Source organism: Lepidochelys kempii, chromosome 3 (assembly GCF_965140265.1).
Source record: "Lepidochelys kempii isolate rLepKem1 chromosome 3, rLepKem1.hap2, whole genome shotgun sequence".
Lineage (NCBI taxonomy): Eukaryota > Metazoa > Chordata > Testudines > Cheloniidae > Lepidochelys > Lepidochelys kempii.
Window position 1 is genome coordinate 130,162,964 of NC_133258.1, and position 131,744 is coordinate 130,294,707.

A 131,744-nucleotide genomic window follows, 5' to 3' on the forward strand; every position below is an offset into this window, starting at 1 on the left:
AAAGGTGCATTTCAAAAATGTACACCTTTAAAATGCATAATAAATGGAACACGGGCTGATTCAATGCACACTAAACACAGAGTGTACTGCCCTTATGTATTCTCATGCCCTGGCTCGATGTTGACACTTTCTAAAGTATGTGTGATGCCCAATGCATATGTACATATAGGACGCCCAGAGAATGAGGCAGAGAGCCTCCAGACCCCTACATCATTCACTACAAACACTCCATAACCACATGGCTAATTTTCCAGGCATGCATGAGCAATACACTCTGCCTTCCTCAGAAAGTTAGGCAAACATGGTTAATACTGCTGTGGTTAAAAATGTCCATTGCATGCATAAAATGTAATTTTTTTTATAACTCAACCAAATCAAAGCCATTTATAACTGAACTATTCCAAGGCACTTTGCCTCCAGGAGAACTATTTCTCAGACAAATTTTAACTTTCAGGCCACAGTTGTTTCAATGTTAGGTCTGTTTAAAAATTCACAGGATATATATATATTTTTACATAATGGTAAAGATGTATTTTTTCCTCTCTCCACTTACTTGAAAATGCTGACCTGTTTTTCCTCAAACATTCCAGTTAATGTTGCTTTTGGGCAACGATCAGACCTGTAAAATTTCAGCCCAAGAAATGAAAGGCTTGGAAAGTTATGCGTGACTGAAAATAGGGGTTTAGAATGGAAATATGTAGGCAGCTGTGATGAGGTATACAAACCCCACAATGAAGAGCAAGAGGTTAAGGAACGGCTCTGGGCCCAGGTGCCCCTGCCCCGTCACACCTGCAAAGCCTACACAAGTTGGAGGTGGGGCTTTAAAAAGACGAGCAGAGCAGCTCAGAGGAGGTAGCAGAAGGGAGCAGAGGGCTGTTCTGAGCTCTGAAGGGAAAATACTACCCAGGTGCTCCTTGGCTGGGATTTGGCAGTGCAGGCCTGTGTAAATCCATGAAGGAGAGGCAGGTGAGAGATTGCAGGCCAGAGACTTGATTAGAGTGAGTTACTCCAGGGAGCAAAAGGAGCTTAAGGTAGGAAGTGATCCAGGGAGGTGTAACATTCCCCTCTGGTGTTGTCTGGACCAGTGATCTGCTAGGCCACTCCAATCCTTGACTCTGGGACGAGCCTTACCCTGCTCTGCTGTGAGACCCCCCTTCCCCCCAACTCCTGGGCTGTTCACACACAGCCTCTGGCATGTAAGCTGCTCCCAGCTACTTGCAAGCGAATGATGTTAGCCAATATCTCCAGTCCCAGAAACAACCCTAGGAACCTCCGGATTGCAGTGTCCAGTTATGCCCACTGGATGCTGCAAGCTTATATAAATTCATCCATTTAACAAAGAAATTAATATGCACCAAGTTTCTTCTCCCAAGGGGAGTTTCTGACACACTTCAAACCAAATGCACTGCTTCAGGTAGAATAAACAAACAGATTTATTAACTATAAAGGTAGATTTAAGTGATTGTACATCAAAGCATCACAAGTCAGATTTGGTCAAATGAAATAAAAGCAAAACGCATTCTAAGCTGATCTTAACACTTTCAATGTCCTTACAAATTTAGATGGTTCTCATGACAGGCTGGCTCTTCAGCCAGACTCTCCCCTTTGATCAATGCTTCAGTCACTTGTTGGTGGTGGTGCCTGTAGATGTAGATGGAAGAGAGAGAGCATGGCAAAATGTCTCTCCCTTTTATCATGTCCTTTCTTTCCTCCTGGCTTTCCCCGCCACCTCCCCCTTTCAGAGTCAGGTGAGCATTACCTAATCACAGTCCCAAACTGCCCAAAGGAAGGGGATGACTCCCTCGAGGGTCTAACAGATTCTTTTGTTGCTGCCTAAGCCAGTGTCCATTGTTCCTGTGAGGCTGGGCTGGGTTTGTCCCATCCATGCCCTGACGAGGTGTGAACTGCCTCTCTGTTCTTGGAGAGTTTTTGCATGGGCTTGCTTTAAACCATGAGGATACATTTTCAGCCTCATAACTATATACATGAAATTATAACCTTACTGTAATAATTACTATAACAACCATGCTCAGTGCATTATGAGCCTTCCGAAGACCTCCAGCATGACAAACTTTGCATTGGATTCCACACAATCATTTTATAAAGATGAACATGAGGGTGTAAGGTGTTCCTCCGAGGTACAGAGCATCACAGCAGGGTGGTGGCTTAGGACCCCAAGGTGTCAAGAGTGGCTGCCAGCCATTGGGCCCTAGATTGGAGCTCAGTGGAGAGGACGGGCCTGGGGTTCCCTACCTGCTCCGAAAGGCCATTAATCCACCAGGAGTTTCACCTAGGTGAGAGACCTGATGGAAAAAGCCTTGACTGTTCAAGGGCTCCACCCTGACAAAATCTCTGTGCTAAAGGGAATAACTGGAAACCCTTGGGGTAGGGGCACAGAAGGACCAGACTGTGCTTTCAGTGGGGACCCACCATGTCAAAACCTCGCCTTACCATGAAGCAGTATTGTTGGTAATTATGCACCTTCTACAGCAACCTTAGTTATGGTGGCCAAAAGCACTTCAACTAGATCAGTTTAACAAGTGGAGTTTCTAAAAGAAAAATATTTTCAACATCACTTTGTGACCCACGTTATGCAACTGTACAGGGCAACAGGGAGGTGTAAGGTGCCTCCAACTCTCCTGCATGGGCTAACTATAGCACACAGTGCAGCACAAGGAAGAAGAACAGCCTCTGCAAGCCTGGTATTCCCCATCCCATGCTGGTGGGCAGGCAGGGGAAGCCACCATAGCTGAGCCAGTATGGATGGGGATGTCACCGCATCAAGTACAGGGCTGAAACAGAGAATGCCCCCCTTAAGCAACAAAAGAACCAGGCATCCTGCTTTGACACTCTGAGTCACAGTACGGTCCTTAACCTCAGAGTTTGTGGTCTAACCACAGTGTAGTTCTATTTCTGTCTCAAGTGATCAGAAAAGTGAATGTGTAAAAATAGCACCTTCTGACTCAATGTATATTCCCTGTGTCTCTGAGTCATTGCTACTCATTTTACCGATAAAACATATTTTTGTTAGTTTTACAAGTGTCCCTGCAGAGACAATACAGCTAAGAAAGTGTGGACTGTAATCTGTTCTGCTCCATAAATCACCACCAACATTGTCTGTTAAATTCTGATTGCATAATCATTACTACTAGTGATTAGAGCCGGGTGGAAAATGGATTTCCCATCCCATGAAAATTTTTGATATTTCAAAAATTGCCCTGTTCCACATCACGATGAAACTGAGCTCTTTCCAAGTGTTTTGATGAAAAACTAAAGAGTAAGAGAGGCCCCAGAATAGTGTGATGATTTGGGTATGCACCAGGAATGTAGGAGACCCAGTCTGAATCAGATACTTGAATCTGCAGGTTCAAGAAGAAACAACCTCAAGTCCCTGATTCAGACCTAGGTTTCCTGGATCCTACATGACTGCCCTAACCACCAGGCTATTGACTATTCTGGAGCGAGGCATCTTTCTGTGGCTGGAAATTCCATCCTAGACCTGAGCAATCTTTCCTGGTGAAAGTTTCATTAAAATACATGTTTCATTGTGTATATTCCTTAAAAATGTTTTGGTTTCAACAAGTTGGTATTTTCCAGCAAAAAATTCCCAGCCAGCATTGCTGGTGATGATTGGAGAAGCAGCAGGAATTCAGCTTGAAATTCAGATTCTAGGCTGGATTTGCAAATCTGAGAATTTAGACAAATAATATTTTGTAACCTCAGAAATATTATTATTTACTTTAAAGCACCCTGCATAGTTCGGTGTTGTAGAAACACGGAACAAAAAGAGAGCTGCCCCAAAGAAACTGCAACCTAAATATGAAATGGAAGTCACTGAGAGATGGTAAATACAGAGCTTTATTATGCATTTTTACAGAATCACTTTTCTAAGCATAATCAAGTATTAAAACCTTGTCTTATCTTGTGCATATCTTCATAGGTCCACATGATAATCTCTCTATCTTCCCTCCCATTCAGGATTGGATAACATCCCTGTGGCAGCAACAGTGTTTGGATACATGGGAAAATAATATTAGGAAAGTCCTGATATATTTTTAGTGGTCTTTAATGCTTCTTAGCAGATGGATACAAAGAGAATTACAAATATGTGGCCAGCCAGTTCTCTGTAGACCACCGGCTAATATTCTACAGATTGCTGGTAATCTATGGACGTCAGATGGAGAACCACTGCAGTAGCTAGAGAATAAACTGAAACAGATAATTGTAAGTGGTGCCTTTAACATAATGATGGTCATCTCTACACTACAAGCTAAGGGTGTAATTCCCCTGCTCATGTACACATACTTGTGTTAGCTCTCCTCGAGCTACCATGAGTATAAATACCAGGGTAGCCATGGTAGCATGGGTAGCAGACCAGAGGCATGACTGAGCCATACTGAGTACAAACCCACCTGAAACTGGTGGGAATGTACTCAGCATGACTCAGCCATGCGTCCACTGCTGCTACCCTTGCTTCTGTGGTGACACTGCAATTTATACTTGAGCTAGCTCAGTGGGAGCATGAGTACGTGTACACAAGTGGGGGCATCACACAGCTAGCTTGCAGTGTAGACATAGCCAAACTGAATAACAAAATAAGGGCCTGATCCCACTCCCATGGAGTTTTGCCTTCAAAGAGAGTAGGATCAGGCCCCCACTGACTGTAACTGGAGCAGGATTAGGTCCTAAAATGTGCAAACTGAATATCTGAAAGTAATAGAGTGTCTGATTTAACAGGTTTCAGAGTGGCAGCCGTGTTAGTCTGTATCCGTAAAAAGCAAAGGAGTACTTGTGGCACCTTAGAGACTAACAAATTGTGAGCTGTAGCTCACGAAAGCTTATGCTCTAATAAATTTGTTAGTGATTTAACATACTGTCACTCTGCTCTGTGTACAGTACTCTGCTTTATATTGTCTGATGAAATAAGTGAGAGTCTCAAAAGATTTTATCATTTAATTTAAGGAGTATGTTGCCAGACTCGGGAGGTCACAGCGAAATTCCTAGACATTTAATGACTTGTTTAAAAAGGTGAGGGAAATTTTGGAAATGCAGCCAGAGATCATTATTGCTATTGTAATAAAAATAGAAGAATGTAAAATAAACCCTAACATTTTATTTGTGGGGAGTTAAAAGCTGAACTGTGGGTTGTCATGGATACAATGTTCAGTTTACTGGAGTGGTCTTTTCCTAGCAGCTAAACACCAGTATAAGTAACTCAGAGGAAAGCAGGACTTTATTTGCAATGTTCCATCGGGCTTTTATATTTAGTTAGTTCAATTAAAGAAACCCCTGATGATTTTTTCTTCATTTTTTTTAAAAAAGCCTGACCTGATCTATTTTATCTATCTAACCTGCCTTTCCTTTTCTTTCCCCTCTCGGTGTGCACGTGTGTGTATATATATATGAGCACACTACTACTAACACTTCAGACAACTCAGTTCAGACAGGTCTTTAAACTCACCCATTTCAGGTCACAGTAATCTAGTTAGTGGTCTGCACATGTGATGAGACAGGAATGCAGAAAAGCTGTGTGCAGGGCCCCATTAAGGCAAGCTAGAAGGCTAGGCATCCCAACAGGGAAACCCCCTCAGGCAGCCTCAGAGCTGAGGCCCCACCCTCACACCTAGTTGGAGTGGTAAGTGCAGGGGCCGCTCACACAAGAGCTGACTGCTCTGCTGGTGGGAAGGGCCCCCAAACACTCCTCTTTGGACAGGCTGGATTATCTCCTCTCCAAGGGCTACTATTTCCTGGTTTTAGGTGGGCTGGCATCTGTCCTGGAGGAGGGAAGGCCAGCAAAGAGCTCTGTATGTAAGTAGGAGTGGGTGGAGACTGTTGACATCACCCCAGCAGAATCATGATGGACTGGCAGTAGCAAGGGCCAGAGCCTCCCCAACCTCAATTATCTGCTGCAGAGGGGTGGGCCTTCTAGAACAGAGGGGTTCAGCATTAATAACCCATTGTCAGGAAAGAGTTAAAATTTAGCTAACAGCTAAGACAAAAACCGCAGAACAAGCAGGAATGTTTCAATAAGTATTCAGTAGCAAGGACACTGACAACTATAAACAATTGATAAGCTTATATGGTCAATGCCCACCCAGTAAGTCAGTTCTTATAACAGGACAAACCCTCCCTTCACAGCCCACCAGATATCTGTAAGCACTCATCCCGATCCCCACTCCTTCCCCTGCAAGGTAGCCATAGATGCTTGATGCAATAGGAGATCTCTATATGTACATACTGTTCTTATTTTTATCTTTATTTAGGGTTCTCTCTTGATTTGTAACAATGTCTGTCTCTGTTTGTACAGATAAATGCAAATGAATTGATAAGAGAATGTATATAACTGGCCACTATGGCACCATATCTCTGAAGCTGCTTGTCAGTCTTCCCAGTACCGTGAATAAACCCCCTTCAGCATTGTCTGTGCTTGCTTGACTCTTGGGGAAAAGAATCTTTTTGCCTAACACCAGTAAGGTAAATAGAGCAGTTCAGCCCTCTCAGAGCTAATGTGTGGGCTGTTGGCAAACTCATGCAGACCTCACTGCATTGTTTATGCTCTGCTCACATTCCCCTCCACAACCATGAGGCCTAAAAAGATACATTTTTAAAAAGAGAGCTAAAAATCTGACATCATCACAGCACTCTAGGAGCTGAGGCCCTACGCACTTGCCTATTGTGCCTATACTTTAATCCAGCTCTCACTGTGTGTAAGCTATTTGGGTGAAGTGGGCAAGGCTTGGGAGGCAAACTCTATCCTTAAACTTGCAGAGCAGCTCTTCTGTGGACATTACTCCATCCTGTGAGCTGCTGTCCTGCACCAGCTGCAGGGGGAGTCCACTATGGCTAGTAGACCTTCCCTTCCCCTGCCCTGGCATACCTTCCTGCTGACAAGTTCTACTAACAAGGAGGTGTGGTGACACCCCCCCATGTAGCCCCTTCAACACTCGTCTCTCCCAAATCCTGCAGAGACCCTAAGCATACCCTCTTAACTGGGGAGAGTCCGTACTATATGTGCTGAGAATTCCATATTACTAACAAAACTCAGGGCTGGGTAACCTTCCCAGAGGCAGCAGCATTTGCCACTGAGTACATCCATGGGTTGTGTATAGGAGAACAGCATTCATATGCGAAGGCTAGGTCTGATATAAGCAGGGAGACCTGTTGAATAAGCAATCATGGACAATCTGATGCCAGTACTAACAGGGCATGGTGGAGCAGCAGATGAAACTGCTGCCCCTATAGAATACCACAAAAGCCCAAAGATGGTATTGGACATGGTGAACATAGGCCACCATTAAATAAACCATCAGCCAATCCTAACCACTGACAGAAGGAATTCTGAAAAGACTTATGAACCCTAAAGGATCAATGGCATTTTCTCACAGAAGATAGTTGTGGGGTCAGTGTGAAACACTACCCCTAGTAACTCACCACCAGATGTGGAAATTTGCATAATTAAATCTACAAAGTAGCCTTGTAATCTGACTGGCAATCAGCACTGCCTTGTACTCAGGCAGGACAATGTAAAATAAACTAATGGGTGCAGTGATGTGGGTAACTGGGCATCCTGTATAATATCAGCTACTGGAAAATTGCACAGTTCCTTTAGATCCTAGGTAAGAGAATAACATCTTTCTGCAGACACATTGCTTTCTGATCACACAGCGACTTGATTCCAGAGCTCATACTATTAGTTAGGATTGCAGGCAAACCAAGAAGAGGAAGAAAAAGAGCCAGCTACCACACAAACTCTGTCACAATTGCAAAAGATGGAAGGTAGTGGTCAACAACTTCCCTATCAGACTTGTCACTTGAAGAAGATGACTAACAAAACTATATTCCTAATTCCTTTAGTATGCAGAACTTGCCAACACCTTTAAAGTATGTTTTTACTATATAAAGTGATTCTGTATGAACAGCTTCCAGAGGAACCATGTTTATTGTGGTTTGTGGATTCAATATATAATAGATTCAATTTGTAAAGAGAAATACACATTTTATTTCCTAACTGCCAGCTCAGCAAACTGGACTCTGCAAATCAAGCTGCTCAGAAATCATCACCAGTAATAAAGTTTTTGCAGATCCAGTTATGCCCTCAGATATATCCATGTGACTCTATAGTCTTCATATGATTATCTCAATTAAATTTATTTTCCTTCACTTTGTTTTATCTTATGCCATCATATTGCTTTTTAAATTGGTTGTAGGTGTGTATGTGCCTGTTGGAACAACAGCTACTTTATACAAGACTGTTCATTAAACACAAGAAAAGTATTTTAAAAGCTCAGTCCTGCAAGGTGCTGAACATTCTGGCCCTGATCCTGCAATTATGGAAGCAATCATGTGCTTAACTTTAAGTGTGTGCATAGTCTCACTGAAGTCAATGGATTTATTCACATGATTCAAAATAGACATATGCTTAGGTGCTTTGCTGGATTGGGGCCAGAGTCTCCCAAACTCAAGCCCACCCAACCCGCTTAATCTCAAGTGGCTAGCCCAAGTAGTCGCAAGAGACTCAATGTCCACACTACTATTTTAAGTGTGCTAGTAGCCCTATTAGCTTGAGTCTGGCTACCCAGGCTGGGAGGCTTGCTCCCAGCTGCCGTGTAGACATACCCACAGAGTCAAACCCTTGCTTATAGGTTTACTTCTTCTTCAGTGGTCATTCTGTTGTGCAAGACAGCTAGTCACTGTGAACTCTTTAAATCTTAATCCCAGCTGGTTTTGGATCAGTGAAAAAATAAATTTACAGTGTTGCAAAATTGTTAACTGTGTGTACCCACATGATGGAGATCATGATGAGTTGGTTTTGAGTCACCATGGCCAGGATCCAAATCTCATTGGATTTAATGGGAAACCTTCCGTTAACTTCAATGAGAGGTGGATCAGGCCCCAAATATTGGTTATACATAGTGATCCTTTACATTCATTTGTTGTATTAGGCCTTAGTTATAGCTAATTTTGTAGTATTTGTTTTACTAGTGCCCAGCTCAGAATGCATTACTTGCTCTATTAAATTGTAACACAACCAGTATAGATTTTACTGTCATAATTATCCAGTAAGTCAGTGGGAAATATTCTACTACAGAATGGTATCTTTTAAACACCCCTAAAGCGATCCCTGAGGTACCCACATGAGCACAATATAGATCAGGGGTTCTCAAACTGGGGGTCGGGATCCCTCAGGGGATCACAAGGTTATTACCTGGAGGGTCGTGAACTGTCAGCCTCCACCCCAAACCCCGCTTTGCCTCCAGCATTTATAATGGTGTTAAATATATTTAAAATATTTTTAATTTATTAGGGGGGTTGCACTCAGAGGCTTGCTATGTGAAAGGGGTCACCAGTACAAAAGTTTGAGAACCACTGATATAGATAGTAAAAAGAGAAGGAGTATTTGTGGCACCTTAGAGACTAACAAATTTATCTGAGCATAAGCTTTCATGAACTACAGCTCACTTCATCGGATGCATGTAGTGGAAAATACAATGAGGAGATTTTATATACAGAGAGAAGATGAAACAATGGGTGTTACCATACACACTGTAACGAGAGTGATCAGGTAAGGTGAGCTATTACCAGCAGGAGAGAAAAAAACCTTTTGTAGTGATAATCAAGATGGGCCATTTCCAGCAGTTGACAAGAACATGTGAGGAACATTAGGGGGCAGGAATAAACATGGGGAAATAGTTTTACTTTGTGTAATGACCCATCCACTCCCAGTCTTTATTCAAGCCTAATTTAATGATGTCCAGTTTGCAAATTAATTCCAATTCAGCAGTCTCTGCTTGGAGTCTGTTTTTGAAGTTTTTTTGTTGAAGAAGTGTGACTTTTAGGTGTATAATCGAGTGACCAGAGAGATTGAAGTGTTCTCCGACTGGTTTTTGAATGTTATAATTCTTTACGTCTGATTTGTGTCCATTTATTCTTTTACGTAGAGACTTTGTCCTCACCCATAACTATTTCACATTTGGGGACAATGTATACCTTCAAATCAGTGGCACTGCTATGGGTACCCACATGGCCCCACAGTATGCCAACATTTTTATGGCTGACTTAGAACAACGCTTCCTCAGCTCTCGTCCCCTAATGCCCCTACTCTACTTGCGCTACATTGATGACATCATCATCATCTGGACCCATGGAAAAGAAGCCCTTGAGGAATTCCACCATGATGATTTCAACAATTTCCATCCCACCATCAACCTCAGCCTGGACCAGTCCACACAAGAGATCCACTGCCTGGATGCTACGGTGCTAATAAGCGATGGTCACATAAACACCACCCTATACCAGAAACCTACTGATCGCTATACTTACCTACATGCCTCCAGCTTCCATCCAGAACACATCACATGATCCATTGTCTACAGCCAAGCTCTACAATACAACCGCATTTGCTCCAACCCCTCAGACAGAGACAAACACCTACAAGATCTCTATCAAGCATTCTTACAACTACAATACCCACCTGCTGAAGTGAAGAAACAGATTGACAGAGCCAGAAGAGTACCCAGAAGTTACCTACTACAGGACAGGAAAGAAAATAACAGAACGCCACTAGCCATCACCTTCAGCCCCCAACTAAAACCTCTCCAGCACATCATCAAGGATCTACAACCTATCCTGAAGGACAACCCATCACTCTCACAGATCTTGGGAGACAGACCAGTCCTTGCTTACAGACAGCCCCCCAACCTGAAGCAAATACTCACCAGCAACCACACACCACAAAACAAAAACACTAACCCAGGAACCTATCCTTGCAACAAAGCCTGTTGCCAACAGTGTCCACATCTCTATTCAGGGGACACCATCATAGGGCCTAATCACATCAGCCACACTATCAGAGGCTTGTTCACCTGCACATCTACTAATGTCATATATGCCATCATGTGCCTACAATGCCCCTCTGCCATGTACATTGGCCAAATCAGACAGTCTCTACGTAAAAGAATAAATGGACACAAATCAGATGTCAAGAATTATAACATTCGGAAACCAGTCAGAGAACATTTCAACCTCCCTGGACGATTACAGACCTAAAAGTCGCAATTCTTCAACAAAAAAACTTCAAAAACAGACTTCAAACAGAGACTGCTGAATTGGAATTAATTTGCAAACTGGACACCATTAAATTAGGCTTGAATAAAGACTGGAAGTGGATGGGTCATTACACAAAGTAAAACTATTTCCCTATGTTTATTCCCCCTTCCCCCAACTGTTCCTCACACATTCTTGTCAACTGCTGGAAATGGCCCACCTTGATTATCACTACAAAAGGTTTTCTTTCTTTCCTGCTGGCAATAGCTCACCTTACCTGATCACTCTCTTTACAGTGTGCATGGTAACACCCATTGTTTCATGTTCTCTGTGTATATAAAATCTCCCCACTATATTTTCCACTGTATGCATCCGATGAAGTGAGCTGTAGCTCACGAAAGCTTATGCTCAAATAAATATGTTGGTCTCTAAGGTGCCACAAGTCCTCCTGTTCTTTTTGCAGACACAGACTAACAGGGCTGCTACTCTGAAACCTGATACAGATAGTGTGACCTTTCCTCTCCTCCCATTTTTCCCTAGGCCCAGTAGGGTTTGCACTCATCTTTCATTAAGGTGGCTCTCATCAATATGAAAGGGACTTGCAGACCTCAGCTATAGATTAATGCAAGCAAAAGCGATTGCACATCCTATTTTGCACGAAGAAGGTGTGATAGGATAGTGATCATTATGACCCTCCTATGCCTCAACTCGGTTTAAGGGCCTGTGTGCTTTTCTGTGTCCTTCCTACTTCTCCCACGGGTTGCTGTTGCTTGTGACAATCCCGCTCCCGGCTCTCAGCCATTAAGTACCAAGCACCGCCACACCCCGAGGACCTAGAGTGAATACAGTCTCTTCCGATTGTCACTGAAAAGTCTCAGCCGCAAGTTGGACGCGCGCGCCGCAGAGGGGCTTCAGGGGCGGGTGGGCTTCAGCACCCCAGGCCGCGGACAGCTCCGTGCGCCGCGGGGTGGGGGAGGAAGCGCAGCTCCCGCAGGGCGGCTCGCTGCCGGGGGAAGAGCGGAAGAACTCCCGCCCCTCCTCCGGAGGTCTCACGGAGCCCGAGGCGCAGCGGGCCCCGCTCCTCTCCCGGCGGCGGCTCTCCTGAAGGGGCTCTGTGATTTTAAATGCGCCGAGACCCGCCCCTTCGGGGTGGGGCGTGGGCGGGCCCAGGCCGTCCGGGGCGGCCATATAACCCCACCTCTTGGGTGAGGACTGCGGCTATAATTGGCTGGATGTGGTATTTGGAGATGCTAAGCTGGCTCCTTCCCCCCATGTCCCTGCACACACACAGGGGTGGGTTGCGCGGGCGGCAGAGGGAGGCAGGGCTGGGTGGCGGCGGCGGGTCTGCCACTCCCTGCCTCCCTGCCTCGCTGTCCGAGCCGCTCGCGCTGCTGGGCTGCTGCCTGCGGCCGGGCGAGGCGGCGGAGCCGGGCCGCGGGGAGCGGGGGCGGCTGCTGCTGTCGGCGGCGGGGATGATGGCGGAGGGCGGCGGCGGCGGCGGGCCGCGGCGGAAGGCGCTGTCCCTGCTGGAGGCGGCCCGCTCCCGCTACGAGAGCCTGCAGATCTCGGACGACGTGTTCGGGGAGTCGGGCCAGGACAGCAGCGGGAACCCCTTCTACAGCACCTCGGCCGACTCCCGCTCCGCCTCCTCCCAGGACGAGGACGAGGAGCAGCTCGCGGCTGCGGAGGGGCCCGGCCCCCGGGGCAGGGGGCGCCGTGTCCCCAGGGCGCTGGCGGCGGAGCGGCAGCAGGTTCCCGGCAGCGGCTGCAGCCCCGGCCCCACGGAGGAGGAGGAGGAGGGGGGCTGGATCCCGACCCTGCGCGACGCCCCACCCCCAGACTTCAAGGATAGCTTCGGTAACAGGCGGGCTGGGGAGCGGGGTGGCGCCTGCAGGGGGGAGCCCCCTCCCTCGCGGGCTGGGGGCGGGGGGGCCTGGGCTGCTGCCCGCGGGGAGCAGCGGGACGGGGCTTTGCGGATAATGCTCAAGAGGCGGCCCCGGCCGGCAGGCAGGCAGGCGAGAGGAGCAGGGCAAGTCCCTGCTCCGGCGGGAAGGTTAATGTGGGGGCTGCAGCCAGGGCCTGAGGCTGAGGGGCAGGAGGGCGGGTGCAGCCGGGGAGGCACTTTTGCCGTTTGGTCAGAGGCCGGGAAGGGAGCAGCTCTCATTCCCGGGCGGCTGCTTGCAAGGGAGCCCGGATCGCTCCGCTCCGCCGAGCCCTGTGCAGGTCAAAGGGCGCGGAGCTCCCTCCCCGCTGCGGTCTGTGCCCCGGCCTCGGCCCCAGGTGTCCCGAGCACCGACTGTAACTAGCGGGCGGGGTAACGGGCGTAGCAGCGGGCGGGAGAGCCAGGCTGACTTGCTCATCCCTGGCCCGGCGCCCGAAACCCCCTGGAAGGGGAGGCTGGATCCGCAGGGTTAGTTTGAGAGAGTGCGGTCGGTCTGCCGACTCCTGCCACCTGACTGCGCTTTGGCCTCGTTAAACAAATCGCTCCTCGGGCCGATGGTACCGTGCGTGTTAGTCACGAGGGAGAGAACAACCCCTTCTCGGGAAGAGTGAGAGCTCGCTGCATCTGCACAAGAGCAGCAGCAGGGTAGGGCCGGCTGTTCAATCATTGCCTTTCAGGCCGGAGTATAGAAATATCTCTCCTGTGCACGGGCTGAAAGCTTTATTTGATTTAATTAGGATAAAGGATAGCTCCCCTCTTTCAGGGCACTGGCTTTTTTCATACCTTAGTCCTTATAAGGCATGGCTTGTATTTATGCAGTAACTGGATAATTGCCTGGACTTAGATGAAATGGTGTCTAACAAGACCTATGGAAGGCAGGATGTGACTGATTATGAACACTTTGTCCTTTTTCTTCTCCCCTGATAATTTTGTGATCTTCAGAACAACATGGCAGGTTATACAATGTAGCCTTGGGAATCTCTGCTGCTTTGCTGGAGTTAGAAGCTGGAGATCCTGCTCAGCCTGTGTGTCCTAACATGTACATGGCCTATGATATAGGAATATGGGAGTAGTATTATACCCACTTTACAGCTGGAAGAAGCTGTGGACCAGAATGATTAAGTGACTTGCTCAAGATCACACAAGAAGTCTGTGGCAGCCCTGGAAATAGAACTCTGCTCCTCAGCCCTTGTCCTTACCACAAAGCCATCTTCAGTCCTACACATTGCCACACAGGTCTTTGATAAAGTAAACGTTGAGAGCTCACTGCAGTGATCTGATGTATCATGGCAATGCATGGTATGGAGATTTTAATAGAATGATCTGTGTGAGATGTCATAGTGGTTTATAGGGAGTCATTCCAACATCAGTCCACAGCGTTAATGATACATTGTGTATGTAGCAAAAAAAAAAGTCATGTAAAGAAAACTTGCAGAACGTAAAAAATACAGCAATCAAATAGAATACTATATATTATAGGTTTATATGTGAGCTCTGAGATGTTACCATACTCTGCTACTGGTATCTTGTCCAATTTGATATTTGCTAGCCCAACCCCACTGGTTTCTATTCTTGATTGTCAGGCTTAATTCATTAACGTTGATGAGAAGTATCAGAGAAAAGTCTATATTTAACAAATAAATGAAGATTCAAGAAAAAAAAAAAGTGCACTTCAACAAACCTCCCTGTACCACACTGTGGATTAAAACAGAGCTAGAGGAAGTATATTTTTTTAAGCTAATGTAAAAAGAACCCCCAAGAGAAGTTAAGCTCCAAATACTATATTACAGTAACATTATTTTTGACTGACGTGTTAACTAACAAAAGCAAAAAAGGTTGCTGCTCCCCTGTCTAGGCACTGTAAAATATTAAACATCACGTACTAATATAAAACTCTTGTGGGTCTTTAAAGAGAACTCCAGTGGATATCTTGGATTCCTCTAATTCTCAAGCATATCTGAGGACACAGTTTGGACCATACTTTTCATGGAGTTAAGTAAGGATGAAATAACTTAACATTTAAATTCTTTGCCTTTGCTAGTGTATACATTTGTGTAACTTTAAAGCAGTGATATGCATTTAATATAGAGATGGGATTGACATTTTCATTGCTTCTTTGAAAAAAGAAAATTAAGTTGATGACCTATTAGCTCATGAGTTCAGATTTCCTTAGAAATGAAGGCGTTTGATTTGTGGGAGACAGAAGTGAACACAGAAGTCTTTGGAGCGAGGAGAGTTGGTAATACAGAGACTGCTTCCACCTACTAGAAGATTTGAGAGAGATTTCTGCTGCTTCTTGTTCTGTTTGTGGCATGAACTGCATACAGTATCTATAATAGTGATTAGCTTTGGCAAAAACTTGGTTGAATGAGAACATAAGAATGGCCATACTGGGCCAGACCAATGGTCCATCTAGCCCAGTATCCTGTCTTCCAACAGCGACTGGTGCCAGATACCTCAGGCAGTGAACAGAACAGGGCAAATAATAAAGTGATCCATCCCCTGTCATCCAGTCCCAGCTTCTGGCAGTCAGATGGTTTAGGGGCGCCTAGAGCATGGGATTGCATCCCTGACCATCTTGGCTAATAGCCATTGGTGGACCTATCCTCCTGTGAACTTGTCTAATTCTTTTTTGAACCCAGTTATACTTTTGACCTTCACAACATCCCCTGGTAATGAGTTCCACGGGTTGACTGTATAGTGTGAAGAAATACTTTCCTTATGTTTGTTTAAACCTGCTGCCTGTTAATTTCATTGGGTGGCCCCTGAGTCTCATGTTATGTAAAAGGGTAAATAACACGTCCCTATCACTTTCTCCATGCCATTCATGGTTTTATATAACTCTGTCATAACCTCCCCCATCCAGTCATTTCTTTTCCAAGCTGAACAGTCCCAGTCTTTTTAACCTCTCTTCATACGGAAGCTGTTCCATACTCCTAATCATTTTTGTTGCCCTTCTCTGTATTTTTTCCAATTCTAAAATATCTTTTTTGAGATGGGGTGACAAGAATTGCATGCAATGGGTGTACCATGGATTTATATAGTGGCATTATGATATTTATTGTCTTACTATCTATCCCTTTCCTAATAGTTCCTAGCATTGTTAGCTTTTTTGACTGCTGCTGCACATTGAGTGGATGTTTTCAGAGAACTATCCACAATGACCCCAAGATCTTTCTTGAGTGGTAACAGCTAATTTAGACCCCATCATTTTGTATGTATAGTTGGAATTATGTTTTCCAATGTGCATTACTTTGCATTTATCAACAGTGAATTTCATCTGCCACTTTCTTGCCCAGTCACCCAGTTTTGTGAGAACCCTTTGCAACTCATCACAGTCAGCTTTGGACTTAACTATCTTGAGTAATTTTGTATCATCTGCAGACTTTGCCAACTCCCTATTTACCTCTTTTTCCAGATCATTTATGAATATGTTGAACAGCACTGGTCCCAGTACAGATCCTTGTGGGACCTTGCTATTTACCTCTCTACCCTGTAAACTGATCTTTTATTCCTACCCTTTGTTTCATATCTTTTAGCAGGGACTGATCCATGAGACTGCCCATGACTGCCTATGTTGTTTAGGAGCCTTTTGGTGAGGGACCCTTGTCAAAAGCTGTCTGAAAGTCCAAGTACACTATATCTACTGGATCAGCACTTCTCAACCAAGGGTCTGCAGCCGCATGGGGGTCTGCAGGCCCTTTCAGGGGGGCCACAGGACCCCACAGCTGAAACCCAGTGCCCCCCATGGGCTGAAGCCAGGAGCTGCGGGGCTGAAGCCCCTATTCCCGATGCCCCCTGAAGCCCTGATCTCTGGCGCCCCATATGGGACTGAAGCTGGGAGCAGTAGGGCTGAATCCTGGGGTCCCGAGCCCTGGTGCTCCCCATGGGGCAGAAACCCTGAGCCCATGGGCAGAGTTTAACCTACATTTATGGTGGGGAAAAACATTTTCTAAAAGCCAGATTATAGGAAACATTCATTTATCGCAAAGTGGTTGTCAGATGTGACTTGACCCCTGTACGCAGAAGATCACTTTTGCTGGGTAGATGAGAATTAGGACTGCATGCAGCAGCGTAGCACACTCTAAATATGCATGTCAGGAAGCAAAGGATAGCTTCTGATGAATGCAGTTAACTGGCCACATCTTTTGGGAGCTAGCCAGTTAAATATTAGTTGCATCTGCAGCTCATTGCTGAAAAAACACACTGGTGAGCATTAGAGATTTTACTTTAAAGAATTCTCATTTCACTTTTTCTGCTAGTTCACCAAAGGCCAACAAAAAAAAAAACAACAATGAAAAGAATTGTTTATAGGTGTGCATTAAAGCAGCTTTACTCCATTATAAATATTACATTGGGCCGTGTCCACTTCTCAGATTAAATTATTCAGAGCAGCAGTATAAACACTGACTAAACACATCTGAGACATGCAATCTGTCTCCTTGATTATGCGATCATTAAAGTTAGAGTTTCCAGTCTTAACTTTACTGAAGAATGTTTACTGAAGTTGGGTTAGCTGAGGAGGGGGAGAGATGCATTTGTGTAGATGGTTAATGAACCATCTTCCAGTTGGATGGATGAAGGTTACAAGATGGTAAGCTTTTCAAGGTGGGGGCTGTTTCTTACTATGTTTGCATAGTGCCTCATACAATAGGGCTTCAGTCTTCATTGGTTCCTCTTGGCACTGCTGTTATTCAAATAAAGAAAATGAATTTGGCTCCTTTCAAATAAGAATAAGAAATGTATTTAGCTCCCTCCATCTAGTCTCTAGTGAACCTCATAATACAACATATTTAGTTAGTATGGAGTCATTCATACATCCTGTATTCCAATGTGTTTTACAGGAGTTAAATAGTAACTGAAGGGGCGATGGTGGAACATAGCTGAAGGAGAAAAGAAAAAGGTTTTTTAGTTGAGATTTCAAAGAATAGAATCTCAGCTAAGCAGAGAGCTACAGGAAGACTGTGCAGAAGGGAGGAGAGTCAGAGATAGTGAGATCACATGGAAAGGCAGAAGAAGCCAGTGCTAGAGGAGCAGGGTGGGAGTAGAGAGAGAGAGCTCAAGGTAGGATGCAGCATATTCATAGAGGCTTGTAATAAGGAGGGGAATTTTGGTCTGAATCTTGAAAAGAATCTGGAATTCTGGGTGATACAAAATCTCTAAAGAAAGGTCCAGTTCAAGAATAGCAGGAAAGATACACTGCAGAAGGTGGAAAAACATTTGAGCATCACTTATTCATTTGTGTCAGATTCTGCTGTAGAATTTGGCCCAAATAGCTCTTTGCTTGTGAATGTGGGTGAAACTCCCCTGACTTCAATGGTGTTTTGCCTATTTAGGCCGTCAGAGAAATTGGCCTATTTGACTTGTGAACTCTAAAATTATTTCAAAGTGTAGAATATTTATAGGAAATAATTTTGCATTCACTTTTGGATAAATTCTCTTCAGTATTTTCCTGGGTGTGTTTGTTATATAATAAATAATACAGTAATAGGACTCAGAATTGCAGAATGATGGTGAATGCATCTGTTGAGATGTCAGAGGAAATGTCTATAGGATGATCTAAAAGATTTTATGTTTAGCATAATCCACATCTTTATTTAGCAAAGGTTCAGTATCTTCTAGATCTTATGAAATCTAAACAACTGCTTCTGAAGGTTTTATTGGGCCAAAAGCTGATTTCTCTCCATCCATCATTGCTAATAGTGTTGATTTCAGTGCAAGACAACCTTGCTGATCTTAAAATGTAATGCAATTTAGGTGTCGTTTCCCTTCCCCCACTTTGCACTATTCATGTTCAAGTTCAGCAGCAAAATGCTCATTACTTAAACTGGGTAGAAGAACCAGATTTTCTGCTCTTAAAATGGCAAGCATTCATACTTTGTATTTAATACCCAAAAGTCAGTAAACACTGCAGATTAAGGGCTCTTTTTCACAATATATCTGTAGCCTTTTGCATAGGAGAAGCATGTTTACTCCCAGACTGATCTCTTGCATGTGGCCAAATGATCCCCCATCTCTTTTTAAAGTGAATGAAGTGGTAATTTAAAGGTAGTGGATGAGCAGCTCTGGGAAGTACGGTCCTCTCTCTGCACAATACAGGAACACCATAAGAAACAGCAGTGCCCTGTCAATGTGTTTCAAACTTGAACTGCAGAGACCACCTTGTGGTGTGAACGGGTGGTCTTTCCATGTACATTCAGTTTTCTGCTGAGACTGAGGGTACTAATCACTGATTAGCTTAGTTAGTCTGTATAGACTTAGCTCACAGAAAGTACTTGCCGAGGTGGCACAGAATTGAAAGATGCTGGAGGCTTCACTCAGTTGAAACGTTTCCTTCCATGCTCAACATCCCACCAAATTCAGTAGGAACACAATGAATCCTGCACAAATATGGCTTCCCCAGTAGGGAAGTATGAAGCACACCTCAAAGGAATGTTAACAATAGATATAATCGGATTCCCCGAGAAGACCTGTTATAATATCTGTCCTTCCTGCATTCAGAAACCAGTGAGAGTATGGTGATTGCTGAAATATTGTTAGGGATCCTTGGCACAGGCCATCAAAGCCAACTAATAAAGACATCCCGTTGTACTCTTATATTATATTTCTTCTGTGGTTAACTTGTCCCTCTGTTAGTACTGTCAAAGCAGAACACATTAAAATAGAGAATAGCTGTGCTCCAAAGGTAGGTGCAAGGACAAGTCGAATAATAGTCCTCCGATTCATCTGTCCTTTCACTTTCTTGTGGCATGGCATTCTTCTCAGGGAGAGCATCCTTGCCGAGACAAATCTATCATTCCCATTTCATATTTCTTAAAGGAGAGGGTGTTAGATCCACTTTCTCTCCCCTCAGCCAATATGACCGGCCAGGTTATACAGTGGATCTTCTGTGTGCGTGGGAGGGGGACAAGCTTATGATGGTTGCTTAGCATATCTTGTCACAGTAGTGGTGTCTCTGGCAGCTTCCTAAGGAGAAGACCAGGAAAACTGCAGGCACCTGTTAATAGTGTATTAATTAAAGCATTCTTCCAACTCCTGGCCTTCCACATCTCCTTCCTCAGATGTGGCATAGAATTTCACATGATTTGTATTGATAAAATGCGCAAAACTATGTTCGTTCCTGTATCTTATTTGATAGTTGAATAGATATTGCTTGCATTCACCAGAATAAAAAGCTGTAGCTGATCAATTCGGAGCCAGAGGGTGAGGAGTGGGGAGAGAGCAGCCATATATACTTTGGGCAACCCTATGACCTAGGAATTGCTTGTACAGGCTGTACCCTGAAGACAAGCAGAGAAGATGCTCTGGTTTGACAATCGGAGAGAAGGAGCAGGAGGTGACTGCAGACTAGAACTGGAGGGATGAGTAGTACACTATGGAGCTGATCTTCACTCATGTAAAGAACCTCTCAGACACACTTCAAGTTTTCAGGCCAAGCAGAAGAGGACTTGCACAATTCCTAATCAATGTGCAATACTCTTAATGTGGAGGCACAGCAGGAGAGTTCCTGACAGGATAGAAAATGCAGTCTCAGATAGGGAAGGTGAATTCTTTCAGCCCGTTAGACAGTTTGTACTGCAGGAGGGGACTGTATAAGCTCTGTAGATCATGTGTAACTTATCCCTTTCAACCCTAAATGTAGTTCACTGAGGCACTCTGTGAGGACGGAAAATCATGTCAGACAGGAGTACACAAGAGAGATGTTGAAGCAAAGAATACTGTACATGGCCTTGCTTGGGGAAAAAAATAAAAGTTGTACATTGAACAGGAAGAATTGGTATAAAAGACTATTATGTTATGATGTTTCTTGTGAAGCAGAAAAGAGACTTAACAGCTGGCTGTTGTAAGAGGGGTTGATCTCTGATTGCATAGGGCACAGAAGCAGATGGATACCAAGTAGATTAAATTAAAGAAAGACAAATTTAAAGTATTGATTTGTCTTTCAGAGTGAGAGTTCAGGTGGTCCCTTTTGGCCCTGATCATCTAGTCTGACATCCTGCACATCACAGGCCGCTAAACCCCACCCTTTACTGTGCACAATAACCTGCATTATGCTGAAGTATTACAGCCCTCATGGGGCTTTACCTACTATGTGCCACAGACAGACAGACAGGAGGGACTGTGATGCACCAATGTCTGGGGCCCCTGCAATTGCAGGGAATTGATTTAGTGAGGTGTACTCAGATGAGCCCCCCCTTACCTGATCACTCTTGTTACAGTGTGTATGGTAACACCTACTGTTTCATGTTCTCTGTGTATATAAAATCTCCCCACTGTATTTCCCACTGCATGCATCCGATGAAGTGAGCTGTAGCTCACGAAAGCTTAGGCTCAAATAAATTTGTTAGTCTCTAAGGTGCCACAAGTCCTCCTTTTCTTTTTTCAGATGATCCTAGTAAGCAACCTGCACTTTGTGCTGCACAGGAAGACAGATGAAAAAAACTCCTCTAGGTTCCTGCCAATCTGACCGGGGGCAAAAATTCCTTCCTGCCCGTGAAAATGGCAATCAGTACAACTCTGAGCATGTGAGCAAGACACAGCAGCCAAGCATTTGAAAAAGAGACTTATGTGCTACCTCAGAGGACTGGCTGTCCCTGTCTGGTGTTCCATCTCCAGCCGTGGCCATCTCTGTTTCAAAGAAAGTAATGTGGCTGGAACAAAGTACACTGGGAGCAGGCGTGGGAATCCTTCCTGACCCCTAAATGTGACTGGCTGAAGCATTAGTTTTAGGAACATAAGTTGTAGGATCAGAAGGTACCTCTTGAGTCACTGAGCACACCCCCCTGTCACTGGAAGCAAACCTGTAAAATTATCCCACTCAGATATTTATGAAGCTCTTTTAGAGTTTATCTGTGGAACTCACTGTTGCAGAAAGTCAAGTCAAATACTACCATTGTATTTTTTAAGAGTGCTGGCTAACTTTCTGACTACGAACAACTCTTGTAGCTGTGCAAACGAGGGCCCATGTTCAGCAAGACACTTAAAGCATCTGTGGAGCTTTAAGAATGTGATTAGTCCCACCGATGTATATGGAACTTTTCAGATGCAGATAATTACCCACATACTTAAGGGCCTTGCTGAGTTAGGCCCTAGATGAGATAATCAACTTTTATGTTTCAGGGCATAAATTGACTTTCTGTAACGGTGATTCCAGATGCACAACTTTTTCCATGTATTTCATTGTGTAAATGGCTAGATGCATTTGGGAATGGGGAGATCAGAGGCTGAGGGAACTGGGATTGTTTCGTCTGCGGAAGAGAAGAATGAGGGGGGATTTGATAGCTGCTTTCAACTACCTAAAAGGGGGTTCCAAAGAGGATGGATCTAGACTGTTCTCAGTGGTAGCAGATGACAGAACAAGGAGTAATGGTCTCAAGTTGCAGTGGGGGAGGTTTAGGTTGGATATTAAGAAAAACTTTCGCTAGGAGGGTGGTGAAACACTGGAATGCGTTACCCAGGGAGGTGGGGGAATCTCCTTCCTTAGAAGTTTTTAAGGTCAGGCTTGACAAATTCCTGGCTGGGATGATTTAGTTGGGGATTGGTCCTGCTTTGAGCAGGGGGTTGGACTAGATGACCTCCTGAGGTCCCTACCAACCCTGATATTCTATGATCACTTCCTTTTGCTGTGTTAGATACTGGCCACTGCTAGAACCAGGAGGCCAGACTAGATAAATTAATAATCTTATATGGCGTGTCTAACTTTACTTTCCCAGACTCAGAACCCTTTCCCAGTGACTGTGTGGTGTGGTGTGTGTGTGTTTGTTCATTTCTTTGTTTTTTTGCATATTCAGTTTCCTCTGTATAACACACAGTTCACAAGGGTTGAAAGAGGAGAAGACATCTAAACTTCTCCAGAAGGAAGGATGCTGTTCCTTAAGGCTTGAAATTAAGTTCTGCAGGGCCCATTATCAATAGAATTATTTTTACGTTGAATCAAAACAAAAGATTCAGATGAGCTGAGCCTGGAAAACCAGAGGGGTTTCGGACCCAATACTGCTGAATATGTTGTATGGTTGTGGATAAATCCCAAATCAAACTTTCAGTGTTGTTGCCACGTATCCCAGGTGTTTCTGGGTTGCTGGACTGTTTGTCACTTGATAGGCTCGCTAAAGAAAACCAAACAAACTCAAGTTCTCCATTAATTCAGTAGCGTGGTTGATTTCTACACATAAACCTATTTGCCTTATTTGTAAACTTAAGGTATAACAAATCTTATCCTTTGGGAAGCAACAAATGCAATGCCTTGGGGCTGTATGCATTTGGGTTCTGCCTTCTCATTCCCTGCAGCTTGCTCCCCTGAGTTGGGGTTGTTGAGGAAGAGACAGTGACCAGTAGCAACCTACATGGTGCTAACTTGCACATGGTTTCCCCTGGGGCTTCAAGAAATGTTACAGGGGGCTCTCGGGGGGGAAAAATTCCCTAATGGCAGACAGAGTTGTCCCTAGGGATCCCGGGGGCAGCACGGGGCCAGCAGCTTGGAGCCCCTAAACTTCTAAGAGCTAAGCAGATCAAAGAAAGCATATCTATCACACTGATGAGATTTAAATTCAAGGCTCCTTATAAGAAATGGAAAGGGAGGTGGATATTTTTTGCTGTTTTTAAAATTAAATAGGCAGCTGGTATTGTTTTAAAAATTATTATGAAGAACAAGTTTAAGCTTTGTTGTAACGTGGTGTTTGCCTGGACTGCTCAAGACCTGAATGCTTGTGTAGGAGGAACTCTTTGAGTTGGCTTCTTAAAAACCTTCAGGCTGTTTCACATCTGATACTCCTTGATGAAACGTAAGAGCCTTGTCTTATAACAGGCTTATTCAAAGTGATACAAGCTATGGGAGTCAGATCTTGGAAGCGTGTTGCCATTTTCATAATGTAATAAAAATACTGTCATGATAAATAATAATAGTGTGTAATAAGCATGTCCTAAAAACTAACTTTTTATATTTCCAAGATCACTGCTTTTATAATTTATACTCAGGTAAAGGAGAAAATCTCTGGAAATATTCATTTTTAGGAGGGGGTTCACAACACTTAACATTTTAGTGAAAGGGGTTCACAGGTTGTTAAAGTTTGGGAACCACTGCTCTAAAGTGAGTCACATCCTGCTTTCTCCATCTGACAGTAGGTGGGTATGCAGTATGTGTGAGAGTAATAAGGAATGACCCTCTTCCAAGACAAAATCTGCTCCACCTATTTCTATATCACTGGGCACTGACTCGCTGTCTGGTGTCATCTTTAGTAACAGTTAAGGCTAAGATTTTGTTACGGGTATGTTTAGTAAAAGTCATGGACAGGTCATGGGCAATAAACAAAAATTCATGGAAGCCCTGTCCCTGACTTGTATTAAAAATATCCCTGACAAAATGGGGAGGGAGGAGGGTCCCGCACCCACAGCTGCTGGGGTTCCGGGGTTAGCCCCGCCACCTGTGGCAGCTGGGAGTTGCAGGGTCCCCCCACGGCAGCTGAGAGGTCATGGGCTGGGCAGCTGCTGGGGGTCCCCCCGCCACATTCAGCACATTCTGGGGGACTCCTATCCCCGGCTGGGAGCTATGGGGTCCTCCTGCTGCCTGGCAACTAGGAGCTGCAGGGCTGCCAGCTGAGAGCTCCAGCCCCACAGAAGTGGGGCTGAAGTGGAAAATATTATGGAGGTCTCTGGAAGTCAGATTCCATGACCTCCATGACATAATCGTAGCCTTAATAACAATCTAAGACAAGGATTCTCAAACTTTTAAGCATTGTCAGTTGCTTGAAAAGAACTACCAATCCTTCCCACACTGATTACACACCACCTGTGCAGCAGCAAGCAAGAACAATTGCATCAGAGAGGACAGCTTTGAAAAAGATGAAAAATAACAGGGTGTTGCTGCTTGGTTAGATTGCCATCTGTGCTGTCTATTTGCTTTCCTTGGCCGTAGGCCTCTCCTGATGCCTGCATTGCTAGAATCCTTTCAGCTTGCTTTGTGGTTTCATCCTGTCTTCTCATGCATTTGCTGCCTTTTCAGTGTGGGGGACATCTGCAAAGCTGACCAGGGCTGAATTTACATTAGAGAAATACTTGACAAAGAAAGGCATGAAGCAGCTGTGCAAAGTACTGGTGTTTTTGTTTTTTTGCAGGGGAGGGGTTGAGAGAAGCCTTCTAGATACCCTAGAAGTGTTATGTAGTGGCCTATAATTAGCAGGAAATAGTGTTACTGCATTTCTGGTAGCTTGTGCTTTCCATTGCTGTTTGTATCCACATGTTGCCTTTCATCAGATGTTTAGACTGTAATCTCTTCATTGTGTGTGCAGAGTTTAGCACAATGAAGCCTCAGTGCATTACTGCAGAAGAAATAACTATGACAAAAGTGCCTCTGTGGACCAAAATGCTCCATAAGAAACACCCCGCCCGCCCCCCCCACCATGTAATAGAGACAGCAGTGCAAGAACATCTGATATAACAGATTCATTCTGTGGTGAGAGTGCCCCAAAGGGATTTTGCGTCATTATTGCTCTTTGAAATCAATGGAGCTACCCTGATTTACACCATCAGAGGGTCTGGCCTGGTATTTCTCTAAAAGTACAGGTTGCATAGCCAAGCCTTCTATTTATTTCAAGTAGTCTCTGTTCTGCTCCCCTAGCAGAATCTTCCTCTGTGTTGCATTTAGAGGCGGGCTGAAGCCACAACATTCAGATTGGAAACGCCTCAGGGTTCATGGCTGCCAACGTGGGGTTTTAGTTTGGTCCATTAAACTGGTAAAGGCTCATTTGCGAGATTCAGATCCCAGTTTGGATTTTTTACTCTGCCATTTTGGGAGGGATCTGGGATCGCGGCTGTATCTGCACTGCTGTATTTTCTAAATGTAGTACACAGATTCTGCATTTTAAGGTAAAATGCAAGCATTGGGGAAGTAGTGTGATTCCAAGCTGTAGTGTTTGCAGTACCATGCCATTCAGTCTATAAAACTTTTGCTCCCCTGGATTGGGAACAGCGAGAAAGTCGTGTGCACAGCCTCTGAAAAGAGTCTCTTACATGCTCAGTAGATTTGTAGATTACAAGGCCAGAAGAAATTGTTCTGATCATCTGGTCCGACCTCAAAGTAGAAGTCTTTCTGTTCCATTAGGGCAAAGTTCCCCTGTGTAGAGAGCCAGTATAAGGCTTATGTGCCCCTTACTGTTGTCAACTCTTGCAATTTTTATCACAAGTCTTGTGAAAATTTAGGTGGGGGCTTTTCTTAATGCCCCAGTGCTCAGATTCAAGTGATTACATCAGAATCGCAGTTTTCATTTAAAAAACAGTAAGCTTCTAGCCTTCATGTTTTCAGAGAAATGTTTGAAAATGAGCCATGGGCACCCTACATTCTCAAATCAAAGGGCAAATAAAAAGCAACCGAAATCTAACTTTTATTTCATGATTTTTAAGCCAATCTCAAGACTTTGGCAGCCCTGTCTCAGTATTTTATGAATGTTTAGGGGACTGGCAACCATGCTCTTTCGACCCACTTAAGCCTTCAAAATATGGCTTAAGTGATGCATAGGCCCTGTGCTGGTGAATTTCACCTCTCATGACAATTGCTGTGAGGCTCTTCCACATGAACATTAACCAAAAGAATGGTGGCTCCAGAATGAACCAGTGATGAAGTGGTGGTGGGGTATGGGGGAAGATAGGCATCTCCAGAGTTGTATAAGGAAAGCCGACTACTCACAAACCTCTAGAGAGGATGCAAGCCATTTCACTGATTTTGAACTTTGTATCCACTAACCTGATAGAGGAGTTTGCTTTTGGGGACAGACTGTCGGTCCAAAATAGTGTGCAATAAAGCATTTTTGTGTCATGAAACCAATAGCAGGCAATGAGGGGTTTTTAGGCATATACATAATGAATATGAAATAAATCCTTGAAGCTGCTAATGCTGCTGCCTAAACTGGACCACCACTGAATTCTCCATTAGTATTTTTTTAAGGACAAGACTGTGTGCCTTTTTAATCAATGAAAGAAATCTTAGTTTAAAAATAAAAAGTTTAGACATCAGAACGTAGTCCCCTACTTTAAGGGGAAGGATCTGATAGCATTTTGTGGGTATATGTTGAAATTGTGGGATACAGACTGAATGTGCCTTTTGACTTATTGATAGCTCTTTTTTCCACATCTACCTTTTTTGAAAGATTGGTACAAAGGGAGACAGTTGGATATTGACCTGAAATGGGCTGACTTCAAGCAGTGGATCACCGATTGCTCTAATACATCATTTTTCCCTAAGATTAAAAAAAGACAAAGATAGGAATCCATTTCTTTTATGCTGAGACTGGCTGGTGAAAAACTCCTAAGCACAATATTTTTGATCTGGAATGGAGCATGAAGCAAGAACGCCACCAAAATTGTGCTAACCTTTACTTCAAAGTTATCTGTATCCATTGACTCCTTTTAATCAGTGCTATGGCTTTTCCCTAACCTGTCTGACTGTGCTACAGGATTTAGTTTGTTGTCTAGTAGCACTTCACTTCTTAGAATGCTCCAGACTGGCTTCCAAGGGAATGTTTATATCTTATACTTACTAAAATAACTTATCAGTGTGTGTGTGTGTGTGTGGTGTGGGGATAGCAGTACCTGTTATTAACGTTGCCTGAGACTTCCCACTATAATACCCTGCTTTCACTTGCTTATAACTTTTTTGTTATACTTTAACTGTTTGGGCTGAAATTTTCCATGGCAGATGTCTGCCTCAGGGTTGGGGTTGTTTGTTTGGGTTTTTTATATTTCAGCTAAAACAATTCTGCCATTTCTGAGAATGAGGCTAGAGAAGAAGACATTGTTTTGTCCATGTGAAAATAGTGGTGACCTTTTCTTTGAAAAGCACTAGCTTGCCTCCCCCATGCTTTGGTGCAAAGGCTTTAAATTTGGCTGGGGAGTGGCCTTTGTGTTAGGGATGTGCCTTTTGCTGTGCCGGTGAAAATCCACCCATTTTTGGCCAAGTTATAAGCCACTGGAAAAATTGCAGCTCACACCTGCTCAGTAAAGACTGCTTGGATTTTATCAGCTAAATACCCTGAATATTCTGCACCGGGCACGTTCCAGGCTGGGGCTGAGCAAGGCTTGCTTTGCAATTGAAGCTCTGGGCCCTGGTTCTGGCACCTGAACTGAGAGTTGGGAGCCTGTCTCTCCTGTGCTCTCAGTGACCCCTCTGCTGGGCCCAGGTAGTGTAGAGGAGGAAAAAATAGTATGTAATTATATAATTAAAGACTGTTTCATAATGCATATACTTAGTGGGGCCAAACTGTGACCTTAATTCTGGCCTTTCCAAACTTTTGAGTGCCTGACTTTATTAAGATTGCAATGTTCTTTTAACACATTTTGTATGTAAAATGAGATATAAAATTATCCTAGTCTTTAATTCTTGTGGTCTTCCCTGTAACAGCCTGTTTCCTCTCTGTCTGTCTTATTTAGACTGTAAGGTTTTTGGGGTAGAGACTGTGTATTTTTGTTTCATTTACAGTACAAAGCACACTGATGCTTAAATAAGAGAAATTGCCACATATGTGGCGGAGATGGCCATGTGATAAATGCACTTTATCGTGCACCTTTGATCTAGGTGAGTCGTGAACGGATTGGGCATTCTAAAAAATATGTAGGGATACAAAGAAGTGTTTAATCAGCATCTAAATTTGAGTTGTATGGAAAAAATCCTGTCCTAAATCTCTCTGCAGAGGTAAAAAGATCATAAAAATATATATCCTGGGGCTGCAGAAGAGAGGGAAAACAAGTGAAAGAAGATACCCAGCCTACAGAGAAACCAATTACACATAATTAAGATGACTGAGCCAAGAATTTGGACCATGATTTCTGAGTAGTACTCTTCTCTTTGGGCTGGGTCTTCTAGTCACTCTTAATTTTCTTTCTGGCTTTTGCCCCCAGACCTGCTCTACACAACCTCCTTCAGAGTCACAAAATTATAGTCCCTGAGAAAGGAAGAGGGGAGCAAAAATAAGTGGGCACCAGTATTTCTCCAAGCAGTGCTGGTGTTTCTGTTACTTTCCTTTCTTTCTCCTTCTTTTGTGGAGCTGGTTGATTCTCTGTCACCCTGCGTCTTGTGTAGTCACTTACACTGGTGGAAAGCAGGTGTGAAAAGCTACCAGATACTAGTGTTTTACACCCATTTCCTTTCACTGTGCACTGGTGTGAATGGCTGCACAAGGTGCCAAGTAACAGTGAATTGGGCCCTGCCTTACTCTGTACTCTAGCAGGAAATGGGTCAAGCTGTGCTTCCCCTGGTCTAACTGACCCTGATAGTGGGATTCTGTGGTTTGAATCTTGAATTGGTAAATCTAGTCATCGGCTGCCATTAATTCCCCTGACAGGCTTTGTGGTTTTACTATCACATTCTCGTATTTAAAATGCTTTTCTCTTCCCTGTTTCTCTGTGGAAAAACTTTCTGTTTGGGTGGAACTGACGACCACACAAGGGAAACAGTGAAAATGATTATAAACCAAGTGCTGTCTAATGTGCATAGGGAACAAAATGAGACAGTTTAGGTTCTTATGCTCTCATCACTCTATGTCTGAGTGCCTTGCAAAAATTAAAGAGTTTATCCTCAACACTGTGAGGTAGGGAAGTATGATTAGCATCCCCACTTTATAGGCACAGAGACATAGGCCCCAATCCAGCAAAGCATTCAAGTAGGTGCTTAATTTTAGGGTAAGAGTAGTCTCATTCACGTGCTTAAAGTTAAGCATGTGCTTTGTTGGATCAGGGCCTAAGTGACTTGCCCAAGATCAGAAAGGAGGTCTGTGGCACTGCCAACAATTTAACCTGGATCTTCTGAGTAGTACATCACAATCTTAGCCATGAGTCTATCCTTCCTCTCAAAAAACCAGGATTTTTCCCCCTCTGTTCTCCTTCAACTACAGTAACCTTAGAGGTTGTCTGCAATAATAGCAGGTAAAAAAATTTCAGGCAGATGTGTGAATTTTTTTTCTCAGTTGATGGTGTCCTTTTAAGCAAATGCAATAGAAATATATGAGAAAGTATGTGATGCTGTTATTACTGCTAACGATGCCTGGAAATGTGATATCAAGGAAGATTCCTCCGTTACTCAAGAGACAAGGGGAAAAAATACTGAAGAAGAAACTGAGCTTAGGCTCCCATGCATGTATTTTGGAGTTTCCTGCTAATCAGCATGAATTGATCAAAACTGCAAAGACAATTAAAGTAAACTTGTCAGAGATAAAGATCGGCCAAACTAATAATCACAAAGGAAAACAGATCAGTTTTGTCAAGGAGGGGAAGTTCTTTCTCAATCCACGTCTGTTTCTGGGAACAGTCACGCTGAAAGCTTCTTACTGAAGCAAAACATAGAACTGCAGAATGATTCACTCAGTGTTGCCAACCTCTTGTGTTCAAAAATCATGTGTCGGACCAAAAAATGTCATAAGATCTAAAAACCAGGATAAATCACATTGTTTTTTCCCGGTCTGGTTTGAACCTTTATGCGAGCCCCTGTTTGCCCAGTTTGTATAGTATGCGTATGAAAAGCCAACCGTAAGTGTACAAACACAAATGAAGACATCCCCTGGCTCCACTTACAGGATATGTCTATGCTGCAGCCAGGGGAAGTGATTTCCAGCTTGTGGAGACCGCCTTACACATGATAGCTTTGATTTGAGCTAATGCACTAAAAATAACATAGCTGCAGTGGCTCGGACTAACTGAGTACAATCCTGTCCAAGGGGACAGTGACGGGTTGGATCACAGAAACCCCCTGGTTGCCAGCTGATGTACCTAGACTACTTCTGCCCCTGCTTTCCATGCCAGCTTCAGACTCCAGCACCCTGTCTTGAGCCAGACACGCCAGTCTGCTCCAACACAGACCCAGGATCTGAACCATGTGCCCCAAAGCTGCAGACTTAACTGAAAGCAACTTAAGAAGTGTTCCTGTCTTTAACACTCAGATGCCCAACTCCCAATGGGGTCCAAATACATACGTTTTACCCTGGATAAAGCTTATACAGGGCAAACTCATTAATTGTTTGCCCACTATAACGCTGATAGAGAGAGATGCACAGCTGTTTGCCTTCCCCAGGTATTAATACATACTCTGGGTTAATTAAGAAGTAAAAAGTGATTTTTATTAAATACAGAAAGTAGGATTTAAGTGGTTCCAAGTAGTAGCAGCCAGAACAAAGCGAATTACCAAGCAAAATAAAATAAAACAAGCAAGTCTAAATCTAGTACAGTAATAAAACTGAATATAGATAAAAATCCTAACTCAGGTAGCTTCCTTTTACAGACTAGCCTCCTTCTAGTCTGGGTCCAGCAATCACTCATACCCCCTGTAGTTACTCTCCTTTGTTCCAGTTTCTTTCAGATATCCTTGGGGGTGGAGAGGCTCTCTTTAGCCAGCTGAAGACAAAATGGAGGGGTCTCCCATGGGCTTAAACTGACTTTCTCTTGTGGGTGGAGACCCCCTCCTCTCTCCTATGTGAAGTCCAGCTCCAAGATGGAGTTTTGGAGTCACATGGGCAAGTCACATGTCTCTGCATGACTCAGAACTTACAGGGTAGCAGCCATGGTTCACATGCTTCCTTGAATGTCCTCAGGTAGACTTCTTTTGTGGATTGGAGCATTCCAAGATGAATTGTCCTTTAAGTGTTTCTTGATTGGGTATCTAATTTGCACTTTCCTTTCTCCTGAAGCTGACCAAATGCTCTACTAAGGCTGCTTAGAAATCAAGCCAGTATTCATAACTACGAATACAAAAATTATACATGCATACAAATAGGATTAATAGATTCAGTAGATCATAACCTTTACAAAGATATGTTACATGGCATATGTAGCATAAAACATATTCCAGTTATGTCATATATACATTCATAAGCATATTTCCAAAAAGCCTTATGGAAGGCACCATCATAGGGAGGTCTACACTAGAAGCGCTACATCAGTGAACTGCACCGATACAGCTATACTGCCGTAGCACATCTGGTAAAGACGCTCAATGGTGACGGTAGAGCACTCTCCCATCAGCATAATTACTCCACCTCCGCAAGAGGCAGTGTGGACAGTCCTTCGGTCGCTGTAACTTGCGTCACTCAGGGAGGTGTCTTTTAAACACCCCTGAGTGACGTAAGTTAGATTGACTTAAGCGGTAATGTAGACGTGCCCCAAGATTCTAGGCATGTACTCAGGTGGCTAGCATGAGCCACTGTGGCTACACTGCTCTTTTTAGCACACTGGTTCAATCAAAGCTAGCACATGTAAATGTACGTAAACTGGAAATTACACCTCCCAGCTGCAGTGTAGACATACCCACAGTCACCAAACTCCTGGGAGGAAGGAGCCATCACTGTCTCTCTCCTTATGCATTTGTGTGAGTAAAACTCATCTGCTCAAATGTTCATGGAAACTGAATATGGAAGGGGCACAGGCTTGACCAACAGAAATTTAAGTGAAATACTCATGGACATCTGTTTGGGCTATTGTCCCAGTTCGAACATTTGCATTTTTATAGGCATCACCTTAGATTTTTAAAGATCTAAAGTAATACCTTTCAGTAGAAGGTCTGGGTGCAAATGGAGGAGTTGATATTTCACGCTCTACAGCTGGAAGGAAAATCTGTAGAGAGAAAATTCATGCTTGCTGAAGATCATGACTGAGAGATATTGGATTACTTAAACTTGAGACGAGTAAACAAGATACACTGATGTGATAAAGAGTGTCATAAGAAACCCAGGGAAGAATGGGAACTGCAGGAAAGACCGTAGTAGGTAGAGTTTGGTGGTTTAATGGCAAAGTCAGAGTTTATCTTTCTAGTCTACGTATCACTAATTCTATTTTAGTTATATGAGACAGCCTATTGCACAGGGATTGTGTGTTGTGGATGTATTCCACTAGAGCACCAAGAGAAAACTGTTAAATCCCATTTTCTTTCTTAATGACACAGATTAAAATTTAAATTTTGAATACTGAGGGATTTTACTCTAGTGTGTTAGGCATTGGATCCAGGAAAGCATTTACAGACATGCTCTTCTAAATACAAATATTGTACCACTTTAACTATACTGTTACAGTCAAAGTAGGGTAACCCCTCGAGTGTGGATGCAGTTATACTGATATAAAAGTGCTTATGCCTGTAGCCTCACTGGAGCTAATGGGACATAAGTACATGCTTAAATACTTTGCTGAAGTGAATCTGCTATGCCACTTTCACTAGCCCACAACACCTTTATTTTAGGGCTGTCGATTAATCTCCGTTAACTCATGCGATTAACTAAAAAAAATTAATCACAATTAATCGCACTGTTAAACAATAGACTACCAATTGAAATTTATTATATTTTTGGATGTTTTTCTACATTTTCAAATATGTTGGCTTCAATTACAACACAGAATACAAAGGGTACAGTGCTCACTTTATACTATTATTTTTTATTACAAATATTTGCACTGTAAAAACGATAAATAAATAGTATTTTTCAATTCACCTCATACAAGTACTGTAGTGCATGTATCATGAAAGTGCAATTCACAACTTTTCTTTATCACAAAAGTGCAATTTAGAAATGTAGATTTTTTTTTTTGGTTTTGTTACATAACTATTTTGTTTTTTTGAGTGCCGTGTAAAACTTCAGAGCCTACATGTTCACTCAGTCCTACTTCTTGTTCAGCCAATCACTAAGACAAATAAGTTTGTTTACATTTACGGGACATAATGCTGCCTGCTTCTTATTTACAATATCACCTGAAAGTGAGAACAGCTGTTTGCACAGCACTTTTGTAGCTGGTATTGCAAGGTATTTATGTGCCAGATATGCTAAACATTCATATGCCCCTTCATGCTTCGGTCACCATTCCAGAGGACATGCTTCTATGTTGCTGACGCTCATTAAAAAAAATGCGTTAATTAAATTTGTGACTGAAATCTGAGAGGTGTGGAGCATGCTTTCAGAAGCCTTAAAAGAGCAACACTCCTATGTAGAAACTACAGAACTGAACCACTAAAAAAGAAAATCAACCTTCTGCTGGTTGCATCTGATTCAGATGATGAAAATGAATATGCATCGGTCCGCACTGCTTGGATCACTATTGAGCAGAACCCGTCATCGGCATGGACACGTCCTCTGGAAGGGTGGTTGAAGCATGAAGGGACATACGAATCTTTAGTGCATCTGGCATGTAAATATCTTGCGACTCTGGCTACAACAGTACCATGCAAACACCTGTTGTTACTTTCAGGTGACATTGTAAACAAGAAGGGGGCAGCATTATCTCCTGCAAATGTAAACAAATGTGTGTGTCTGAGCGATTGGCTGAACAAGAAATAGGACTGAGTGGACTTGTAGGCTCTAAGGTTTTACAGTGTTTTATTTTTGAGTGCAGTTATATTTTTGTACATAAGTCTACATTTGTAAGTTCAACTTTCATGTTAAAGAGGTTGCACTACATTATTTGTATTAGGTGAATTGAAAAATACTATTTCTTTTGTTTTTTATTGTGCAAATATTTGTAATAAAATAATATAAAGTGAGCACTGTACATAGTTGAAATCAATATATTTGAAAACGTAGAAAACATCCAAAAACATTTAAATAAATGGTATTCTACTGTTCTTTAACAGTGCAATTAATTGCGATTATTTTTTTTAATCATTTGACAGCCCTACTTTATTTAAACGAATTTAGTTCTGATGAAAGGTTCTTGATTGACAGACTTGGAGACCAAAGTTTTGAATTGCAGAATAGATGCTGTGTGGGAAGCAATAACACAAGTTTTCTTACACAGTCCTACCAAGGTGCCTCAATCCAGACACGGAGTGACCACTTCTATACGGTACTTCTGGACTATCTGCCCTAAACCCTAACAAGTGTGGAAGTCGTGGCTAGCTGTGATGAAAATCACTAAATTCACCTCCCTGCCCCCACCCTGGAAATATTCTAGTTTCTTAAGTTTGGGACTGGCTGGCACCCGACTGTGAAGACCAGGGGTTGGCCCTGCCCAGGAGCACAATGTTGTCACCTCCCACTAAACATCATGGGAGCTGGGGCATTCAGACCCTAAAGGATAAATGCAAACACTTGTTGGTGTGACACAGGAAATGCTACCTATTCAGGGAAATGCACAATTAACAAGAAACCAGGGAACCACATCAAAGATGTATGAACAAGCTGTTGGCATTGAGGTGAGGCACTTTTTTTTTTTTAATTGGATAATGGTCAGCCAAAAAAAAAAAAAAATCAATTGGCAGGAAATTAGAGAACTGTTGCTTAACCAGGAAATTTCTTTGTGAACATCCCACTAAGGAGCTGAAAGAAAGGAGGGGAAGGCACAAAGACACAAATCTCAGCTATCCTATAAAAAGAGCGGTAGTGGGTTAGTTTCACAAGGCATACAAGCAGGACAGTTCCTGTGGAGCTTTGTATTCTTTTATATTGATTTACCATGACTTCCCTGCCAGGCTATTCCTGCACACATTGACTTGAGCTGGGGATGTTTAACAAGGGTAGGGAAGCTTGGGTCTCTGGCTACTTTCAGGTCTATGATCAAAAGATATTTAAAACCAATTCAAAAAAAATGAAAGGCAGCTCAGAGGGAAAAAGCAAGGATTCATTGCTGTGAACAAAGAGGACACTGCATCTCCATTATCCTTGCTGGAACAGCAACCACCTATTCTGCTGTTACTTCCAGGGGACAGGCATTTGGGATCTTGGATTTCTCTGCTAGATGGGAACTGACTTGACAAAGGAAGTGTCACAATGAGGGGGTGGAAGGGGAGTTCTCAGAATTTTAGAACAAACGATGGTGAAGATCTACAGTAGTTCATATATGCTGGTAACGACAAGGAAGGGAAATTTTTTACACTGTGGGAGTAATAACTCACCTGCTTACGTAACCCTAAGCTCTTTGTTTTAAATGGGAAAAATTCTAAAGTGAGTTTGATGCTCTACAACAGAGGGAAGATGTAGCAGAGGAAATAATCTTGCATATGAGAAAATCATTCTTTCAAGGGGCACTAAAAACCAAAATTCTGTAAGAGCTCTCAGGCAATTCCTCATTGGTAAAGACTGGACAAAACTAAAAACTGAATTGAAATCTGCAGTTTATCAACATCAGGCATCACACATCTCTGCCATAAGATAAAATATTGTTTTATTGGACTAAACTACTTAAACACATACATTTTCTCCCTCATCCACTTCCACAAGTAGGTTCTACTATGTTTTTTTTAAGCCATCAAAATTACATTAAATATTTCATGACTGATGTCGTCTTTAGTATTGTATGCTGAGTGCAGCTTGTTTACTTGTGGTACAGTCAGCTGTATACTCCATTGTCGGAAAATAAGTGAGGGGTGAAACCTTTTATCTTGTCATGAAGTATAATGTAGACTTTGAAACAGAAAATAATGGGGATATTTCCAATAAAATTTCTCTCTTTCAATTATGTAACTCAGCCACAGGTAGTTTGACTTTTTCTGCTTTGTGTGTGTGTGTGTATCTTTCTACTGGTTGTTTGGCACAAACCCCCAATCTTCAGAAAACTGGTATATTTAAGTAGGAACACAAACACACAAAATCACTAGTGTGTTAACATTACAGACTTAGGATACTCATTGTGGACATAAGGGGGAGTTGGTACCTTGCATTGTTTTTGAGCTACTGCAAACATAAAGATCAGAAATGAGATCTAGGGCCCAGGTCCTCAAAGGTTTTTAGGTGCCTAAACTTCCATTGATTCAATGGGAGTTAGGTGCCTAAATACCTTTGAGGACTAGAGCCTAAGTCCATATTCCCTGTGATTTGCACAGGAGAGTGTTTCTCCTACTGGTCACTGGACGTTACAGTCACTCAGCACAAATTGGGCTGACCATCCATTTATCTGAGAGTAAACATTTGATTCAAAGCAAGAACCATGGAAGCAGCCATTTCAAGATTGACTCTTACGAGTATAAGCCTAAGTCGCCTGTGCTCCCCATCACTGAAATAACACTTAAGGGAATGATGCTTACTAGAGAATGGAGGCTTCCAAGAAGGTGTGGCAGCCTTTGCAAAATGCAGTGTTGGGGAAGGGAGAAAGGGGATAGAGAATAGAGGGGATGAGAAAGCAAGGAGAACGAAAATCTAGCAAAGACAAGTCAGGGAGAGGATAAGAACCAGATGGTAGAAGAAGAGAAAAGTGAGGAAGGTGGATGGCTGGAAGAGGAAGAAAGAGAGGCAAATCCTATTATCACTCCTTTAGGAAAAGGATAAACTGAAACCCCAATGAAAATGGGACTTGCCTCCTCTCATGCAGGAAGTCAGTGACAGAGTAAAAAACCAAGTAGCTCAAACTCCCAGTCCCCTGTTCTAACTGCATATTTGCATTCATTGGTGTTCAGGCAGTTCCAAAGAAAGCATCAGCTGATTTCATGCGCTGCCCCAGAGAAAGACATTGCTTGCTTTCTAGGTGGTGATCAGAATTGCATGGTGTAATATCTCCTAATCATAAAACTTCCAGGATATTACTTCACGCTGAGTAAATAAGCTTTACTAAAGTATAGCCTGAGATTGTAAACAAGCCTTAACAAGGGAAAAATTTTAAGATTTCTTCTTTAAGACACCCAAACTGTAAATACAATTAAGAAAACAAATGCCACCACACCGTTTTCATGATTAAGGCGAACATTTTACTTTCTCAAAAGTTCAGGACATTCAAATCAATATTTCTGCCGTGAATACCAGATTCAGAACCTTAAATCTGAAATTTCCGTATTTCTGTGTAATTAAAATTTCATCTTAACATTCCATTAATGTTGGCCTTGACCCTTATATAATTTTGAGAGATGGAGTCCAAGTCACAAAATTTTTATTCAGTTTCTCCAAAGTTTAACTCAACTCACTAGAGAGAGAGGGTTAAAGTTCAGGTGTGAATCAAGAGGTGAATTTCTGCAGAATTCAGATCTGGAGGTTCAGTTTGGGTGCATCCCTAATAATTTTCATCTTTACATCTGTGTGAGTGTGTCCTCTCCTGAGCAATAACAAAGGGAAAACTGGAGAAAAACACAATGGGTGCTTACCAGTTGTAAGAGAAGGATGCAGCCAGTACATGCTGACCTTCTGTCACATGCGTTTCCATCTGCAGATGCCATAAACCTGTAGATATAGAGAAGGAAATTACTATTAATTATTAATAGCCTCACTAAGGCTCAGGGTTCCCTTTTGTGGAAGGCACTGTCCAAACACGTGGTATTTCTGCTCTGAATATTTTACAATAAAAGACTTCCTAATCTAAATTTGTCTAGCTCAGGGGTGGGCAAACTAGAGCCTGGGGGCTGCATCCGCCCCTTCAGACATTTTAATCTGGCCCTTGAGTTCCTGCAGGGGAGCAGGGTCCGGGGCTTGCCCTGCTCTGGTGCCCTAGCTGGGGGCTTGCCCCGCTCCCTGCGTGCTGTGGCTCCATGCAGCTCCCGGAAGCAGCAGCATGTCCGTCCTTCCTCCGGCTCCTATGCGTAAGGGCAGCCAGCAGGCTCTGCACGCTGCTCCCGCCCCAAGCGCCGCCTCTGCAGCTCCCATTGGCCGGGAGCCATGGCCAATGGGAGCTGAAGGGGCGGCACTTGCAGACGGGGCAGCGGGCCAAGCCGCCTGGCTGCGCCTCCACGTAGCAGTCGGAGGGGGAACATGCTACTGCTTCCGGGAGCTGCTTGAGGTAAGCACTGCCTGGAGCCTGCACCCCTGACCCCCTCCTGCACCCCAACCCCATGCCCCAGCCCTGATCCTCCTCCCGCCCTCTGAACCACTTGGTCCCATCCCAGAGCACCCTCCTGCACCCTCAACCCCTCATCCCTAGCCCCACCCCAGAACATGTACCAGCAGACTGAGTCCTCACTGATCCCCCCCGCACCCCAACCCCCTGCCCCAGCCTGGAGCCCCCTGCCACACCCTGAATAATTCATTTCTGGCCCCCCCTGAGCCCTCACCCCCTCTCGCACTCCAATCCCCAATTTCGTGAGCATTCATGGCCCACCATACAATTTCCACACCCAGATGTGGCCCTCGGGCCAAAAAGTTTGCCCACCCCTGCTCTAGCTGCTGATATAACACATGCCATTTTACCATCACAGGCCAAAGGAAATGAAGCTTTGGGTTCCAGTATGTTTATAGGGGCAAAAAAGATGCTTGCCATGCTCTTGGCTCTACTTTCTTCAGCTTCTTAAATGCCTTCTCTCCTTCCTACTGGGAGATGGTCACTGAATTAAGCACTTTAAGGAGTTCCCTCAAATCTCTCATTTTAATGTGCCTATTTCATGAAGTGCTTGGAAATCTCTAATACAGTGGTTCTCAAGCAGGGTGTACTTAGAGGTCTTTCAGGGGGTACATCAGCTCACCTAGATATTTGCCTAGTTTTACAACAGGTTACATAAAAAGCACTAGCCAAGTCAGTACAAACTAACATTTCACAGACAATGATTTGTTTATACTACTCTATATACTATACACTGAAATGTAAGTACAATATTTATATTTCAATTGATTTATTTTATAAATATATGGTAAAAATGAGGAAGGAAGCAATTTTTCAGTAACAGCGTGCTGTGACATTTTTGTCTGATTTTGTAAGCAAGTAGTTTTTAAGTGAGGGGTAATTTGGGGGTATGCAAAACAAATCAGACTCCTGAAAGGGGTACAGTAGTCTGGGAAGGTTGAGAGCCACTGTTCTGGTACATAGATGTTATTTCTGTAACTACTACGAGACTCATAATGAGGGATGTGTATTGCTTCCTTCTTTTACAAGCTGCAGGACATTACAGTTCCTGCTATTGCGGATCCAAAAGGAGCGTAGGGAGCTTCAAACAATGTGGGTTTGGGGCATGAATTGGTCACAGTGTTGGTAGTCTAAGCAGAGCAGGAAGACACTGAATGGACATGGAATTTGAATCTCAGTTGACGTGATCTCAGAGTTGGAACATATCGGCAGGGCAGTGTGGGGAAACTTGCCCTGGTGCTGCCTATCACTCCAGGCTTGTCAAGCCTGAGCCCATCACCAGCATTGTACTTAAGCAAATGTTCATGGGGATGTTCATGGCTGTTGCATAAACTGCATGTTTTGTGAGTGACTTGATTTCCTTTTCCGAGCTCAGCAATGTAGAATCATTGAAAATGGGTGGGAGGGAGCAGACTGTGGGTCTGAAATGACAAACCATCCCTCATAAGAGAGGTCATTGAGATTTCCACTCCTCATGAGCTTGTTGCCAGGGCCCAGCCCCCACTCTGATGGCCCTGTGACAGCTTTGCAGTGCAGCCGCAGACTCTTGACAGAAGCGCCGTGACAGGTGCTGATCAGTTATGCTTCCTGCACACGGACACTGGGAAGAGGTTGCAGAGGTGGTGTTCTGTTGCTGAGAGAATCGGATGCTATTTCTAGACACCGCTCTGTCTTCACCATATTGTTTGTCAGTGATTTGTGTTTTCCTCTCTCTGTGCAATTGCAGCTCCCCAAAAGCCTCCCCCGGAAATGTAACTGCATGCACACTTCACCATGGATTTACCACGTGCATGCCAAAAGTGTAGACTGCCGCTCACTGGGTGCAGGAGTGCTTCTGCACTGATAATTGCACCTCTTGTACATTTAAAAAACCACTGAAGAAAGACTGTTGCCTCTTATTGAGGAATGATTAATTTAGCATTTAGCAGGCTTAGTGGAAAGACTAAGCAGTCAGCTGTGCATGACTCAGGGTGCATTCCATGTGGTAAAAGGATTAAGAATGTTTACATGCATGGTATATAGGAGGGATTGGCAAACCTGTTTGGCCACTCCGGGATTGTGAGTTCAGAAGTTCAAACAACCCAGATGGTTGGGTTTGTGTTCTGCCAAAGAGAGAATGGGAAAAGCAACAGAGAGAGGTGGAAAATCCAATGGGAAGAATAGGGCAAAAATACAGCAGAGAGCGTACCCAATGAAAAATGCATCTAGAGATGGGGGAGGAGAAAAGGAGCAGGGACAGGGAGAATACACACATGTATGCACAGAGTACATAGAGCAGGCTTTGCAGGTGCAACAGGGTGGGGTTACCTGGGCCAAGAGCTTCTCCTTAACCCTTTCATCTCCAGTGTGGCATTCGTTTATCTGATTGCAGAGATGATTACTTTTCTTTCCCTAACAGAGAGTGCACACACAAGCTTCTCTTTAGCTAGACAAATATCTTTGACTTGATTCCCCTGTAGGAAAAATCATGGATTTAGAACTACAGAAAATCTCATGACCTTAAACTAGTTAGAGAGGCTTACAGCAGAGTTTGTTCAGTCGTCAGCTGAGGGACCCAGAGGTTCGAGCATTGGGTGAATGTATTTTATACTTATGAATTTTCAAGAGAAGAGAGAGCCCTATAATGTCTCCCCCTTCCCCATTCTGTAGGCAATATTCGAGTTCCAAGAGAAGCCTCATCCTCTGATTTCTGTGCCAGGTTTGGAATTTCCTCAGTTTTACTACACAGAGTAGCAAAATCCCGTGTTTGGAGGATGTTTGGAACTGAGGTTTTGATTCAGGCCCTCATCTAGTTCTAACACGTGATGGTGCTTGCACTGCTTCAAATCCATGTCTCACTATTGTGAAAGTCACATTCCAGCCCACATCAGAGCATGTAAAATTGAGAGGGAGCGCTGACAGGTACTACGGAGATCTGAGGCTTGGTCTACACTACACAGTTAGGTTGATGTAAGGCAGCTTATGTCTACCTAATTATGTCAATGACTACATTACAATGCTGCTTCTGCCAAAGTAAGTGGCCCGCTACACTGGCATAATAACTCCACCTGCATGAGAGGCGTAGCACTTACGTCAGTGTTGTTAGGGCGACATGGTGTCTGTGTACACACTGTGTTACTTACATTGGCTGTTGGCTGTCAGCCCTAAATGGGGCTGACAGCTAGCCCCCCCCCTTCACCTCCCCCAGCTGTGAGCTGGGTGCTGGGCTCACAGCTGGGTCCCCCTCCCCACCTGCCCCGGTGCTGATAGTTTGAGTGCCAGGCTCACAGCAGTGTCCCCCCACCCCCCAGCAGCTATCAGCCTGGCACTGGGGCTCACCGCTGAAGCCCACCTGCCCTGGGCTGACAACCTGAGCTGTGAGCTAAGCTGTGAGCTAAGCTCAATTTCACAGCACAGGAACCTACCAGCAGTGAAATTGACATTCTTGTCAGTTTCACAGCTCCAGCTGTAAGCCCCCAGCAGAGACAATAGCCTCTTTGAAACACACAAGAATGTCAATTTCACTGCTGGTAGGCTCCCTACTGTGAAACTGAGCCACTGGCTGGGCTCACAGATCCGGCTGTTACCCCGGGGCCTGGGAGCTGTGAGCCCCATGTAGCTGTCAGTACCCCCACACTCTGGCTGTCAGTGCCCCACTTCAGACGGTGCAAGAACTCCTGATGAGGATGTGTACCACAGCAGAAGGATAGTAGTGTGGACACCAATAGCCAACTTAATTACTGCAATGGCTGTAGGTCAACCTAACTTAAGTCAAATTAATTTTGTAGTGTAGACAAGCCCTAAGTATGGCTAACTAGTATTATTGCTTAAAAAGGTAGAAACCCCAGCTCTAGTTAAATTACTGCTGAGCTGTCTGGATTTTCAATTGATTTTACTTTTTTACTCCAGGTGATTTGCATTGAGTTTTTTAAAAATCAGTTTGTGAACAAAGCCCCATGCAAGTCCCTCATGAGATTAACTAACAGCAATAGGTCCTGTGGCATGTGTGTTTTGCATGTAAATGTAGGCATTAACCTCAAAGCTTTCAGCATCTCATTACATGGGTCACTCCCTGTCATAAATATAAAGGGAAGGGTAAACCCCTTTGAAATCCCTCCTGGCCAGGGGAAAGCTCCTCTCACCTGTAAAGGGTTAAGAAGCTAAAGGTAACCTCGCTGGCACCTGACCAAAATGACCAATGAGGAGACAAGATACTTTCAAAAGCTGGGAGGAGGGAGAGAAACAAAGGGTTTGTGTGTCTGTCTGTAGTCGTCTTGGCCAGGGACAGAACAGGAATGGAGCCTTAGAACTTTTAGTAAGTAATCTAGCTAGGTATGTGTTAGATTATGATTTCTTTAAATGGCTGAGAAAAGAATTGTGCTGAATAGAATAACTATTTCTGTCTGTGTATCTTTTTTGTAACTTAAGGTTTTGCCTAGAGGGGTTCTCTATGTTTTTGAATCTAATTACCCTGTAAGATATCTACCATCCTGATTTTACAGGGGGGATTTCTTTATTTCTATTTACTTCTATTTTTTATTAAAAGTCTTCTTGTAAAACACTGAATGCTTTTTCTTTGTTCTCAGATCCAAGGGTTTGGGTCTGTGGTCACCTATGCAAATTGGTGAGGCTTTTTATCCAACATTTCCCAGGAAAGGGGGAGTGCAAGTGTTGGGAGGATTGTTCATTGTTCTTAAGATCCAAGGGTCTGGGTCTGTAGTCACCTAGGCGAATTGGTGAGGCTTTTTACCAAACCTTGTCCAGGAAGTAGGGTGCAAGGTTTTGGGAAGTATTTTGGGGGGAAGGACGCGTCCAAACAGCTCTTCCCCAGTAACCAGTATTAGTTTGGTGGTGGTAGCGGCCATTCCAAGGATAACGGGGGTAATATTTTGTACCTTGGGGAAGTTTTGACCTAAGCTGGTAAAGATAAGCTTAGGAGGTTTTTCATGCAGGTCCCCACATCTGTACCCTAGAGTTCAGAGTGGGGGAGGAACCTTGACATGGTGGCACAGTGGTGGGATTAACCTGAAATCATTTTGAGATCCAGTTGAGATTTTTTTGAACTAGAAATACAGATTTTAAAAAGGAATTTTTAGGAAGTCCAGAAGGCAGCTTTGAAACTGAAAGCAGCTTGGTTTCTCTCTGCTTTGTGGCCAAGCAGAGACAAAAGGGGATTATCTTGTGAATTGCAGGTTTCATTTGCCTGGAGGCAGGGTACTTAACTCCTGCAGGGAAATTCACAGTCTTCCAACCCAGAGGTTTGTGTTTTTTTTTTTCTTTTCTTCCTAAAAGTAAATAGGGGGTGTGTGCTCTACCCATTTGCCTGGAGACAAAAGTGGCAGGGTTTTTTTTTAGGATTTTGATTTTTTTTTTTTTTTGTTTTACAAGGAGCACAGGTTTGAAAAGAAATTTTTTTTTTCTTCGTTGGGCTGGGTAAGCAGGTTTCCAAGTAGTTGGAGGTTTTTTGCTTTAATTTGGGCCCAGAGCAGAGACAAGGGAATTGTCTTTTTCTGTAGGCTGACAATCACTATCAGAGAATAGGTATTCTATTCCAGCACAGCAAAATTTTACAGCCAAGTTTTGTTTGTTTATTTCTAAACCTCAGGTGTAAAGTTAGTTAAAAACAGAGAGGTTAGAATGACCAAATCCTCAGCTCGACTACAGCTGGAATTAGCCAAATTTCAGGCTGAGGAAAAACAAAGGGAACATGAAAGACAGATAGAACTCATGCGGCTGGAGAAGGAGGTACAGGAGGCTGCCCACAAGAGGGAAATGGAGGCAAGGAAGCATGTGGAGGAGATGGAGAGGATAAAGGCCCAGCAGAATATACCAACAAACCCTAGCAATCCTTCTCCAGGTACCACTTCCCATCCCAGAAAGTTCCCCACCTACAAGGCAGGTGATGATACTGAGGCCTTCTTAGAAAACTTCGAAAGGGCCTGCCTTGGGTACAACATCTCTACTGACCAATACATGGTAGAGCTGAGGCCGCAGCTCAGTGGACCCTTAGCTGAGGTGGCAGCTGAAATGCCTAAAGAACACATGAACAAGTATGAACTGTTTAAATCCAAGGCGAGAGTCAGAATGGGGATAACACCCGAGCAGTCTCGTCGGAGGTTCCGAGCCCTAAGGTGGAAACCAGACATGTCATTTACCCGACATGCCTACCACATTGTGAAACATTGGGATGCCTGGATATCAGGAGCAAGTGTTGAATCTCCAGTAAATTTGCCCTTCCTAATGCAAATGGAACAATTCTTAGAGGGTGTTCCTGAGGAAATAGAAAGATACATCCTAGATGGGAAACCCAAAACTGTAATCGAGGCAGGAGAGATTGGAGCCAGATGGGTGGAGGTGGCAGAGAAGAAGAAAACTGGTCGCAGTTGGAGCGGAGACCAGAAGGGACCACCCCAGACCACACCCTATTACCGGGGGCCGCCCAAAGCCCCACCTACCTCCCAAAGAACCCTCCAGACCCCTTATCGTCCCACCACCCCATTCTCCAGCAACCCTCCTCGTCCCAGTGACCCGTCAGCTGGACGATGTTTTAAGTGTAACGAGCTGGGGCATGTAAAGGCCAACTGCCCCAAGAACCCCAACAGATTACAGTTCATTGCACCGGAATCACACCAGAGGTCCACAGGCCCAGATACCTCCCAGATACCCTTGGAGCGGAGGGAAACTGTGAGTGTGGGCGGGAAGAAGGTCACCGCGTGGAGGGACACCGGAGCACAAGTGTCAGCTATCCATGCTTCCTTAGTGGACCCCAATTTAATCAACCCAGAGATCCAAGTGACGATTCAACCCTTCAAGTCCAACTCTTTCAATTTGCCTACAGCCAAGTTGCCTGTCCAGTACAAGGGCTGGTCAGGAATGTGGACTTTTGCAGTCTATGATGATTATCCCATCCCCATGCTGTTGGGGGAAGACTTGGCCAATCATGTGAAGCAGGCCAAGAGGGTGGGAATGGTCACCCGCAACCAGGCTAAACAAGCCGTGAGGCCTAGCTCTGTTCCGGAAACTTCTATCAGGACCCAGTCAGAGGTGATGGACCTGGACCCCAGGCCAATGTCTGCAACAGCAGTAGTGGATCCAGTCCCAGAGACCCAGACGGAACCAGTCCCAGAACCGGAACCAGCCGAACAACCAACACCAGACCCCGTGTCAGCACTGAATCCAGTACTTGCAACCTCAACACCAGAGGGCCCCACCGAACCTGAACTGGCAGCAGCCGATAACCCTACACAAGAGGCTCAGCCGGAGCCTGAATCCCAACATAGTGCACCAGCGGAGAGCGGTTCACAGTCAACAGAAACAGCTCCATCCCCTATATCGCTTCCAGAGGGACCAAGCCTAGGTCCACAATCCCATGAGGAACTGATGTCTCCAGCATCAAGGGAACAGTTCCAGACCGAACAGGAAGCAGATGAAAGCCTCCAGAGAGCTTGGACGGCGGCACGGAGCAACCCACCGCCTCTCAGCTCTTCTAATCGATCCAGGTTTGTTGTAGAAAGAGGACTTTTATACCAGGAAACTCTTTCTGGGGGACACCAGGAAGACTGGCATCCTCAGAGACAGTTGGTAGTTCCAACTAAATACCGGGCCAAGCTCTTGAGCTTAGCCCATGATCACCCTAGTGGCCATGCTGGGGTGAACAGGACCAAAGACCGTTTGGGGGGGTCATTCCACTGGGAGGGAATGGGCAAGGATGTTTCTACCTATGTCCAGTCTTGTGAGGTGTGCCAAAGAGTGGGAAAACCCCAAGACCAGGTCAAAGCTCCTCTCCAGCCACTCCCCATCATTGAAGTTCCATTTCAGCGAGTAGCTGTGGATATTCTGGGTCCTTTTCCGAAAAAGACACCCAGAGGAAAGCAGTACATACTGACTTTCATGGATTTTGCCACCCGATGGCCGGAAGCAGTAGCTCTAAGCAACACCAGGGCTAAAAGTGTGTGCCAGGCACTAGCAGACATTTTTGCCAGGGTAGGTTGGCCCTCCGACATCCTCACAGATGCAGGGACTAATTTCCTGGCAGGAACTATGAAAAACCTTTGGGAAGCTCATGGGGTAAATCACTTGGTTGCCACTCCTTACCATCATCAAACAAATGGCATGGTGGAGAAGTTTAATGGAACTTTGGGGGCCATGATACGTAAATTCGTAAATGAGCACTCCAATGATTGGGACCTAGTATTGCAGCAGTTGCTCTTTGCCTACAGAGCTGTACCACATCCCAGTTTAGGGTTTTCCCCATTTGAACTTGTATATGGCCGTGAGGTTAAGGGGCCATTGCAGTTGGTGAAGCAGCAATGGGAGGGATTTACACCTTCTCCAGGAACTAACATTCTGGACTTTGTAACCAACCTACAAAACACCCTCCGAACCTCTTTAGCCCTTGCTAGAGAAAACTTACAGGATGCTCAAAAAGAGCAAAAAGCCTGGTATGATAAACATGCCAGAGAGCGTTCCTTCAAAGTAGGAGACCAGGTCATGGTCTTAAAGGCGCTCCAGGCCCATAAAATGGAAGCATCGTGGGAAGGGCCATTCGTGGTCCAGGAGCGCCTGGGAGCTGTTAATTATCTCATAGCATTCCCCACCTCCAACCGAAAGCCTAAGGTGTACCATATTAATTCTCTAAAGCCCTTTTATTCCAGAGAATTAAAGGTTTGTCAGTTTACAGCCCAGGGAGGAGACGACGCTGAGTGGCCTGAAGGTGTTTACTACGAAGGGAAATGTGCTGGTGGTGTGGAAGAGGTGAACCTCTCCATGACCCTTGGGCGTATGCAGCGACAGCAGATCCAGGAGCTGTGCACTAGCTACGCGCCAACGTTCTCAGCCACCCCAGGACTGACTGAACGGGCATACCACTCCATTGACACAGGTAATGCTCACCCAATTAGGGTCCACCCTTACCGGGTGTCTCCTCAAGCTAAAACTGCTATAGAACGGGAGATCCAGGATATGTTACAGATGGGTGTAATCCGCCCCTCTGAAAGTGCATGGGCATCTCCAGTGGTTCTAGTTCCCAAACCAGATGGGGAAATACGTTTTTGCGTGGACTACCGTAAGCTAAATGCTGTAACTCGCCCAGACAACTATCCCATGCCACGCACAGATGAACTATTAGAGAAACTGGGAAGGGCCCAGTTCATCTCTACCTTGGACTTAACCAAGGGGTACTGGCAGGTACCGCTAGATGAATCTGCCAAGGAAAGGTCAGCCTTCATCACACATCTCGGGCTGTATGAATTTAATGTACTCCCTTTCGGGCTGCGAAATGCACCCGCCACTTTCCAAAGACTTGTAGATGGTCTCCTAGCGGGATTAGGAGAATATGCAGTCGCCTACCTTGACGATGTGGCCATATTTTCGGATTCCTGGGCAGACCACCTGGAACATCTACAAAAAGTCCTTGAGCGCATAAGGGAGGCAGGACTAATTGTTAAGGCTAAGAAGTGTCAAATAGGCCTAAACAGAGTGACTTACCTTGGACACCAGGTGGGTCAAGGAACTATCAGCCCCCTACAGGCCAAAGTGGATGCTATCCAAAAGTGGCCTGTCCCAAAGTCAAAGAAACAGGTTCAATCCTTCTTAGGCTTGGCCGGTTATTACAGACGATTTGTACCGCACTACAGCCAAATCGCTGCCCCACTGACAGACCTAACCAAAAAGAAACAGCCAAATGCTGTTCAGTGGACCGGAAGGTGTCAGAAGGCCTTTAACAAGCTTAAAGCGACACTCATGTCTGACCCTGTACTAAGGGCCCCAGACTTTGACAAACCGTTCCTAGTAACCACAGATGCATCCGAGCGTGGTGTGGGAGCAGTTTTAATGCAGAAAGGACCTGATCAAGAATTCCACCCTGTAGTGTTTCTCAGCAAAAAACTGTCTGAGAGGGAAAGCAACTGGTCAGTCACTGAAAAAGAATGTTATGCCATTGTCTACGCTCTGGAAAAGCTACGCCCATATGTTTGGGGACGGCGTTTCCACCTGCAAACCGACCATGCTGCACTAAAGTGGCTTCACACCGTCAAAGAAACTAACAGAAAACTTCTTCGGTGGAGTTTAGCTCTCCAAGATTTTGATTTCGACATCCAACACATCTCAGGAGCTTCTAACAAAGTGGCTGATGCACTCTCCCGTGAAAGTTTCCCAGAATCAACTGGTTAAAATCGTCCTTGAGATGTGGAAAATATTGTTAGTCTTTATGTACTTGGTAGTATATTTAGAGATGCATGTGTCTTATTAACTCTGTTTTCCTAGAGCTCCAGGAAGAAATCCCAGCCAGTGTTTCACCCTAGCTGAGATTTGGGGGGCGTGTCATAAATATAAAGGGAAGGGTAAACCCCTTTGAAATCCCTCCTGGCCAGGGGAAAGCTCCTCTCACCTGTAAAGGGTTAAGAAGCTAAAGGTAACCTCGCTGGCACCTGACCAAAATGACCAATGAGGAGACAAGATACTTTCAAAAGCTGGGAGGAGGGAGAGAAACAAAGGGTTTGTGTGTCTGTCTGTAGTCGTCTTGGCCAGGGACAGAACAGGAATGGAGCCTTAGAACTTTTAGTAAGTAATCTAGCTAGGTATGTGTTAGATTATGATTTCTTTAAATGGCTGAGAAAAGAATTGTGCTGAATAGAATAACTATTTCTGTCTGTGTATCTTTTTTGTAACTTAAGGTTTTGCCTAGAGGGGTTCTCTATGTTTTTGAATCTAATTACCCTGTAAGATATCTACCATCCTGATTTTACAGGGGGGATTTCTTTATTTCTATTTACTTCTATTTTTTATTAAAAGTCTTCTTGTAAAACACTGAATGCTTTTTCTTTGTTCTCAGATCCAAGGGTTTGGGTCTGTGGTCACCTATGCAAATTGGTGAGGCTTTTTATCCAACATTTCCCAGGAAAGGGGGAGTGCAAGTGTTGGGAGGATTGTTCATTGTTCTTAAGATCCAAGGGTCTGGGTCTGTAGTCACCTAGGCGAATTGGTGAGGCTTTTTACCAAACCTTGTCCAGGAAGTAGGGTGCAAGGTTTTGGGAAGTATTTTGGGGGGAAGGACGCGTCCAAACAGCTCTTCCCCAGTAACCAGTATTAGTTTGGTGGTGGTAGCGGCCATTCCAAGGATAACGGGGGTAATATTTTGTACCTTGGGGAAGTTTTGACCTAAGCTGGTAAAGATAAGCTTAGGAGGTTTTTCATGCAGGTCCCCACATCTGTACCCTAGAGTTCAGAGTGGGGGAGGAACCTTGACACTCCCTCATTGACTTTTATTTATGAATGACAAATTAAACGTCCTGGTCCTTGGCATGGAAGACATAGTGGGCCATTTCCCATCTTCACACACAAATCTCTCCTTTGTAAGCAGGGTCCTAATAAAGAGCTGGGAATGGCTGGTAGGGCGGATTCTTTTTTAATAGTTACAGAGTATTAGTAAGTGACAGGTTTTAATGATTCCAGTGAAGGATGAGCAATAGAATTGAATATATTGCTTCTTGGTTCATATTTTGCCCAGGAATAACAAGCCTGAAGGTACTTTATCTCAGTAAGTGCTCACAGATTAGATCCTTCCCATAAAGGGATATTTCCAATCCAAAACAGTATATGCTGGGGATTTAGCTGTGAGTCCCTTTAATCATAACGGGAGTGACACTGCTCTAAAATGTCTCTGTGCTGCGTTGAAGATATACGCCACATAAACCTCCACAAATCAGGCTGTAGGTGCAGCTGTGGAAGCGCTCTGTTTATGGTCTGCTGAACACAGTAGTAGAGCTACTGTATGAAGTTAACCTTTTGAAAGCTGCCCCTGACCTGTTAGGTACATTCTGACAGATTATGTCCGCTGGACTCTCAGATGCAGCAGATGTGTCCTGATGTTGGAGTGCAGTGCGGTGTCGATTAAAAAAAAATGCAGCAATACAAAAAGGGGGAATGGATCATCAGCAGTGGAACAGTGAAAAAATAAAGCTGAAGCTTAGTTGACAAGGAGTATATTTTCCTAGTCCTGTATCCAAATGATAAATAAATGCACAAAGTACAGTATAAGATGTAAGCTGACACATATAGTATTGGTTTTAATGTCAGCCGTGCTGCCTTAAGCTTTGTTTGTATAATGTTACCCGTAAATCCTTGTGCACAGGTGGCAGGAGGATAGATCCTGTTTGGGTGCTGATAATACTGATTGGCAGATCTCCCACTAGAAATAAGCTATACATATAATTAAAGACATCAGCATTATCAGCTGTGGGCTTTTTGTTCCTTCCAACTCACTGGTTACAGCATGAAGGTTCAGTTTGTTTTTAAAATAATAAACACAAGGAAATATATTTAATTAAATGTTTAAGTTCTGGCTTAAATCCACAAAAGAAAATAGTTATATGAAAGGCTGCCACAGAGCACCCTTATCCCCGTCCCTCATGCTAAGACCATTTGGTAGTATATAGCGTAGCACACAACCAATGTCAACTTTTTGACTGAGAGCCAAAAGCTGTTACCCTTAGCAGCCCAGTCTTGTTCCCGTTCACTTCATTGGGTGCAGTAGCAGACCGCAGCTGGATGTTTGTTGGCCCATCTGAATGTAGCTGGTGTTCTAAGTCTAGTTCTTAGTGAGGCTGAGCAAGGAATGGGCAGCATGGAGGCTCACTGGTGAGTTGGGGAAGCTGGTTTTACCATTACCTGTGGGGTTAAATAGGACTCTCACACACATGCAGTGCATTCAGTAAAGAAAAAAATTATAAGCCATCAAGACCACCCTCTTTGTGAGCTACATAGTAGAGGTCTGATTCTCCTCTGACTGACGCCAGGTTTACAGTTTAGACTTCAGTAGAATCAGTCCTATTTTATACTGGCATAAGTAAGAGGAGAATCGGGTCATAATGTTTGGCAAAGAACCAGCATTCATTGTAGTAAGTTATTTAATCTAACACATCCTAGATTATTTCACTCTGCTGCGGCGGTAAGAGGCTGAAATGTAGCAATCTTTAGAACTGAACCAATGCTGTCCGTACCTTGGTGCAATGTTATCTTTCAGGGGGAGCTAGAGAATCTAAACATGCAGTTTTGCATTCAGCTTTAGCCCACAACAACCAGCTCTAAATTCTTTTTATGGGTAATACTCAGGATGCCATGTATGGATCGCTTTATTGCTAGCGCTATAAAGGAAACAATCAGGTTTAATGCTGTGGGGCAAGGGAGGGAGGCAATTAACTGGAATATGTTCTGAACAGTTCTTTATGATGCCATTACAGATGCAGAATGGAAGCATTGTGTCAGAGAGCCATTTACTTTTGGAGTTTTAGCAGATGCAGTCACGTCATATTTCACTAAGTAGTTTGAAACAAACTAACCTGAAAACAAATTTAAAACCAAAAGTATATTGTGGCAGGGTGCTCTCCCTTTAAGAGAGATTGGATTGGAACTGCAGGGATATAAAATAAGAATTTCCAGAAGGAAATTAATATAGCATAGATTCTGGCAGAGGAAAGATCTGCCAGTTCAATAGAACTACATGAATTTTCACCAGCTGAGGATCTGGCTCCATGTTTATAAAATATCCAGCATTATATTCCAAAAACCAAACAGATTTGGACATACTGCTGCTTAGTCTCAAGAGAATGGGTGAAACCTCTGAAATACAGTAGAGTGAAATGCAGCAGAAGAAATAAACACTCTTTAGTGTTTATAATCTATAGTCCTGCAAATTAAATTTCCCATTACCTGATAATGTCAGAGTTACAAATGGATGAATGCACTAATGGTGAACTCCTCTCAAGCTACAGGAAGCAGGGTTGGTTGGAAAACTGAATTTCTGTTCCACAGGAAATTCTGACATTTCAAAGTTTGCTGTATGCTATGTACTATATGAGAACAGGAAACCTATTATGTAACAGCCCAAATAGGGATTTGTTCTTGTCTTTGACAGAAGAGCATGTGATTTGTAAACGCCAGCATAATTTTTCATCCATTATTTAAGCTTCAAAGGTAGAGAGAGTTTGGGATCCCATCAGTGCCTAGCAATATACTGTGACAGGGTGCTATTTGTAACACCCTGGTCACTGAGCTGCAGGCTTACTTGGAATCAATCAACCTGTTACTCTGGTGGGGATGGATTACTGACACTTGGTGGCAGTTGTTGAGCTAATGAGGCAATTGGCTTTGTAATGGGAAGAACAGGAAGTAAAAGGGAAGGTGAAGGAAAGAAGCTCTGTGAAAGGCTTCTTCTGCTATGTACCCATGTTATGGCCTCTCCTGGTTTGAAATGGAAGGCTGAGGTGCATGTGGTGGAAAAAAAACAGATTGTGTGTGTTTGTAAGCAGTGTAGGCAGTGCTGCTCATCGGGTAGCTGAAGAAGTGCCCTGTGACATGTACTTTACCAAATCTCTTGCTCTCAGTCTATAAACTCTGTTGGTGAGTTATTAATGGTGGGAAGGTAATGATAACTGGGGGAATGATGTCAAATATTAATTTTGCATGTATGAAATTCGTTAGGTTAGTCTAAGCACATTGCTTTCCCAGCCTTATTAACTAAGCAAATAGAGAAAAAAGTAATTTATTCAAGATGTGAAATTCAAATGAATTATCTGCTGAATGTCATTTGTGTGGCAGTGTTGGGGGGCTGATTGTTAAGGGCCCAGTCCTGTACTGAGCCCCCGTGAAGCACCTGCACATACTGAGTGGGGCTCCATGCAGATGCAGGGAACCATGTCTGCTATTCTCATTTGTAAGATCAAGACCTAAATTGTTTCTTTTTTTATTTGTTTTCCTAAGCCTCCTTGGATGCTTTACCATTTTTACAACTTATTTCTTGCTTGCAGGCAGCTGCAGTAAGCATTATTAAAGCCAGAGCTCACTCTTTTTAGTGCACGCAGTATAAGGGCTAGGGTCTCATATCTACTCCTGAATCAGGTTTCCAGTGTAGCTTTCTCTGCCTTTGCTTCCTCACTGTCTTCATGACTGATTTTTCCACCCCCGCATCCCCCTGTGATTAAGGGGCCATTGCCCTGTTGTTTGACTTTGAGATAGACATTACTTCCACATGCAAAGTATAAAATTAAGCCAACTTGTCCTGAAAGTTGTTGCTGTTTCAGCCATCTGCAGTGGATTTCATGTGGTACCTGTGACAGGTTGGATCACAGAAAATCCCCTTGGGACTGCCATCTGATGTGCTGGGACTACCTGTAAGCCCATTTTTCCTGGCAGCTTGGGACTTCAGAACCCTACCTGGTTGTGCCAGACACGCTAGCCTGTCACAAGCACAGACCCAGGTCTGAACCACGTCCCACACAAGCTGCAGGCTTAACTGAAAACAGCTTAAGAAGTGTTCCTGTCACCAACACTCAGATACTCAGCTCCCAGGGGTGTCCAAACCCCAAATAAATCCGTTTTACCCTGTATAAGCTTTATACAGGATAAACTCATAAATTGTTTGCCCTCTATAACACTGATAGAGAGATATGCACAGCTGTTTGCCCCCCCAGGTATTAATACATACTCTGGGTTAATTAATAAGTAAAAAGTGATTTTATTAAATACAAAAAGTAGGCTTTAAGTGGTTCCAAGTAATAACAGACAGAACAAAGTGAATTACCAAGCAAAATAAAATAAAACACGCAAGTCTAAACCTAATACAGTAAGAAACTGAATACAGATGAAATCTCACCCTCAGAGATGTTCCAGTAAGGTTCTTTTATAGACTAGCCTCCTTCTAGTCTAGGTCCAGCAATCACTCACACCCCTGTGGTTACTGTCCTTTGGGAGCAGAGAGGCTATCTCTTGAGCCAGCTGAAGACAAAATGGAAGGGTCTCCCAAGGGCTTAAATAGACTCTCTTGTGGGTGGAGACCCTCTCCTATCCAGAATTCAGCTCCAAGATGGAGTTTTGGAGTCACATGGGCAAGTCACATGTCCATGCATGACTGAGTTCCTCACCAGCCAGGCCACATTCCTGGGAAAGCTCTGATGTGGACTGGCATCTCCAAGTTCATTGTTAGTTTAAGTGTTTCTTGATTGGTTACTTACTGAGAATAGTCTTTTCTCAGGAAGCTGACCAACTGCTTCATTGAGGCTACTTAAAATTAAACAAGTACGTAGCCAATATTGATAACTTTGAATACAAAAATGATACATGCATACAAATAGGATGAATATATTTAGTAGATCATAACCTTTACAGAGATACGTTAAATGGCATATGTAGGATAAAACCTATTCCAGTTACGTCATATATAAATTTATAAGCATATTCCCATAAAGCATTATGGGGCGCAATGTCACACCCTCCTCCTGAACTTACTGCCAGAGACTTGGACACTGTCCATGGTGGAGGCAGTACATGTAAAATCCTCTGGTCACTCTCCCTTTTAGTACCTTTAAACCATATGATGTCATCCATAGGTGTTCGAGCAAGGTTTGGGGTTCCTGGTCCCCTGGTGCCTGAAAACAGGTTGGGGTGTAGTATTGCTAACAGAATGCAGACAGCAATATCTGTTAAAGTGTAGGTGTCTTGACATTTAGCCACCAATCCCATGAGGTGGTGTGCCTCAGTTTCCCCTTCCACACAGCAGTGTGGGCCCATTATGCTTTTCCAGCCTGTTTACAGGTATTAGCTGAAAAGTAACATGCTTGTGGGGCTGTCTTGTCACCAACCCTAGCATGTACAACAGTTTCTTCCACAACTCATGTACGTCCCACTTTGTTAAAGCGTTTACCACTTGCATTAACTCCTTCGTCTTGACTCATAGATGAAGTAGCAAAAGACACAAGATTAACAGCAAATCTACAGCGGACAGGCTTTGTTTACACAACTTAGCTTGTTGAGTGTCTATTGCATTTCCCAATTTCTTTGTGTACCCTGGTAGGTGCTCCGGTGCAGATTCTTCTGCCTCTTTGGAGAAGGCTTTTAATTCAGACATGTGTTTGAGGCTTTGGCAAGGAAAGGGTGTACTGCAACCATGCCTGCCCTCAGCCCCTCCCTCTGGAATTTCTTTGGGTCTGACCCCACGCCCTGATGATCACTTTAGATAAGCTATTACCAGCAGGACAGTGGGGTGGGAGGAGGTATTGTTTCATATTCTCTGTGTGTATATAAAGTCTGCTGCAGTTTCCACGGCATGCCTCCGATGAAGTGAGCTGTAGCTCACGAAAGCTTATGCTCAAATAAATTGGTTAGTCTCTAAGGTGCCACAAGTACTCCTTTTCTTTTTGCGAATACAGACTAACACGGCTGTTACTCTGAAACCTCCCAAGAAAAGAGTTCTTCTTCCCCCAGCCTTGAAGAGACTGTTATTTTTAACAAGGGTGGAAGGATAACATTCTTTAATGGAGTGCTTTGGATCGGTAAGATCCCCCTCGGCCACCCCACTCTTTGCCCCCAACAGGTTAGCTGGATGGACTCCCCCCTCCAGGAGATCTGACCCCCAGTCTTCCCTCAAAACCTGATCCACAGGAGAGGGGTCTGGCATTTTAAATGGAGATTTTTCACCCTCCTCCTGGGAAAGAGCCTTCCTACAAAAGGTGGGCAGACCCTCCGGTCTCCACTCACCTTCCATCTGGACTTCCCTTTTTGGGCCCCCTCACTGGGCCAGACACTCCTGTGTCCCCAAAAAGGGAAGGTGACCCTGGTCCAGCTGTGGGCTCACAGCTACCAGCTATGACAGACCCTACACTGGCCAGAAAATTTTTTCCCCTTTCACTCAGGTTGGGCTTGCTTCCAGCTAGAGTCGTTGGGGTCCGTTCCCACCACCGCGGTTACCAGGGCCCCGACTTCCACCTTCGGGACACATGTCTCTGTGCGCTCCAGGGCAGGCCCAGTCCCCTGTTGACCTGCAACTTCCTGCCAGTCAACAGCCGGGAGGGCCTCCCTGCTACAAAGTGGAACATTCCCCTCCCCCAGGCAGATGATCACGGGACAGGAGCTGGTTTCGTCCAGCCCCTCCATCTGGGACTTACCTTGAGCCCCGGGGCTACAGGAACTGGTTAGGACCATTGCTGCCCCCAAAGCTGCATTTTTCACTGCTACTGAGGAATTTAAGAGACACCCTCCTATTCCCCCAGCAGTCCATGTGACTTTCCCCCCACTCTGTGGCTTTTAGCGCAAGTTTCCTTCTCGCTGCTTACCAACCCTGTGACAGATTCTGCCACATCAGAGAAATCATTTCCCAGTAGAAATGTGTGCCACTGTTGCAACAGTTAGCTCAGCCTGCAAACAACCAGTTTCCATGTGCACCTTCGCTAAAGGTACAAGGACTTTACCTCCCACCAGTTCTAATTCTGCTATTTTCCCTGGCAACAAATCCTTCTCCTGGATCAGGTCCCTCCTGACCACAGAAATCTCTGCTCCCATGAGCACCATGAACCAACGAGTACTTTCCCATTAAGTTTAACAGCATGCATATGCTCACTGCTTGGTTGTGTAGAAGCAACCTTTACAAATCCTGTGTGGAAAGAGGCAGCAGCCTAGCTCTGAGAAGAAGAAGCTTCATGTGTTACCTGCTGCCTGTTCCCTCTTAGCTAAGGGCAATTATTCCTCAGGTGCTTAGTGGACTTACAATGATAGCACTTCTTGGGCTCCTCTGCTTGTACAGGAGATTTAGGACGAGTAATGGGAATGGGGAAGTGTCATAAATATAAAGGGAAGGGTAACCACCTTTCTGTATACAGTGCTATAAAATCCCTCCTGGCCAGACGTAACATCCTGTTACCTGTAAAGGGTTAAGAAGCTCAGCTAACCTGGCTGGCACCTGACCCAAAGGACCAATAAAGGGACAAGATACTTTCAAATCTTAGGGGGGAGGTTTTTGTTTGTGCTCTTTGTTTACTTGGTTTTTCTCTCTTGGGACTGAGAGAGGCCAGACAGAAATCCATTTTCTCCATCCCATCCTAATCCAAGTCTCCAATATTGCAACCAGTATAGGTAAACCAGGCAAGGCGGATTAGTTTATCTTTTGTTTTATGTGAATTTTTCCTGTTTTAAGAGGGAGGTTTATTCCTGTTTTCTGTAACTTTAAGGTTTTGCCCAGAGGGGGATCCTCTGTGTTTTGAATCTTGAATACCCTGTAAAGTATTTTCCATCCTGATTTACAGAGGTGATTCTTTTACCTTTCTTTTTTTTTAATAAAATCCTTCTTTTAAGAACCTGATTGATTTCTCCATTGTTCCAAGATCCAGGGGTTTGGGTCGTTGATGATTTTGTAACCAATTGGTTTGGATATTATTCTCAAGCCTCCCCAGGAAAGGGGGTGTGTTGGGCTTGGGGGGATGTTTTGTGGGGAAGACGTCTCCAAGTGGGCTCTTTCCCTGTTCTTTAACACGCTTGGTGGTGGCAGCATAGGGTTCAAGGACAAGGCAAAGTTTGTACCTTGGGGAAGTTTTTTAACCTAAGCTGGTAAGAATAAGCTTAGGGGGTCTTTCATGCAGGTCCCCACCTCTGTACCCCAGAGTTCAGAGTGGGGAGGGAACCCTGACAGAAGATGAATGCCCCGCCTCCTTTTCCCCAGAGGGAAAACGGTGATGCTGCTTTCCACCCGCCCCTGTACCCCTCTGCCTGCGGTTTGTGCTTAATTGCAGCTTGTGACTGCTCGGAAGAGTCTGCAAACCCAGCCAATCCACCCGCTGCACCCACCTTTTTGTCCCACAAATACTGTTTTACATCATCACTGCACATATTCAGGAATTGTTCCTGAGTAACCAAATCACACATTCCTTCAAAGCTTGTAATGCATTTCCCCCTCACCCACTTATCCACCAAATCTCTCATTTCATTTACATAAGCCACACTGCTCAATCCAGATTGCTTCTTAAGACTCCTGAATTTAACCCCGTAGGTTTCAGGTGTAATCTGAAACTGTTTCAAACCCCGTTCCTTAAATTTACCTGTGTAGCTATGGACTCAGGAATTCCCCGCTGCCTCAAAAAACAAACCAAAAAACCCTTGGTGCAATGGCGGTGCCAGTGTATTTGAAAATAATTTTAAGATTGAGTTTGCAAATGGACATGCATCTGTCCATAATTGTTTCCTAATATGCCCTCTAAATACCTAGTCCAGGACTCTTTTCAGTGTAATAAAGTCCCATTTATTCAAAGATAACAGAAGATTTATAATTTTTCAGCTAAATAAGATTTTGGATAAATAGGGACTCCTCAGTGCAAAAGATAACTTTTGGATAAGTGTGGTTCAAGTAAATGAGGTTCTACTATAACTTGTACTTACTTAAAGGTGCAAATCCACTAATCAAGGCTTATTGCACAGTTTGCTCCCTCTGTGGAAAATACATGTGTGCTACATTTTTCGTGTGGCAACAATTAACTAAAGAAGCTTGCCCACTTATCTTAGGCTGGTCATTTCAGCATGTAACAGGTTTTGTATTGTTAAAGTACAATTGTGCTTAAAAAAACAACACACCCTCTAAAAGCATCCTTGTCGGGTTCCATATTTTCATTGGTAAAATATGACCAATGATTTTTTAAAGACAATAGAGTTGGACAGATGGCCTTGCAAATGACATTTAGTCAACAACTATGTTGACGTGCAAGCCAGAAATGAATTTAGTTAATTCTTTCCTAGCTGTGTGGGTTCTGCATGGCTGACAGTAGTAGAATCTTATTTTTTGTCACCAAAGAAAGCAAATAGGACTCTGTATGAGCATAGAGTGCAGATCTGTTGAGTAAAATGGTGTTGCTTTTACATAATCACGTTTCAAGGCAGAACCGCACTTTAAGTGACAGCTACTGAAAATGTAATTACACACAAAATTGACTGTTTTGTGCTCCTGACTGCATAACCAGCTTTCTGAAAATGAAGCCCAATATCTACATACTGTCAATATCCCAGTGTCTCAGGAACAGAATATTTCACCTTCATAAAGCCGTCTACCATATGAACATACCTGTTGCCCCTGCTCCCAGCCTGCTTCTCCTAAGGGCAGGGATTACAAAATTGCCTCACTCGTCACCCCCTGTAGGGTGCCAAGGTCCTAGTGCTGAATGCAATAACTAGTACTCTAGGGGGGAATTGCACGCCTAAAAATTCTGCACAAAATATTTTAAAATTTTGCATATTTTATTTGTCAAAATAACATAATATAATCATGCCAGCTTCAATTATTTTGGTAATTTATTTCAAAATACCTAGTAGCAAGTACGCCTGTAACAATACAGACAGCAAAAAAAAAAAAATACAGGAAATGTTTTTTGACATTTCTTACTAGGCATATTAATACAGAACTTTGAGTAATAATTCATTTACACTACAATGCAGAACTGTATTTTCCCCCACTCCTCAGAAGCAGAGCAAAGGCTTGGGGGAATGGAGTAGCTGAGGGAAAGGGAAGGAGCCTGGCCGTGAACCTGGAGGGTTGTTGGGTATGGGAGGGAGAAATATGGAACAGGGTTGTTTGGGTTTTTTTTGGTTTTTTGGTTTTTTTTTGCAGAGCGGCGATTGTTTGAGAATTGGGGAGCCTCTCGCATGCAGACCCAGGCTCACCTCTAGCCTCTCCCATTAAGTCAGGCACATGTCCCTAGGGCTGTCCTTAGGATTTACGGGGCCCTACATAGTCTTATTAAACTGGTGCCCCTATGCCCGACGGCAGCCCGGGCTCACAGCCCGGGGGCGGGTGGAGGGAGGGACGAGGCAGCAAAGGATACCGAGCCACCCGGCCTGCCTCACAGTGGCAGAGAGTCCAGCTCCCTGCAGAGACCCTGTACCCTCTCCCTCACGCAGAATGCACAGCGCCGGTGCACTCAGCTCTGTGAAGACAGCCCCTGCCTAAGGACACTGCAGCATGCGCTGGGTGTGTGGGAGCCGACCCGCTCTTACCTGCTGTCATGGGCAGTGGGTGAAGCTGCCGCTTCTGGAGGCTAGCTCCCTAGCCCACCTCTTCTGCCTGTGGCCCCTGCCCATACTCCACCCCTGCTCGGCCCCAGGCCCCTCCTCTCCTCACTGTCTCCCTCCTCTTTTCCCTCCCCCTTCCTGCTCACCCGCTTCCAGCCAAATCCCTGAACCCAAATGAAGCAAATGTTTTTTTCAAAATGTCATTCTTCTGCAATTTCTTTCTAAAGAAAATGGAGCATGTTTTCCACTGCATGCCAGATGGTGAAGACTGGACATGCAGAAGGTACCTAATTAAAAGCACTAAATTTGGGAATAAAAAATGCCAATCACAGGTTTTTTGATATACACTGAAGTTTGTCAGAGATTTATTTGCAAAAACTTTGTAGTAAGGGCAAGTCAGCTGTCCTGCTGAATACAACATTAAATATTATGGAATACATGATGCAGCTCTTCTCTGTTTTACATTTTATTAATCAGTATTTCTAAGCTGATTTTGTATTTTAAATGTACTCTTAAGCCTTCATAAAGTAATCATTCCAGATTACTATATATTTAACTCACTGAAACAAAGGCATTTTAAATTAATCAGTCACAGAGGTTTAGTGTGTTCATAACAATATTCATTGCTTTTAGAAAAAGGGACCACTAATTTACTTCGTGTGATCTCCATAACAATATATATGTTTATGAAACTTCACCGACTTTAAAAAATGTTTCCAAAGATTTTAGGCATAACAAAGGATTTTATATCTTACTAAGGTGTGGATTTTGCTGGAGGGGTCTTTTAAAAGTACACTTCTACCCCGATATAACGCGAATTCGGATATAACGCAGTAAAGCAGCATTCTGGGGAGCGGGGCTGCTTTACCTCATTATATCCAAATTCATGTTACCACAAGCGGTTCCTCTGCGCTCCCCCCCCTTACTTGCTGCGGCCCCCCCCCGCCCCAGCTTACCTCCGCCTCCTCCCACGAGCACGCCGCCACTCCGCTTCTCCCCCCTCCCTCCCAGGCTTGCCGTACCAAACAGCTGATTTGCGGCAAGCCTGGGAGGGAGGGGGGAGAAGCGGAGTGGCTGCGGCGCGCTCAGGGGAGGAGGCAGAGCGGAGGTGAGCTGGGGCGGGGGGCGCGGGGGGAACCGCAGCAAGTAACTGGGGGGAGGGTGCAGAGGAACCGCTTCCTGCCCCAGCTCACCTCCGCCTCCTCCCCTGAGTGTGCCTGCTGCTCTGCTTCTCCCCCCTGCCCTTCCTTCCTTCCTTCCAGGCTTCCTGCACCAAACAGCTGATTGGCGCGGCAAGCCTGGAAGGGAGGGAGGGAGAAGCGGAGCGGCAGCAGCGCGCTCAGGGGAGGAGGCAGAGCAGAGGTGAGCTGGGGCGGGGAGTGGTTCCTCTCCCTACCCCGATCTGACGCGGTCTCACCTCTAAGACGGTAAGATTTTTTGGTTCCTGAGGGCCGCGTTATATCGGGGTAGAGGTGTAGATCATCAAATAGAAGTAAAGAAAGGGAAACTGGTTTGTCCAGCTATCTGGAAGGAAAGGAGTGTTGTCCCCTTACGATAGGGTGACCAGACAGCAAATGTGAAAAATCAGGACGGGGGTGGGGAGTAATAGGAGCCTATATAAGAAAAAGACCCAAAAATTGGGACTGTCCCTACAAAATTGGGACATCTGGTCACCCTACTTTAAGGGCTCTCTTCAACAGGGGCGTGAAGGGAGAAAGGAGTGGCAAGAAAGGACAGGAAGACTTTGGAATCAAGTTTTTTGTACTATAGTAATTAAAATTAAAATGTGTATTTTAGATAAAGGTGGTCTTTTGAAGGATTTATTTAAAAAACGATATGTCTGAAGATCCAAGCATTTAAGGCTAAAGATGAATACTCATATTGAGCATCTAAAAATCTGTGCAAGGATTTTTTAAGAGATGTGATTTTATAATCTTCAGCAACAAACTAATGAAATATTTTTAAAGCAAATTTTAAACTAAGATCCTGTAGACTAACATGTTCTGAGTAAATATCACAGTAAATGCGCAACTGTTTTTGTCAGTAAATTCAGAAACTGACAGTATATACCTGGGGGTTGGCAAATGCCTATTAAATGGCTTCATTATCACTTGAAGGGCTCTTTAACAGTTTCAGTGTTGTGCTAATAGGTCTTGCAGGCTGGAAGACCTTTTTTTCACTTTTAAGTTACTAGATCCCCTCTGGAGGAAGACTCATCAGGCTGCAGCAGCCAGCTCTGGTGGGAGCCTGCAGGAAGGGTCAAAACAGGATAGGAAGAGGTGGGAGGGTGGACACGAAGACCCAGGGATGCTCCAAATTTTTGCTCCGTACATGCTGCATATGCCTAAGGATGTCCCTGCATGTCCCCATGTGTCCTTGAACCCCCACACTCTCTTCTGTCCTCATGTGGCCCTTCACTCCCACTCCCATTCAGCCCCAGGCTCAATGCTGTTACCCCGCTAGCTCCTGTACCCCCACCTCAGTCTTCCCTACTATTCCTTCTGAACCCTAGTCTGTGTGACACCTCAGCAACACTGTGTGCCCCCCTTTGTCTGTCCCCCCCATATCTTGTGCCTCCTCACCTGGCCCTACTGGCAGGGCACAGTGAGTAAAGCAGGCTCTGCCCTCCCTTTCTGAGGCTGGCTGCTTGGGCCCCTGAGCCTGCTGCTCTCTCTTCTGGTGCCTCCTAATGGGCAAAAGGTGTAAATGCAACTTCCTTTTACCTCCCCATCAGAATCACTTATGCTGCAGGACATATTAATTCTGCACTTGCACAGTGGCACAGAATTCTCCCAGGAGTATAACTAGGCAAGACTACTTATATAAGTCATGTTATCAAAGAGCCATATCTAGTGGGCAACAGTGAAGCTTAGTCAAGTGATATCCAAAAGAAAATGTAAACGTTTTCATAACATGGCATTGATCCCTTTTCTCTCTCCCAGCTGCTTGGTGCTGCCCTTCCTTTGCAGCTGTCCTGAACATCAGCTTGCAGGTAATTCCTGAGTATCACGTTCTGGGGTGCAGTCCAAACTAGTGAGGTGTTGTCATGACCTGCCCTGCAACCTTGGGTGCCTCACAATGCTTTGTTGCTGTAGCTCACAACTTGGGTTGCTCACAATCAGCCCACCAGCATGCAGGTCAAACTCTGAGTTTCTGTGTATAGCCACAGCCCTAATCCAGCAACTCTGACACCAGCAGCCTGTCAGTAAGCACCAGATACATGCTGGCTTCCTGCAGCCTTGGTTACTATCTGCAGGGTGACCCCAACACACTCCCAGTCCCAATTTTTCCCCCCAAAACATGTGTCCTGCACTGTCCAGCCCTTTCATGGACAGTTCAGATGTTATAGGTCCATAGCCCCTGTAGGGGGTCAGTATACAACAGTTTGCTACTTTAATTGGGATTACCAAACAATGCAGTTTAAACACAACATTGGATTAGTTTTGATTAAATAATAAAACAAGTTTAGTTACAAAGAGGCTTTAAGTGAGTACAAGTGTGAGGTATTGAAGTCAGAAATGATTATAAGAGAAATAAAGATAAAATGCTTTTTACTAATTAAACTTAAATTAGATCTGGTTTAAGGTAAAATCCCTTACCATATGTTCCCAGCAACATAGCTGACCAAATTCTCATATCAGGATCTGCCCCCAAAGTCTAAAGGGCTGGTTCCTTTGTTGTCTTAGGTGAAAGAGTGAGCGAGAGAGTCTGTGGGGTGGTTTTGGCCCTCGCTGTTATAGTCCTGTCACCTGTTGAAATGCATCTTCCTGAGAGTTATTCCTAGATAAAGTTCCTGTTAGTTGTGAGGATGGAGACGGGGAGTCTTGTGGTGAAAGAGATTCTATGTTGTTGTTGCTAAAATGCAGATTGATCTGCGCATGCCCCCGTTGGCTGCCAATAATGGCCATTTGACCAGTGATTGCCAGTCAGCTTTGATGACACCTGGGGAGAAGTGTTAGCTTGTCCTCTGTCTTTGAGAAACAGGTTTACCCCCCTCTCTTCCCCAGACTTGTCTGGTAAACACATTTCAGTCATAATTTCAGTTTATGTTAATAACCTAACATATGTTTCACCATGATATTATTGACCAACGAGTTGTTAATTTTCAAATGATACCTCAAGGCATATTTCGTACAAAGATTATTACAGTGGTATGTATGATTTAAATACAGGGGTGCATTCAGTCACCCTATGGCACTGTGCTCTGTGACTTGTACTACATGATCCTTTGTAAGCCAGTTTGCCTTGCAGAAATCGTTTCACTCTGGTTTGGGCGAGCAGGTATACAGAACTTTGATAGTAAGAAGAGAACTCCTCTGTAACAGGCTTTACGATGATAAAAGGAACAGCAACAACAGTTATAGTCTGGGCTACATAAATGTATCCATTATAACTCCTTGTTCTCAGTTACATCTGAAAAACGTGCACTATTTATGATAAAAGTTTCCACTTGCACTCTGCACGGTGGTTTTTTTTCCTGTTTTGGTAAAGTGTATAACAGTTCAGCTGCTTTTAAGTCTGCACTATTTTGCATACAATATAATCACTTACTAGAATATAAAATTCTACCTGTATTAGCTTTTTTCATAAAAGAAGTTCTCGCCCCCCCCCCGGCATTTCCTGACTATTGATAGCTTAATTTTGCAACCTTAACATTCTGTGTGTCATTTTTGATGGAGTTAGAATATCCTAAAGGTTCTTCTTGTTTACTAGGCAATAACTAAATAGCTTGAGCTTAACAGAGACTGCAGCCGAAACAAGGTATGTAAAGCAAACACAATTTGATGCCAAGTTAGCCCGTGATCACTTTGTTATTGCCAAGTTAAGAGGAAGCCCTCAAGGAGAAATCCAGGGAGTACAAACCAGGCAGTCCAAAACCAAAAGAGGTTTTAATGAATCTTTCTGATACAAAGCCACAGGATTTCACACTTCTCTTCTTCAAGCCTTTGACATTCAAGCTGTATCAGGACCCAAGTAGTCACGTACTGCAAGGAAAACACTTTCCTGTTATTAACCAGAATTTCAAATGCTAATGTCTGCTCAAAAGTCATTAGAGGGACAGGAGCCTGTACACATGCTTAGGGTGTAGGAGACATGGTACTGAGTTAAGAACCTAAGGCTCATAACAGTAATCAGTATGCTTTCAAAAAAAGAAAAGGAGTATTTGTGGCACCTTAGAGACTAATTCAGTGTTCACTGTATTTTTTTTCCTGTTAGAATAAAATAAAGGCTTGAAAACTTCCATTTTCTCTGCAGTTCAGTCAAAAAACAAACTAAAGGGAGGAAGTGCAAGGTTTCTCCTTCGTTATGTGGGTGATGTGCTAAATAAGGAACATATCTCAACAAGAATCATATATAATGCAAGATAGAAAAGCTTGTCCATATGGTGTTTTAGTTTGTTCTACAAAGGCCTGATCTTGCTCTGATTGCAGTCAATGACAAAAATTCCATAGATTTCAGAGGGTACCGAATCAGATTCACAGATACCATGGCCTAGATACTGTGGTGATTTATGTAATGTTGCACCAATGTGTATGTAGTAACCAGCAAGGTGGTGGTAATAGCATCCAAGAGAGAACATGGAAAAAGACAGAGGGCTGATAATGGACAGCAAATTCGACAGGAGCTTGAAATGCAGTACAGGAGCAAAAAAAAGCCATTCAAGTTTTGACTGCAGGGGAATTATGTCACCTTGCATGGAGGCAAGAATCTCTCTCAATATGGCTGTCATGTGCCTGATCCTAGAATATTGCATTTGCGGTACCATCTTATTTAGAAGATAGACAAACTGGAGAGAATTCAGAGAGGAGCAATGACAACAATTAGGGGCTGGAAGGACTGATATATGGGAAAAGATGAAGACGGCTAAATATGTATAGCTTGGCTTCGAGACTAAGGCCATGTGTCCACTACGGGGACGATAGCAATATAACTACAGCTATGCCAGCATAACCCTGTAGCGTACACACAACTTTCGGTGATGGAAGGGGTTTTTCTGCGGTAGGGGCGCCACCTTCTCAAGCAATGGTAGCTAGGTCAACGGAAGCATTCTTCCATCGATCTCGCTGCATTTACACTGGGGGTTAGATTGGCATTGCTCAGGGGTCTAGCTATGTTGACCTAAATTTTAAGTGTAGACTAGGCCTAGGAGGGAATGTGACAGTCTATAACTAGCTGAAGGGCATAAATACTGAAGAGGGAGAGGAATTATTTAGAGTGATATATGGGGTGTAACTAGAAAAAATTATATGAAACTAAGGTTGAATATTAGGAAAAAATTTCTGACACAGATCGGTTATTCAGTGGGATAGTCTAACAAAGGAAGTGGCCCAAATCCCATCACTTGGGACTTTGTGTAGACTAGACACTGTACTGTAGGAAACTCTCCTGCAAGGGACTGGATGATCTAGTAGTTGTTAGTTATCAATCTAACTAACCACTATGATGAATAGTTCATCAAAAATGAGCTTGTTTTTTCCCCACTTTTGTTCTAGGTCCAACCCGTAAAATGCCCCAAACTGCCAGTGCCATGGACTTTTTTCAGCTCTTTGTCCCTGACAATGTACTAAAGAACATGGTGGTACAAACCAACATGTATGCCAAGAAGTACCAGGAGAGATTTGGCAAAGATGATGCCTGGATGGATGTCACTCTAACAGAAATGAAAGCCTTCCTAGGCTACATGATCTCAACAAGCATTCACCACTGCGAGTCCGTCCTCAGCATTTGGAGCAGTGGCTTCTACAGCAACAGGAGCATAGCACTGATCATGACACAGCCGCGGTTTGAGAAAATCCTGAAGTACTTCCACATTGTGGCCTTCCGTTCCAGCCAGATGACACATGGCCTCTACAAAATTCAGCCTTTTCTGGACTCTCTGCAGTATGGCTTTGACTCTGCTTTTAGGCCTTCCCAAACCCAGGTAAGAGTTAACTTATTGGCAGTTGAAATCTTAGCTTACTACATACTCTAGGTTATTTACCAATGACCATTAATACCGAAACTGCAGAGTTACCTGTAGAGAGAGCTAGATATTACAGTATGAAGACACAATGCAGTGTGACTATGACTTAGTATAAGTGACACCTTTTAGCTCTGCGCATGTGCTCTCTTGAGCAAGAATCTGAGAGGCTTGCAACTCTCAAAACAGTAGAAGTTGCAGGTGCCCAGCCACTTAGGGTTTGGCTCTGTCTTTTGAGCCATGTCTCTTTGCCTTACTGATCAAAACATGTTTTCACTGTTGTTGGCCCCACAGCGATGGATCTTATTGCCTGCATGCCGACAAAAATGTCAACCAAGTTCTAACTGTGGACTCTTTATTATTGGTGCTGGTGTAGAAGGCAGATAGAACCCAGCTGGATTGTTAGATCCCAGGTTCAGGTTGCAGTTGGGGGGGAAACTTCAGGCTTGTAAACTGAGCAAGTTTAATATAAGACATTGAGAAACCAAACATGGAAACTTGTGCTATTATTGTTACCGTTACTTATCTGATTATTGCCACACAAGCTGATAAGTAACCAAATAAACCAAGATCAAGGAAATGTAACTTAAAATAGCCGCAACCTATATCATCCACTCTTCCATCCACAGCACAAAATGTTAAATATGGCAAACAGCTCTGTGGACGATTCTATTTCCCACCTTCAGGAGTTTAGGAAAATAATAAAACAAATGTAATTCAAAATGTTCTACTTGAAATACCTTTTAATCAAGGTCATGCTTTCAGCGTGCAAAGCTGATCTATTGTGGAGAGCAGCAAAAGGACATTCTTTCTTGTCTGTCTCCTGTGCTATAGTATTGCAAAAAGAGGAGTGTTTGCCCTCCTCTGGAGCATTGGGTATTGGCTATGATCAGAGACAAGATACCAGACTAGGTGGATGTGTGACCTGACCCAGTATGGCAAGTCTTATCTCAAATATTTTGCCATTGAAGTGTGGCAAAAAATAAATAGAGCTGAGTAGTAAATAACGGAAATTTGCCTGTTTCGTAGGAGAAGAGAGAGATACCAGCCAACCATTGTGGCTTTAAAATTCAGGACAGTGCAGCAACTCATGGTCCAGACATTAATCAGTTTGAGGTAGGAGCCACAAGACAGAACTCTTCATGTTAGGCCACACTGGCAAGGTGCTGTCTCTGATGCCAAGGCAAAACAGCAAATCAAACACAGAAAACATTCCAAGGACAGGACATCCCACCCATTGACTTCAGTGGGTGCAAAAATCAAGGGCTTAGAAGCTTGATCACTGTGTTTGTAAATGCTCAAAACGTTGGATTCCTGTGGGACATTTGAAAAGCACAAATCCCATTAGCGAGTAATGTGATTCCCACATATACTGCCCCCCCATACTAGGTCTGAAAACTTAATCAATAGAATCACCTGTTCCATGTTTGCGATGACTAAGTGTCTGAATCTCTGCACGCAGTCTGTATATTTGTGCTATGTTTTGTACGGAGACTCTTTTCTCTCTCTCTCTCTCTTTTTTTTTTTTTTATTAAGGTAACAGCCATTCTTCGCTCCCATTTCCCCCACCCCTAGGCTCCCTTGTCAACGTGTGTGTTGATTTTATAAAGCACCCTTCAGCCGTATCAAGCTGAACATCAAACATCACAACATTGCATCAAAAAAATTAGACATGAGAAAGAGGTTTTAAGTCTGTTCTTAAAAATAATAAGACAATCACAAGAATAAGTATCATACTGAAGTACAATCCAGACCTGATCCTGCAAGGGGCTGAGTGCTCTAGCTCTCTGTGGAGTCAACAGGAATTGTATACCCAACATCCTGAGGGACTGGGGCTCCACCAGCTTGAAGCAAGAGGGGGGAAAAAAGCCCTCTAACTGGGAATTGCCCAGGGTGCAGATGGTATAATAAGGTTAAGTATCAGATCCAGAATTAAAGGCCAAGCGAAAACATAAATACTAATCCTGTTGAACAGATACAAGGGGAAATGGCAAGAAAGAGCTCATTCTGATAGGCTGTTGGATGTGTCCTGTTTTTTAGCTATGGCAATTATGTTGTGGAAAACCCCCCATTTTTCTCTGACCCAGGGATTTTTGGAGAACTTTGGGGGGTGCTATTTTGTGTGTAGAGGTTTCTATTCTGTCACTTGTTTCTGGATAGTTTGAGTTAACATTTCCTAAGGCAGCCAAGGTAATTGTGTGTCCACCAATATGTTTTTACTGGCTGGATTTAAAAAACAAAACAAAACAAAAACAAAAACAAAAACAAAAAAAGGTTTTGGTACCCAAGCTGCAGCCTTCTTATCTATCTGGATTTATAGTATCCTCAAATCTTGTGGTCCCCAAATCAGGGGTTTTGGCACAGGCCCATCTCCTGTCAGTTCTCTCCCCCCACCCGTGCCTCCCCAACAGTTGTGTATTCTTGCCTTTCAATTCCTTTCTGTTATCCTGATTGGATGGTTTGTGTAATCAATGCTAAGGTTGTGGTGCTTGTCACTTTCTTGTTGCTAGTCCACAGGAGGTTTGTGAGTCTGGTATAGCCTTGGAGTTATGAAGCCTGAGTTCTTTAGCTCTGGCAGTAAAGGCTCATGCTTGAGGTCCTGCCTTCAGTTCCTGCTGATGATAACCTACCCAGGGACATCATATTACAGGTGTTATTGGGGCAGCTTACCATTTTTCAGAGACACAAATTCCTGTCTCCTATCCCAAAATCCACATCATATATTTTTAAATGAATGCTAAACTTTTGCATGCTCTCTTTTGAGGTGCATATGCTACAGAAGACATCACACTTGGGGATTTTGTGAACTCCTTTTGTACAAGGGGATGGAAAGCTAATATCCAAAGTTGAAGAATGAGGTAAACAGAGCATGGTACTGTGGCAGGAGTAGTCAACAGGTGGACTGTGGGCCAAATCTAGACCCCCAAATGCTTTTGAACATGCATAGAAGTCTTATTTACTTATTATTGTTATTGTTTTTTGTATTCTTCTCTCTGGAGTCTGGACTTTGACAAGAAATTTGGACCTTGACAAAAACTAGTGGATTACCCCTATATTATGGTATGTTTAGCATATGATAATGCAAACAGAAATGTACATAGAGGAAATAAGACCGCCTGCGCCAGGTTGGGAAGTTATTGAAAGTACAGAACCAATTAACAGAGAGCCAGATCCTGTTGTCACTCCATTAGCTTCAATTACACAGATTTTAAAGCAGCTGAGAATCTGGATCACATTGTTTAGAACAGGAGAATTTCCCTAGTATCCCATCCCTCCCCAACAAACGCATGTAAAGAAATCACTGTCTTTACCTGAAAAAGCCAGCGGGAAGGGGGTTTTGAGGCTCAACTACTGGGGACAGTGCTTCATCTGTTGCCACTTGGGTACTATTTGCTTTACTGAAGATTGTATCAGGTTGGAAGCTTGATGGCAGAAGGATGTTCTGATAAGAGTTCTAAGAGAATGTATTCTAACAAATCCATGGGTGCCTAGGCCTGCAGCATTTGTTGCTATGTCACATACCATGGTCCTCAGAATTTTCTGGTGACAACAGGGTCAGATCTCCAAAGCCTCTGCTCCACAGGCACAGAGGCTTACCTGGCCACTTTCTCTACAAGGATATCTGTGTTAGCTGTTACCAGTATAGGACCTGGGGTGCTGTTATGCAGTGCAGATTCCGTCCAGTAGAGGATGTATGTCTACATTGTACACCCCCCCACCCACACACTGAAGTACTAAACAATAGCCAGTTTAAGAAACTAGAGAAAGGGAAATAAATAACTGACCAACCCCCTTTTTGTTGTTTTTTCCTTTTTTAGGAAGGCTTATGATTGAATATAAATTTGTACCAGATGTTTAAGTGAGAGATGTTGGGCAAGTCACAACCGCTCTGTACCTCAGTTTCCCCATTTGCAAAATACGTATAAATATCCACCCCAAGGGAGTGTTGAGAGAATTAATATTTGCAGTGTGCTTGCACATTTGTAGCAACTTTTCATTTGAGGATCTCAAAGCGTTGTGCAAACTTAAATTATAAGTTATTTGACTCGATCCTAAAGGAAGAAGGTTCAGTCGTTTTGGGGATAACTGGCACTAGGTGGGCTGGCAACTGCAGCTTCCCCAACAGCCAGGAGAATTTGCATGCCTCCTCACATCTTCATCTATATTTCTGTGGGTAAACTGTACATTTTGCAAGAGTGCTTTCAGATGGTGCCGTGAATGTTTTATGAGCCATTAAAACCTGGAGTGTGTCTAAATGAAGGCATGCAGCAGCCACGGGACTGAGAACATCTCTCTCTCTCTTCTGGATTGAAGGAATGATGTCTTAACTTCAATATTTGAGAGACAAATGGCTACCTGTGAGGTGGCTTTACCCAGGGGTGTGCCACATCTCCACACGCACCGCATGTTTAATGCAGGAGTGGAATTGCAAGAAAGTGCCCTGATTTTTTTTTATAATTAGACGCATACAGATGAATACACCTGTTAAATTGAAGTTTATTTTGTGTGCACATACAATTCAAAATATATATATAAGACCCACACAGTTGATAATTGGTTTTATTTATTTTTTATCATCAGGAAAGGGAGATATGGAGTGGTTATAGAGTTCCTGATCCTCCACAGGTACCAGAGGGGACCAGGATGTATTCCAGGGTGTGCTTAATAAAAGAGGGACTTCCCAGTCATGGATTTCTATAGTTACTGCTTACGGCATGGTTCTTTACGTTTATGTTCTCACACTACACAACTGTGCATACCCACAGTGGCGGCCCACAAGGCAATAGGAGTGATAGGAACACTCCTCTGTAAGTAACTCCTGGAACACTAAAGGAACTCCACCTTTGTAAAGAATTCCACACAAAAATATTATGTTAAAAGAATATTAAGATTGCCGAGTCAAACATTTGAGGTAGGAAGCGCTGGAATTAAGGTTGACTGTCAGGGCTGTTCCACCTTTCTCTGAGGCCTCCAGGACTAGCCACTGTCAGATAGATCAGTTATCTTGTTCCAGTATGGAAATGTCTATGGTCTTATTTAATAGAAGCCATTTTGCAACCAGTACAAATCTTTGAAATGTGTATTGTGTCCCACCTTTCATGTCTTCTTTTCCAGTCAGCATGACTATTGTGCCTTCGGTTTTATGGCATTACCACATCCCAGCACGCGCAGAATGCTGCTGCTGCTGTTATTCACACACACTTAAAGAAGCACAAACTATATAATCCACATCCTCAGATAGTTCTGCTGGCTCCCCATTCATACTATATTGCTGGTACAAAATTGCCCCATTTTTAAACACTCCATGGACTTGCTCCAGTCTGCATCATAGAACTTACCTCTTTATATTCCTGTCCCTGCTCTCTCAGCTCATCTAGCCCAGCTTCCTGTGTGTCCTTTCACAGAATCTCACTGCTGCTGGTGCAAGAGCCTTCTCCTCTGCAGCTCCTGGAATCAGGAACAAAATTCCTTCATCTCCATCTCACCTCAAGTAGCCTCAGAAAGCATCTTTATCTCCCTTGAGTACCTCTTTAATTTCTGTCCCCCTCTGCTGTTTGTTATTCCTTGCTCAATAACTATGTCATGTAAATCTGCAAAATACAATAGGATATAATTGGCACGAAAAACACTCTGCAAAATAAAATAACGTTTTTTTATGAATAAGCATGTGTTTGAAGTTGTCATGGGATAGTTTCACATTATAAATCACCTGGAGAGGCATATAACATTGTGACGAGGAAGACATGAATGCAGTCCAATGTCAACATTGGGGACAATTAAAAGTAGGGTGGATAGACTCCTAAGCACTTCACTTCTTTCACATGGTCCTCCATGCTCAAGAGAGCATTTTGGCTTGTGGTGATGGGCCATGGTGCTTCTGTTAGATGAGAGAACTGAGCAAAAGTGCAATCATGACATAGAGAGATAGCGTTGCCTCAGGAAACTTTACTTTGTTTAGAACTAACAGTACTTTAATGAACTTATTTTGATCATAGGTGCTACATGAACCGCTGATCGATGAGGACCCAGTTTTCATTGCCACATGCACAGAGCGGGAGCTACGCAAAAGGAAAAAGCGGAAATTCAGCCTGTGGGTTCGGCAGTGCTCATCTACTGGTTTCATCTGTCAGGTAGATTGGTCTCAGTGCAATTTCTAGCAGACAGGTGTGTGCACAAGACTCATCAGAATTGCCAGCTTTGCTGGCAGTCTCAGCAGAGGCTGAGAATTAAATGGGCTCTGGAGACTGAACCAGACCTCTCTGACCCCTGCAGATGGTACCTCCAGATGGATTAGTACGGTTTCTAATACCGTTTCTAGTACCATCAAAGGAAGCTTGTACTGCCACTGCCCATGCTATACCTGTTCTGTGGCTAAATAGAGGGTTTCTGTTTCTGGAGCTATCCAACTGGCTACCAGCCTTAAATGCATTATAATAATTTAAAAAAAAATAAAGCCAAGCCAAAGCAATAGGGAATCTCACCATCCCAAAGATATGAGGGATCTCTCCTGTTCTTTAATTGAATAATTTTTTTCTCCAAGCATAATACTGCATATATCAGACAGTTCAAGTTGTATCCATATATGCAATAGAATTAGTCAAGGTGTAGCATCCTGATGGCCTGCATTCTGTGGCCAGTATATTAGGTTCCCCCTCCTAGCCCTCCAAGAAAGAAAATCTGACATTACCTGAAGATGACGATATAAGAGCTTGAATGTAAGTAAATTAAGTCTTCTGGTTGGGTATGTTTTACAAAACATTTTGAGCTAGATTTTTCGGCAGAGCCACTTATTTTGGTGCCTAGATGATGGGGGAATGGCCCCAATTGTGAGTGCTGAGCACTTTTGAAAACTCTGGCCCACGTCACCAATGGTGTACGCTATATGGATAGCTCTCCAAGAAAGAATTTTATTCTATAAGAGAGGTTAGCTGGAAATAAAGGTCTGCATTTTCAATGGTGCAATAGCCTGACAAAGGAATGGGGAGAAAACTAGAATCATATACTTCCCCCTGTCAGCTTTGTCAGCAGCAGCTTTCTCTGTCCCAGCAGCCCCAGGCAAGGGCTCCCTGTCCCATCCAACCACCCACCCCCGTTGCCCTGATTGGCATGGCTGAAAGGTGGCCAAGCTCCGAAGGCAGGGCTGGGGAGAGACCGGGTGGCAGAGAAGCTGCGAGTGGGGGGACTCAAGTAGGGGAAATGTGTATGTGTGAGAGCAGATGGGGGGGTTGCCTCTTGCCTGTGTTCCCAGGCTCTGAGAGGCCCCACAGAGGGGGGAGAGAGAGAGAGAGAGAGGGAACGGCCCTTCACACATGGAACTACAACTCCCATGATGCTCCTGTACCATGTCTGCAGCTGCGTGGTTCCTTGCCTGGGGCTGCTAACATTGTGTAGCAACCTTGGAAGTTTCCACTCACTGGCTTTTGGAAGGCAACATGCAGTACAGCAGTAGTGTACTTAGTCTCCAAGGAGACCTCTCCTTCTCGTACATGCAGGGTATTATTGAAGGACAATAGGGACAGAGACAGAAGAATAAAGTTCACAGATCTATCCAAAAAACCTGACAAGACAGCAGCCATGCCACAGATTTCAGATACGCTGAGCTGTAATTAGATTTTATCCCACAGGCTTCTCCATTAATGCGCTCTTTAAATGGATGAGTCAGTGGAAGCAGAGGACACTCGGCACCTCACAGGATCAGACCCAGATGCTCTCTCACAATTATGAAGTTGACACTCATGCCTGACTTGCATCCAAACAACCACCAGCAGCTCCTTAATGGCCCTTTCCATTATGTGAATAGGTGAGAGCGAACACTGAGAAGCATGAACATTCATTCCAAAATAGAAAACGTACAGGATTTTGCCAATTACAGTATCAACTACAGACTTTAAGTACCAAGATCAGCACTATCACCCCGCTCTCCGACACAGTCACAGAGGCCTTGCAGAAGCCAAACACTTACTTGGTGACTGCCTGCTGTTCTGTGAAGGAGTAAAACAGTATTTTTCTTAATGTACCAAAAAAAAGGTTTTTAGCTGAGTTTCATATAAAGACATCATAGATCCAGATAAGAGGAAAGTTCTATGTCTCCCTCCCTCCACATCACCACGCCCATCCTGCAAGTCTGCCAACATAAAAGCATGTTGATAGATAATGGGTGACCAAGCTTCCTCTTGTGTGTTCTCAAAAAAGAAGCTCCCATATGCAGGCAAATGCAGCACAAAATGCTGTAACACCAAGGGGCCAAATTCCACTCTGACCCATACATGTACAATGATCTCAGTGGGAACAATGGTCACTTGCTTGTGGGCAGAATTTGGCACTATACATATTGTATACAGGAAATTTAATGACAGGTTTCAGAGTAGCAGCTGTGTTAGTCTGTAGCCGCAAAAAGAAAAGGAGCACTTGTGGCACCTTAGAGACTAAAACAGTCTCTAAGGTGCCACAAGTACTCCTTTTCTTTTTGAGAAAATTTAATGTAATTCAACTAATTGGGCCCCTGTAAGCAGAAGAGGACCGAGCTACAAACAGGTCAACTTGCTTACATTTGTTTTTTGAAGTTATTCACTGAATCATTTCTGTGAACAATTCTTGGTGTGTAGCTCACCGATAAGTTTGTTGCTAGCATTCAGTATTTTAAATTTGAGCTGTTCAGAATGATCATGTGGTTTTGGTCTGCTCCCTGACTGGATGAGCAGAACTCTGAATCAGATTTTAATGTAAACAAATATTCATATTTACAGGTTCTACATTCATTCTCTATGAATATTCTATAATATGCTTTCATAGTTTGCTGTCAGGGTAATATTCCTGCCAGCAAACTAATTCATTAGAAACTTAATGGAACATAAAAAGGTGCTTAAAGACACTCAAAGCACATTCATTTATGTTACAGTATTGGCCCAGCTCTCTCTCCTGTGCTATGAATAACTTGATTCCAGAGTTGGCAATTCAGGTCCTTGCTTTCAGATGAATTTCCATTTTGTACCACATGTCTGCCTCAGAACTTCCTAAGCAAAGCACCACCTCTCAGTTACTAATGTCTTTCTCGTGTAGCTCAGCCATTCAGCTAAAACAAGTAAGAATATGAGCTAAGCATAGGCAAACCCACTTTGGACAAAAGAACTCAAAGCTTTCTGGAGGTTTAAAATTTCTCTCTCATTTTCTACTTCCCTATCCCCATTTTTCATTCCATGTTATGAATATTATATATCGAGTGCTAAAAGCAATGTTTAGTGCGCTTGTATTTTCTTCCATTAGAGTTGCTGTACTGGGAAAAGAGCTACTCTTTGCTTTAACCATGCAGTGGCCAGACAGAATTGCAACCACAGCACAGCCTCCAATCTGATGATCCTTTTAACATTCTCCCATCATTAGTATCAATACATTTAGCCTATTTAGGTAAGTGAGGCAGAACAGTTCTGTTCTTTGCAAAATTAACTCATTTGATAGCTAGCTGCAAAGAAAAGGAGTACTTGTGTCACCTTAGAGACTAACAGATTTATTAGAGCATAAACTTTCGTGAGCTACAGCTCACTTCGGAAAGTTGGGTCTTTCGGTTAAAGTGTGGGAGACAGGAGCTTTGGGTTTATGCTGTCACTTTAAGGCAAAGAGTTTAAGTGAGATGCCTAGTTTCTCCATCTGTAAAACCAGGATTACATCGTTACATCAATGAAGTCACACAAATGAGGGTCATTCTTGTCCGTTGCCAGCTTGTGCAGGTCAAGGAGTGACTGGTTCACATTCTTTTCCAGGTGCAAGGCACACTCCATTGCTGTCAACCCATTCTCCCAATCATCACAATCTGGTTTCTTGATGTCCTGCAAAAAGATGTACTGCATTCCAGGGCAACTTCCTTCAGGATAACTGAAGTCCTACATTGCAGGTTCTTCTGCACCAAAAGCTAAAACTACAGGAGAATCTATCAGCCATACACGGCTGATGAGACAGAGCTAAGTAGTTCAGATTGGTGCGTGCACACACTAGTTAGTTTCTTACATTGTTGGACTTTTCCCTCACAGTTGCTGCAGATAAATGAATGTTTGTAAAGTGCATGGAGCGCGCAGGTGGAAAGCACTTGAAGTGTGAATTATTAGCAGCACTACTACAGGCATTGCAGATTGGATTTGCCTCCTCTAGGGAATGCCAAATTTACAGAAGGAACACTGAAGTTGGGTTTGAACTTGGGCCTGCTGTCTGTCCTACAAGCAGAGCCAGCAGGCTGTTTTTCCAATATATTTCCCGATGTATTTATTGCTGTTGAGGTGCTTTTTAAGCCAAGACTTTAAGTGCAGTTTTCTGGCTACAGTCCTGTGGTGGAAGGGTTTTCTTCTTCTTTCTGAGAGCATTTGCTGACACTGTTTAAATCAAAACCCTAGACGTGCCTTTTGATTTCACTCTCTCTTGATTTCTCCCTCACCAACACTCTGGAATGCTTTACTTAACAGATCTGTGTAAATGTAAGTGATTAATAGGTCACTTAATAGTGCTAACTACACCCCCATCTGCTCACTGCAGACTGTTGGCACTACCAGAGCTGTCACTAGGCATTTTAGCACCTTGGGCAAGTGGAGCAAGCATATTTGTGCCCTCTATGGGGTTTTTTAGATAATGAGTTAGAATATTAGAGTAATGATAATGCATTTATTTTTGCATATCAGTACAGTATATAGACAATAAAAGCTACAATATGATACTTTTAGTTGCCACATTACTTTTCACACAGTCGTTTAACATCCCTATAGTATCCTCTGACACCTAAGTGTGGAGACAGAGGAACATATATTGCTGCCCCAAACGACCTTTGGTCCTGTTCACCCCAGCATGGCCACTAGGGTGATTGTGGGCCAAGCTCAAGTACCCGGTACTTAGTTGGAACTACCAACTGTCTCGGAGGATGCCATTCTTCCTGGTGTCCACCAGAAAGAGTTTCCTTGTATAAAAGTCCTCTTTCTACAACAAGCCTGGATCAATTAGAAGAGCTGAGAGGCGGTGGGTTGTTCCGGGCTGCCGTCCAAGCTCTCTGGAGGCTTTCATCTGCTTCCTATTCGGTCTGGAACTGTTCCCTTGATGCTGGAGACATCAGTTCCTCACTGGATTGTGGACCTAGGCTTGGTTCCTCTTGAAGCGATGTAGGGGATGGGGCTGTTTCCGATGACTGTGAACCACTCTCCGCTGGTGCACTTTGTTGGGGTTCAGGCTCCGGCTGAGCCTCTTGTGTAGGGTTATCGGCTGCTGCCTGTTCCGGGACTGGCTCTATCTGGGTCTCTGGGACTGGATCCACTACTGCCGTTGCAGACGTTGGCATGGGGTCTGGGTCCATCACCTCTGACCGGGTCCTGGTAGAAGTTTCCGGAACAGAGCTAGGCAGGACGGCTTGCTTAGCCTGGCTGTGGGTGACCATTCCCACCCTCTTGGCTAGCTTCACGTGATTGGCCAAGTCTTCCCCCAACAGCATGGGGATGGAATAGTCATCATAGACTGCAAAAGTCCACGTTCCTGACTAGTCCTTGTACTGGACAGGCAACTTGGCTGTAGGCAAATTGAAAGAGTTGGACTTGAAGGGTTGAATTGTCACTTGGATCTCTGGGTCGATTAAATTGGGGTCCACTAAGGAAGCATGGATAGCCAACACTTGTGCTCCGGTGTCCCTCTATGCGGTGACCTTCTTCCCGCCCACACTCACAGGTTCCCTCCGCTCTGAGAGTATCTGGGAGGTATCTGGGCCTGAGGACCTCTGGTGTGATTCCGGTGCAATGAACTAATCTGTTGGGGTTCTTGGGGCAGTTGGCCTTCACATGCCCCGGCTCGTTACATTTAAAACATCGTCCAGCTGACGGGTCACTGGGATGAGGTGGGTTGCTGGAGAATGGCGTGGCAGGACAATAAAGCGTCTGGAGTATTTCTTGGTGTGTAGTTGGGGCCTTGGGCTGCCCCTGGTAGTAGGGTGTGGTCTGAGGGTGTCCCTTCTGGTATCTGCTCCAACTGCGTCCAGGGTTGTTCCACTCTCCTCCCTCCACCCGTTTTGTTCTGGCTTGCCCCGCCTCTCTGGCAGTCTGGGACTGCTCATATCGATCAGCATAAGAAGCAAGACTTTCTGCTGAGACCATTTCCTTATCCCATAAACACTGTTTCATTTCCTCCTTGGACATATTCAGGAATTGCTCCTGAGCTATCAACTCACACATTCTGTCAAAGCTAGTGACACCCCTTCCTTGGACCCATTTATCTAACAGATCCTTCATCTGGTATAGATAAGCCACATTACTTAGTCCAGGCCCTCTCTTAAGGGTTCGAAATTTTATTCTGTATGTTTCAGATGTAATTTGAAATTGCTTTAAAACCAAATCCTTGAACTTATTATAGTCAGAAGCCTCATCAATAGGCATCTTATTGAACATGTCCAGAGCTCTTCCAGTTGATTTTGCGACTAATGTGGTCATCTTGTGAGCTTCAGGAATTTTATGGAGAGTGCACAGTCTCTCAAAGGTGAGAAAATATTCAGCAATATCACTGGATTCATCATACTGTGGACATAGTCGCTCCCATTTGTGGATTGTTGGGGAAGGAGCGTTAGGGTTATCCAGTAGATTTCGCTCAGCCCTTACCTTCTTCAACTCCAGTTCATGCTTCCTCTCTTTTTCCCTTGCCTCCATTTCTTTTTCCTTTGCCTCCATAGCTCTCCTGTGGGCAGCCTCTTGGGTTTTTTTTTCTGTCTCTCTCGCTGCCTCCAGTTCTCTCCTGTGGGCAGCCTCTTTGGCTGTTCCTGCCTTGGGCTCTGTCAAGTTTACCTCTCTGTTTTTAACTAACTTTACACCCGAGAGTTAGAAATCAAACAAAAAAACTTGGCTTGTCAAAATATATATTTAGAGAGAGAGTGTGCTGTAACTGGATACCTATGTTCTCTGATAGTGATTGTCAGCCTACAGAAATATCCTTAAAAAAAACCTAACACCTTTGTCTCCAGGCAAATAGACAGAAAACCCCTTTAGTTGCTTTTTGTAGGTAAAAAACAGCAACTTCAGGTCTGTGAAGACTTGTGAATTTCCCTGCAGGAGGTTAACTACCCTGCCTTTAGGCAGAGAAAACTCCAGCTCACAAAAGACAATTCCCTTTTGTCTCTGCTCTCGCCCCCAAGCAGAGACAAAAAAAACCCTCTAACTGCTTTCAGCTTAAAACCTGCTTTCCAGCAGCCCAAAGGAAAAAAAAATTCCTTTTAAAATCTGTGCTTCTGGTTCAAAAAATCTCAAAAATGATTTCAAGTTAATCCCACCGCTCTGCCACCATGTCAAGGTTCCTTCCCCACTTTGAACTCTAGGGTACAGATGTGGGGACCTGCATAAAACCTCCCCTAAGCTTATTTTTACCAGCTTAGGTTAAAACTTCCCCAAGGTACAAACTATTTTACCTTTTGCTCTTGGACTTTATTGCTGCCACCAGCAAGCGTCTAACAAATATATAACAGGGAAAGAGCCCACTTGGAAACATCTACCCCCCCAAAAAAATCCTCCCAAACCCTACACCCCCTTTCCTGGGGAAGGCTTGATAAAAATCCTCACCAATTTGCATAGGTGAGCACATACCCAAACCCTTGGATCTTAAGAACAATGAAAAAGCAATCAGGTTCTTAAAAGAAGAATTTTAATTGAAGAAAAAGTAAAAGAATCACCTCTGTAAAATCAGGATGGTAAATACCTTACAGGGTAATCAGATTCAAAACATAGAGAATCCCTCTAGGCAAAACCTTAAGACATAAAAACAGGACTATCCATTCCATTCAGCACAACTTATTTTATCAGCCATTTAAACAAAACAGAATCTAACGCTTATCTAACTGGATTGCTTATTAGCCCTTTACAGGAGTTATAACCGGCATTCCTGCTCTGGTCCGGGCAAAAAAAAAAAAAAAAAAAATCCACACAGACAGAGAGAACCCTTTGTTCCCCCCCCCTCCAGCTTTGAAAGTATCTTGTCTCCTCATTGGTCATTTTGGTCAGGTGCCAGCGAGGTTATCTTTAGCTTCTTAACCCTTTACAGGTGAAAGGGTTTTTCCTCCGGCCAGGAGGGATTTAAAAGTGGTTAGCCTTCCCTTTATATTTATGACAGCTGTGGTGATCGTGAAATCAGATTATGCTGTACTTCAGCATGAGAGAGTGCCAATGCCAGGGTTACAGTGATTGGATGGACATATCACTGAGGTGATGGCCCCAATCCGTAAAGCATGCCAGGAACAGACTAGCTGGGTCACAGCCCAGAATGCGAAAAACACAGGTCACAGTAGACATGCTAAAATAACGAGGAGTCCTTGTGGCACCTTAGAAACCAACAAATTTATTTGGGCTTAAGCTTTCATGGGTTAGAACCCACTTCATCAGATGCATGCTTCGCCAGTGCATATCTCACCAGCAGCCCCAATCCAGATCTGCAGCTAATGCAGATTTCCCTATTGCTCTCTTCACCTGTACAGTAAATGGCTTGTATTATTGTCTGTTTGGACACAACTGAAAATTGTCCCTAGCCCAAAATTAGAGACCTTTAAAAAGAAAAGCCCAGTTGTGCTAGGCATCCAGGGCCAGTGTGCCATGAAGGTGTCAGTTCCCCAATGTGTGAGTGCACCTGGCTGGCCAGTTATTGGAGCATTATAACGATGGATCAGAGGGAGGTTCCTTATTCTGCTCTCTCTAACAAAGATTGACTGAGGCTGGGGCAGCAACAAGTAAGGGTAGGTCAGAGAAACAGGAAAACGCAGCTAAAGCAGGGAGCAGGACCTGTTTTATCCCTACTGACTATTGACTAAAAAGGCATGTTTTACTTGTGCAACGTTTACTTCTTTGTTTCTACTGTGGCTTCCCCTAGCTGTAAATTGCAAGCAACCCAGGAATTCTTAATTTTTCCTCTCCGAACACTTCCTCCTAAGCATGGAAGCCATTCTGTCTCCTCCCCCCAGCTCTGCATTTTTGTGAACAGGACGGGTGGCTCATCCCATTGGGCTAACCGTTACCCTCTCTGCCACCATGTGGCAGCACCTCAACCCTGGCCTGAACCCCGGCTCCAACCCAAAATTTTGCTCCTCAGTCCCTCGCCTGTCCCTGCCTCCTGCTGTTTGACACCCCCCCAACCACCCCCGGCCCAGTCAGTTTCCACCCCCTGGTCAGACCCTGCCCATTTTCCCCCTAGTTTGCCTCCCTTTAACTTTAATTCTCAGCAAGGGCAGCAGCTTTAGTAGATGTTACTGAGCAATGAGCATGCTCAATAGGAGCCAAGCTGGCACTCAGCATCCTGCCTGCCTGCCTGCCTGCCATCCCACCAGGGTCTTAGTGCTGAGGAACCTGCTCTGGTTGTGATCACTTGCCCCACGATCCAGCAGGGAGGGAAGCCCTGAGCACCCTGGGCTCTGGCCCGACACCACTGGACCTGATCCTGCAAGGGTGGGGGCTGACACCACTGGGCCTTTGATCCTGTGTGCTGCCCCATTTTTACATCCCCAGTGGCTCTGTATCCTGGGCGGCTGCCCCGCTCAGGCCACCCTTGTTGCAGCCCTGCTACTAAAGGATTCAAAACAGATCTGTCGAAGCTTTTCATCATGCTAGGACACTTCAGGCTCTGTCATTCCTTTTGCTAGATGTCTCAAAGGGGATGACCAAGTACAAATGCCAGCTGAACTTGGTCAGTAACTACTTAAAGGAGGGGAGGGGGAAAAGTTATTAATAAGTAACATTTAGCTCTCATATAGCACTTTTTTCTGTAGATCTCTAAGTGCTTTACCAATGCAGACAAATGTTTTTATTATCCCCATTTTACAGATGGGGAAACTGAGGCACTGAAGTTAAGTGGCTTGCTCAAGATCATACAGTGAGTCAGAGGCAGGATGAGGGCCAGAAGCCAGGTCTTCCTATGCCCAGGCTTGTGTTTTATTCACTGGATCATGCTGCCTCTCCAGGTCAGCATACGCCTTCCTCTCTCCACTGAAACCTCTCCATACAACCAGCACGTGTTCGGGGGACCATGAAGAGAGAGAGTGTGTGTGTGTGTGTGAGAGAAGGGGGCAGGGATAGACTTGGGAAACAGCCACTGTTGACAGTTGCAGTGTCTCTTGTAGAAGCTATTGCTGAGCCAGGCTTCCATACGTACCTGTAGAGTCCTGCTCTGTACTCTCACGGGGGCGGGGTGTGGGGATGCATACTGGGAGCTAGTGAACAGCCCATGCCAGTCATAATCTTGTCTCCTCTTCATTACTTCTTCCATTGCTCTTTTCAGGTGTCATGTATTTCATCTGAGAATTGTACCCTGGGGTGTTTCAATTCTGTACAAACGTGGAATTTGCAGCTTCACAGTAGCTTTACATTTGCCATCAGAGCTTTGTATATCAACAGAATCACTTATATTTAGCTTCTAGGGAACTTTACAGATCTGTCATAATGTAGCTTTTTGTCCTGGCTGTATATTTTTGCTCCCCAACTTCTAGTGAGACCCTGTGTATCCTTCGCATGAATGATTTTCCACAAGGTAAAATCATCAGCACAGGTGCTGGGGAACATTATTGGCCTAGTGCTAATGTCTATTCCAAGACCCTAAAGCCGTGGTGGTGGCGGCGGCATCTCATCTCTCACGGTCTTTCTTTCCCCAGTAGCCTTTTAACAGTCTGCATTGTTTTCTCAGCCAAACATAGTTGCTTGGGAATTTTTGAGGCCTGGTCTACTTGGAAAAAGTTGTTGACTTAGCTACGTCACTGAGGGGTGGGAAAAATCCACAGACGAATTCTTCCTTCGACTGAGTTACCCCTGCTTGGCGGGGGGGGGGGGGGGGCTAGATTACCTAGCCAAAGGGAGAACCCCTCCCATCAGCATAGGTAGTAGGTCACTGTAGTGCTTCAATGTGGACATCTGAAGCTGTGCTTCTCTAGCATTTCAAATGTAGACAAGCCCCTGGTGACAATCAGGTGACTGAATTCCCATTCTCTTGCCACCATGTGAAATGCCTCTCAAACTGTAATGTGTTTTCCAATAAACCTCTCATCAGGTGAGCCCAGCATTTCCAGAATGTGGTTGGGGTTTTTTTTTGGAGGTGGCAGGGGAAGGGGCTATTGGTTTTTGTACTAGATCAGCATATTGCTCTGGCATCCGAGGGCTATCCTATTCCACAATATGCTGATTAATAGTCTGTTCTGAGTCCATATGCACTCAAGTTCTATGGGATTAAGTGTTTTCCCTGAGTTTGCCATGAGCCATCTGTTTTTTTTTCCAGACTTTGTTGGTTTCCCATTTCATTTCACTCACTGGCAGAATGTTCACTAGCACAACAGTGTGTTTCATTTTCATTAATGGCCATCTGAAATTTCACTGATTCTAGATATATATAAGTCATTTAGTCCCTTGTGTTGGTTCTGTATTTGAGCTCCCATTTTTAACTGCTTATCATGGGAGAAATGAGTCTGAGAAAACGTCAAAGATTAAGAGAGAAAAAATTGTTTACCTCTAGCCCAGAGTTGTTCAACCCAGATGGGTTTCCTTTCTACATTACTAACCTACTATTACTATTAATTATTTGTATTGGAGTGCTCCACTGTGTTAGGATAAGAGACAATTCTTGCCCTGAGGAGCTTACACTCTAAGTAGACAAAACAAAAAACAAGCACAGAGGTGAAGTGACTTGCCTAAAATCATGCAGCAGGTCAATAGCAGAGTTACAACTAGAACACACCTCTCCTGCGTCTAGTGCCTCACTCACTAGATCCTGTTGCCTCCCCTGCCTTGATATTTCTTCAATTCTTATAGCATCTCACATTAGCTGTATGTGGGATTTTTCTACAATATAAAAGGTTATGTTAAATGCTGCTGTCCAGTTCTGATTCCACCTCTGGTCTATACAATTGGCTCAAACTCTTCATAATATTAAAAAACAAGAACTATTTCCAGTACCCTTAAAAAATCTGTATTAAAGGAAATTGGGAAGGTGTACTGAAGAATTTGTATCACTTCACTATCACACAAAAATCTCATAGAACAAGCTTCTCTCTCATTAAGCTGTAATTGATTTACCAGCTTTACTTTGAAAGAGGGAGGGAAAAAAAACATGGGGTGAATTTATATTTCAAGGGCCAAGTTACAGGAGAGTTAACTGTCTGTCCATTTGTTGATCAGGCAGCTAAAAAAAAAAAGTTTTCCATCAAACTTAAATTCTGTTTAGAGGTTTGTTAGATTTTTTTTAAAGCAGTGCCTTGTTTGCGTCATATTTTTTCTAATAACTGGCAGTTAGAATGCACAAATGCAAGGAGTCTCATTAAATATATTCTCAAGCTCAGTTCTTAGATCAGAAAGAAAGCCCATGAAGTTGGGCAGTTTCATTTGTGTGCATTTTTACTCAGAGAATGCTCCAGCAACTTTTTTCCATAGCCTCCCAAAAGATTCTCTCAGTTTCAATTAGCCTTGGTCATTAACAACACTGCTTGCAGTTCTATAGCATCTTCACCTGAGCATCTCAAAGTGTATTCCAAATGTTAATTAAGCTAGAGTTTAAAAAAACAATCCACTCATCACTGTCAAGTGGGAGGGAAGTTTTCGGAGGCAATTTCTGCAGAATTTAAATTTTAATTGTTTCTAGCTCAGGGCTGGGAAAATAACCTTCAAAACATGAACCAAGACAGTGCTTTTTTCCTGAGACTTCACCCAGTTCCAGTGTCTCTGCTGCTGCTCATGGTTTTCCTGTGCAACAGCAAAGTGAAAGTAATGTGATTCTTAGTTTTACTGATGCTGTTCACAACCATATGGGCAGCAGTTTCACTGAGAAGAGTCATGCCAGGTTTACTCGGCTTACTAAAGCAGGCACCAGAGATTTTCATGAGGGAAGAGGATATAAATAGCAGAGACTGGGAGAAAGGAAAAGAAGTGGAGCCTACCAACTTCCCAAACAAATCTCAGGAGACTCTGGTGGGAGAAGGAAGACTAGAGGAAGCTCCTTCTCCCTTCCAGCAGCTAGGGGTACAATGGCTGCAGAAACAGACACTTAACAGCCGGTGGCTGCTCCTCAAGATGGAGATGGCTGTTGGACTATAGTCTCTGCAGCTGACTGTGCTATGAAAAACTGCAGTGGTTAATTGCAATGGCAACTGATCCATAGCTACTGAAAAATGTCACACAGTAAAATGAATTTTCCAGAGACTTGAGAAATATCACTTCCACGGTCTTTGTAAGAGTGCCTGTGCTTTAGACTAGACTTGCTTCTGGAAATAGATTGACACACAAAGATAATGTAGTTTCCCATGGGAATGCATGGGTGTAACATTCTGCTGGGGTACCCACAGCCATGTTACCTCTCTGCCTCAGCAAGAGTGAGCTTTGCTGGTGATTAGACGGTGTGTGTGTCAGCTCCCTGCCACACTAGTCTGTCTTTCTCCCCAGAAAACTCCTCAAGGCTTTCCTGGCCCAAACCTCACCTAGCAGGTAACAATCTGTGAATTTCAGCCTCTGAACTGTTCAGAGATGTATCTTTGCAATGCACAGCCCCTGCCACTGTACATTTGCAGAAGATATTAAGTTTGCTGCTCTTTTAAAGAGTCAGTACATTACAGTTTATTAACTAGGGTATACACACCCCTTCCTTCAAACATAGCACTGACTTGGTTTAAAGTAAAACAAGTGTATTAACAAAAGGACAGGTTAAGTGATACCAAATGGAAGGGATAAAGATAGAAATGGCTAAACAAACAAACAATAGTAAAAATATACTTTCTAATGGCTGAGACCTAACTTAACAAGCTACAGACTTTGTTCAAAGTAGCTTCCTCATCAATCGTACCTTTCCAGCAATAGCTGATTACCTCTTAGCCAGGATCCCCAAACAGTCAAAGGCACCGGTTTTCCAGGTCTCCTCGGGTGAAAGGTAACCTAGAGGTTCACTCCCTCTCGTTATAGTCTTCTGAAATATATCCCCAGCTAAAGGTCCTTTTCCCTGCTGGCTGTGGGGTCCATGTTGCCTCTCCCCCACACACTCCATTGAGAATTTTTACAACACAAATTATATCTTCCTGCAACCTCAGATACAAATGAATAGCCCATTGAATATAGCCACACCTGGTTTCATCACCACCACCTTTGAAAAGTCTGTGTCTTTCCTGTGCTTTCCACTGCTGAGCAGAGTCTGCTGGGAACTGATTTCTGCCAGATATGCTTTTTTGAATTAACTAAATGGCCCATATAAGTTTAGCAGTGGTGGAAGTGCTGGTGTGACAGCTTTCAAGACCAAAGGCCCCTGTTTACTGTAAGACCTCAGAGTTACGGACACCTCGGGAATGGAGGTTGTTCATGACTCTGAACAAGACACTGTGGGGTGCTCCTCGGGGTGAACTGCACAGAGCAAGGGCTCACAGCTCTGCAGGGCTGCCTGGCGAGTAAGGGTGGGGACAGGCAGCCGATTCTAGCTCCCTGGCTGCAAGGGTGATGAGTGAGGCACCCTGGGGCACTGCAGTGTCAGTGGGCACGTGGTGCAGGCTGTGGCCCTTTAAAACTGAGCTGCTCCTCCAGAGTGTAACATGCAGGCAGGAGCTCGGGCTCCAGCTCCAGCAGCTTACACTCCAGGACAGGTTTCAGTAGCAGTTCAGGAAGTTTCTTTCCCCGGCTCTGAGCTTGCAAGTTTGTCCCCCTCCCAGCCCAGGGCAGGGAAGAGGTAAACAGTGTTTACTGCCTCCTACCTGTAAGTGGCTGCCCCGGGCCATGAGGGAGTAGGGGGTGAGGGTGGGGACCTGCAGCCCAGATGTGCCTATCTTTAAGATGCAATACAGGCACTGTATAGTATTTGAAATTTTTTTTTGTCTCTGCTGCTGCCTGATAGCTTACATCCATTGTTAGTTTTCCCCTAGTGCCCAACTAACGTGTCATAACCATTCCCAGAGTGACCATCTGCAGAGTGAGGCACTGGTCTGGCCTCTGTGCCATTTCAATCCTCCACCTCTCAACAAGCAGGCCAGTTGTGCTATACATACTTGTCCACTTGCAAATCGGACTAAGGTCATCAGCAACTCATTTAACTAGAGGCAAACCATTCCTGCCATTGCATATCCACTTAAATGGCCTTGTGTGGATGGTGACCAAGTATTATGAAGGACAGAAGGAACATTGCCTGGACAATGGTAGCTGTTAGCTTTAAGATGCTGTATCCGTAATACAGTATCTGTAAGGATTGTAGCCAGCTAGAAAGGAGCCAGATGCTTAAGACTGTTAAAGCCAGTTTAATGCACCCTTTTTCCCTTGTTCAGTCTGTTTTGATGGGTTGTCTCTAAGTCATGATCTGGACAAAAATGCTGAGAGTTAGGGTATGTCTGTCTACACTACCCACTGGATCGGCGGGCAGCAATCGATCCAGCAGGGGTCGATTTGTCGCATCTAGACTAGATTTAATTGGGGATTGGTCCTGCTTTGAGCAGGGGGTTGGACTAGATGACCTCCTGAGGTCCCTTCCAACCCTGATATTCTATGATTCTGTGATCCCCAAGCGCTCTCCCGTCAACTCCTGTACTCCACTGCTGCAAGAGGCACAGGCGGAGTCAATGGGGGAGCGGCAGCAGTCGACTCACTGTGGTGAAGACACCATGGTAAGTAGATCTAAGTACGTCGACTTCAGCTACGTTATTCATGTAGCTAAAGTTGCGTAACTTAGATCGACCCCTCCCTCCCCGCAGTATAGACCAGGGCTTAGAGTGATCCCTGAAGATTCCAGGTAGAACGTAGGGTTGGTATGTAAGGACACCACTGGCTTGTACTGGAGAAAGTGTCATGCTGGCATCAGCGTGGTCATGTCACCCTTTAGTGTCTGCTGCCAGAGAATATACAGCTGAATGCCATTACAGTAAAGCCAGCAGACAGATTCCTTCTGGTCATCTGGTAGAGGCCTGTGTTTTCGGAGCAGAAGGTCCCAAGTTCTCCCTTTACTGACAACAATGAAGTCTATGTAGGATCAACACAACATACAGTTTTCTTTAGGAGTCATGGTTTATTGCTGCCAGACAAATGCTTTTCCAGCTACATAATAGCAACAGCAACCTCAAGCAGCCCTTAATCTTAGGCATAGATCTGTATTTCCCAATAGCTGCCCCAGCAGAAAATTCCAGACCTGCCCCAGCTATTCCAAAGTCATTTAAAGGCAAACAGTCATAAAAGGTTATTAAGGGTTACATTTTAAACAGGTATCTACTGCCTTTATTTTTCAACTCCTCTCCAGTGAAAGCCAAGCAAGGGGTTTGGCAACTGCATTGCTCCTGCCAGACTCATTCTAACCACATTGCCTTGTCTTCTTGTTTCTACTTGCTCATTAAGATTTATGTCCATCTAAAAGAAGGAGGCGGTGCTGACGGACTGGATGCTTTGAAGAACAAGCCCCAACTCCACAGTATGGTGGCCAAGAGCCTTTGTCAGAATGCATCAGGAAAAAACTACATCATCTTCACTGGCCCTAGCATTACCAGCCTGAACCTTTTTGAAGAGTTTGAGAAGCAAGGTTTGTGACAGCTGATCCACTGACTGCTCATGCTGACAGGCTTGTGACTATCCTGCTGCCAGAAGTCAGCAAATAACCCAGAAGTGTTTTTGATTGAGGCTTTATCTCCTCACGTAGCCATGAGAAATCCTGAGGGTAACTTAGTCTGTTCATTACAAGGGGACCTGCAGAGATTATTTAAGCTGATCTTGAGCTTTCCTTTGAGTCTTCATCATGTAGAAAGAAGGCTACTTAAAAAAAAAAGTGGGGGGGAGAATAGAGGGCTCTGATTTTTTTTCTCTTTTACCTTAGGAATTTAGACTCTGTTTATTCCTGGGTTTTTTTCCTGGAGGACTTCTTGGGGGTCTTCTATATGTGTGGGAGTTCTTACTTGTGAAAGGGGTGTGGGTGAGGGGGGGATGTGCTGAGCCTTTAACTAAGGCAAGGTCTACCCCAGAAACTTTTGCCAGTATAATGTCAGTTGGGGAGCCATTTTATTTTTTAATGTACAAGCCCTATGGTAGAGACAGTTGATAGCAAAGCACTCTTTGCCCATACAAGCTGCACCTACACTAGAAGGGTTTGCCCATGTACCAGTACAGACATAGGTATAGACTAGAGTTAGACCCAAGTGCCCATTAATCCGTGGTGTTAAATAGGTGTTGTACAAGTGAGCTGAATTTCAGATGTGCTGAGCATTCACAGCTCCCATTGACTGCAGTTGTAGTCGTAGATGTTCCCACTCTGAAAATCAAACCCAAAGATTTTAAAACAGTTAGTGAACATCCACTCTTTTCCAGTGATGCAACTTTTTCCACTAGTTCCCCAGTCACCAGGGTCTTCCCTTGTAAACAAGATTTGAATTTCTAGCATCAAGAAGAATTTCCTTTGTAGATAAACACTTAAGCCATTTCAGTTGAAATAAGGGATTACTAGATCCTTAGACCTAAAACTGAGACACTTGGAAAATGATCCTTTGTGCTGACAGATTTGTGAAAGAGAAAGAAGGGGATAATATTCTCCATTTTGTCTCTGGAATCGCAGTAGAGAAGAATCCTGGCTACTGAACCACCACAGTATCTCTCTCTCACAGGTAACTCAGATTAGCTACAGTAGTTAACTACTCACGGGCCTTGCACTGAAGAGAACTCAGATTACCAACTGTTAACAGGTAGCGGACACACTAAATGCCTTCTAGAGATTCAAAGTTAGGTACATTATCTGATCAAAAATGAAAACCCTATGAAGCATTTTCAGTTCCTGGTTCATGTTTTGTTATGAGGCTCCATGCGATTTTGTGATCCATGACAACTGCTTCCTCTGCATTCCATTCACTAGCAGAAATGATCCTGGGTATTGAATTGGGAATTTAATTTTGGGAGACTCAGAGCAGATTTACTAGCTTTTTGGTAAGTAGCTTGGGTGCTCCTTACAAAGCAGGTTGCAGTGGGGACATCAACGCACTGTGTTAAACAGGGACATTGGGTTATTTGGCTTTTATGTTTTGGGTGATAAAGGCTAGCTCACTGGCTTGGCACGGCATATTGAATTGGAAGGCTTATGGGACACTCAGGGAAATCAGACCTTTGACATGTCACAACAGTGGTGAAGTCAATCAAGAGCCCTGGAGGAGATTGTGCACTCCGACCCTACCCACAGAGCCAAAGGTAATGTACTATGGTCAGCACTTGCTGTTATCCCGCAGCATTAGCTGTGAATTTGGAGCAGAGCAGAGATTTGCCAGTGGAAGGCCTAGCATCCCCCATAGAAAACAATTCTCCTGGTGTGTGCCAATTTCATGCATTCAGGCCGAACAGTGGCATCAGGTTGATCAGTGATCTGTTAGCCAGTAGTAATGCCTAGCTGGGGAATTAAAGCCACACAAGGATAAAATGCAACTAAGGATGAGAGCCTCATGAGAAAACCTGAGGAACCTGCTTCGCTATAGAGGATGAGAGCAACCTTGCAAAATTAAGACACATTCCTAACATATTGGATTAACTTTTGTTGTTCTAGGGAAATTACAGTTCCTGGGCTAGAGCTGAATGAATAGAGGTGGAGAAAAAAAAATTCACAAATATTTGAGTCAAAGGAATTTCTATTCATCCATCTTTGCAATGCTTTCATAGTTGTTTTTTTAACATGGGAAGTGGGGAAAGATTTGAACCAAGACTTTTTAACAAAAAAAAACAAAACAAAACTAGTTATTAGGCACCTTAGTAGTTGGGTGCCTGAACTGACACCTTAAAAGGGCCTGATTTTTCTGAAAGTGCTCGTCTCCTGTCCTCAAAGTCAGGGCCTTTAAGAGTCCCTTCCATTGGAATCCAGAGTATAGGCACCAATCAATCAAGAAACCACTGTTCACTTTTGGAAATCTTTGGTCAAGGCTTTTGTGGAGCCTTCACTATAAAATTACCTCCCCTCTCTCTGTTTCACAACTACAATATTACTGTTCTGAAATTAGTAATAACCTTAATTGTACCACCACAAAGTGTTTCTGGAAATATAAAAGGATGTCTGCAACACTCAGTTCCCAAGAACTCATTAGGTTTCCACCATGGGCGTCTTCTGAAAAATAAGAACGTCTCTCTGACCGTTTCTATAAAAGAACTTGATGTAAGTCTATTTTATGCTCCATGGTCATAAAGGTAGATGTATAATTTTCTGGTTTCCAAGTAGAAAAGGAACCAGGCACTGAAATGGCACAGGAAATGCAATTCTGCGAGGCGTTTCAGGTGTGACTGGAAGTAGAAATACCAGAAATGTTATATGAGAGCCTGCCCTGGTGAGATTCAAGCTCACTCATGAAGTTTAGATGCCTCTGTTTGTGAGCTGAACCACTGAGCTGCTTGAGATTCCCCATCTAAGCACAGACTTTGTGGGCTGCTTTTTTAGTTTGAAATAGATATGACAGTTGGAATGGGCCCTGTATGAATGAAGCCCATACGTGCTGGAACTAGGGGTGCTGAGGGTGTTGCCGCATCCCCTGGTTTGAAGTGGTTTCCATCATAGTGAGGGTTTACAGTTGGGTTCAATGGCTCTCAGCACCCCCACTATAAAAATTGTTTCAGCATCCCTGATGAAGCCCTCTTACATTTCCGTCTGAAGAAAGAATGTTACCATTAACTTATGAGTAGGGCCCTACCAAACTCACAGTCCATTTTGATCAATTTGACAGAGTGTTTTTAAATTGATCAATTTCAAGTTTTCAGCTGTTTACATCTGAAATTTCACAACGTTGTAACTGTGGCAGTCCCAACTCAAAAGGTACCTAGTGGTGGGTCTGATCTGCCCCATTTCTCCCCCACAGGAGCCCTGCAGGGGAAGGACAAGTCCCATCCCCCCCTCCGGGCCAGTGGAGACTCACAGTTAGGAGGCTCCTGGCTCGGGCACTTTCAGCAGCAGGAACCTCCAGAGCTGCTGCCCTGTAGCAGGGGGAGGCACTTGGAGGTGGGTCTGATCTACTCCCGAGAGCGGCCATGCAGGGGAAGGACAAGTTCTGTCCCTCCCCAGCCCGGCGGGGACTTGCAGCAAGGGGGAGGTCAGATTTCACAGGGAAAGCCTTATTTCACAATCTGTGACATGTTTTTTCACAGCAGTGAAATTGGTAGGGCCCTACTTATGAGAGCAGGACTAGGGCCCATTCAATCAGACTTCTTTTGAATTCTGTAAAACTTCATTTTCTTCTGGACTTTAATAAAACATGTTAAGCATTTAATTAATTTTGGACCACACCATTGTACCAGATGGGCTTAATTTTTATTGCTGCTATTACCATAGCAACTGGTTGTTTTAATTACAGCTTTTAAAAACCTTCACAAATTACATATGCCATCCTCTGCAAGTGGTGATAGTAAATCTGTAGCTACCATATTTGTCACCACTTTGTGTTATGTAAGGAGGTGCTTCATTATTTTTTCCTGAGAGATGTGCAAGATGGTTCCCATTCTCTTGTGAAAAGAGCAAAACAGCTGCTTGAGTCTTTTGCAAGCTTACGTGAGCTTAAGAAAAGGCTGCACTTAATTACCTCCCTCAGACCTCAGCAATCCTAAGAACAGTAATGTACTGGCTCGAGCGGCTGTGTACTACTGCCCTCTGCTGAAGAGAATTAAAATGGCCATTCAGTGAGTCATAGACCCTAAATTCGCAAAAAGAAAAGGAGTACTTGTGGCACCTTAGAGACTAACCAATTTATTTGAGCATAAGCTTTCGTGAGCTACAGCTCACTTCATCGGATGCATACTGTGGAAAGTTTAGAAAATCTTATTATATACACACAAAGCATGAAAAAATACCTCCTCCCACCCCACTCTCCTGCTGGTAATAGGTTATCCAAAGTGACCACTCTCCTTACATTGTGTATGATAATCAAGGTGGGCCATTTCCAGCACAAATCCAGGGTTTAACAAGAACGTCTGGGTGGGGGTGGGGGTAGGAAAAAAAGGGGAAATAGGCTACCTTGCATAATGACTAAGCCACTCCCAGTCTCTATTCAAGCCTAAGTTAATTGTATCCAATTTGCAAATGAATTCCAATTCAGCAGTTTCTCGCTGGAGTCTGGATTTGAAGTTTTTTTGTTGTAAAATAGCGACTTTCATGTCTGTAATCACGTGACCAGAGAGATTGGTGTGTTCTCCGACTGGTTTATGAATGTTATAATTCTTGACATCTGAGTTGTGTCCATTTATTCTTTTACGTAGAGACTGTCCAGTTTGACCAATGTACATGGCAGAGGGGCATTGCTGGCACATGATGGCATATATCACATTGGTGGATGTGCAGGTGAACGAGCCTCTGATAGTGTGGCTGATATTATTAGGCCCTGTGATGGTGTCTCCTGAATAGATATGTGGGCACAGTTGGCAACGGGCTTTGTTGCAAGGATAGGTTCCTGGGTTAGTGGTTCTGTTGTGTGGTATGTGGTTGCTGGTGAATATTTGCTTCAGGTTGGGGGGCTGTCTGTAGGCAAGGACTGGCCTGTCTCCCAAGATTTGTGAGAGTGTTGGGTCATCCTTCAGGATAGGTTGTAGATCCTTAATAATGCGTTGGAGGGGTTTTAGTTGGGGGCTGAAGGTGACGGCTAGTGGCGTTCTGTTATTTTCTTTGTTCGGCCTGTCCTGTAGTAGGTGACTTCTGGGAAGTCTTCTGGCTCTATCAGTCTGTTTCTTCACTTCCGCAGGTGGGTACTGTAGTTGTAAGAATGCTTGATAGAGATCTTGTAGGTGTCTGTCTCTGTCTGAGGGGTTGGAGCAAATGCGGTTGTATCGCAGAGCTTGGCTGTAGACGATGGATCATGTGGTGTGGTCAGGGTGAAAGCTGGAGGCATGTAGGTAGGAATAGCGGTCAGTAGGTTTCCAGTATAGGGTGGTGTTTATGTGACCATCGTTTATTAGCACTGTAGTGTCCAGGAAGTGGATCTCTTGTGTGGACTGGACCAGGCTGAGGTTGGTGGTGGGATGGAAATTGTTGAAATCATGGTGGAATTCCTCAAGGGCTTCTTTTCCATGGGTCCAGATGATGAAGATGTCATCAATATAGCGCAAGTAGAGTAGGGGGGTTAGGGGACGAGAGCTGAGGAAGCGTTGTTCTAAATCGAAAGCTCATGCTCAAATAAATTGGTTAGTCTCTAAGGTGCCACAAGTACTCCTTTTCTTTTTGCGAATACAGACTAACACGGCTGTTACTCTGAAAATAGACCCTATATTGTAACAGCTAAAGGAAATTCTTCTCTCGGTTAAGGGATTGTGCTTTTGGAGCAGGAGGATCAGCGTTCTAATCCTGCTGCTGCAGTGACACTCTCAATGGCACATAGTGACAACTAAAATCCTAGGTGGTCACAGACTTGTTAAAGAAAGTTTCAGAGATGGTGGTAGCAAGAGGATTTTTAGCACATATTTTATGTATATCATATGTACCATTGTCCCACCTCAGTGCAGAGATCTCTCTCTTCAAATCCCTTCCAGCCATTTCTATTATTTGAAAGTCCAGTGGTTGAGAGATCAGAACTGGCAGACCACATAGGATCCGTTAGACAGCTCCTCCCCTAAAATCAGATAGCTCAGTTGATGTGTTGGTTTTCCATTCTGACATTTAAAAAGCTCATGTCTTCTAATCGAAGAGCCACGGCTCCATTCTTACTATTGGGGCAACAGGAACAATTATATTTTTATGTAAAAATGTAATACAGCTGTAATTTTTTTAAAAAAATTATATTTCTGTGGTCTCCCAGCCTGTGTTTTTCTGGTTTTATAAAGCACTGTTTGGGAAATCTCAAGAACCAGTTGCCAATTGTTTGCTGCTCTTTCAATCAATTCATGAGCACTGTTGATTATTTTGTATTACCATAGCACCTATGAGCCCTAGTGAAGGACCAGGACCCCACCGCACTAGGTGCTATACAAACAGAACCCCCTCCCCCCATGAAAGACTGCCACTGCTCCAAAGAGCATACAGAATACCAGAACAAAGGCAGAAGACAGGTTTCAGAGTACAGCAGAGTAGTCTGTATCCGCAAAAAGAAAAGGAGGACTTGTGGCACCTTAGAGACTAACCACTTTATTTGAGCATAAGCTTTTGTGAGCTACAGCTCACTTCATCAGATGCATGCATAGTATGTAACAGCCTCTATTCCGCTTGATCAAGTGATCTGATTTTTAATATTCTTTATTTGCTGAAGGAGGATAGTTCAATAAGTAGATATTAGACTCTAAAATTTAGGTCAGTGTTCTCAGTTGACAGACCTAGTTTGTTTTACCTGAAATAGCAGCTTTGGGCTGCTGTAGTTTAAGTGGAATACACAAACCTAAGTGGATCAGTCTAAGTATAATATACACACAGATGTGTGTACTCCGATTCCCTCCATATAGACAAAACAAAGCCTAGAGAGACAGTGAGGAGATTTGGATTTAAGATTTCCTGGATTTTGTAAAGCTCAGATCAGGAAGAGGACATTGCTTCAGATTATAGAGTATCTCAATACTGAAAGATTTGACTCTTGACCAAAGCTAGATTTGATCCTTTAATCCAGTTAATCAGCTGTTTGATTTGGGGATTTCTTTGACTAAATTTCCTGTGCAGAGTTTCTCTCTTCTGATAGCAAGAAATTCTATTACTATATGCTCTTTACATTAATCAGATGAATGGAAGATTTAACCCTCTGATATTTTTCTTATCACATACTCAACACAAGTCAGGCACTGTTGTTATTAATGCGCATTAAATGATTTGGTTATTCTCACGTAGCTGCATTGATTGCTAGAGTGAGACGTGTGTCTGGGTTTCACAACATATGAATTTACTCATTAGTCCCTTTGTCATGGTTGAAGGAGGGTAGAATTGATGAGCGTTGACAAGATTGTACTGCTAGGAAATTGTCATGTGCTAGCACCAAAAGCTGTCAGCCACTAGGATTAAAGGCACCATGGGGGTCATTTCGGACAACTTAAGGAGGCCAGAGCCTTTTTTCCAATTTGTCAGCATCGTTAAACATGGAAGAGAGCACGTCTTCCACTACTTTGTCCAGTCTAATGCTAAATGCCCCAAGCAATGTGACCTCCTCCCTGAGAGGAGATTTCACAACTTAATAGATCTCACTGTTGGGAAGTTCAGCTACTCAGTCTATATTCTCCCTTTTAGTTTCGTTTTAATTAAACCCCTGTGTATCATATTAATCACCTGGAGAACCAGCTCTCTGGACTTGTGTATGAATGCATTTCTTCCTGGAGCCTGAAAAGAAAGAGTGGTCCTGGATATCACAGGGAAATCCTCGGCCATTGGCCAACCTGTGTATCTACTGGCTTAGTTTTAGGACCAGTTCTTCCTCCAGTCAAATAGGTCAGACAGCCCCACTGTCATTTCTGTCTAAACCTATAGGATTGTATGCTGATGAGAATTTATTCTCTTTCATGTGCAGAAATTTATTGCTGCGGGTTGCTGAGTTCCAGGAAAAGTGACTGCACAGGCCTACCTCCATCAATGCTGCATAACCCAGATGCTCCTCAGTCCAGAGGGCAATACAGAATAAAGATGAAGGGAAACATGTCCCTGATCTGCTGGTACAACAAAGGGCATTTTCGTTTTCTCACTAATGCCTATTCTCCAATTCAACAAGGTGAGCAGTCAGCAGTATCACTACAAGTACTGTGACCAAGTTTTTCAAAATAGGTGACAAGGCAAGATACGACACTTAGTAAGTTTGATAACGCCAGACAAGAAGCTTGATAATTATCCTAGGTGATCATTAATGCTACAGTTTATTTCCATTGTGTTTGCTCTTGTCCCTAAAGTACTAGTTAATCTACACTAGCCCTGGCTAAAAGTGTTCTGTCTGCAACTGATGTCTTCTCTGCATAAAGGTTAAAAAAGCTTACTAATGCTACCAGCCAATAGTTACTCCTTTAGCTGGCACAGTAGAGAGCTGTTCCTTTTTGGTGTTATACGTATCCCAGCTGACCTGTGCTGGTGTAGAGAGTTGTAATGGAGGTTAAAATACTATATGTAACAAGGTGTCTCGTGGGATAATTGCATGATAAGTCTTTGTAAAGAGTAACTCCTAAATGCATAAAAAATTTTGGACCAATAAGAACCATACCAAGTATTAAAACTCTTGGACCAGATTCTACAGTTAGTTTCTCCTATGGATTTAAAAGCCATTTGTCACATACAAATGGCTTTTGTCAAGAGTCTTCCCATCGCATACTCAACTGATGGTGCAGCTGCTAAAAAGAAAACCAGAACAGCCAAAGATATATTTTGGAGTAGTTTAGCTTGTGAGTAGTTTCTTGAAGACTCAGCTGAAATTGATCTTAATAGGGGAGGGGTTTTTTAAGGGACTCAAAGATCTTTAGGCATAGTATAGGTTTTGAAAAAATATTTACAAAATCCAACATGAAAGGACATTTTTAAAGAGTAGTTCGTCCATTTAAAGTCTCTTGTAGTTCTATTGCCCAAAGTGAGTAAAATACAAAAAGCAAAATTATAGTTGAAAGAATGTTAAATATTTACAAATTTAAGGTGCTACTGCTTACAAAAGGTAACTTGGTGCTTAACCCACATTCTCAAAAACTTGCACAGAATTTAGGGTATTCAGGTGCCAGTCACAGTAGTTAAGTGTTGCATAGCCACATCATAAGGCTAAATCTCACAGGAATTGGGGGTTCATTTTTCAGAACTCACCACACATCCTAACCTTTATACAATGAGCTAGGGAACTGGTAACTACTTTGAATGCTATTATATGTCACAAGAGAACATTTATTTAACTAAAAAGAGAAGCAGATAACTTGAAAGGGTTGGTGTCTTAGGCCTGATTCTAAAAACACACATGAGAAAGAAGTTAACTACACATGAGTAGTTCGATTGAAACCCATGGAATTAAATAAAGTTACTGTATATTTACAGACTCAGACTCCAAGACACCCTCAGTACAGAATTAGAGCCTTTCTAACAAGACCTTACATTTAAGTTGAATTAAGTTCAACAAGCTAATTTATGATCATCATTATCTTTGCTTTTTGCATATTTGGACTATGCAACTGGAGTAATTAAACCAAAGTCAAGTCAATGAGCATCACCTGGTTCTCATGCACTAGCACAAAGCTGCTGTCTTCGGCTACAGTTACTAAAAACAAGTTTCAGAAAAGAAAAATCTATTTATAAAGCTTAACAGTCACCACCACCTTTACAAATAAACTGGTTGAATGTCCCTTTAGCAGAAGCAGAGCAGACACAGGCAACAAATTTTATGCATGGGTGTGAAAATCTGCACATGTTTAGGACCCATCTCATTGTAAAGTCTCACACTGGTACATAGATGAGGCCAGAACCTCAGCCAGTATAAACTCATGTAATTACATTTACAGAACATGATCATGGTTTACAAAGTTTAGCCTGTATGGTATGCAAGACCTTTGAAGTACATATTCACCAAAATGCTTCACAGGGGTTCTTAATAAAGAACATTAAACAAATTGTAGCAGATTGAGAGAAAATGTGAGATATAGACTAGGGAGAAAAGATAAAGGCTTCAGTTGGGATTTGAAAAAAGAGAGAGACTTAGTGAGACTGGTAGAGGGTCAGATTGTCAGGTGGTGTAAATTGGCATCTCTCAGTTGAAGTGAACGGAGCAATGCCAGTTTATGCCACTAAGGATGTGGCCCAAGAAGTCTCTTCCCAATGTCAGGAGCACAGAAGAGAAGTCTTTCACACAAAGTGTGGCAAGACTGTAGCAAAGCCATTGGTGAGCTCGTGGATTGAGTGGGGAAGGAAGAAGGGAGAGACAAGTCAGTGATGTAGACTGGAATAAGTAAATGGAAGGCAGCTTTGAACTGAAGCATGAGGTGAATGGGGGCCAGTGGAACAGTCTGAGAATGGAGCCATGGTGTCACAGCTTTTTGCCTGTAAAAGTAGGCAGCAGCTTACTACACCCAAGGGGACATGAGAAGGAAGTTGCTATAGTGAGGACAAGAGCGAGTTGAGACATGGATGAGGATTTCAGCAAAGGTGGAGGCAACAAGTAATGACCTAGTTACTTACTTTACATAAAATAAAAACAGAGAAAGGGAATCTCACCTGTGTCCTGACTACAAACTCCACTCAAGTCTGTGGAGAGGCATTGCAGAGAAATGCTCGTCAAAACCAATCTATGAATCCCATTTTTAGATGTAGCGTGTGAATTATGAAAGTTTTGAACCAGTTTGTCAGAAATCATCCTCATGAATGCTAAAGACTGAAAGCCTTTCATTTACAGTACTGCACAAATAAGTAACTTGCGTATTCTGCTATCAAACATTAAGTGTTGTCTCCACATTAAGAAACAAAACAAAATTCTGTTTTCTTAAACAAGTAGTTTAAGGGGAGAAGTTTAAAAATTTACTGTCTGTATTATGGTCATGCCTATGTACTAAACAGTCCCAGCTCTGGAGAGCATACAACCTAAATAGACCAGACAGACAAACAGCGGGGGAAAGGGATAGAACACAAAACAGAGGGAACAGAGTGATGGGGTGCAAATGACATGTTAGTGCCACAATTTGTGTGGGGGGAGAGGTGGTGATTATGGGTGTAACTTTGGGTGGTGTTTAGGTATTTGGGGGGTTAACTAAACAGATAGATAAAGAGAGGAGTCATTGAAGAGAGGGGGAAGGGGCAGGGGAGATGAAATTGAGGAACGTGGAAGGCAGATGGAGTGAGGCTGAGGTGACCAGACCATAGGAGGGGGCAGGAGAGGTTGGGGCAAACAGCCAATCAGTACAGGGCAGAGAACGACCAGCGTCAAAACTGTGGAAGTAGCCCAGCACTCACTGTGCGGCTCCTTCTAACAGCTTCTCCTGTTGGCGTGAGTCTTTGGCTGGCTCCCTCTTGCAGTGTCTTCCCTCCTTTCCCAAATGCAACACAAATGGGAGTGGACAGAGGAGGAAAAAGTCACTGCATGGGTACTAGTGCCCCCAAAGTAGGCTCTTCCCTGCTCAGCTCTGGGCCCAGAGGGTGCTGTGCGGAGGAGCAGCCCTCACTACTTACGTTGAATTAGTTCTCTGAAATGTTTAGCTCATAAAAGGGCCAGAACCTGAAAGTCTGGAGGGAAGCAGAATAATTTATTATAAAACAAACTGAATGACTTCAGCAATTTACACTAGTTGAGGATTTTGGCCCTAAACTTCCAAATGCCCTTCACGAGAATTCACTGATGGGTCTGGTGGGGGAACGCGTTGCAGTAGAATTATACTTCAGACCTTTTAAAACTATGGAAATTCAGGTCTACGCATTGCCTTACATCATGGGACTTTGAGGATTTATTAGATGATATCCGTACAGAACTTCGAACCTGCAGTGCTCTGTTCACCCCTCTTGGTGCATGCACCCCAACAGCAGCCCCAGAAGATGAAAGCTGCTCCTAGGATTACCAACCCTACTGTTCAAAAATCACGAGTCATAGTTTAAAAACAAAAAAACCCAACATTTTGGGTGGTTTTATTTGCCTTCTGGTGGCTGAAGCTTTAGCATGCGCTTGGGTCACATTTTCAAGCTTCTCTGTAACCATGGCTCACTTTCCCCCCTCCCCTTCCAATAAAAGCTGAGATTCTCACAATCACATGATGCCAGGAGCTGGAGCATTAAGGGAAAACCACCACATACACTATCATAAGAGTTGCGATTTCCAAAAAAAAAAAAAAAAAAAAATCACAAGAGTTAGCAGCACTGCCCACCTCTCTCCACAACCCAGGAAAGATCAAGCAGGGTTTGCAACACAGTACTTCCCTGGGAGCTCCACCAGGGGAAGGGCTACATAGGAGCCCTGTTAGCAAAGACACCTTATGAGGGTCTGCTGCCTGAGCACATCATCATGTATCCTGGCCATGCCACCTCCCAGCCAGGGCTATCTACTGGAGCATTGTTGACCAGAGGGATTTCCAAGGCAGTGCCAAAGTTTTGAGCAATTTGTGCCACCCCAGCCTCCTTCTGGGGAACTTTGCTAGGCCCTCTCCTACCAATGGCTTGAACCAAGCTTGTGAAGTGCTAGAACAGGGGTGGGCAAATTACGGCCTGTGGGCCAGATCCAGCCCCTCAGGACTTTGGATCCAGCCCGTGGGATTGTCCCCTGTGGTGCCGCTCTCAGAAGCGGCTGGCACCGTGGCGCGGGGGGGGCAGAGGGCTACGTGCATTGTCCTTGCATCCAGGCACTGCCCCCCCCCCCCCTCGCAGCTCCCATTGGATGGAAACAGGGAACCGTGGCCAATAGGCACTTCGGGGGAGGTATCTGGCGGTGCAGCAAGGGCAGCGCACAGAGCCCTGTGCTCCCCGCACCCAGGGGCCACGCAGGGACGTGGTGCCAGCTGCTTCCCAGAGCGGCGTGGCATGGGGCCAGGGCAGGCTGCCACCCTGGAGCCACTTTAGGTAAGCGGTGCCGGGCCAGAGCCCGAATCCCTCCTGCACCCCTCCCCCCAACTCCCTGCCCTGAGCCCCCTGCCTGCACCCCTCCCCCCAACTCCCTACCCTGAGCCCCCTGCTGCACCTCGCACCCTAACTCCCTTCCCTGAGTCCCCTCATACAACCCGCACCCCTTCTCTGCCCCAATCTCTTGCCCTGAGCCCATTCCTGTACACCGCACCCCTCCCACATCCCAACCCCCTGCCCCGGCCCTGCATACAATTTCCCCACCCAGATGTGGCCCTCAGCCTAAAACGTTTGCCCACCTCTGTGCTAGAAGATAAACCTATTCACATTCCAGAAATAGAAACACTTAAACAGTCTATAATGGAAAATAAGATTGAGTACATGGTGCCCATGTAGCTGTAATCACACATTTTTACTGGAAGTGAATGGTGGAAGGCGAATCAAAGGAAATTCTAAAATCCAAAAAAAGTTTCACCAAAAACACCTGCACTAAACAGATCTTATACTGTCCAGACCTACTAGGGGAAAGAATCTTCTCTTCACACAGTCAGTCAGATCTTTAAGGACTATTCCATCAAAGAAAATTAAAATACCCTTACTGGGTATGTTGAGGGCAATAAGAAATATTGGTTTTGTCAGCTTTAAGGATTTTCCCCCCCTTGTCCCCCATGTTATATTTACACTTATTATGCCTCATACTCTGCTCTAACAACATTTGGGACTCATTAAAATCTGTCACTCAAAGACTTCAAATAAATAGTCATATGGATCAGTCATAAATATGACACCTAGTATGTGCTGTGAGTCTTACATTCAAAACAGGGCCTGCCAAGTAGGGTGTCATAAGGGACTTGTCAAAGATAATGGAGGGAATTGGACTTCTAGCCAAAGGAATTTAATTCTCAAGCCTGTAATCAAAACATGAGTAACAATTTTGGTCTGGATGTCTTATGAAGTAATTTAATGGTTTAGAAGATTCAGGAAAGACCAGAGAGCCAGGAGGATTCTGGGATCTCATCCAAAATGAGACAGTGACTAAAAGTGGGACCAAACACAAGGCACCTTAATCCTATGTGTCTCAGTAACTTCAGCCAAGCAGAACTGCCTTCCAGGAGGAATTAGGATAGTGCCTAGGACACAGTGAAGAACAGGGTTCCATTGTGCTAGGCACTGTACGGAGTGAGAGAGACAGTCCCTGCTTCGAAGAGTTTACAGTTTCAATACACCAGACAGACAAAGCCTAAGGGAAAAGAATAGAAAACACCAGCAGAGAGAATAGAATGATGGTTTGCAAACATCATGTTAGTGCCACAGTTTTCCCCCCAAGGAGTGATTCAGAGATTCCAAGGCCAGATGGGAGCATTGTGATCATCCAGTCTGACTTCCTGTATAGCACAGGCCAGAGAACTTCCCCACAATCATTCCTAGAGCAGAGCTTTTAGCAAAACATCCTATCTTGATTTAAAAGTGGGTCCTCGGGAGGGTTTTAGTTAGGAGGGAATACATTTAAACAGAAAGACAAAAAAGACAGGGAGAAGGCAGGAAGAAGGGGAGCATGGAGGCAAGGTGGTGTGAGGGTGACATGGCTGGGAGGGAGGGAGATGGAACAAACAGCCAGTCAACACAGGGGCTAGTCTGGCCTGAGTGAAAACTGAAAAAAGCTGCCTGATGACATTAGTCCCTGGAGTCGCTGGGGTTATATCTACGCAGCCCACAGCAGTGAGCCTCCCAGCCCAGAGTGACCGTACTAGTGAAGCTCACAATAGCACTGTAGTAATAGCTGTGTAGATAGTGCTTGGAAGTTACGGCTCAGGCTTTGAAGCCCCACCTCCCCGGTGGGTACCCTAAGCAAAGGGCTACAGAGTCATTCCCTCACTCACACCCAGGCTCTCACTCTCTGGCCCCATGACTATTTAAGTATTTATCCAGAGTGGAACGATCATTGGGCCAGAGAGAACACAAGAGGGGGAATGGTTGTGTAGTCTAGTGGTTAAGGCATCCACCTGGGAGGCAGGAGACCCCAGGCCCCGTTCCCTCGCTCTAATCATTCTTTAGTCACAGTGAAACAGCCTTAACAGGTTGAGATAGGGGGAGCCCCGTGTTCAAATAGGCCAGTAGTTAACAAATGCTCCTGAGAGGCAGGAAACCCCTGTTCAAATCCTCTCTCCTCCTCTGGCAGGGAGTGGGGAATTGAACCTGGGTTTTCCTCACATCTCTGCTCTAACCACTGGGCTAAAGATTACGGGGTAGGTGGTTGCATTACCACCACTGGGTGTTGTGTGTAGAGTGAGGCAGGCGCCTACCTCATTCTCACAAGAAATTAGTTAGGTGCCTAAGCCGCCTGACTTGAGGTGGCTGGTTACCGTTCATGGATCCCGAAGCAGAGTTAGGCAGCTCCTTGCAGTCCATATAGAGGCCCCTATCTCCAAGAGAGGGGTGGGGATTCGCACCCAGCCCTTGTTGTTATCTCCCATTAGCTAACTTAGGCTGCACCCCACCTAGCATGCTGGCTTTTGTGGATCACATTCTTAGGTACCTAGGCTCCCTGCGTAATGAATGGGGAGAGAGAAAGCGCCTACCTCAGCTTTGTGGAGCATGGTGGTGTCCCTGTGATTTTTTTCTAGGTGCCATGATGCTGAGGATTGCAACACCCTAGTCCCTCTGTGGATCCCACCCTAAATGTATATGGAGAAAATACCAGACTCCGTGTCAGATTTCTGCTCCAAACAGGAAAATGACCTTTGAGGCCCCCAAACCTACTGCTGCCTGGCAAATTGTATTGCCCCTTTGCTGAGCAGCAACAGGTGTGTCAGTGTCCCTGCTTGAAGCAGAACTCAGTGACGTGGAGTCCAGGATTTCTTTCGTATGGTTTATTTACAAAATGAGCACAAGTCCCATTTCCTTGGGCACGGGGTGGTAACAGAGCACAGACAAGTGCCTCCGGCAGAAACTTCATACAAGACATCTGGAAATTAATTACAAATGCTTCTCTGACTCTTCACCCCATCACACCAGGCAGGCCTGGACTGGACTTCTAACCATGCTTCATGAACCTTTCCCTTCTCCAGACCACTGGTCTCATCAGTTTCCTTGCAGGAGTGAGAGAGATCTGGATACAAATGCAGGGGCAAAGACAGTGTGGAAGCAGTACAGCTGGGAAGAGGGGAAGTGTCTCACCCTAAGGATGAATCATGGTGAGCAGGTGGTGTCTGCAGCATATAACACCAGCCTAAGACAGTTTGCAGCTGTGTCTGGCACCAGCTGCTTGGCTTGCAGTGCTCCCTGTAGACCCCACTACCTTAAGGCTTACAACTGCAACAGAGGTGATCATCACATCCCATGGTAACCATTGCTCTTCAGTACCTGCTAGCGTCACAGTCCATGAAGAAGGGCTAGACAAACAGTACACACCAGAATCCAAACCCACAGCATTCTGTCCCAGTGAATCAAAGCTGAACTTTTGCAAGTTCGGATTTAGCACGTCAACAAGATAATGGTGCATCAAGAAGCAATCACCACCACATGAAATCTGGCCAACAGGTGCCCCACTATGAAGGGCCCATAGTTGGAGCTCTGGAAAGAGTTCAAGTTTGTGTTTTGACCTTTTTTTTTTTTTTTAAAACCAACCTCTCTTGCATCTTCCACACAGCTGCTTTGGCCTGCACACTACTAGCAAGGTATATGATACCATCTTCCAGGTGCCAGTTAGACTGAGAAGAGGGGTGGGAGAAGGAAAGCAAATTCAGGATCAACAAGGTTTATTTTCGGCATAGAAGGTTCTTGCTAGTGCTGGCAGACTAAGTAGCTGGTCTCAAATCCCCTTTTCAGACAGTCTATTATAGGGGGTAACACTGATGCTAACACAACAATTAAGACTCAATGGCTGTGTTTTGTTTTTTTTTAATTGATGCAGGAGTTATAATTAAGAGAAAAAGTGGCGAGATCCCATGCCCGTTGGCAGTAGAAGCTTTTGCTGCTCATCTTAGCTATATCTGCAAATATGACGACAAATACAGCAAGTAAGTGGGTGGGATGGTGTGTGGGTGAATCCCCTGTTACTGGGACATTTGAACCTTTCTTGGATTTTGAGGAGAGACTAGGAGCACGATCCTGCCCTCATTAAATTCAATGGCAAAACTCTCAGACTTCAGAACAAGTGGAAGCAGGCTCTATTTCTTTGCATATGATTTTCCTAGGGGGAGCAAGCTGCACTGCTGACCATTATCTTGGGAATTTGTGTAGGAGTTAGATATGAACAACAGTACTGATTAAACTCAGAATATCCTTTCCTCCCCGCTTCCCATCTTGCATAATTCAGCAAAGCTGGACCAGATCCAAAACAGCACTGCAATACTCCTGTCTGTCCATTCGTCAGGCAAAACACCATGAGAATTGCATCCTTGGAGTATTTAAATGACATAGCTAGAGAGCCATTTGAGAGAGAAGAACCAAGGTGGTGGTGGATCCACATTAGGTTTAGGCTAAAGTTTGGGTTTAGGGCCAAACCAGCACGTCTGGTGAACACTCAGTGCTCACGGGAGAGAGTTCTCCTGTTGGCATAATAAAACCATCTCCGCAAGCAGCAGAAGCTATGTTGGTGGGAGACACACTAGCGCTTAGGTCAGTGTAACTTGTGTTGCCCAGTGGGTGGAATATTCACACCCATGTGCGATATAAGTGGTAGTGTAGACATAGCCTAAGACTACCAGGTGTTTCTACTGCCTTCCAGTACCCTGTCAGTCACCAGCTTCACCGTGCTATAATCCAGCTGCACCCAGGCACCAGTTACAGCAGCTTTGATCCAGGTCATAACTACAAAAGCAAGAGAAATTCTGTTTCTTTGCTATAGCTGCCTTCTCTAGGTCTACCCTTAGTGAGCATCAGCTGCAGGACTCTCCATAATTAGCAGCCTCTGCACTTTCCCTGGAGCTGGGCAGGTCCTTTCACAGATTCTTAATTTCCTCCTTGCCTATCTGGGGTTGTTTTTGTATCCTTGATTTTTAAGGGATATTATTTGCCTAAAAGGCCATTAAAAAACCCTGTTCCTTACCTGTGCTACTAAGAGCACTTTAATCAGCTGTACACAAGCTTTCTTGCCATGGACAAGTAGCGGTCTTCCTGTGGGTTCGCAACATTTTTTTTGCCCCGATAATCCTAATGGCAAGAGTATGTGAGTAGGTTTTGTGCCTCACTTGGCAAATTTACATGACCATTTTGCCAAGGCTGAATGACTACGTGAGACGTCTTTAAAAATAAACTTTTCACGATTTAGGCGGTTTGGTTAGTGCTTTTTGCTCAGCTTGGATGATGACCCTAAATAGACATTCCCGTGTATTTCCTTTCTGGTCGTACACTGGATCACAGGTGTATTTTGGCAGATAGCATTCAGTGAAGCACAGTTATGGCAGCCATTTTATGAGCTATATTTTATTACATCTATACATGGGTTGGGATCCATGAAAGGCGTTAGGTGCTTAAGTCGCAGGTTGAGCTGGCTAAGTCCCAGTCTTGGGTCCACTGCCATCCACAAAACTTCCACTGAACCTTGTAGATGCCTAAACTCAATTGGCGCCTAAGTTTCTGCCTCTGGGCATGCAGGCTGGTACCTCCCTCTAGGCATCTGCCTAAGCCCTAGAGTAAGTCACAAACCAGGGAAAGACAAGTGTTCAGCCATCTAAGTCATGTGAGAGATCTGATCGGATAGGTAGCCTCTGAGCATGATTGGATTGGGTCCCATTCAAAATCCAGCCAAAGAAAGAGGCGGTGAGCTTGTAACTTTTAGTTCAGTAGTTAGAATATGCCCCTGGGAGATCAGACCCCCACATTCAATTCCCTCCTCTGCCTGAGGCTTAGCACACACCCCTTAGCACGCATCTCCCAATGGCTAGCTTAGGCTATTCCCCACCTAGCATGCTGGCTTTGTGGATCACATTCTTAGGCACCGGTCTTTCCCCATTCCTTTTATAGGGAGCCTAGGCGCTTAACTCAGTTTTGCAGATCACAGGGTTGTTCCACTGATTTTCTAGGTACCCAGAAGTTAGATGCCATAGTGTTCAATGTTGCAATACCCAAGTCCCTTTGTGGAGCTCACCCCTAATCCCTGTATACAACCGCCAGCCTAGCATTAGGTCTCAGTAATATAAGGAAACAGTTCTGCACGAAGACGACAATGCGCAAGGTGACTGACTGGGCCCTCCCCCATCCCTAAGGTCTGTTGCTTCCAAATACACATGCAGATTCTCAGACAGGAAGTCAGTAAAATGTGCCATTTTTAAAACAAAGGAAATGGGTTCTGGATAAATTCAAATTGCATCATGGTTTGGTTCAACAAAGAAAAGAATGCTTACTAAGCCATAAGCTTTCCCCAGGCTCACAGCAGCTGGTGCTGTACAGCAAATCTGGACCTCTGGCTTTTGCTGTTTTAGCTGGTGGACCTGGTTGTGATTTGGTGCTGAACCTGAAGCAGTTTTGAAAACTGTAACCAGAACACGGCTCTTAGAGCATTACCCACTTTCTCTGGGAGTTAGTACAGCAGGTACTGAGGTGCTTAACTCCCACTGATTTCAGTGGGAGTTCGGCACCTAAATATCTTTGAGGATCTAGACCAAATGCCTCATTGTGGAGTACTGTAAGGGGAAGAGCTGCCTGCTGAGCACTATTTGGGGAACTCGTTTGGAAGAGAGGGGCAAACTATTATATTGCCATATTGTATATTACTGCAATAGAGGACTCCATTTTGGGCATCTCATTGCCAGAAAGATATTGAGCAACTGGAGGAAGTTTAGAGAAGAGAAATCATTGGGACAGAGGGATTAACCGGATTCGTTAATACAAATTGGCAAGCCAATGAATAATGGGGTGGGAATCACAAGTCTACAAGCATGGGAAGGATGTGAACATCAGTGTATGAGTATTTGGGGTGGTACGAGGGAATGAAGTAGGATTGATGGTATGAAGTTAACTGAGGGAAAATTTAGGCTAAATCTCAGGAAAAGTTTCCTGCAAGTGAGATATATTTGGCTACAGCATAGGTTGCCAAGGGAAGTGGTGGAAGCTCCACCACTTGGCACACTGAAAACTGGATGGAGACTGAAGGTACTGAAGTGACCAATCCTGCACTGCTAGGTGACCAAAACAGGCCTTTTCCATCCTTTTCCATTGTGCATTTTTGCCCTGATGTGATCTATCGGCAACCTTGGAGTAGGACTTTCTGATGAGGGCAGAAAAATGCAAGACAGACAACCGAACGTTGCACCAAAAAGGGAGACTAGAGACTCTCTCATAACTACTACAACAAAGAGTTATCAAACATATTGTTGAACATGTCCCTTAAGACAGTAACAATGAACAGCTGGCATAGTGTCCCAATGAGAGCTCCTGGGCCTGCAGAATGTCTGAGGTCACTTTTCTTGCCTCCCAGCAGGACACACGTAGAAGGGTTTGAATGTTGATTATCTTTTCCCTCTCTCCCCCTTTCATAGGTATTTCATTTCTCATAAACCAAACAAGACCTGGCAACAAGTGTTCTGGTTTACCATCAGCATTGCCATAAACAATGCCTACATCCTGTACAAAATGTCAGATGCCTATCACGTGAAAAGATACAGCCGGGCACAGTTTGGTGAGAGACTTATAAAGGAGCTGCTGGGCTTGGAGGACACCTCACCTTCTCATTGATGCATTATTCCTTGTGGCTTAGGACTGGGGTGGAGGGGGAGCAGAAGAGGAGAGAGACCACAGCTCTGGAATGTCAAAGCAGGGAATGTCATGACATCACCAATGCCGCTCCCTGTAGGAAAATGACAGTGATGCCAGTAGAGGGGTGGAGACGTTGTTAAAAGTAGCAGCTGGCTGTTGAGTGTCCTACAGAGAGAGGCACAGGAAAAGTCAACACACAACTGCATCTGTGAATGCTCTGCGAGTACCTGTCCATCCAAAAAGATTTAAGTTAGTAGCCATTTGTCTGCCATATCTGTTGAACAGGGTCATCTCGTAAGGCTTCCATAGGGCTCACCACGAGCTTGCCACAAAGGGATGTAGCTCAGTGGTCCTAGGTGGGCATTACAAAAACTCTGCCTTGTCTGGAGTTCTTTAACTCTGGGACAAGCAATGTGTCATGGATGACAGTGTCTGACACCTTGTAAGGAATCATGACATGGTTAAAGAGAAACAGATTTATATGTTCTTCACACACATATTGACAGATTGACCTGTAACAAGCAAAGACAACCAAGACTGAGTAACAATTAAGAGCTTTTTTTTTTTTTTTTAAATAAGTGTTAAGGCAATCAGATTGCAGTACAGGAATAAAAAGTTTAGGGGAAAATTAATCATATTGGCAAACTTTTTAAAAAAAAAGTCTGAGTGAAATTTTAAGAATCATGGGGAAAGCTGAATTGATACATAAAGTTTAACAAATAAATGATCATACTGCCTGCCACCATAGCTTCCATATTGCGTGCAGGGTGAGACATCTCAGAGTGTAACAACTAAAACAACTAGATTTTCCTTGATTTCAGTTGTAGCTTCAGGTTCTTCTAAGTGTTGCTTAAGATCTACCTTAATGGACTGTTTTACTTAAATTTCTATGGATATTTTTCATTCCCCCCCCCTTTTTTTTTTTAAATATCAAGACATTTTTCATCTTAGATCTTCATTTCCTATTAACACACCTTTGGCAAGAAAAAATTGTTCACCAATAGCAGTGCGTTTTGTGTTTTCACGGTTGGGTGTTCTGTAGGAATCCTTCTTAGAATTTGAGATGCGTCACAGTAGCTGTAGTTTTGCAAATTATATGTTTAGAAAAATAGTGTGTCATTGTAAAAAACAGTTCAGGTGCAACCAGACATTGACCTCACTGAAGCAGAACAAAACCCAAATGCTTTCCTTGTTCTGAGGGACTCTCTGGAAGCTAGAACCGTTAAGAATTAGTGCAGCCTGGTGCCAATGCCTAGTATTGATAAGACTGCTTGGCTGAATGTTTTCAAAACAATACTGGGTTCGCTGCCACCAGGACGCTTCAGTGGGGAAAGCGAAAGGAGAGAGAGATCTGATAGCAGGAGGCAAAACCCCAGCACTGGAGTAAAATACTGCTCTTCCTTCGTCATATTATTATTGATTGATTAAACCCACAACCCAGTAAACTAGGAGACATACTACAGTTAAAACTTTAGTATGGTAGAACATATGGGAATGCACTAATTTATAGGGTACAGATAATATGCAACTTCTCTTTATGGATGGTTTGGGCCAACTCCCACTGAAGGCAATAGAAAAGCTCTCTGACTTTGATGGGAGTTTTACGTGCTAGTCATTGCTCGTTTTTTATGGGGCACAAGTAGTTGTTCCAAAATTTGGATTTGGGGCGGGGGGGTTTCACACAAACTTTACTTGACCAGAGAGGTCTTCATTAGTTCAGAAGGGTCTCTAAATCCAGTCTCAGCCCTCTGGGAAGACAGACAAATGCCCAGTTCTGTGTAGGAGGAAGATCTGCACATGGAGAGTCACCTGCATCCAAAAGTTTTTAGCAGAACATTCCTCTCCATTATCAGACCTAGAGCCACACTGGACCAATTAGTTCCTGTGTTGTATAGGGACATCATAACACAAGACAATGCATTTTCTGTGTAATAAAATGGAACAAAGGAGCAATTGGACGCTCAGGGATAAGACAACGATATAGAGGTAGAAAAGTTAATGCAAACAAAAAAGAGTATTGGAAGGGATATAGAACCGCATACTCAGGCTTTACACCAATCTCTAATTAAGGATTAGGATGAAATCTTAATGGAAATTAGATTATCCCATGTTTTCTTAGTATGGGATTCTTACACTTTGCTCTGAGACATCTGGTATTGTCTACTACCAGGGACAGGCTACTGGACTAAATGGACCTTGGGTCTGATCCAGGCTGGCACTGTATTTCAATCTAACAGTAGTAAGAGTTTTGTGATATGACAGGCCATGCCCAGTGGTGCCACTTTATTCCCTACTCATTGTCAGCACAACCCTACATTTACATTACAACATTGGCTTTACATATGGCCTTTCAAAGTGCAGTGGTTTTAACAGTTTCATCACATAGCAGCAAAAACATCTGTGTGTCACAGCATGAATTTGCTTTCTAGTGTTATCACATCAGAGCACCATCATGTGGTACTGTTGGTTGTAAACCCCCAAAGAAATTTCAAGACCTGTTTTGTTTGCAGGGAAACCAGGCTTAGCCCCATAGAAATTGAGGTAGTCGGTTTACCTAATACTACGCCGTAGTTGGCAGAAATAGATTGATAGAGTGCTAATAAATACCACCTATCTCAAAGACCAAAATATTCAAATAGGCTGCCTAAATCACAGCACAGAAATAAATTTTCAGAAATGCTCAAAACCCACCACTCTCAACCTCTGAAAATCCAGCCCCTCATCGTGATGCCTGACTTTAGGCCAACATTTTTCAAACATGGTTGGCTAAACGATCATGTAAAGAGTAGTTGACATGCTCATTGTGCCCTGTAACGTCAAAATTTTGCCAAAATTTATTCTGAAGAGTTGGTGCTAGTTACATAGCTAGAATTACCAAGGAAAGAACATGGGGATGAGATCTGGTTGGAACTTTCATAAACAGACAGCTTCCCCATAGCAACCGTCTGATCAGAGCAACCTTCCTTCCTTTGTCTGCAGTGTAAGAACATTGCTGAGAAAGGATGGGCTCAATCCTCCAACATAGAATATCAGTGTTGGAAGGGACCTCAGGAGGTCATCTAGTCCAACCCCCTGCTCAAAGCAGGACCGATCCCCAATTAAATCATCCCAGCCAGGGCTTTGTCAAGCCTGACCTTAAAGACTTCTAAGGAAGGAGATTCCTCCACCTCCCTAGGTAACACATTCCAGTGTTTCACCACCCTCCTAGTGAAAAAGATTTTCCTAATATCCAACCTAAACCTCCCCCACTGCAACTTGAGACCATTACTCCTCGTTCTGTCATCTGCTACCACTGAGAACAGTCTAGAGCCATCCTCTTTGGAATCCCCTTTCAGGTAGTTGAAAGCAGCTATCAAATCCCCCCTCATTCTTCTCTTCCGCAGACTAAACAATCCCAGTTCCCTCAGCCTCTCCTCATAAGTCATGTGTTCCAGTCCCCTTATCATTTCTGTTGCCCTTTGCTGGACGTTTTCCAATTTTTCCACATCCTTCTTGTAGTGTGGGGCCCAAAACTGGACACAGTACTCCAGATGAGGCCTCACCAATGTCGAATGGAGGGGAATGATCATGTCCCTCAATCTGCTTGCAATGCCCCTACATATACATCCCAAAATGCCATTGGCCTTCTTGGCAACAAGGACACACTGTTGACTCATATCCAGCTTCTCATCCACTGTAACCCCTCGGTCCTTTTCTGCAGAACTGCTGCCGAGCCATTTGGTCCCTAGTCCATAGCGGTGCATGGGATTCTTCCGTTCTAATTGCAGGACTCCGCACTTGTCCTTGTTGAACCTCATCAGATTTCTTTTTGCCCAATCCTCTAATTTGTCTAGGGCCCTCTGTATCCTATCCCTACCCTCCAGCGTATCTACCTCTCCTCCCAGTTTAGCGTCATCTGCAACATGCTGAATATCTCCCATAAGGATCTGAGCTTCCCAACTCTCACTGATATCAGTGGTAGCTAAGGGCTTTCCACACCTCACAGGAGGTCCTCAGCACTTTATAGTAGTAAGCCCCAGACCAACTAGATGCGTTACATCTATTCTCTCAGAGCTTGGGCCTAACACAGGGTCTGATGCAAAACCATCAGTCTTTCCAGTGACTTCAGTGGATCAGGCCCATCTACTCAGAAACTGCCTTTTAAAATAAATAAATAGTTGGAAAATAGTTTTCCACAGGCTTGTTCTGCTCACGATACAGATTGCATGAGCTAAAATTTTACCAGGTACTAGTTTTACCTCAGGGATTGGCTCCTGAGTAGTTCTCCCTTGATTTGGTGTTGACGGACCGATTACACAGTGGCTAGCTGATTATTATAGGGAATTATATTTTTCCCCTCCTGCATAAAGGAGGGAAACAGACAGAAGCAAAGTATTGCTTTGCAATGAGTTTCAGTCCCCCACTCCCTCCCCTAAGCATCTCCCACGACCTTGAACTGGCTTCCTTAAGATGCCTAGATGTTCAATAAAAGAATAAGCCAAAAAAAACTGAAACAAAATACCCCCACCCAACCCTGTATAAAATGCCTAAAAGCTAGGTTTCACAGCCTACAAGCAAAATTCACCAAAGTAAAACTTAGCCTATGCCAATAAAATGACTGTGATCCACAGTATCTTTCCCATTATATTTATCTGGCAGGAGGAAGGATGGGGAATATTGTGGGGTTTTGTTTTGTTGTTGTTAAAAAGCATCTCACAGTTTCTCTTTAAATATTACTAAAATCTTTTCTTGGTTAAAACAATTTAGTGTCCACAGCAGTTCAGACCTCATAGTCTTGCCGTATATTAGATTTTGCAATTTCCCACACCCGACCACAGAAATACATGGCTGTTCCTTAGTTTCAGAAATCAATAAGAGGAAAGGGCTAAATGTCAGAGTATTGCAAGAACACTGTTGACGACCTTGTACGAGCATGGGATGCCAATGACATTGTGTAAACATGGTTTGTGTGATGGCTTGTACCATGAGATTGGGTAGGTTAAGTATCCTCAAGCCATTCTGGGTAAAGACCTTAAAGCTCAGCATTAATTAAAAACTGAGGGAAATGCAAACTACCTGAGATCAGCTTCTCTCTACCTCTCAGAAGGGGACATTGAAAGTGGAGCAAATCAGGGGAGGAAAAGTTGTCCCTCTTCTGTTAAATTTGTTTTCCATTCAGTGTGCAGTTCCTAGCATTGGAAATTCTTTGTTCACCGCCGTATGCAGACTGCTTCAAAGAATTAAAGTCAGACAGTGGGATATGCAGACAACATTCTATGCAAAGCACCTCTTCCAAGGAGTTTTCATGTCCTGTCAAGTCAAGTATTTGAAAAAAGGCTCATTACAGTGTGCAACATTTATATAATGTTCACTGAAGCTAAAAGCCAGTGTCAAATAGTGTTGTATTATAGCTTGCGCCACCGTGGAAAAGTATTGTAAGGGCTCACTGGAACTCTGACCCGATTGCTTTTTATCTCAGCCCATTTGTGCACTTGAAAAGAAAAGGAAAGATTTAAAGACATCTCTCCCGTTTTCTTTTTTGCTCAGTGGTTCTGGCTACGTTCTGTCTAAGCATCTCTCTTAATCCCGGTCTCTCTCTCTTTTTCATTAACAGATATTTTAAGAACCCAGATTTCTCAGTGTCACTAAATAATTGATTCAGTGATATCATTTTTAGTTTCTTATACATCTCACAAAGGACAGAAAGACATTTCTCTGTTTCCACGGTTACACAAAGGCACTGACTCAAAACCAGCATTTTCATTCCTGACCTCCAGCAACCCTTACTTTGCTCCTTTTAGGACAGAGGTTTGTTCTTCTAACAGCTACCTAATGGGTGCTTTCTTGAGTTGGCAGGTAATGAGGCCTCTTTTAGGGCAATTCTATGCTTCCTTTAGATATGGGTCACGTCAGGAGCTGATTTTAGTGGTGGTTTCGGGAATATATTGCACTGTAATAACATTTTGCACTTCTGTAATGCCTTCCATCTAAGGATCTTGAAGTACTTTAGAATATGAACATTAATTAGCCCTCACTGAACCCCTGTGAAGGGGGCAGGAAGTATCAACACCCCCCATTTACAAATGGGGAAAACAGACACAGAGAGGGTAAGTGATTTACCCACGGTCACACGAGAAAGTCTGTGGTAATGCTGGGAAGTGGAGGTGATTCTCCCAACTCCCAGTCCTTAGGACTGCATGTGATTTTTAAAGAGATTTATAGTTTTTATTCATAGGCCCAGAGGTCAAACTAGATGTATTTTTCTAAACTAGAAAAATAAATGAAAGGAACTTAACAAAACCGGCCTTCCCCTCTGGAGTAGAGACCACATGACTCAGTCACCTTACTCATTTCATTTCTCACAATGCATTGTGAGCCTCAGCCAAAGCCCACTGCAGTCACTGGAAAGATTCCCATTGAATTCAATGAACTTTGGAGGAAACCTGCTGACTTGACTGGGGGAGCCCAGAGCATGGAGAGAAAGAGAGGTCTGTAATCCAGTGAACAATGTACAATGTAGTGCAACCCAGCCAATAATAGAAACTGTTATTAACAATTATCTCAGTAAAAAATAAAAGTCTAGGTTAAATAAATCTCCCATCCTTCTCTGCTATGGAATTCCCATGGAGCCAAGAGCTCATCTAAGTCTGAACTCCAAAGAGCCAACAACATTTACAGAGCAAAGCAGCTTTGTTGTAGTTTAAAATATGTATATATTTGGCCTGCCTTTGAATAGGGATCTTTGCAAATATCAGTCTATCATCTGCTCAGATGTAATCCTATTTACAGTTCTCCTTACTACATTTCTCCTTGTCCAGGTTAGGATGTAAGGCTACCCTTAGCCCCCCCTGTTTTTTGTTCATGGGATCATTAAAACCTAGAGATGGAAAGGCCCTGTTAGATCATCTATTCCTTGGGGAACAGTGTAGAATTGGTGCACTTTAGCTGATCTAATTTTAAAATGTTCCAGTCATTAGGGTTTCCTCCTTGTTGCTTGGGAAACTGGTCTGTATGCTAACAGAGCTCCCATTAGGAAGCTTTTCCTTATAAGAAAATAAAGAGACTTTTCTTCATTTCAGCCGTTATATGCCCTTGGATCTCATTAGATCATCCTACTAGTTCTTGATATACACCTCTCTAGAGCAGTAGTTAATTCTGGAAGATGAGAGGTCAGACAGAGTTGACCATCTATGTTTTTATTATATTACTTTGCAAATGATATCCTGTTTTACTTTGATCTTTTTAAAAAAATTGGCAAAGACCGTACTTACCACAGTCACTGGGAAGGTACTGCATGCCTAGCCCCAACAGTGCTTCCCAAGACAAGAGAGAGATCAGAGGGATCACATCCACCAATGCACTTTTTGAGGCAGCAGTATTTCCCATAAATGTGACTGCTGCCAGATGGGACCTTGACATAGTCTGTTGTATGCCCATGTAGTCCGCAGCAGCTCTACTGAAACTATCGTAACAAGATCAAAAAGGTAATATATCAATAGCACTCTTATGGAGTAATAACTACTCATATTAGATGTCAAGGTGGTTCATACAATGTGTAGTGTCAAAATGTCACAATGTAAACATCACTCTGCAGAATTAGTCATTTAGTGTTACTGCGAACACGGCCCTTTGTTAAAAAGTATGGGATTGGGATGGACAACCTGATTGTAGACGTAAGAAATCTAACTCCTGGAGCCTGCTGGTCTAAAGGAGGACATGGTAACTGGTGGAGGGAACAAGGAACCAAGAGATCAGTGTTGGGGTTCCAAGCTTCCTGGATTAGCAAGTGGTGGAAGGGTGCCTAGTGACACTCAAACCCGTGTCATGTCCTGGCCCTGCTCTAGAAGGAGCCACTCTCAGTCCTACAAGGACAGGGGGACAGACGAGGCCAGTGTGAGGCCGTGGGCAGATGAAGAACAGAGAGTATTCCAAGAGGCTCAGAGGTTCAACATTTCTGCTGCATCTATCTCCACATGTGAGAGTGTTCAGACTCCTCCTGAACAAACAGTTTTATGCAGATCATTTTGTCCTGTATTCACGGGTCTCAAAGGGCAAAGAACAAAAAGCCTCGAGACAGTCAAGTTGGAGCTTGACTTGTCTTGGAGTCAAGACAGTCACACTGGGGTCATCTATCCCAAATCCCAACCCACTTGCTGTCAAAGTAACTTTGTGGTGTTGTCCTCCAATTAATCTGTGTCCAAGTATGTGCAAAAAGTGATTAAGAGCAGCTCACACCTTACCACAACACTGAGGGACGTTACTTATTTGATGGTCAACAAGTTGCACGTGACTTGATTATTCAGTTGGAATTAATTTTACAACTTGGTTTAGTTTTCTTGGGTCATACTCTCCAATTTACCAGCTAACTTTGAATCTGGTAGGGGGAATACAGAGATAAAAATACATTAGTAGAGTGAGAAGAAATGTTGACTATTAAAGAAAAAAAAAAGGGCACACTAAAAGCGTTAGGCTCAACTCATCGCCTGCTGTAGGGCTACTGATGTCAACAATGGAGTCACACCTGGGATAGATTTAGCTCCCCCTATAGGGAAATCATCAATAGAATCCAGAAAGAATGATGTGAAAAGTAATACAAGCAGCCCATTGCTGCATTGGGAAGAGATCAGATGAAAGGATTAGAGGCTGGGAGGGCAGAGAGATCCCAGCTGTTCAGCTCTACGACCTGCCCTTCTGTTTTATATTGTGGCCCTTTCCCAACCCCATTATCACTCCCATATTTAAATAGAAAAGCCAGGGATTCATCTCTTTGACACAGCCAGGCATCCAGCTGCTCTAGCTACAATGACGCCATCGGGGGTGGCACTCTATGCCTCTGTTTGGACTAGAAAGGCTGAGCGGTTATAGGTCTCAGAGTCACAACACCACTGAGTCTCTTAGGATAGTCTGAAGATGAGAATTAAGAACAACAACATTGTAGTAATGGGAACAATAGAGATTCTTCAAGGGAGTCCTTCAAGCTATAATTCCTTATTGGTATGTTTTTTTAACCTGTGCAACTTACATTCCATCAAATGAAGTGACTGTACAGAAACACAAGGATAGTCCATAGTTCTGTTAGTGCAGTTGGTACACCACTGTTGTCAGGCTGTGCTCACAAACGATTGCATTTTAGTTGCAAACTTCCATTTTCTCCCAAAACTAGAGTTCTATTGAAACTGTAAAGACCGTTGATTAAACATACAGCGTGGTTTGTTCTCTTTGGTTTGAAACTTCTCAGAGCAATTTTATAATAGACACATCTTTCAGACAACGTGTGTGTGGTCCCTATGCATGGTAAGGCCCACAGCTGCATTTCTCAGTGTGGCGGGAAACAGTTTTTGTGACAATGGTTTTTGTTCTACACAAAGGCACGCTTGCAATAAGTTTTTACAAATTTTGTACACCATGAGCTAAATTCTGAGGTCCAAAATGTGAAGTGTGGCAACAACAACAAATTGGATTTATAGTCTCACTCTGAAATCTTGTCATGTGATTTTATTTCTTCAACAAAGTTTGTTTACAATCAGCAACTTTGAAATACAGTCAAAATATCACTGGCTGCTTCTTTGTGCCTCATTCTTTAATGGTTGGGGGGGGGGGAAGAGATGGAAACAGTTGGTAGCATTTCCTGTCTCCTATTTGAAAGGGGATCAACAGAATCCCACCAGCCGTACTCCATGCTCTCACTTTAAAATGATTATGACCCAAAGCCTGACATCCTTATTCAGTCTTTGCTCAGGCAAAACTCACTTAACTCCATGGGATCTTTACCTGAGAAAGAGATGAGTAACAGAGGGCCTAATCATTCCCTAGAGGCCTGCACAAAGATCGCACCCCTCTTCCATGGGAAGGGGACTTGGCCATCTCCACAGCCTCATTTTCTAGCTGTCCCAAGGACTTTTCCCTGACAGCCAAGGACCTGAGAAGGGAACAGAGGGACTCACATTGTCTCCTCACTACCCCACCAGATTTTTTTCACGGAAAAATACTAGCTCATCTGTATTATCGTTGAACACCAGCTACCACAACTTCCCTTTAAGAGGAGCACCAAGGGCAACCACTGACTGCATGAGCCCTGTGTCAGCATGTCTTCGGGTACCAGGAAGCTGGGAGTAAGGAAGCACCAATGGCACACAGCTTCCATACAGACAGGCCAAGTATCCCACTGCCTGGGATCCACAGGACGTGTAGGCCAGCTCCACACACTGTCCCACAAAGAGTGGAAACCCTGCTTCTCCCCCAGTGCAGGAGACAACTCAGGAAGAAAAATGCATGGAGATAGCGATTAGACTGTGGACAAGGGCCAAATCCTGAGCTCTTACATCTATATGGAATTTAATCCATGAAGGAAGATTTTATTTTGTCCCCATACTCCTGATTGCCTTACTACTGTACAGAAGGTTTGTCCCATACAAAGTACAGTAACAGGCTGCGATTCATCCCTCAAAACTTATGTAATGTCACTAGCTTAGCAGTAAAGCTGGTCAGAATTCTGTACTCCCCCACCCCACCCCCCCCATGGGAAAATTCAAAACATTGGAAAAGTTTAATTTTCTTCAAAGTTTTCCACAGAAATTTGACTTCTCGGGACGTTGGGGGAGGGGAGGGGTCTGGGGAACAGCAAAAACTTCTAGCTGAGAACTGAACATTTCAATTAGGAAATGCCATCATGGTGCCTTATGCCCCCATTCTCCTCTATAGTCTAGCCAGAGAGACTATCCTATATTTCTCATGATGCATTAAAGTTTCTCCTCTTGCTGAGCCACCATGGTGAATTATGGGAGCTCCTGGCAAAGACACTGCATGAGGGATGTAGTCCAGCAGGGGAAAATGCCCCATAGAGAAGAATGATGCCATGAGACACCATGGCAGCATTTCTGCATCAAAAAAGTATTTGGTTTTTAGGTATTTTAATAGTGAAAACAAAGTCAATATTTTCTACAGAAGTTAAACTCTTTTCATGAAAGAAAATTGTAGGGCCATTTAACGTGCTAGAGGGGAATAGCCATTAGCTACAGTGGTAGCATAGCCATTTTCTTCTGGGCCAGTCAATCTTGGTTGCTATTATCTCTCATACTTGAGCAGCTCTAGGAACAGGAATCATTTTTCCAGAATTCCCTTGTTTACATTTTGCCATCATGATCTGAGAACTCTCCAAGCAGCCATAATGCTTCCCTATTCTCTGTTCCCCACATACCTTTTGACAGTGACGTCAGCTAAAGATGCATGTAATATTCTGCATCATCAGAGATGGAAGCAATGCAAATAATGTTTAAAATGCTAATTGAATAAAGTGAGGAATTTAATTTGGGAAATTATGAAGTCCAGAATCTGATTAACACAAACCCAGACACATGCACAACCTCAGCACTGTCATCTAAAGAACGCCACCCACCTATAGCAGACCAGGGGTCTGCGCTAACTCAATCTCCCATCAAATTTACCTTGAGAGAATTTTCAATTAATTTCCACAATTTAACATTTTGATTAAACTAAATATAAGATTCCCATTTGCATTGCTTTCCAACTTGATCATCTTCTACTTTCCCATCTAGAGAGAGGGGGTTCGGAGTGGAGATGTCAAGGCACAGATACTGCAGAGCAAATATCCCTAAATATTAGAGACTCAGGCACTTCTAAGTCACCTTTCATCCTAGGTTCTCACAGCACATGACATACATTAATGACTTAAGCCTCATAAGACCCCTGTTAGGCAGGGAAATCCTATCTTCATTTGTGCAAATTAGAAATGTGAAAGCAAGACCCAGATCCTCAAAAGGTATTTAGGCTCCTAATTTCCACTGATTTAGTTAGGAGCCTAAATACCTTTTGAGGATCTGGGCCTAAATTATTTGCCCAAGATTTCACAGTTGAGTTGTTGGAGAAGCCAGAAGGAGCATCAAGATTTCCTGACTGCTAGTCCTGGCTTCCATTCCATGTTGTTCAACCGGGCCATACCTTGGGAATATGGATGGATATAAGTAATAGCAAATTACAAGAGCTATGTGTTGTTTAAAATCATATGGCTGGGATAAAAGGCAGAAGACATGGATGACTGAGTATGATGAACTAGACTGGCCACTTTTGGAGATGGGGATTTAGTTGTGAATTGAAGTTACACATGAAGGAAGATTTGAGGCCATGATTTTCAAAAGGTGAATCATGACTGCAGGTGCCTCGGTTTTGAGGGGATCGACTTTAGATATTTTAAAGACATTTTACTTTCAGAGTGCAGGTGCTCAACACTTTCTAAAAATCAGGCCTCTTCAAGGCTTCTAGTGGCCATGGTTTGTAACATGAAAATCATGGCATGATAATCTCTGTTTAGGAGAGGACTGTATTCCAACCCCAAAGGGCACTGCAGATCCACAACAGAAGCACTGGCAGAATTTGGGGGTGGCTGGCAATTTCAGACTGTTGATTCCTATACAGAGAGTAGATTCTGCGTCATCTGGGTGAAACACAGGAACCCTTGTCAGCAGACCAGAAGGCACTTTGCCAGGAACACTTTCACCTGTCTCCATTCCACCCAGGAGTTTTCTTCTGTTTTCGACCTGTTGCCTGAGCTTCTCGCAGACATTACAGGTGGGAATGGAGACATTCTCCCTAGAGAATGGAATGAAGAGTAAGCATTCATTTTCCTGTTTGGCTGCTTTGCATCATTCCTGCACCTCTTAAGTTCTGGTAGAAACGAAAAGGAGATGGTGAGAAGGTATCAGCAGCCCGTTAGCTCTAAAACCAGGCCTCTGGGATGTCTCTGACTCTGGATATATAACTCACTGGATGCCCAGGCCTGTGTGGAGTCTTTGTTACACCCCCTCTTTACAGGGCTGATGTCTAAGCTCAGGCCACCATGAGGCAACTGCCACACCCACCTGAAGGTGGCCTCTTGTGTTCCTTTGCTCTGATGAGACAAGAAGCATGAAATCCTTGGTGAGCAGCAATGCTTCTGCCCCCATTTCAACCAGGCTACATCTTGCTTGTTTGCGTAGTAAACATGGCAAGTGGCACACTGCACACACCCAAGCTACAGGTCTTGCTGAGGAGCTCCAAGGGTCCATAGCTTTATGAAGTCATCAGTGGAAAATGAAACATGTCACTATTATAAACCCCTGGTAGAACACATTGCTCAATGCCTGGCATGCACACGCTGAGGGAAACATAAGAAAACAATGAAAAAAATGTATCCAGACATGCTAAATGCACATCCAGCTAGTCACCACACTAGCTGTGAGCATTAGGCTTTGCTTTGCCTTAAAAAAAAAAACTACAGAAATAAAGCAACATTTTAACATTGATCCCTGCAGAAGTCAATCTACAGTCTTCCAACTGATAGCTGCATATCCAGAAGGGCCCTACATAACTTGCCCACCCGCCCCCCTCCATACCTCCCCCCAATCTCTGGTCAAATTTCCCACCACGTCATCTCCATTTGTTCTTTCCAATCTTTTGCCTTACTGTTCTCTTCATCCTCTTACTCTTGGCTTTCGACCTTCTCATGCTGCCTGCTCAGTCTGGAGCAGCATCCTGAACTTTCCTCCTCCAAACACCCACCCCCCTCCAAATCCTTCCTTACCGTTCCATTCTTCCAGCAATCCTCCCTACCTTATCATCAATAACCCCACCATCCAATTTACCTCACCACTTGTCCAGAATCTGGTTTTACATGCGTGTCTGGGCCAGCTTGGCCCGTTAGCTTCCCTGTCCCAGAGTGCTCTTGCTCCCACTGGTTATAGAAAATTGCTAGAGAGCCCGGTTTTCCCCTACCCCTACTCCTGGCCCCTCTAGAATTCAGGACTCAACTGTGGCCTCCCACAAGTGCGTGTACGGACATAGGAGGTCAGTGATGGGGCTAGCATGTGAACAAAGGGGCTGTGTGCAGGGAGTGGGGTAGCTCAGGGTGCAGGCAGGGTGTAGCTAGGGGCTGTGTGCAGGCAGGCGGGTAGCTCAGGGAGCAGGGTAGCTAGGGCTTGTGTGCAAGCGGGGGATAGCTCAGGGTGCAGGCAGGGGGGTAGCTAGGGCTTGTGTGCTGGGCCTCCTATGCAGTCGCTGCTCCCGGAGGCTCTTACCGGCTGCATGAGCAGTCAAAGGGGGCTGGGAGTTGAGGAACAGGCACAGTCCTGAGCACTGGCAGCAGCCACAGATGGGGGAACCCTGCGCCTGCCCGCTCTGTGGCAGCTCCCCACAGTGCCCAGCTCCAGCTTCCTGCCTTCAACCTTGCCAGGGGGCAGGGCCTCAGGGGCAGGGGGAAGAGAAGGAGGTGGGGTGTAGAGCTGTTCCCAGGACTGCCTGGCTCTGGCTAAGGCACTGCATTGGGGTGGGGAGACAATGCCCCCCATGATCACCCAACTCCACCCCTGATCTCAGGGCTTCTGCCCCGTGGAGAGCACCAGGGTTTGGGGCTCTGGGATTCTGCTCTGTGGTCCCCGGCTTCTGTCCCGTGGAGAGCACTGGTGCTCCGCAGCCCCCCAAAAGGGCTCCCGGCCTCCCAGGGGACTGCAGACCCTCGGTTGAGAGCCGCTGGTCTAGAAAACATGACCCATGAGAAAAACTGAAAAAAAATTGGGTTTGTTCAGTCTGGAGAGGAGAAGACTGGGGGCGGGGGGAGGGAGGACACGAGAACAGTCTTCCTGTACCTAAAAGCTTGTTATAAAAAGAAGGGTGATAAATTGCTCTCCTTTATCGCTGAGGATAGGACAAACAGCAGTGAGCTTAAACTGCAGCAAAAGAGATTTAGGCTAGACATGAGGAAAAGCTTCCTCTCTGCGAGGGTAGTTAAGCACTGGAACAAATTGCCTAGGGAGGTCATGAAATCTCCATCACTGGAGGGTTTTGAAGAACAGGTTAGACAAACACCTGTCCAGGACAGCCTCGATAATACTTAGGTCACCTAGTCCAGTCCCCTGCACTGGGGCAGGACTATCAAGGTCCCTACTTTTCTCTGATTCCATGCATATACAGATTGGTCCCCTGCCAGCCCACTGAAAGAGCTGCGAAATGGAGAGTTTTCATTTTTTCCTACAAGCAGCTGTTTTTCATCTTCATTTTATAGAATGAAAAATATACCACACAAAGATTTGCATATCAAGCAGCTAGTATGCTCCTATCTTTCAGATTATGCACACTATCATACTTCTTTGTTGTTCAGGTATAGAGAAATTCAAAAATCAAAGGGGTTAACAGTGTTTGGAAAAATATGCTAGTCAATGTTGGTTTGTGGGCAGAACCACCACCATGTGCAGTCACATATGGAAGCTCTACAGTTCGTGAAGGGTCACAGCAAGAAGTACTAACAAATGGACTGATGCAGTCAAAACTTCAGCGAGTTTAGGTCTTCCCCTTCCATGGCCACCATGAAGTGCTGGAGAGCAACAATTGTATATGCGTGAGTATCACTGAGCTACTTAACAGACATTTCAGAATAGCAGCCGTGTTTCATGTTCTCTGTGTATATAAATCTCCCCACTGTATTTTCCACAGAATGCATCTGATGAAGTGAGCTGTAGCTCACGAAAGCTTTTGCTCAAATTTGTTAGTCTCTAAGGTGCCACAAGTCCTCCTTTTCTTTTAACAGACATAAGAATTTTAGCAAACATAAGTGACACCAAGGGAATGAAATACTTGATCAAGACAATGAATGATGAATTTAAGTCTTTTAGCCTCAGAAAGCAGGAGGCACTTAATAGCTGCAAAGAAGCTAATTTTTTTTACTGTCATTGCAGACATCAGCACTGACTCCGAATGCTCTGGGGCTTAAACACCCACAAAAAAGGGTGCTCAGCATCTGTAAGGCTGGATTAGTCTTTTGTGAGCCCTGGCGCCCAGACCATGGCCCCACACTGCTCTCCACCCCAAAGCCCCATCCTCACTCAGCCTCTTCCCTGCCCCACTGCTCTGTCCTGAGGCCCCACCCCCACTCAGCCTCTTCCCCCAAGGCACCGCCCTTGCTCCGCCCACCACTGGCATGGCGGGGGAAGGAGGCGGAGAGGAGCACCCATCGGCAAAAACAAAAAAGTCAGCACCTGTGATTGCAGATGCAGTCATGGATATTAGCTATGTTGATCAAATGAGCATTTTGCTTTGCTTTGTTAATATTGATCACATTGAAGGAAAAGTAGATATAAAAAAGCATGTTGTAAGCTTTGTGGCAATAACTGAGGCAGATGCTGCATCCTTGTGTGACCAGTTAGCAAGTATGGATTAGAACCCAAATATTATGTCTGGACCGGGATAGGAAGAGACCAGTGTTATTATCAGAGCTCATGTAGGACTGCAAGCAAAACTGAGAGAATCTCTTTCAGGCAAGGGATACAAAGTGTGTGTACCATACATCCATTGCCCAGCACATCCAATTAATGTAGCTTTGCTTCATGCTGCTAAACAAAACCTTCAGATCCGGACTGGCCTTTTCCTCACAACTTTTCAGGAAATATTTATATATTTTGCAGACTAATCATTGATAGGAAAAACTAATGATTAAGTCTAACAATTATCCCTATCTTCAAGCTGTACAGTTTTGCAAAGGGAAGAGGAACTTGATGATGTACTTCATGCCCATGAAGTTGACAGGATTGATGTAGTAGATGAAAGGAGACCTTTATATCTAAAGGCACTCTGCAGGATTAGCTGGGCAGTTCGAATGAAAGACGGTGAGGCAAGGATAGTAAATATTCACAGTATAATTGAATGCCTAGAACAGCGTTTCTCAAATGCTGCCACAGTGCCACCTTGGCTGCATGTGGCCACCAAGGGCTTTTCTTGCAGCCACAGCCTCCTGGGCTGTAATGGGGGGGAGGAGGGTGCGTTCCTCCGCTGCGGCTGCCTGCAGGGGTTGGTCCTACCCCCTTCCAGAGCCACAAACACCATAGGAACAGGCAACTAGTGAGAGTTTCCCACCTTCCCAAGGGTGGTAGGGCTTGGGCTTCGGGCTTCAGCCCTAGGGTGGTGGGCGGCAGACTCTGGCCATGCGGTAGCAGGCTCTGTCCCCCAGCCGCAGGGTTTTGGGCACCATCCCTGGCCTCACTCCCTGCCATCACCTCGACCCCTGATGCCTCCTCCAGACCCCCATTGCCCCTGACCCCTTTGCCTCCTTACCCACCTCCTCATCCAGGGCTTAATTTTCCCCCCAGCTTGCCAAGGCTGAGTAATATCACTTTTCACAGCGGATTTAAACAAATATATGAATATCATTTTTCACAGTAGCAGACTTACTAACTAGCAATCAAAACATGCAAAGGACCTTATTTTTGTTTCTATTCTGTTTAGGTCCAGTAAAGAATAGAGACAACTGTACATTATTAGAGTCTGCAAAAAACCCTATATAAATAAATTACAATGATGTGGACACACACGTGTGTATTTGTTTTTCCTAAAGTTAATTAAGTATTTTAGGAAAAATTCTCGAGCGTTCACCAGCAAGAGTTGGTGGCCACACTCTGGGGGGCCACCAAAAATTATGTTGTGAGAACCCCTGGCCTAGAAGATGAAACGGTTGCTGAATGCAGGAGTAGCGAGGACATACACTGAGAAAAAAATCAACCTGTCTTTGAAGGCTTGGATGTTCTACCTCAGTCCGTTGGACCCCATACGGCATGTTAGCTAACCACGCTCTGACCCTTAAATCTGCCCCTTAACAATCTACAGTCTGCAGCGAGACTGAGAAAGGATTAGTATTAAATGCTGCAAATCAAATCTAACAATCAAATCAGCAAAGCAAAATATAACCAGTTAGTTTAATCAGAAGATCATTCATAGCTTTAACCAGGAGTTGGCTCAATGCAGTGCTGGAGAAGCTATTACCATGCTTCTGAAATATATATTTCAGTTGGCCGTCATACAAGTTGCGGAATATCTATATTCACAATGTTGGCTGAGGTTGATAAAGTAAACAGCAGCCAGGTGGCTTTAATAAATCATCAATATTTATGAGGATTCTCTTTTAATTGGGATGACTGCAGCCAATTTCAAGGTTTTGTGCACTAGACCAATTTTAAAAGTAGCATTTATGCTGCACAATATGCTTCTGCCTTCTCTGATCTGATGGGTGACAGACAAGCCGTGGCCCTCTCTCCAAAGACTTGAACGGTCCAATGGGATCTAATTATGAGGAGTGGAGAAGCTGCCACTCCTATTGTTAGACCCCAGCCAGGGCTAAATGTTTCTGTTGTTGCTTCCTGAAGCGACCCCTCCAGGATCAGCAGCTGGGCTCTCTCAGTCCAAAGGCCTTGGCTGAAGAACTGGCTGCTCTGGCAGCTCCCGAGAGTGAGGCTGGGGAACGTCTACGCCAGGGGGTCTCAAACTCGAATCACCAGGAGGGCCACATGAGGACTCATACGTTGGCCTGAGAGCCGCATCAGTTCCCCCCCCCCCCACTGTCCCTGGCCCCCACTCCACCCCACCCCACCCCAGCCCATGGAGTGCAGCAGGGGGCTCAGGGCAGGGGGTTGGGGTGCAGGAGGGGTTCGGGTTCCGGCCTGGCGCAGCTTACCTTGAGCAGCTCTGGGGCGACAGGGGCACGCGCCAGGACCAGGATAGGCTCCCTGCCTGCCCTGGCCCCGGGAAGCAGCAGGCACCCTGTCCCTGTGGGGAGCTGTTCTTGCCTGTGGGTACCCCCTCCCCGAAGCTCCCATTGGCCACATGTCCCCGTTCCCAGCGAATGGGAGCTTCAGGGGCAGTAACCACAGGCAAGGACAGCTCACAGAGTTCTCTGCTCCTCCTCCCCCTGGGGCTGCAGGGAAGCGGGGGCCGCTGCTTCCCAGAGTGGTGCGGGGCCCTCACCACTGCGGGGTTGGCAAATCCGCAGCCGAGATCCGACCCAGGGCTGTAGTTTGCCCACCCCTGGCCTGGAGGTAGGCTGGGGACGCGGCACGCTGGGGAGCTTGGCGGGCTGCAGGGAAGAACCCCGTGGGCCATATGTTTGAGAGCCCTGGTCTACGCCAACAGACTCAAGCCTTTGAATTTAGGGCCCAGTTGTGGCACTTAGAGCCAGATTTGCTCCGGGGGGTGGGGGAGGAGGTGCACTTGAGCAGTACTGCCTGGAACCGGTACGTCTACTGACTCCAAGATCCCGAATCCCCATGGAAGGGAGCTCGTCCACTCAGCAACCATTACTTTATTTTCTGGAACGGGGTAGCTTATGCTACCTCCGGCGCAGCTCTCTAGTTGCAATCTGTGAACGTGAGGGAGAGGCTCAAGGCCATACTTCACCCAAGCAAGGGCCTAGGAGCAACACTAAACAACAGACTCAGGCCCAGCCATCCTCAATCTTTTGGTTTTGATGTCTGCACACACCTACCTGCTAAGCCTTCAGTCCCACGTAGGAAAGTGAACCTCAGGGGTTAACTGGGTTATGCAGAGTATTATAGATGAGAGCCATGCTCCACTCCTCCTTTACTGCCACTTTAGCTAGTGTGTGTTTTCCCTCTCTCAGCTCCTTATGTAGTTGAATAAATGCCTCAATTGTCCCATAAATTGCCATTCTTATCTTTTTCTTCCTCACCACGTTTGTCAGGGCACCACTCTGTGTACATGAAACACACTTCACTTCCAGTACTGCAGGCTGGGAACAGGCTGCTTTAATCAGAAAATGAGGATTAACAGCAATACACTGAAAGATGGGGCCACCATTCCCTTGCAAGTTAGATGATAGATAAGGACAAAGAGAAAGCAATTTTCCCCAGCGCCTGTGGCAGTAAAACTTACTCCCTCTTAAGGAGTTTGTTGCAGTCTCAGAAACCAGGAGATAAAAGTTCAGAAAAACTGCAAAAGATGAGCAAGGTAACGGGGTTCACTACTCACCACTTGCACACCTCCGAGCAGCCCATCTGAGAATTAGCTCGCCATGGTTCGACGCCCCTTCCACCGTCACTTGTTGTCTTCAGTTGCATCCTCCAGAACTCTGGGTGGTCTTTGTGACTCAGCCCTCTGGCCGGACCACTTTAATTATCCCCTTCCAGGAGTCTGGCAAGGTCTCTCTAGACAAGCTGCTGTTCCAGGCAGGCCTGTGTTTTATGTCCAAGGCTTTGCCACTTCCCCGGTGGCTAGTAGGGGAAACCCGGCTCTGCCCTCTACGCCAGGATCCAGTCCAGGGACCTATGCTCTACAACTGTGGGCTACTTACACCCAGCCCTGGTTGTTACTTCCTGGGGCTCTCTGTAGCTTCCTCTTTCAAACCTCTGGGTATACTACCCATCTGAGCTTCCTCCACTCCCTGTGGCTATTTCTCCCTTTGACTTCTTGGCAGGCCCTATAATCTCTAACAAACCTCCCTCCTGTCAGGGAGTGACTACAGACACTCTCCCCCTGGGGTCCCCTTCTCTTCCTATTCTTACAGAAGTCCTCCATGTGCCAGCCCAGGTGAGCTTCATCCTTAATTAAGCATTATTGAGCCCTGGCTCCCCTCCAGGTGCAGCTTATGCAGTTAATTGGCCTTCAGTCGGGCTGTGGGTGAACACCCCTCACAAGCACTACACACCAAAGCCAGACATTACTGTGAAAAGTTTCATAGTAGAACGAAGGGGAAAGGTGAAAGTGTAGCTGTGTATGTGGCAGAGTCAACAGGATGAACAGACTATTGCTCGTTTGGAAATGTCCTGGAGCTATGTGGATAGATTTGTTTGAATTCTCTCACGATTAACACCACAAAGACAATTGCTGGCAATGAGAATTTAACCTGGCCCAAAGCTGTAGAATTAGCCAAAACAACGGAAGCAGCAGTGGAAAACATAAGATTTGCAGTTAGAATGCAGGGACAAATCAAACTGACTCAATAAACAAAATGTAACGCCGATTGGAAGGGACTCCGGCTCCTGAGGGGGGTTTCCACAGTGGAGGAGTTTGTTTTGCATCAGTTTGTAAATTTAAAACCGCCCAGTGTCATTAATGCCTCAAGATTGCATTTGCTGGCTAAGTGTCCAAAGGCAACTATCAAACAAAAAGAAAAGGAGGACTTGTGGCACCTTAGAGACTAACCAATTTATTTGAGCATAAGCTTTCATGCTCACTTCATTGGATGCATGCAATCTGAAACCTGTAACTATCAAATAGCATCTCAAGTCCCTGAGGGCAGAGGCCAAAAGACCAGAGGCAAAGGAAGCAGAAGGCTTTTTATCTTGAGGGGAAGAAAGCCAGAGAGGAGGAGGTGCCCACTATGTACTGTCTAAAAGGGAAGAAAGTGGGACCTTATGAAGTAATAGTAGAGTTAAATGACAGGTTTCAGAGGAACAGCCGTGTTAGTCTGTATTCGCAAAAAGAAAAGGA

The 131,744-nt window shown here is 44.3% G+C and overlaps 1 protein-coding gene across 1 annotated transcript; it reads left to right on the forward strand.

The window, feature by feature from the left end:
* The first annotated feature begins 12,276 nt into the window (after nucleotides 1–12,276).
* Nucleotides 12,277–120,043, forward strand: PGBD5 (piggyBac transposable element derived 5). The gene is made up of 7 exons (XM_073338036.1): nucleotides 12,277–12,900; nucleotides 66,982–67,409; nucleotides 73,445–73,579; nucleotides 89,759–89,939; nucleotides 97,831–98,028; nucleotides 106,723–106,828; nucleotides 110,291–120,043. The coding sequence occupies exons 1-7, from the start codon at nucleotides 12,291–12,293 to the stop codon at nucleotides 110,484–110,486; spliced, it is 1,854 nt and encodes a 617-aa protein (XP_073194137.1). The 5' UTR covers nucleotides 12,277–12,290; the 3' UTR covers nucleotides 110,487–120,043.
* Nucleotides 120,044–131,744: the final 11,701 nt, after the last annotated feature.

Bases quoted from the DNA above. Each gene is read 5' to 3' on its own strand.
- PGBD5 (XM_073338036.1), top strand. From the start codon at position 12,291: ATGCTAAGCTGGCTCCTTCCCCCCATGTCCCTGCACACACACAGGGGT. The intron at 73,580-89,758 runs GTAGATTGGTCT...TTGCTCATTAAG, and splicing joins CTACTGGTTTCATCTGTCAG to ATTTATGTCCATCTAAAAGA. The intron at 106,829-110,290 runs GTAAGTGGGTGG...CCCCTTTCATAG, and splicing joins TATGACGACAAATACAGCAA to GTATTTCATTTCTCATAAAC.